The sequence below is a fragment of the Notothenia rossii genome (genome assembly GCF_949606895.1).
Source record: "Notothenia rossii genome assembly, chromosome: 2".
NCBI lineage: Eukaryota > Metazoa > Chordata > Actinopteri > Perciformes > Nototheniidae > Notothenia > Notothenia rossii.
In genome coordinates, this window is record NC_136904.1 from 21,305,106 (window position 1) to 21,448,113 (window position 143,008).

At 41.3% G+C, this 143,008-nt stretch overlaps 9 protein-coding genes and 1 long non-coding RNA gene across 20 annotated transcripts; 7 read left to right on the forward strand and 3 right to left on the reverse strand.

The window, feature by feature from the left end:
* The first annotated feature begins 1,105 nt into the window (after window positions 1–1,105).
* Window positions 1,106–43,015, forward strand: cbfa2t3 (CBFA2/RUNX1 partner transcriptional co-repressor 3). 7 transcript variants are annotated; one of them, XM_079667049.1, is made up of 12 exons: window positions 1,106–1,916; window positions 24,775–24,930; window positions 26,919–27,160; window positions 27,424–27,513; window positions 28,283–28,464; window positions 30,703–30,986; window positions 31,480–31,565; window positions 32,736–33,069; window positions 33,537–33,605; window positions 34,282–34,335; window positions 36,022–36,212; window positions 37,234–43,015. In XM_079667049.1, exons 1-12 carry the CDS (start codon window positions 1,715–1,717, stop codon window positions 37,603–37,605), a joined length of 2,262 nt encoding a protein of 753 aa, XP_079523175.1. In that variant the 5' UTR covers window positions 1,106–1,714; the 3' UTR covers window positions 37,606–43,015. The 7 variants fall into 7 exon arrangements, with proteins under 7 accessions (XP_079523175.1, XP_079523176.1, XP_079523177.1 ...); XM_079667050.1 differs by having other exon boundaries at window positions 1,108–1,916; window positions 37,243–43,015; XM_079667051.1 differs by having other exon boundaries at window positions 1,108–1,916; window positions 32,775–33,069.
* Window positions 43,016–47,020: 4,005 nt separating this feature from the next.
* Window positions 47,021–51,084, forward strand: pabpn1l (PABPN1 like, cytoplasmic). 3 transcript variants are annotated; one of them, XM_079663171.1, is made up of 7 exons: window positions 47,021–47,139; window positions 47,233–47,361; window positions 48,367–48,499; window positions 49,019–49,086; window positions 49,167–49,273; window positions 49,409–49,496; window positions 50,386–51,084. In XM_079663171.1, exons 2-7 carry the CDS (start codon window positions 47,290–47,292, stop codon window positions 50,713–50,715), a joined length of 798 nt encoding a protein of 265 aa, XP_079519297.1. In that variant the 5' UTR covers window positions 47,021–47,139; window positions 47,233–47,289; the 3' UTR covers window positions 50,716–51,084. The 3 variants fall into 3 exon arrangements, with proteins under 3 accessions (XP_079519297.1, XP_079519296.1, XP_079519298.1); XM_079663170.1 differs by lacking the exon at window positions 47,021–47,139 and having other exon boundaries at window positions 47,153–47,361; XM_079663172.1 differs by lacking the exon at window positions 47,021–47,139 and having other exon boundaries at window positions 47,155–47,361; window positions 48,367–48,487.
* Window positions 51,085–51,122: 38 nt separating this feature from the next.
* Window positions 51,123–55,501, reverse strand: trappc2l (trafficking protein particle complex subunit 2L). Its single transcript, XM_079663173.1, has 5 exons — window positions 55,392–55,501; window positions 54,954–55,126; window positions 54,545–54,632; window positions 51,376–51,455; window positions 51,123–51,283 (listed from the first exon to the last, which is right to left on the reverse strand). The coding sequence occupies exons 1-5, from the start codon at window positions 55,422–55,424 to the stop codon at window positions 51,238–51,240; spliced, it is 420 nt and encodes a 139-aa protein (XP_079519299.1). The 5' UTR covers window positions 55,425–55,501; the 3' UTR covers window positions 51,123–51,237.
* A 250-nt stretch (window positions 55,502–55,751) lies between these two features.
* Window positions 55,752–75,034, forward strand: galns (galactosamine (N-acetyl)-6-sulfatase). Its single transcript, XM_079663169.1, has 14 exons — window positions 55,752–56,038; window positions 56,555–56,678; window positions 57,261–57,335; window positions 57,474–57,576; window positions 58,276–58,419; window positions 59,214–59,280; window positions 60,025–60,152; window positions 61,631–61,768; window positions 61,909–62,014; window positions 65,513–65,655; window positions 66,131–66,233; window positions 69,164–69,285; window positions 73,336–73,453; window positions 74,473–75,034. Exons 1-14 carry the CDS (start codon window positions 55,802–55,804, stop codon window positions 74,557–74,559), a joined length of 1,695 nt encoding a protein of 564 aa, XP_079519295.1. The 5' UTR covers window positions 55,752–55,801; the 3' UTR covers window positions 74,560–75,034.
* A 5,424-nt stretch (window positions 75,035–80,458) lies between these two features.
* On the forward strand, window positions 80,459–82,739 carry cklf (chemokine like factor). The gene is made up of 4 exons (XM_079666907.1): window positions 80,459–81,202; window positions 81,819–81,974; window positions 82,069–82,164; window positions 82,413–82,739. Exons 1-4 carry the CDS (start codon window positions 81,113–81,115, stop codon window positions 82,524–82,526), a joined length of 456 nt encoding a protein of 151 aa, XP_079523033.1. The 5' UTR covers window positions 80,459–81,112; the 3' UTR covers window positions 82,527–82,739.
* Window positions 82,740–82,864: 125 nt separating this feature from the next.
* Window positions 82,865–89,686, forward strand: LOC307030458 (CKLF-like MARVEL transmembrane domain-containing protein 3). The gene is made up of 5 exons (XM_079666906.1): window positions 82,865–83,125; window positions 86,784–86,939; window positions 87,052–87,147; window positions 87,304–87,424; window positions 88,383–89,686. Exons 1-5 carry the CDS (start codon window positions 83,009–83,011, stop codon window positions 88,409–88,411), a joined length of 519 nt encoding a protein of 172 aa, XP_079523032.1. The 5' UTR covers window positions 82,865–83,008; the 3' UTR covers window positions 88,412–89,686.
* A 1,052-nt stretch (window positions 89,687–90,738) lies between these two features.
* On the reverse strand, window positions 90,739–107,055 carry cmtm4 (CKLF-like MARVEL transmembrane domain containing 4). The gene is made up of 4 exons (XM_079666905.1): window positions 106,144–107,055; window positions 99,785–99,961; window positions 93,658–93,756; window positions 90,739–93,179 (listed from the first exon to the last, which is right to left on the reverse strand). The coding sequence occupies exons 1-4, from the start codon at window positions 106,327–106,329 to the stop codon at window positions 93,015–93,017; spliced, it is 627 nt and encodes a 208-aa protein (XP_079523031.1). The 5' UTR covers window positions 106,330–107,055; the 3' UTR covers window positions 90,739–93,014.
* Window positions 107,056–108,131: 1,076 nt separating this feature from the next.
* Window positions 108,132–126,942, reverse strand: dync1li2 (dynein, cytoplasmic 1, light intermediate chain 2). Of its 3 annotated transcripts, XR_013805573.1 has the most exons (14): window positions 126,781–126,942; window positions 125,947–126,020; window positions 125,467–125,583; window positions 125,108–125,338; window positions 121,030–121,193; window positions 118,489–118,582; window positions 118,186–118,321; window positions 117,891–118,002; window positions 117,732–117,791; window positions 117,106–117,150; window positions 116,851–116,968; window positions 114,753–114,899; window positions 110,140–114,010; window positions 108,132–110,089 (listed from the first exon to the last, which is right to left on the reverse strand). XR_013805573.1 is itself a non-coding variant. In XM_079666470.1 (13 exons), exons 1-13 carry the CDS (start codon window positions 126,855–126,857, stop codon window positions 113,989–113,991), a joined length of 1,392 nt encoding a protein of 463 aa, XP_079522596.1. In that variant the 5' UTR covers window positions 126,858–126,942; the 3' UTR covers window positions 108,132–113,988. The 3 variants fall into 3 exon arrangements, 2 of the variants coding, with proteins under 2 accessions (XP_079522596.1, XP_079522595.1); XM_079666470.1 differs by having other exon boundaries at window positions 108,132–114,005; XM_079666469.1 differs by having other exon boundaries at window positions 108,132–114,010.
* LOC307030190 lies at window positions 114,907–115,515 on the forward strand. The gene is made up of 2 exons (XR_013805574.1): window positions 114,907–115,232; window positions 115,350–115,515. It is a non-coding gene; the product is annotated as an uncharacterized lncRNA (long non-coding RNA).
* A 5,818-nt stretch (window positions 126,943–132,760) lies between the features above and the next one.
* On the forward strand, window positions 132,761–137,440 carry LOC307028422 (uncharacterized protein). Its single transcript, XM_079663419.1, has 2 exons — window positions 132,761–133,017; window positions 135,018–137,440. The coding sequence occupies exon 2, from the start codon at window positions 135,026–135,028 to the stop codon at window positions 136,883–136,885; it is 1,860 nt and encodes a 619-aa protein (XP_079519545.1). The 5' UTR covers window positions 132,761–133,017; window positions 135,018–135,025; the 3' UTR covers window positions 136,886–137,440.
* The last annotated feature ends 5,568 nt before the right edge of the window (window positions 137,441–143,008 follow it).

The following is a 143,008-nucleotide window of genomic DNA, read 5'->3' on the forward strand; positions in this document are numbered from 1 at the left end:
TCCAAAACAAACATTATAAACCAATAATCTCTAATAAGAGGTCTATAAAAGAGGTCAATAGAAAATACCTCTAATGAATTTAACAGCCACTTTACAGGTGTTAACGCAATAAACTGGCCCTGCAAAAAATTACAAAACAAGGAACAAATATAGTAGCTTGGCCGAACCAAATAGAAAACCAATGGGAAATTCAGATTTAACAGAATAGAAGAGGACACTGACAAAACCAAAAACCCCCCTTTTGACATGGAAGCATGTGGTTGGTCCCAATTGGCTTCTTGCAGTATTTATCCGCCCTCAGTCCTCAGCCACGCCTTTTGCTGAACCAGGAAGTAACCTCCCACAACAACCAAAGTAACTCAAAGGCAAAGAAAGTCATTAATACAACAAAAACTTGTGTTAGCTGTGTTAGCATGTGTGAGAATAAACTAAATTATGTCTGTTTACAGGCAAATAAGGACTTTTAAATGAAAATGTGGGGTGTCAATTGTTGTTATATTGCAACTGAAATGAAGCAAAAACTACTGGAGGTGAGGGTGCAGTGTAATTGTTTTACCCTGTGTGGCTGTGGCCATCACAATGATGAAATTATATTTAAAATATTTGAGTGTACCCTTAACTATAGTGCAAGTCTGAAGTCTCAAAAGTGAAACATTCAACACCAGTTTTGTCAGTTACTCACTTGTCATTGAAGTTCAGGTTTTGTTAACATTGACATGCAATTACTTTGCATCATTCCTTCAAAAAATGCAACACAACAAAGTAGAAAAAGCTAGAGCAACTAGATGGGGAGAAAGTTGTATTATGATCCCAAGCAAAGGCACACAAAAGCAAAGGATCCTGCGTGAGTGCTGGCCGCAGACACAGCTGGTTCCTGACAGAGGAAGTCCAGATGGAGGCCCTTGTCCTTCTGTCTGCTGCTATCACCGCAGCCACACTGCTGCCCGGCCCCCCGAGGGACTGCAGCGCTGCAACATACGCAAACTGTAACATACTAACACACACTTCTCTTTTGAGCTTCAGTGGCAGGCAGGGCAGAAGGAGGGTTCAGATGAGAGCACAGCCCCTCAGCCAGAGCCACGAGACAAACTGACCTGCGGCTGACACACACACGCTCACACACACTCTGCGGGAAGGGAGCGATGAGAGACTAAAATAACCAGATGAACCGAAAAGAAGAACGAAAGGTAAATGTACCAAGGACATCTAAAAGGGGAAAAGAGACTTGGAGCTGAAGACAAAGACTGTTACTCATGGGTATTAACGACTGTGATATGAAATCTTTCTAACGCAAAGTTCCATGCAGACATGAAGCAAAGAAAAAATACCAGAGGAATCCAGGAATAATTCATCCAGCATTACACTCTTAAATGAAAAGGTGAAAGGAAGAAGAGGAAACAACCTCTGCTGTTTCTTGTTGTTCTCTATTGGGAGCTATAACAACAGCTACGTCCTTGTCCTTGCATAGCCATTCATTGGGTCAAACAGTAAAATGATCTACAGGGACCTCAAAGGCAAACTGGCTGAATATTAAGAAGAAAAACATGCTAAGCCTCAAGGACATAAGGAAGAGAAGGTCCAACAGGAAAGCTGCCTTTTTGAGCTCTAGTGATTTTTAGTCTTCATTGTCTTTACTTCACTGCTTTACACAAACACGTCACATCACCTCGAATCCCTTTACCTCACGAAGAAAGTGGGATTTGAAGGTCCTAACATGTCTATCGAAGTCCATTTTGAGCACCAGAAGAAGGACCTGAGATCCGGGAGCTCCTCTGCTCCAGCGTTTCCTCCACGCATCCCCACGGTGACACTGATCAACCACAGAGAGCAGAGGGATAAACACACTGCCCACAGACTGCAGCCGGCAAGCCTTGATCTAAACCTGGCAACCAGCAGCTACTACAGATGTAGTGAAGGTAGGACCTGTCATCTTACAGGATCTGTTTTATGAAATCTTTTGGCAGTGTGTTACCGTGATGAGTGACGGAGGGTCCTGCAGCTGTCAGGTCTGCTCATTAAGTTGGAGTGATGGACGGATAATCAGTTTGTGTTGACTTAGCGCTGCATGCTGTAAGGGCAATGTGAGGTTTCTTCATTTTGTGAGTAGACCTGGTATTTGATGATTGAAACTGAGGTTTCAAGGTTACAATGACATCAAACATTGCCATCTAAATTAGTTTTTTTCAGTCCAAAGCAATTAAGTGTAAAATGATCTACGGTTTGTTCCTCAGCGCATTTTACTATATTTCTTTACATCCGTAGAAAATAAGCTGACTTCACAGATAATCGTGACTATATTTTTCTTTAAATAATCCTTTAAATTTCATAAATTATGTTTTTTTATATGAACAGTCAAGCACAAATAAATGTGCCATTATTGTTAACAAGCCCAGTGGAGCACATGTTCCCCTTTGGCACAAGAAAGGAAAAGGAAATAGGTTTTTGGAGTGTTTGGGGGTCTTCCTCTGGGCATCCCCATACAGCTGCAGGGAACTAGACTATAATCTTGAGTTTCACTGTTCAGCTTCAATGGCTTCATAAGACACATGCAGGTCACAGGGTGCATCTCAGTGAATGACAGAGCAAACACTTTAAGAGAGTAGTGTACAGACAGATGAGGGATGCTTGAAATACATCCAGGAAAAAAGGATGTAATTGATTCTTAAAGCAGTGAAAACACTGAAGTAGTGCCTTTAGGTGAAAATGAAAACCTTCACTTGATTCAGCGCGGGGTTGGAAGAGAGAGAAATGCATTAAGAATCAGACATTAAAGGCCCTATTTTATAGACTCTAAATATGTAGAAACTGTAAGCCAGAGCAAGAACTAATACCCAACGTAGTGAATTACCTGCAGCGCCTGACATCTCTTGGCAGTAATGAGCTTTGTGAACGTTGCAGAGATAAGGCTTCTATAATTAGGCTTAGTCATAAGCATCCCCCCTGTAATGCTCTGATAAAAAAACCAGTGGAACTCTGGTGTCGGGGATTCAACTCATTCAACTCTCTCTCTCTCTCTCTCTCTCTCTCTCTCTCTCTCTCTCTCTCTATCTCTATCTCTTACAAACACACACGCACGCACACACACACAGGCACACACACACACACTAATGCAAAACATAAACATAGCTCTTTGTCTCAAGTAGTTTACCTGATGTAAAAGTGTGTATGTGTGTTTGTGTCCACTGATATGTTCACACTGTATGAAAAAAGCAGCAGTAGTAATGTGTGTGTTGGTGCGTGTGAATGTGTGTGTGAGGTGTTGTGAGCTGCAGCATAGGCTTCCTGTGAGGGAGCAGATGTCGCAGAGCTCAGGCACAGCTGCGACGGGCGATAACCGTGGTGGCAAGAATATGTCGGCACGCTGGCTCTTCTCCCTGGGTCTTATCAGCCGCACACAGCATACAGACACACACACACACACACACACACACACACACACACACACACACACACACACACACACACACACACACACACACACACACACACACACACACACACACACACACACACACACACAGAATCACACAAACACACACTCATATAGACACTCTACAATAAGGAACTGCCACCCAGCACTATAGCACACCCTCACAGCAAGCCTGGATAGAGGGAGGAAGGAAACGATAGAGATGGAGAAAGGAAGAAAATGAGAAAGGACTAAATCAAGGGACTTTGAGGGAAAAGGTGCAGTGAATCCCTAACAAAGCCCTGGCTCATGACTGCTGTATCATAGACTTCATAATTTCTTGCCAATCCTAATCCTCAATAGCTTTGAAAAGGCTATTCTTGTTTCAGAGGAGATGACGTTTAAGTACAAAACGTTGTCACTTTCTCTTTCCTGATGTCACTCTGTGATACAATTAATTTTAGATGGGCTTTAAGATCAACATTATTTGATGAAATAATCATAATCTTGGTTCAATCTTGCAAAATGTGTCATCTGATATATTGTTTTCATTTGAGTTGGAAATACCTTCAGTAACAAACACACTATATATATTTCATGGTTTTGAATAATATGTCAGCTTGTTTTCTCCTTCCGAAGAACAACAAGAGTTTTAATGGTAGTTTTGCCATGTCACCATATCTCATCAGTTAATCTGAAGAACAATGTTATCATGACCAATGTTAAATGACAGTGCAAAACATTTTATAATAAAATGTAATGGACTTACTGTACACGTGAACATGTACGTGACTTACTGATCCATTGCTTAACAATTGCATCAGTGTTTCTCTGGCACAGATATCAGCAAATACATGGGGCAGTGATTATTAAAATGGGTATGATTATTGAAAGATGAATATTGATGATGTAGCAAGAAAACGGAATAAATTAGGAATGAAAACATTGAGAAGTATATGTGGGAGGAGAGAGGCAAGGTGGTGATAAGAGGTGTGTGTGTTTGTGTGAAAGAGAGAGAGAGAGAGAGAGAGAGAGAGAGAGAGAGGGAAGTTATCCTTTCTGTTTCCTCAGCACCAGCTTTGTGGTTTCTATGAGGAACAGATGTTCACAACTTGATACAGTGCCTCATCCCCCTCCACTCACTATCTCCAGTGCCAGCACCACCAACTGTCTGCACACACACAAACACACACACACTCATGCAAGCGCACACACATATGGTCTCTTGGGAAACATAGTTATATAAAGCAGTGACTTTCTCATGTGAGTGTATGAGGGCGTATTCACCTGCATACTACATACTTTTTTTACTGTCTGTTTCCCTTTTAGGCTGCACATCCTGTTCTTGAGTCAACACTTGATATAATCAGGTGTCACTTCCTCCTTTGACAGTTTGCATTTCTGTTGGTCAGCTCTGGACAAAAATAACACATAGATGCATGCACTAAGTGTACCTGTATGTAGGCAGAAGTAAGAGTCCCTTTTTGTTTCATATTTCCAGATTAGTTTTTGGCAAAAGGACTTTGAGTGTGTATAAATAGGCAATTTAGGAAAATCATACTGCAATTTAACCTCATTTTGTATATTCCACTGTTATGCTTGGCTTAGAAAAATGAAAGGCCCTCATGCATAGGAAATATGTAAGATAGGTGGGAAATTATTTAGGCATTGCAACGATTTTGCAATAGTACAGCATTTGCATAACAAATGGATAACAATTCTAAAACATGGAATATAAATATTGTCTGGAATAGCCATAGTAATGTATTGTGTAGTGCTCCTATTAGAGTGGTTCTGTGGCAGAAAAACAACTCTGGAAGTCAAGTATTTCAAAGGACATTATTCTTTCCAAAGAGCATGGATTGAATTTCGAATTCACATCATGTCCGGATGATTCAAACAACAGACACTTTGCTGCTCAATTGAAAACAAAATGTCAGAGGGTGTATGGATGCAATTTGTAAAAGCAGCGTTCCAGCGTACGTGCTTGAGTGGGTGGGTCAATGATCCGTTACACCACTACACGCTGAATCACAGAACATCTCTCTCTGTTTTATTCTCATTCATAACATTATGGAACAGCTTGAGAACATTCACACATGTTGACATAGAAAGTAAGAGAAAAACCTTCTCATAAGCACGTCATCAGAAAAAGCATGGTTTAAAATACAAAACCCATGTTCATGGAGGATGCATGTGACACAGAGGGACAACACAAACTCTAGTTTTATCAGCATTTCAATCAGCATAACAGTTTTCTGATGAAGTGAGCTGTGCTCCTTACTCCTTCAGGATGAAACCTACAATGGTGTCTTTAATGGCAGCTCCATAAGAGTGTGGTCTGTTGAATGGGCATGACAAAGTAGAGGATGGGAGAAGAGAGAAGAGAGCAGGGATACAATGGGTCTAGCGTTCCTTTCAGTCGTTTCAGGGCCTTATCTCCTGTCAACACACTAGCCTGTGACTGGCACTATAGGAAAGGATTTACAATGTGTGAGTGGAGGAAATGCTGCAAACTTCTCCCTGGCTTTTACTCTGACACACACATGCATGCATACACAGAAATAGTCATTTCCATACCAGCACAATGACCAACCCTGGCTCTTATATCTCAGTGAGTGCCCAACCATCCAGGAGATGCTGTCAACCTAACAGAGTCCGCAGCAGAGTGGGAGTGTTTGTGAGGTGACAGTGAGATAGAGAGGAGTGAAAGAAAGGCAAGACAACGCTCTTTTTTTGTCATTAATGCCATCAAAGGATCTTCCAGTGGCAGTGTTATGGCACAGGGAGTTCATCGAAGCGAGTTCCCACCTTGTGTTGTGTGATTCATTGCGCAGTTTATCAGGCCGGCCACATGGAGTGTCAGAGCTAACCCAGTGACCGTTCAACAAAAGGCCAAATTAAGAGGAGTGAGAGGCTGTCGTACAGGGGGGCTGACAGGTTGACTGACGCTGTTCCCGAGGAGAATAGCATCCTGTCAATCTTGGAGCTGTCACCTTGACAGGAATCCTTTCTTTGGATGCTACCCCCATTGCCAACCTTTCTGTCAGTCAAGGCCACACACACACACACTCACACACACACACACACACACACACACACACACACACACACACACACACACACACACACACACACACACACACACACACACACACACACACACACACACACACACACACACACACACACACACACACAGAAAGACAGGCAGGCAGGCAGGCAGGCACACACACACACACACACACACACACACTCACACACACACACACACACACACACACACACACACACACACACACACACACACACACACACTCACACACACACACACACACACACACACACACACACACACACACACACACACACACACACACACACAGAAAGACAGGCAGGCAGGCAGGCAGGCAGGCACACACACACACACACACACACACACACACACACACACACAGACACACACAGACACACACACACACACACACACACACACACACACGCACGCACGCACGCACGCACGCACGCACGCACGCACGCACACACACACACACACACACACACACACACACACACACACACACGCACACACAATGCCTTATGTGTACCGAGCCACCTAGGGCTATAACTTTAAAATAGAGAGAAAAATAGAGAGTGAGTTTCATAAACACTCCATCCATCTCCTTGACAACTGCACTTCCACCGTGTTACTCTACAAACTCTGCCTCCGACAGACCCAGCTTGTAATAGCCTGTGCATCTGTTTTGTGTAATGGTAGTGTTTGTGTGTGTGTGTGTGTGTGTGTGTGTGTGTGTGTGTGTGTGTGTGTGTGTGTGTGTGTGTGTGTGTGTGTGTGTGTGTGTGTGTGTGTGTGTGTGTGTGTGTGTGTGTGTGTGTGTGTGTGTGTGTGTGTGTGTGTGTGTGTGTGTGTGTGTGTGTGTGTGTGTGTGTGTGTGTGTGTGTGTGTGTTTGACCCTTTTTATATCAGCAGCCTTTCAGTAATTGGGCATATTGTGGTGTGAACTAAAGCATTGGCACTGGGCCTAAGGTTACCTGAAGTTATTCCTTCACCTTTGCCGTGGGGGAAATAGTTTCAATCAAAGAGTACTCGGGATTTCCCCTGCACGCTTGTTCACATTATTGAATCAGGACTGGAGTGTTTTTAAAAAGTCCTCCTGGCACCATGTGAAGGCAGCGTTTGTGTTGGAGGCTGGCGAAGCTGGTGAGACTGGAGTCGGGGCAGAGCAGCTGTCCGTGTGTACTCTACAAGCTGGTTCTGTTTGTTCTGTAGACACAGGAGGGGTCAGGAGGCTGCATGGCTGTGTGTGTGTGTGTGTGTGTGTGTGTGTGTGTGTGTGTGTGTGTGTGTGTGTGTGTGTGTGTGTGTGTGTGTGTGTGTGTGTGTGTGTGTGTGTGTGTGTGTGTGTGTGTGTGTGTGTGTGTGTGTGTGTGTGTGTGTGTGGGCGTGTGTTTCAGGCAGAGGGAGAATGAGGACAGGTGGGTCGGCAAAGAGAGTAACAGCTCAGTGTGGACAGGTGGAGGATTCTCACTATAGGAACCAGTATACCTGCCTTTTTATGTTTCTCTCTGTAAAGTTATTTCTGTTTGTCTTATACAGTTTTGGTTATACGCCTTAATTATCAATATGTTAATGCAGTAAAGTATCTGTTTATTTATAACTGTATTAGAGCTGAAATGATTACTCGAAAAATGGATAGGGGTTATCTGTAACATTTTAAATAATCAATAAATTAATTGGGCCGTTACTGAGGAAAAACATGTCTAAGCAGTACGGATTCAGGAGTTACTGCTTTTCTCTGCCTTACGTTAGGTCAGATAAACTAAGCAATTTTAAGAGACCCCCCATACCCCACTTCTCAAAAATGAGGGGCGTTTTCAGTATTTTCCAAAATTGTGTAAACTAAATGATTATTTGAATAATCAAAAATATAAACGACAAATTAATTTGACAATTACTTATTGCAGTCTTATGTTAAATGATAAATGGACTGTACCTATAAAGCGCTTTATCAGGTCTTTACGACCCCTCAAAGGACTTTTACATACTTCATGTCATTCACCCTTTAAAACCTCATTCAAACGGAGCAGTGCCAATTGCTCTTGGAATTAAGCTCTGTATAGCCTGGACAGTTACTGATCATCTGAGAAGAAATAAAAGCTTAAAACAGACTATTAAATAGCAAATAATTATGCAGCACAAATAAAATGTGAATATTAATGTGCAATACACCATACGTTTATTATAAGCTACTGATTGAAACAAGCAACACAGAATTATGTAGAGCAATAAAAAGGGAACATTAATGACGGTAATAATGTTTAGTCTATCCATCCTCACATCCACCCACCTGACTATTTATGACAACACAAAGAAAACAATACAGTTTACAAGCTATGCAATTTACTGAAGTGTTTTCACATATTCCTCTGCATTCATTCAGCCCACAGATATGAGCTCTTGTATTGTTTATCCAAGTGTGGAATAAAGTAAATAAAGCCTGCAGTCTTGTGGACTAAATTCTGCTCTCTTGTTGTGCTCGTGTCCCTGACATGAGGAAACAGCGGCCCCCACGGGCAGACAGAGGAACAGCACCTCACTGCTCTCATGCTTTAAGATTTGCCTGCTTTGTTATGTGGAATAATGATTTGCCTGCACTGTGCAAGCCATACATTAACACAACTGCCAGTGCATATTTAAAGATGCATTTGATTGCAAAAGTATTTATGTGTAACACATTACTATTGGTTGAGTTCCATTGGCTTCCATGCAGATTTGTAATAGAGTGCAACGTGTTTAGCCTCAAATTGCATCATTTTGTACCCAATATGGACTACAATTTGGATATTCTTCAATTTAGAAAGGATTCCTGTACATAGCTGCCAGCTTGCGCCTCTGATGGTACCCGAGAGAGAGAGAGAGTTGGGGGGAGAGAGAGAGACCCATAGAGAGGGAGAGGGAGAGAGAGAGAGAGAGAGAGAGGTTAGCAGCTCCAGATGGTGTTTAAACGCAGACAGAAGGCTACAGCGAGGACAGAGAGAGGAGGAGGAGGAGAGAGCCGCGGTGAATGCGCACAGTCAGCTCTTCAGCTCCGCTCATCAGTAAAGACAAAACAAGTGTTAAAACCTCAAATCGTGAATTGACTGCTGCGAAAGAAAACGTGTTCATATCCCGAGCTGACCGTGATTTCCTGCGGGAGAAGTGGATCTCTTTACAGCACCATCTGAAGACAGGTCGGCGGAGGATCGGCGTGTCGGCGGCGGGGAAGGACCGTACACAGAAAACGTGGTAGTAGAGCAGCCTGTCGAAACGGTGTTTTTGCAACAGAAAAGGAGCAGAAATGATCTCCCCGGATGTATAAGAAGTTGTTCCTGACACCACGGACTGCGGCTGGACTGTGAACTAAAGAAGAGGGGGTTTAAAGTTGTCACAGGAGGCATGATAGACGCACCCTGCAGACAAGAGGATCCGCATCTTTATCATTTGCGTTTTCACATGGGAGACTTTAGGATTTGTGGACAAAGTAGCGAACCGTTAATAATTGTGTCTGCCTAAAAAAAGACCAGAAATAATTGTTTTGCAGTTCAAGCAGTATTTTATATTTTGTTGCTTTTATCTGGGATGGTTAAAATGAGCAAAAGAGCGGATTTACATGACTTGGACAAGTTGTGATTTTCTCATCACCGTCAACACCGTCTTGCTTTAAAAAACTGAATAAAAAAAAACACAAACTGCAAAACCAAAGACATCATTGAGGATCCAAAAACCCTTGCTTTGATTTTTATTCCTTCCTTTTTCGTTATCTGCAAAGAGAAATACCTCATTATTTATTATATCTCTTTTGAACCCCCAAAGGAAAGTCAAACACCATTTTTTTTGTTAGACTGGCTTCTGCTTCCTCTCACTATTTAAGAAACAAAGCAACGACAAAAAGGAATAAAACCTGAATGGTTTCCCGCACTATCTAGCAAAGGCTTTATCTTTTTCCCAAATAATGAGGAGTGAAACGATAAAAAAACTGTTTTAGAAACTTCTTGGTGTGGATTATCACCACTACGGTTACCTCAGCTTGACCCCGACCTTCACAAAGTGAGTACAACCTGCTAACTCTACTGTATTCAAGCAAATCATGGAAACACATGTATCTTGTTGTTGGTATGAATTGGGTTTAAATTCACTGAAGACTTGCAATAATTTATTTCGTAAGGCCCAAATGATCAGAACATAATGTTATAATGGAAGAAATGTTTCATATTAAAATGGTTAAAAAAAATAGGCCTACGTAAATATCTCAAATGTAAAGTCTCACATTCTTGTCAACACTGTGTTTCAAGTTCTGTTAGAGACGTGTTAATGTGAACACAAACCAGGCCACTGATCATTTACCTGCTCTATGTTCTTTAAAATACCTTTTTTATTAAGCTTATATTTATTTATTGTTTGTATTCAATCCACTTTAATTTCATCCTTTTACATAATATGAAGTTGTCTCTGTATTTGCTATAAAGAAAAAGATTGAGTCTTCTATGAGTAATGTTGCTTATAACCGACGTAGAAATAGGGACATCGAAAATAGAGTATAGACTATAAAAACTGAGTCTAATATTAATTATATAATTTGTATTAATAACAGTATATGCATTTACTGTTTTTTTTCACTTTAGCAGTGGACACAATGTGCTGAGAGGTGAATGCATAGTTCACAAGTTGTTTGCTCCATCAGTTTGTGCTGCACATCAAAGAGATGTTGGGACAAAGTTATGACACAAAAATATTTGCTCTCTAAACCTTGTGTTGTGTTCACCTGGAGTGGATGGAGGTGATGGGTATGATGGGATGCATTCAGACATTTAGCCTGAACTGAACTCCATGGTACCCCCGAAAAAAATCTTACTGTAAAGTGAAGTCCAACAATTTCTGGTGATTGCAGGGTGTTTGTATACCAGCATGTGGAAACACTAAAGAAGGAGGTACAGGAAGTGTTTAACAGAAAATACTTTGGCAACCAAAGAACCTAAACACAACTGCAAAGGGATTTACAAAGCTTAAATCATGGTAGATAATGTATAGCAACCCTTTGTAACGGTGCGGACACTCCCAGAGAAGAAACAAGTCCATCCCAAGGTTTCTACCCCCAGTTGAACAGCCCCGGCAGCGCACTCTTCCGCTAGTGAGTGCAACAGTAAAACACTCAAGCCATTTTCTCTGCAGGACACAGCCCTGTATAATTGGCCCTGGTAAATATCTTCTGAATAATTGAACAGTTGATAATAGTCTCGAACAATGGATATGAGGTTGCAGGGGTGAAACCGCAGTGCAGACACCCTGCCTCACCGCACATTATACCTCCATCACCACCAAGTGAGCGCCTCAGCCTCGCTCCTTCCAACGCTGGCTGCCCCATCAGTCAGCTGGGCCCGGCCAGTCGCCTGCTAAGGCAGATGTCCCCACTTCATCATTAAATAGCCCTCTTAAAAGGCAGGCCATTCATTATGACCCCAGCCTGAAGAGTTTATTTATTCAGTTCCCATCAACCACAGGTGCATGGACGGGATGTCTTCTGTTTTAAATGCAGAAGGAAACATACCAAAGGACTTGGAAAGAAAGAACCTATTCTGGAGAAACAGCAGCAGGCAAAGCCACAGGCTGGCAGAGAGTGAGCCTAGTATCTGCTATTTACTGACAAATACAAGAAACACATTTGCTCAATGGGTTCTTGCATTCTTGTTTTATTATTCTGAATCATTGCTGCTGTTTCAGGCACACCATGACTAATGTTTCACCATCAAGGTATCAAAGGCAAATTGTTTTATATACCCTTGCGTGTGACAATGTTTTTCTGGAGATGCTGAAAGTCATCATCATCTCATTGTCTCATGGAGCAGGTGACACAGCTCTTTCAGGGTCTTGACACTGCAGGATCTTATGTGTTTACTGTATTATTGTGTGGGCTTGTTCAGTGTGCATGGTGTGTATGTGGTAATTATCGTGATCTAAATGCGGGCAGTGCAGGTGAAACTGGCTGTCTCCTAATTAATGAGTGGAGCAGATGGCCTCAGGTGGGCGGGAGCTGTGAACACACAGCAAGACGGTCAGGTGGTCAGCACCACACACACACACACACACACACACACACACACACACACACACACCTGGGCCATCACAAACAAGACAAGCCAAGCGGTTGACACAAGCCAAAGACATCTGGCCTGCGTGTGTATGTGTTTAAGTGTCTGTGTATTTTCCCTGAAAGTCAACAACCACATACAGTGTTGTGCCTTTTGAAAATGAGCCGTGTCTTCTTGTAACCCCTCTTGTTGTACATGTATGAGTTGAAGTTTAAGATATTCAAATATACATAGAAGAGAAAATAATTCATAGAAAAGTTTGTTATCAAACTGTCTCACAAATACACTATAATGTGAGACAGAAAAAGTTGTTTTTCTTCGTCCACTATCTCTTACAGCGTATTATTTTTACAGCAGGTTGTTTATAAGTTCTGGCAGTGATGCAAAGTTACGCCGTGTGTAAGGAGTCTATTTATATTTGTTTGTGTGTATGGATCATATTAAGGGTTGAGCCTCTCCCCCCAAACAGTTTATAGTTGTGCCTTCCTCCATTATGTTACTATATTTCAGGAATACATTTGAAGAGTTGTTTGTGTTTATACACTTCAAATTGTCTTTTAATTTGTAACAAAGCCATTCAGCCAAGAAACGCTCAAGGGGTGTATTTTGTCTCAGATTAAGTCATTGCAGTAGCTTTTCTTCCAGCATGAGAATACTAGCCCCTAATAGAAAAAGATCATTTCAAAATAACATAGAAGAGTAGACTCTTTCTTTAGCTTGTGTTTCAGTGAACAATACGCTACAGTAAGAAGGAAGTGAGGGAGACATAATTGCTGGTTATATTGAGCTTTTGTGTTCATGATCAAAGCAAAGAAATGTTATAGAGATTGAGGAGACAGTCACATGTTATACGGAGTTACTTTACTTTGTTATATTTTCAGCACTGATGCTCACAGTAAAATGCAAGTGTACTTATTGCACAGATAAAGAGACGTAGTAAATAGAAGTAAATGTGTGTGTTTTTGTAATAATGGGAGCAAGGAGTGATGAAATATCTCGGCGCTGAATCTCTATGGTTTCACTGTTGTTTATTCTAATACACAGTGGGAAAGACCACTGTGGTTCTGGCCTCCTCATGCTCCTCTGTCCTGAGTGTGTGTGTGTGTGTGTGTGTGTGTGTGTGTGTGTGTGTGTGTGTGTGTGTGTGTGTGTGTGTGTGTGTGTGTGTGTGTGTGTGGGTGTGTGTGTGTGTGTGTGTGTGGGTGGGTGTGTGTGTGTGTGTGTGTGTGTGTGTGTGTGTGTGGTGTGTGTGTGTGTGTGTGTGTGTGTGTGTGTGTGTGTGTGTGTGTGTGTGTGTGTGTGTGTGTGTGTGTGTGTGTGTGTGTGTGTGTGTGTGGGTGGGTGGGTGTGTGTGTGTGTGTGTGTGTGTGTGTGTGTGTGTGTGTGTGTGTGTGTGTGTGTGGGTGTGTGTGTGTGAATTGGTCTGCTCTGTCCTGGTCTGTTCCACATGTGTTTGACATTACTGTGACAAGGCTGCCCAGCCTCTCTGGGGAGATGGAGAATGTCAGAGACTAGAGCGGATAAGCGAACAGCTTCCCAACATCTGATGGAATGAGAAACACACTCGCTGCATGGCTGGCCTGCTGACGCCACAGCGTGGGAGCAGAGTCGAGGGTGGAGGCCAAGTAAAACCCCCAAATGCGTGTGTGAAAAATTACTCTTTTTCTCCCATTTCCCTGTTTGCTTCCCTACATGTACACATATCCACTCTGATTTCCAAGAATAAGATATAACGTGCAAAAGGACACCATCAATCCTGACCCTTCTTCACAGCTTGTAGAAAAATCTATTATGCTTCAAGAACTCTGTTTCCCAGCTTTTGTCATAACACTGTTTTGCATCCACAGGCATATTTTCTTCATATTTTCATGCATGCAGAGCAGGTGACATGCTTCTCACTACTTTATAATATTTAACATTCAAGACTCACCATTTACTGCTGAGAATTCCTTGAAATTATTTGTTGAATTGACACTTCTTTTTACAAAAACTAATTCAGCACATACAGCAATGGCAAATTGCACTCTCAATTATGTATTTCAAAAGGCAGGCATATTTCTAGTGCACAGAAACGCTTGATCATGAATGGAATAGGAAACAAATGTCCCAACATTGATGATGAATTAAGTACGTATAGACAAAATGCTGCAAGCTGTTTCCTCCTCCTCCCTTCCTTGTCTTGTGCCTATTTCACCTCCTGCTCTTCCTACTCACCTTTTACTTCCTCGCTTGCCTACTGACCTCCTTTTGACCTTTTTCTTTCCTTGTCCTATTCTCCCAGCGGCACCTTTCACCCCCCTCTGCTTCACGGTAGGAAGTGTGTTCAGATCAGAGTTAGACACAGGAAGCAGCTGGGCTAATCTACAGTAGCGCTGAGCTATGTTTTAATCATCCAAATGGACAGGTCAGCAGAGAAAAAGGTTCATATTATCACCGTTACCTGATATAATGAATCCCTCCCTTTCCCTCTTCCCTACACCGCAAGGCCTTTATCACAGGCGGGAAGTAAACAAGCACAAAGGAACACAGACGGATGTATTAAGGCCTCCACTCCAAAGCAGTCTTCTCTGGATGTCTGGGAAAGTGTGTGTTGTGAAGGAGCATGCAGGCACAGATTGGGAAGGAAGGCATGTCTCTCTCATTCGCTTTCCTCTCTTTTTCTCCCTCGGTGTACAGTATTTGTGAAATTAGAAAAGCCGTTATCTCCGGGAAACAGATCCTGTGCCACACAGATGGTTCCGTCTCTCTTCAAATGGGAGGCTGAGCCACTGAGTGCCGTTGTGTTACCAGTTGTGCAGACCTTAATCTCGGCTCCAGCCTTCCTTCCTCTACCTCCCTCCATGTCTCTCTCTGCACACACACACACACACACACACACACACACACGCACGCACGCACGCACGCACGCACGCACGCACGCACGCACGCACGCACGCACTCACACATACACACACACACACACACACACACACACACACACACACACACACACACACACACACACACACACACACACACACACACACACAGACCATTCAACCCCAGACAGAAGTAATGGCTGTGTAAATGTATCTAGGAAACACACATTGAAGCTTTATAGTGCAGAAAGAGGAGGAGGGTCAGAGATTTGCTTGATGTGTCAAAGAGCGATGGTCACTTTGAGGAGCGAGTTATCGCCTGGCATTTGAAGTCATTAGGAGTCTCAGCAGGTTGTAGGGTTGTGTTTGATGCTTTCCTCTCCATCTTTCAAGTGCTACCTCTGAGAAAAATCCCCCCTTTAAAGCCCTGACCTCTGTTATATATCATTTAAGGGAAGGTCTCCACATATAGACTTTCAGATGAACAGGTGTGTTGCAATTATGTTTGAGAACATAGACTTACATTTAACAGGATCACTTTGTGAAAACCCTGTGTCATTCACAACCTTGTGTCCATTTATAAAATACAGTGCAACCTTTAACATATCAGGGGGAGGGAAAGGGGTAGAAGTAACGTTAGAATAGACATCCTTATTGCCCTGTCTAATGATTTGACAAACTAAGTGTATATCACAATTGTAAAACAAAATGCAAAAGATCAACGAGTATCAAAGGAATGGCCAATAATCAAATTTAATTAATCTCCTAACTTGTGTTTTTTTTTATAAAAAAGAAACCTTAACATTTCATTAAAATGTTAATGCCATATTCTCATATCATTTCTCAAAGTTCTTATAGTCCCACAAATAACCGTTCCTTTATAGTGGCACTGTTTGCTGGCTACTCACTTTGACCATGACTTGACAGTTGGTCACTGTAATCTCCAATTAACTAACATGATCAGCATGTTATTGGCACCACATCTTATTCCGTCCGCTCACTCTGTTATGCTGGTGGCGTCCCGTAGTCGGCTGGTGTCCCAGAGGAGTAGCTGGTATTTATTTCGGCAGCTTCCAGCATGAGCTGGCTGTAGGCTAAATGGAGAAACTGTCAAAGCTTCTCTCGAACCTGTCACATAGTTCCCTCCCTCCTCCGCCCCATTCTGTTTCCCACTGGTTTGTGTGTGCGTGTGTTTGTGTGTGAAACCTATGGGGTGCTGTAGGAGGATACAGCACACCCTAACCATGCCTGGCTAATGTCATCAGCTATTGTTACTGTGGCTGCAGGCCAAATGAAGAGGTATGAGAGCGCTGGCAGGCTGCAGAGTAGTTCAGGCTACAGTTGTGTCAGTGCTGACAGCTCCATAGTGACAGAGCAGACATTTAACACTGAATGAAATGAAATACATGACATCAAGCAGGAGAATGACTAATCTGCTGTTTGTTTTCCTATCTTAACTCTAAGTGACAGCTCAGTGTCAGGTTTTTAACGGTGCACAAAGAATAAGAGCGGGAGCCGCGGAGAGAAATCCGCAACCACAATTCTCACATTCAGTTTTAACACACACACACATACTGTACACACACATTCACACTTAAAGATATGGTTTATGAGGAGGAAAGACAGAGATGCTGCATTTGCCTTGGTGTGTATGTGTGTGTGTGTTGCCAGGGTCAAATCTAAGTATTTTGTTCTCCATAAATCAGCAGGCAGTAGCAGTGACGTAAGAACAAACAGAGCTGCTCTCTGCTGCAGCTGGCTGGAAAGAGGGAGAAACAGGAGAGAGGGCAGAGAGGGAAAGAGAGAGCTGGACAGCAGCTGTCAGGCCTCCATCGCACACCTGTCACACAGGAAGTGAGCGCCGGCCACTGTTTCCTGGATACACCTCCTCAAACACTGCTCCTGGAAGAAACTGAGGGACATCTGCTGTGAGGGGGAGACAGACAGGCAGCTAGACTGATACACTAACAGATCAATAAAGACATTAGCTAAGGATGAGGCATAACATGAGCTTAAAAGAAAATACTGGGTTAAAAAATAATACGTTATTTCTTGTCAGATGCGTGTGTGTGTGTGTGTGTGTGTGTGTGTGTGTGTGTGTGTGTGTGTGTGTGTGTGTGTGTGTGTGTGTGTGTGTGTGTGTGTGTGTGTGTGTGTGTGTGTGTGTGTGTGTGTGTGTGTGCGTGTGCGTGTGCGTGTGCGTGTGCGTGTGCGTGTGTCCCGATTACGCACAGTTGAGAGGATGTTTGTGTTATTGCAGTGCTCTATGACAGACAGGTCACTCTGTGGAGACTCCAGCCTAACTCTCCCACAAATACAATAAGCCCACATGCCCTAAACCTAACATCGGACATTCCCACGCTTGCTCCTCTTAAACGCCCCTCCAACCCCAACACACCCTCCCCTCCTGCTTCCCCCCTGTGACCAATATGAACTAATCCAGATGTAGTGTTGCCGCTAACAGATGTATGCACTACTTTCTTTACATGGCACTGCTCCTTTACTTCCCTCATCTTCTTTTTCTACAGCTGTCTCTGATTTCCCCAGTCCGTCTCATGACTCAGACTCCTTGCCAAAGTGATCAAAACGGCACTTGTTATCACTTGGTGCTACAGTGCTGCTGATGAGGCACTTGGAGCGATTGTCTCCTGTTTTGTTTCTCCTCCCAGCCTCCAGAGTTGCTCTGTTGTGGCTGCTGTTGGTGGAAAAGCTTCTCTTTGTTTGTCAGGCTTGTCAGGTTGGGTCCTCAGGAGACCCCCCCTTGCCCTATTCCCAGGCTGCCCTTCATGCTGCCTGTATGCAATTAACAGAGTAATTAAAAGCCTGATGAGCTAATTGGTGCTGGGTGAGGCTGCAGGTGTTTGGATCTGGGAGCTTATTTATGTAAGTGCACTCATTGTAAACATCCTCTGACAGGGGATGACAGAGGCCATTTTCAAACCAGTTTTCTTTGTTATTCTTATTACTTTTTGTGTTCATTGTTGTTTTCAAATGTACTTCATTAAGAATGTAATCTTCCTCTCTTTCTCTCTCTTGGTGTGTACATCATCTGTTTACATCCATTCCACTGTGCAGTAGTTTTTCAATTCTCAGTAAGAGGAAGGAAAAAGGCTACGTTTAGCCAATGTGTTGCATTACATGTTGAGATAATAGTTAGAAACAAAAAGTTTCAGGTCAAAGGCAATTTAGTTCGTTTATGTCCTAAACTCAAAGGCAACGTTTAAGGCTATTGCAGAACTCTATTTCATCCCAGTGTATCGACAGTGTACTGGATATTAAGATAAAGGATGTCTTGTTTAAAGGAGCCTACTAACTAAATTCATCTGAAAGAGGAATGACGACAGAAAATGGGATCTGACCGCCTGAGGCTGAGCTCTCAGCTGGCAAAATTGGGCACATGGCTGACAGGACGAGGGAAGGAAGATGTGGATGAGAGGAAACAAAGGAGAGTTATCATGCAGAGCAGAGGCTACGTGTTAACTCTCTCTGCTCAAGCCTGTCTGCCTTTCTGTTTTTCTGACCCATTCCCAGATGTGAACGTGCATTCACCTCCTCACATAGCTGTGTGTGTGTGTGTCTCTTTCTTGTCTCCAACTTCCTCCCCCATATCTCATGCACTGTGGCAGCTGTGCTGGTGATGGCTGTGTGCCCATGGTGTAAGCTGGCTGTGGGGTCCCAGGTGGCGCACATGACAGTTATTGATGTTCAGGTGTTCAACTCCACTCACACAGAGACCCTGGAGCCACACACACACACACAATCACACACACAAACATATACAAGCACATTAAACTGGCACAAGAATATACACAGAAGACAGAAGCAGTCATGTACTTGCACAATTATGGACAAAAAATGCATATTCTATTATTGCTGCTGAGGAAGAGTAAACAACACTAACAAGTACAACAGAGAACTCATGCATACAGCTGTTGGGTTGTCTGGCGAGCAACCAGAATTACAGTTGGCAATGTGAGAGGAAAACAACAAGCTAGTTACTGTTCAAATGTATGCAGTCTAGTTTGTGTATGACTCCTATGGTCCGGTATTTGTGACCAAATTCTATGTGTGTATGGTGGGATAGCCAGGGTTGGTACCAGTGCCCAGTACAGTCCTAACACACTCCAGATGTGTTTGGCTAGCTCTGGAGTTGTTCTTGGCACAGCCGCCTCGGCCGAATGTCACAAATACTTTCCTTTATTTAGGAATTACTCAGAGTTTGCGGCTGGAGAAAAAAGCGAGACGGGGATGGATGAATTGAGGAGGGTGAATCGAGCGAAAAGGGGAAAGGTATGAAAAGAGCAAAATGATTAGCAATGTATAAGGACAGGGGAGGAGGAGGAGGAGGAGGAGGGGGGGACTAACAGATATAGAAGGTTAGAAGATGGAGAGGCAGAGGGAGGATAGAAGGAAGAGGGAGCGGTGAGGGAGCCAGGCAGAAACGGCTCCAGTCTAGCATCTGGATTTTATTAGCAACCGTTGGGAAAATCTGAAAAGGAAGTTTTTTCTCTGCAAGCACGTCGGCAGCAGTGATATGCTGCACATAACCACTTCACTGCCGACGAGAGGAGCCAGGCCCTCCCAAAGGAGAACAGATGGTCGCTAGAACTTCAATACAATTACATCAATAACAGCTTTCACAGATATAAGCACTGTGTGACAGGATCCCTGCAGCTCAGAGACACAGAAGTACAACTCCTCTCCACCCTTAGCACGTCTAGCCCCGGATAAATTGCCTTCAATCCATCCCCACTCCCTGCCTGTCATCAAGTTATCTTTGTTTTTCTTGCCAGGTTAAAGAAAATATTGAAACTTTTGACCTAAATCTGTTGATTTGTCAATGGTTTGCTCATGGTAACCTGATCAAAGACATGAGGGCTTTGTCAGTGCTTATTAAGGAGAATCCTCCACCCCCCACCAGCAGTTTGTTTTTTTGTTCAACATGTTTGCTCAGCCGGCACTGCATATGTACTATCACAGGGATTCTCAAGTAACATAGGGAGAAAATATGTGTTTGTGTCCGCAGCATGAGCATATGCATTTGGTGAACTTACGAGCATGTGTGCATACATCTGTGTATCTATTTATGTTTGTGTATGTGTGTGTGAGTGTGTGTGTGAGTGCTTGTGTGTGAATGTACTGAACTGGCCTGTCTCCCACCCTGTCATTAGTGAGGGCTTTAAAGCCTCTGAACTCTAAATCAGCTCAAGATGAAGTGGAGTCTGGGATCCGTCTGCAGGAGCAGGCTGTGTGCTGACACGCACACACACACACACAGACACACACACACACACACACACACACACACACACACACACAGACACAGACACACACACACACACACACACACACACACACACACACACACACACACACACACACACACACACACACACACACACACACACACACACACACACACACACACACACACACACACACACACACACACACACACTCACAGTAGCCTTTGTTACCTGTGGTAGAGTTCAGACTTCACACTGTAAGGAAGGCATATATCAGATTATAGAAGTATCAGACGTAAAATAATGTGTTTTTGTAGATTGCTCTAGGTTTAAGGAAGAGGGTGTATGCACTTATGTGTGTTACTGATGTCAGCAGTCTTTTTCTTTTTAATGACATTTTGGCTAGTAGTGTGAAAGTGCAGGATGCTCTAGGTGCAGTATCCCCAAGTCTTAGGTCCAGGGCTACAATCCCCATGTTTTGATACGAAGGCCTGGTGGGAGGCTGGGGGCCAGGGGCTCAGGCTCTGTTTGTGTGGACTCCTCAGCGGCCTGATAGGGAACAGATGTGGGAAGGCAGGCGGCCGGGCAGCCAGCCAGAGCAGCTGGGAGAAATTAAAAACAACAGCATTCCTAGAGACATGGGGAATTACAGTGGGAGGGAGGGATGTAAGGAGCGAGAGACATAGGGAGAGTTTTAAGGCTATGTGGTCACTGACGAGATTCTCTGTGGAGTACAAGAGGTTGAATATACGGGGGATTTAAGGGGACTGTTGTGCAGTGGTTAGCTAAAGCTCATAAGTTGCAGCTGTATTTCCAGAGGAAGAACAGGCACACAGATAGGCATACAGTCAACAATAGGACAGATGCCAATGTGAAAGGAGACCAAATTGTATCTTTAATGGCTTATCATGACATGATGTTATTTATCTGTGTATGTATGTTTGTTTTGATGGGTTTAATGAAGGCAAATGTCATAAATCTATAACAAACCCCAAAAGAAAGTTCTACAAACATGACATAAAATGTGTGTGTTTGCAGTTGTACAGTTCATGATCTGTGGTTTTGTGTGTCTCTCAGGGAATTGTTTTTCATCTTGTTTCATCATGGCACAAGGAGAGAGTTGAAGACAGAGAACATTTTTAGAACTCAGAGTGCAGACTGTTTCTTTGGTGAGCAATCTTTTAGCCCTGATTACGTCAAATATGCAGACATGCAGCTGTTCAGAGAGTAAGATACAGACAGCAGAAGAGAGGAAGGTTACAATTACTGCATTGTATTGTTTTATTTTCAGGCTAATACTCAATAGTGAATGTTTGGGAAGTATCTGTACCCCGAGCAGATCTATTCTCAGCTGTATTGATCACAAAGTGGCTCCTCTCAGAGAGCCAGATAAAAACCTGCGGGGTGAAACAGAGCAGCTTGCAGACAGGAGCATTCGTACGCTCCATACCTGGACCTTTAACCACAGGTCTGTTTTACCTGATATACCAATCTCTCTATATTCCTACTTCTCTCGGTGTGAGTGTTTCGTCCTTCAGCACAAAGCACAATGGGAGCACAGATGGCACCGGACGGGGTTGCAGATCTAGCAGACTTCCTGATGTATTAAAGTGAAATTCAGAGCATAGTGTGTATGTGTGTGCCCTGTCCCTGTAGCTGGTCAGATTAAACAGCTGTCCATAATCCCACGGTGGGAGCAGACAGACAGCACGGCCCCTTATCTTCCTCTCCTGTCCTCTCAAAGAAGAGACAAAAATAGCTGTGTTGTAAAGACAACATTTCACATCACCCTCTTGATCTTTGGATCACACGTGGGCCCAGTTTTGTTCACTTGAGTGTAACCTCAGACTTGTCTGTATGGAAAATAAACTACTCTCTATAACACAGTCCTGCAGTACACTCTGCATACAGTGGCACAGTATATTTGATCAAAGAGGAGGTTTACTGAAACATATGGCTGCCTCTCTACAGGAAGCAGCCCACCAATGCGGCAGCACAGAGAGCTTGTTTGTGTGTTTAGGAGATCTTTAAAAGAAAATGGCTGCATCTATTTATACCAGCGCTTCCCATCTGCCTCTATCTACCACCTTGTGTGTTTATGTTTAGTGCGTCTGGCTTCGGCAAAACAGCGGAGTGCCCCTCGTGTTCTTGAGGATCACTGTGTCAATGGCCCTCGTGCAGCACACTCCAGAGTGGAACTCTTTAAATACAGACACCAGCTGTTGAATGCATCTAACATGAGCTCTCAGAAATAGGCTAACACTAAGGACTGAGGCCAACTGAGGCAGGAGTTCTGTGGAGGAAAACACTGGGTTTATAGTTAGCTCACGAGGAGTGAAATAAATAAAACCCTTTATTTTGAAGTTATTAATATTGTTAGTTTGTGACTACAATAGATTTAAAGTTGTTCTGATGTTTGAAAGGCCATGAGCGTTTGGAATTTCGTTTTTTATTATTAGTATAACAAGTTGCTATCTGCCGAATAATAACCCCTTTTCTGCCAATTTTTTATTTCCATATGTCAGCACAAATAATGCAAAAGAGGTAAATTGTTCTCTTGTCCTGCCTCTCATATTAGAGGATTTGCTCTTTATTTGATTCTAAAGTCTATATTTATTTTTATTTTTGGACTAATACAAAACCAGATATTTGATGGCATTTTTGACGTTTCATAGACTACAGTTAATTATTGAATAAGTAAATAATCTGCAGATTAATCGATAATACAAATAACCAGTTGCAGCTCTACATTTTTCCCTGTGTTAATTGCAGAAGCCTAGTCTCCTGTGCACATTACAATATAACATGTGAAATAAGCCTTTTGTTTGGGATCCTTCGAGATCAGACTAAGGTTATTCTTCTGTAATACATTGAGAGACAGGTAAAGAACAGAAAAAGAAAAACAGAGAGAAGAGGTTTATCAGGGATCAATGAATGCCACATAAAGTCTATGATGTTGTTTACATCTGCTTTGCTTGTGCATAAAAGATCTTAGATTATAAATGCATTTGTTTACTACACTTAATGGTGTTGTGTTGTAGTGCAGAAACACACACATTAATGTCTAAGATATAAACCGAGCTGCATATTGATTTTTGTATTGCAATCCACACATTAATAGCGTTCCCTTCCAGTTACACACATGTACACCTACTGTACTCTAAAGCAATCTGCTCACAGGCTGCAAAAGTCATCACACCTCCCAGCTCAAGTTTACATTGCAGGAAGATCTGGTTCCAGCAGCTGCACCGACACTCGGACATAGACATAAAGACAGTCAACATATACTGTATATCACAAAATAACAGACATGCTGCTTATGTATTCAGACTTGTGTATGCAGTTGTGTGCATGAAAAACACACACTGTATGTAGGGACTGGATGAGGCCCTCTGCCACAAACACACAATGTAAGGCCACAGTCCTCACACACTTGTGGCCCCAGAACATCGTGTCATGTTTTCTTCTCATGTCCCAACATTCTTTCCCTTCACGCAACAGAGCCCGGGTTGCCTTGTTTGGTGCTGGCAGGGTGTCTGGCAGAGGACAGTGAAGCTTCTGGTAGCAGGACGGCACCCTGTTGAAAGCCATGCAGGCCACAGTGACGGACAGCAGCAGATCCAGCTGCACTTGTCACTGACTGTCAAGCCGGCTGTCTGAACTAGGGGACGAGAGGGGACAGGCGGGGAAGAGTGTGTGCATGTGAATATATGTGTGTGTGTCTGGGGGTTGGAGGTTACAGTGGAGGGGCACTGATTGGGATGTCAGAGCTACATGGAGTGTATGTGTGTAAGAGAGAGAGAGGGAAAAGAGAGGGGGGGTTCAGTGAGCAGCAGCTGAGCAAGTGAGCAGGTGTTACTGTATGTCTCCCAGGCCCATGAATCTCCAACAAGAGAGACACAATGGAAGTTTGGATTCATTTCCACTCCCTGCATTGATTTGTTTTGGCTGTTTTCATGGGGCCTCTGGTTTAAGGAAACAATCGATGGGTCCCAGGTGAAAATGTCAGTGGTCCTTAACCAGCTGTCTCCACTTTGTAAATAGGTTTTTTTGTCATACTGGAGCACCATGTTGATGATTCTCTTCTTTTTGTTCTCCTTCTTTCAAATGGCAGGTAGCAGAGTGCAGAAGGTTGGAACAATGCCAGATTCACCTGCGGATGTGAAAACCCAACCCAGGTCCACTCCACCCACCATGCCTCCTCCACCCCCGGCTGTTAGCCAGGCATCCAATCGTAATGCTTCATTCACCCCTGCTACCAGTAAATCAAGTAAGGACCCTTTCATTACTATTTTATGTGAGGTGCTAACGCTTCACTGATTTTGAAACCTTCCTTCTCAACATAGATGACATGCATATCTTAGTGCTGTGTCCAGATGAAAACTGTGCTCTATTGAGGGAACCAGTGGCCCAGAGGTTAATATGGATATCAGATACATCAGTGATCACTACTGCATGTCCAGGGTTTGATTCCACATTGTCATTCCCAGTCTCACTCTCCCTTTTTTCACACCAATGATCAACCAAACTCTTTTTAAATGGTCCGTAATTTGCCTTGAAAGTGAACTTGTAAGAATGCTTTTTTACTGACGATGTTTCACTGTGTTTTTAAGCTCCGCTAAACGCTAAAATAAAAGGATTCACTCATCAGTCTGTAATAAATTACACAATTTAATACACTTTTGAAACTGCAGGGAATCTACAATGCACCACACGGCCATTTGCCTCTCTTACATCAACTATCGTGGACACTTTATATGCTTGTGTAAAGGGAGAGACATTAGAAATATGTGTTTCTTCCCAGTTGAACAAGTGTTGGAGTCATTTGTGTGTCAGGTGTGTGTCTCTACAAGCATCTATCCGTGTGTGTCTTCTGGTGTGTAGAATGCCCTTGCTAGTGGGACAAGTGTCTCTGGGCGCATGTGCGAGTGCGGCTGTGGCATTGTGTGGTCATGTGTGTCCGTGTTGTTTACCAGCTGGTTGGGCAACGATGGCTATGGTGGCGTTGCGGTTTATAGACTACTTTCTTCCCTATATAGCAATGACAGGCTATGTTGTTTCACCTGTTGTGGCGGGCAGCCAGCAGTGTAGCTCTATCCCTCTTCTAAAACCAGAACACAAGCGCTGCTTCTTGGGATCACATGGGTAAGTCCATATGTGTTCAGGCCCTCGACCCAAAGATTAAAGCAACAAGAAGTATATATAATAACTAGAATAATTCAGCAAGTAAACTGCATGTAGTCTTGTGTTCATGTATGTTTACAACATATAGTGGTGCACTCCACAATAGCTCACTGCTGAGTCCTGTAAATGCATTTTTCTTTTTTAAATGATGTCGCTTCAGCGCTGATAAAATTATAGTTTGTATGTAATTTAAGAGCTTTCATATGCTACCATAATGAAATGCAATCATTCATTTATGGGTACATTTATATATAGTTTGATTCAAATTAGAGAAGTCAGTTTCATTTTGTCATAATTTGTTCACAAAAATGTCAAAAAAAAAACAAGCGGCACACTGACGAGACCAAAGATGGTTAAAAAGGGTTTTCAGTTTTCACTAAATAACTCTATATTTTCTCACATAAATGAAATATATACTCAGCATGCATTTGCACGTGAGTGTGTGTGTGTGTTTGAGCTATTTGTGAGTTTGTTTGTGCCGGCAATACAAGGACTATGTGAGTGATTATATATTTGAGTGCCGAGTCTATTCTAAACCTTAAAGCTGCAAATCTACTCTCAGCTGGTGGACATGTGTAGGGCCAGATTTAGCTACACACCTGCTATTGGAATAAAAGTAACACAGGCCACGGCACTATTTTTGGCACCTCTTTAACAAGTTCCTCTTATAGTTGTGTCCTAGTGAGTGAGTGAGTGAGTGAGGGGGAGAGGGGGAGAGGGTGAGGAGCAGAGTGGAATACACTGATACAGGGGGAGATGGAGGGGGATGGGGGTCAGATGGTACCACTTGTGAGACAGCTGAGGTTACAGCAAACACACACACAAACACACTCACACAGAGCGCTCAATCCAACTGGCAGAACCACTGAATGATGTGCATTTCATGCCACAGGCTTCAAATGTAAGTCTTTTGTGTGCTTTACTAATATTTCATCTTAACCACACACTCCTCTATCAGCAGGATATAAGTGCATCTGCCCTCATCACACCCCCAGATCTGTCAGATGCCCCCAGGACTCTCAAAAACGACTGACCCAATTCACGTATTCTCTTCCTTCTGTCTTTAATCTGCAGTGCTGAATGGAAGCAGCCACTCTCCTACATCGCTGAACGGTGCTCCGTCCACTCCTAACGGCTTCAGTAATGGGCCGGCCATGTCTTCGACGGCTTCACTGTCCAACCAGCAGCTCCCGCCAGCTTGTGGCGCCCGGCAGCTCTGCAAACTGAAGCGCTTCCTGACCACGCTGCAGCAGTTTGGCAACGACATATCGCCTGAGATCGGGGAGAGAGTGCGCAGCCTCGTGCTGGGACTGGTGGTAAGTGGTGATCAGATTCATGTGGTGTTACTGTGATTAATATTTCCAAAATCACACATTTATATCCATTTATTCATTCATATATTGCATACAGTTTGCCCCCAACTACATTTTTTAATGTTGGGCACAAAGGATAATAACCATGGATTTACATGACTAACTTAAAAAAAAACATTTTTGGGACTCCAGCTACTCTGTAGGATAGTGTTGTATTAGTTTGTCTCTTTGTGACTCTGCTAACCCTCCGTGTTGTCTTTGGGCAGAACTCCACCCTCACCATCGAAGAGTTTCACTCCAAACTTCATGAGGCCACCAACTTCCCTCTGAGGCCGTTCGTCATTCCCTTCCTGAAGGTAGATACTGATTGATGTTTATACGGCCAGTGTTCAGGACTGTGTGTGTGTTTGTGTGTGTGCAGACACTGTATGTATGTCTTTCCTCTGTGCTACTTCATATTTCTCCCTCCAAACAGAAATAGAGAGGCTGAAAAGCAAACCTTGTATTGATTAGAAACCTTTATTGTGTTTACTGTAGAAAATGTTGAGGTGTGCTTGTGATTGTCCGTTTGCACAATTGTTGTGTGTGAGTGTGTCAGACCCCGTGGCATGTGATGAGCCTCCACATCTGGGATATTACAGCAATGGCTGCCTTCTATCAATCAGACAGTTCTGAGAGGGCTATTTGACAGCACTGACACACACACACACACACACACACACACACACACACACACACACACACACACTCACATACACACACACACACACACACACACACACACACACACACACACACACACACACACACACACACACACACACACAATCACAATCACACACACACCCTGGAGGGAGAGAGAGAGACACATGGCAGAGGAAGGTGTCAGGAGACCTCTCTTATCTCATCCTGTCTCTTCATCTATCACTTCCTTTTTTCTCTCGCTCTAATCTGGCATTATTTCACTCTCACCCCATCTATCTATTATTCCATCATGACTTTCTAGCTCACCTCTTGTCCACTTAACACGCTGCTCTACTGTTACATCAGCTCAATACATCTATATCCTTCCTTCTACTATGTATTTCACTTTTAATCCAGAGTTGTCTGTCTTCTCTCTCAAAGGCAAACCTGCCCCTGCTGCAGAGAGAGTTGCTGCACTGTGCCAGGTTGGCTAAGCAGACCCCAGCTCAGTACCTGGCCCAACACGAGCAGCTTCTCCTGGACGCCAATGCCAGCTCGCCCCTCGACTCCTCTGAGATCATGTTGGAGTTGAATGAGCACGGCAAGAGAAGGACCCCTGACAGGTAGCGTATCTCCATTAATTACAAAAAAACACATACAAACACATTCAGAGGCGGATGCGCACGCACTTTGGCAGACTCTTGCCCACGCTCTGTTTTATACGACTTATTTAGAGGTATTTTAGAATGCCAAGTGACAAGAGGAGGCTATAAATCTTCGGTGCGGGAGGCGGAAGTGTGGATATCCCCGATGCCAGGTTGGCTCTGCCAGCTGTCTGGGAGGGAGGGGTGAAATAAATGCAGTGTAGGAAAACAAAGAGAGTGTGTGAGAAGAGCAAAGAGAGACAGACAGGGAAGGGAAGAGGGAGTTAAGTACTGTAACTGTCCTCAGCACAACCCAAAGACCAACAGCTGCAATGGTCCCACATTTCTCAAGACAAATTAGCTTTCTTCCATTTTCTTCCTCCTTCACTTCCTGGCACTGTCCTTCTTCTTTCCTGATCACCTTTTCACCTATCTGTCTCTCTCTATCACTGTCTCTCTCTCCCTCTCTCGATCCCTCACTTCCTCTCTCGTGCTGCCTGACCTGTGGGCTCCCAGCAGCTGTCCATATGCCAGGGATGTGTCCAGATGGTGATGTGCTGACCGTAACACTGAGCACATCCTGAGCGGGGTTTGGGGAGGTGGGCAGTGGTGGTTTTGGATGGGACTAGGGCTTGGAGCTGAACGTGCAATCCCACTGTAATCCACACACCTCCGCCTACTGACCTGTGGTTTATACACAGCTGGGGGGGTGGGGAGGGCGATTTAAGCTGGGGCAGGGCCTACATCGCGCCAGCTGTTCCTCTGAGTTGTCAGATACTACAGCCAGGGATGTGTACGATTATAGCCATCATACACAAATATACAAACACACACACACACACACACACACACACACACACACACACACACACACACACACACACACACACACACACACACACACACACACACACACACACACACCATCTCGCTGCATTTATTTGCTTTGATCCCCAGGATGATAAATAGTGATTTGCATCCAGTGCCTGACTATTGCCATCCAGCTAAACAGATTAATATCAACACTCCCATTTAAACTGTCCAGATGGCTGGAAAACACAACCTCTCACACACACTGACTTAAAGTACACAGACAGTAAACATCTGCCAAACACATAGCATTCAGCCCATATTGCCCCTAAAGCCAGAGAGCAGAGTGGGAGGGAGAAGGAGAAATACTTGCAATCTAAGAGTTGGCTGAGGGATATTCAGATTAAGAGCTTGAGTTGCAGGGTGTACAGTTGGACTTGGCTTTGTTTGCTACATATGGCGTACAGCTGTGCAAACGCTTTTGTGGGGGCCTGCCTTACTGTAACTGAACAAAAAGGCTCTCAGCCAGAATACATGTGTGTGAGTATGTGTTTGCATACACCATGCGAGAGTTGTTTTTGAACGTTTGTGTTCCTGAGGTAATCTTAAAAAAACACTTTGAGAACACAAACAGCAGAAATGAATGATATCAGTCTACTTGTTTAGCATGTTTTTACAGCAGGTCATTTTTCGTCTGTTGATCTGATCTCAAGGGCATTCTGGTCTTTGCTGGGGCATGTTTTCCTAAAGTGTGAAGTAATACACTGGCATGGCATATTTGGCCTGGCAAAGCCATCCCATCCCACTGTTTTCACATTACTCATTGTGGTCTGGCAAGGCCATAGATGGACTAGCTGGAGAAACTTGACGCACTAAACTTATTTCTCTTCCTTTTGACAAACGGTGTTAAAAAAACCTCAATGAAAAAAAGTTGAGAAGAGAAAATTGCCTCAATAATGGCTTTTGTTTTTAGATGCTGGTCCAGGCTTCAAAAACCATTTCTGATTGGTTCAGTGTTTATTTAAAGCAGTTAATCGATTCTTTGGTAGATTTTTGTGGAATAATGGTAAATGTGGTAGTGGAAACAGAGATTAGAGGTAGTCTGTCTCAAGTGGAAAATATAAACTAGATTGTACAAAGAGAGATTCGTTTTCCTATAAATAATATGTATTTTCGAAAACAATCTTTTGCTTAGGGGTGTCCTTTTGATACTGTATTCTGCTAGCTGTGTGGTGCTGACATTATCTGCTGCCAGGCCAATTCTTTTAAAAGGATATCGGAGTCTGGGCTACTACAAAATACCAATTATAGTCGCCTCACTGCATTAAATAGTATCATGGTAAGGCTTGCCATATACAACATCACATCTATGGTGGGTTGAACCCACTCCCATTTCTTCCTTTGCAGGACAAAAGAGGGCTCAGAGAGAGACGGCATGCACCCGGAGCACCATGCTAAGAGGCCCTGCACCATCAGCCCCAGTCAACGCTTCAGCCCCAGCACAGGTCTTCCTGCTCACCCGCCTCCCAACGGCCTCCCCAACCACCCTCCCAACGGCCTACCACATCCACCCAACCCCCAAATGGGACCCCAACACTATCGCTTAGAAGACATGGCCCTGGCGCACCAATACAGAGACGCTTACAGACATAATGAACACCGCGACACCCGAGACAGGCACCGGCCAACAGGTAGGACGGCTGCATTCACGCAAATCTATGGCTCTAAAGTCCTCAGTCATACGGTCAACATTATCCGCTGGTGTATATCTAAGTGGGGTGTATGTAGAGAACAAAGGCCAGTTGTCAGCCCGGTGTGATAATCCTTGTGGCAGTGCGTCTATATAAAGACCACATCCATACATGCCTACATGCTACAACTGTGGCAACCATATGCCTTCCCTCTGCTTTCCCGTTAAACACATGAATTATTTGCCAAATTGTCTCACAGACGAGGCTATGCAAATACACAATATGCTGCTTTGTTTGAAATAAATAATGTCAATCACTAAATTGACAACTTAACAATAAGAAAAAACAAGGAAAGGAATAGGTCAAATCTATTATGAGAACCACCAGAAATAAATAATGTTTTGATTTGGCTGCTTGGAGTCAGTAATACAATATACTGTATAAAGTCTACTGTGTTGAGGTGCTGAATCTGAACCATGTTTTTGTCTTATAGCAGTGCATGGAGCCCGCCAAGAGGAGGTGATTGACCACCGTCTTACTGATCGAGAGTGGGCAGAGGAATGGAAGCACCTAGATAATGTAAGTATCAGCATGATAGCTATGATTAAAGTCATTGGTTTCATTCATGAAGGAGTGGAAAAAAAGAGCTAAGAGGCAAACAGGTGATCGAAGCTAATTTTAGTGGGACAGGAGCTGTTGACAGACAGAACAACCTCCGTCCCATCTGAGTGTGCAGTTGACAGACAGCTGACCATAAGAGGTCTGTGTCAGAGGGGTGAAATAACAACAGATACACACCTATAAGGCTTTCTGGAACCCAACTATAAGAAGACAAAATCATGCTAACACAAAACATAGACTAACACACACACACACACACACACACACACACACACACACACACACACACACACACACACACACACACACACACACACACAGAGAGAGAAACAGGGCCCCAGATGGAGCTCAGGACCCAGCAGAGCGCAGCTCCAGCTGGGGAGAGCAGCTGAGACAAGAGCTGCAGTCATGGAGAGAACCGGCCAGGCCTGGACCCCGGCCAAATTAGAAACACTTCACTGAAATAAATATATCTAACTCAAAAGGGAGGGAGGGAGTGGTGAGACAGAGGGAAGGAGGCAGAGACAGAGAGGGAAAGATCAATGGGAATAATGATATGAATTGAATGTCAACCATGTAAAACACATTTAGCAAACCTGGCCGGGTCTGGAAACAGGGCACCGTGGAAAAAAAGTGACACTGTTTACACCACGGGGAAGGAAAGAAAAGAGAGGGAATCTGTTGAGTTGGCAGGGAAAGGAGCAGAAGGGTGGAAGGAATGGGCTCGACTTTTTCATCAGCAGCCCAGCTGTTACACTATTGTTGTTGTAATGCTTTTAGACATTGAAATTCACCAACAAGCACACCGTCCATGAACAAAGACAAAAACACACAGAAACATTCACATGCAAACATGCACGTCTGCTACGTGGTATGTCTCAAGGACGTATCAAAATATTGTGTGCAGATTTACTGCAAGGTTCCAAAAGCGACCTTTGCCTTTTAAATTTGCTTCCTTCTTGTGACCTTTGACATTTTTTCATGGATTTATACAATTTTGTTGAAGTAAAAAGTATTTACTACTGTGTAGATGATACATTTTTATCTTTTTGGGGGGACTTGTTCTTTGTGACGTGTGAATTTGCAATTTGAATTGAATGGGGCACTTCTTCCATTAATTTATCACAGAGTGACTTTTCAACTCATCAGCATCCTGTCCCATTGCAGCTCCTGAACTGCATCATGGACATGGTGGAGAAGACGAGGCGCTCTCTGACGGTTCTGCGCCGCTGCCAGGAGGCCGACCGGGAGGAGATGAATCACTGGATCCGGCGTTACAGCGACGTGGAGGAGATGAAAAAAGGTGGGAGCAACGGACAGCACTGCCTTCCTCCTCCTCCTCTTCCTCCTCAACCACCTCCTCCTCCTCACCACAACTCCTCCTCCAACACAGCTAGCAGCAGCGAGTCACTGCCCGTAGGAACTCCCTCGGCTGCTGAAAGGCAGACAGGCAGACAGACAGGTAGACAAACACACACAGGGTCTGTTTGGCAAAGCAAAACACTTAGCAAGATAGTGCTTGTTCAAAATGCTAAAAAAGAAAAAGACCTTTGTATCCATTTACAAAAGTTAGATTATGATATTTTTCTGAAAATGCACAACTCTAGATTATGCTTTGAAGCAATTCAAATCAAGTTGCAACATCTTGGATCTTTAAAAAATGTATTATAACCTAACACAGCTAGCATACTTAATAATGTTATACATTTGTATTCACTTTTCTTACTCCCGTATTTACTCCTGAATTCTATTTCTTTCACAAAAATAACTGAAAAAGTGAATGATGACTTATTTTCTGATGTGATCACACATTGTTTCAAAAAAATAATGGAAACTATAGGGTAGTCTTGTGGATGTGTGTTTGTGCAGATCAAGAGTCTTTCACTGTGTGCAACTGAAACTGAGACTGTGCCTGCTTGTTTGTTTCAGAGATCCACAGAGACTTCTTACACAGGCCTCCATCAGGATACCTGCCAGAAGAAATCTGGAGGAAAGCCGGTAAGAGTCGGGCATCCCCGTTTCTATATTGTCTCCATTATTGACCCCAGACAGAATAACAACACACACACAAACACAGAGTCCCCACCATAAGTCTTTACTGCCCTCATCCTGGCCATCAGGACACACAGAGCAGGTCCATCAGGGCAGAGGATTGGAGGCCCTCTGTGTCATTAGGGCTAAATGCTCTCCATCTGTCACCACTATGAAGGGCAACTGCAGTTAAAGCTGCAGTGAGAATGCATTCACCTGGAAGGCTGCAGGAGCAGAGACCAGGTCGGAGCTTAACTGGTCTCTGTTGACCTGAGAAACACACCCTTTTAAGTGTTTACAACTTATTTTGATTGTTTTGTAGCAATACACACACTGACTACTGAATCCAATCCAGACATTTAGATTTACAGACAAAATAATCCTGACCATGGTTATTCTCTTTCACTCAGTTTGTAGCCCAGGTGGGGGTGTTGCATTGCATGGACCATCTTGTATGGTAAACATTAGATAAAGCCCATCCCAGGAGTGAACTGGTTCAGCCCTTGTTCCGCCCCAGTCCCAGCACTATTATACTTCAATGCCCAGCGGAGGGAAGATGCTGCTGCTGTCGGAAAAATGCTGTGCTGCATTTTCACCTGCAGGAAAAAAAAGCTCTTATTAATTGCAGTTGTTTTTCATACAGGTACTACAAGCATCCCACTATCCCCGGCACTAAAACACCTTCAAAACAGGCAGGGTAAGTAACAAACCTATGTGCGTGTGTGTGTGTGTGTGTGTGTGTGTGTGTGTGTGTGTGTGTGTGTGTGTGTGTGTGTGTGTGTGTGTGTGTGTGTGTTAGTTTGTTGTGTGTCACCTCTATCTCAGCAGCCAGGTAGTCTGCAGCACCTCTTGCTTTTAATTAAAAACAGACACGCATTCTCTGGTCTGGTTCAGGTTGAGAGACTGCAGTGCTTTTAAAAAATAAGATCTGAAGTGTGAAAGGGAAGACAGAAAATAACACGTCTCAGGGACTTACAAAATCCCTGTGGAATTAAAACGTTAACATTGCTGTCCCTGTGTTTTCCATTAAGTGCTAATTGCCCCAGCATCTGCTATGCAGTCCCCTTGATAAGAATTAATTAAATTTGCAAACTAATCTTAGTGGTGCATGCATTAGGCCAGATAATTGAGAAGCTCAGGATAATGCAGATAGGGTTTTGTAAAGGAGAGAAGAAAGAGGAAGAGGAGGAGGAGGGGGGAAAAGGGAGTAGAAGTTAAATGAAGGATAAAGGTAGGGAAAGATGGAATGAAGGAAAGCATTGAGACATATATCTGAGTGTGACTGTGTGTTGACATGATTGACAGAATATTCACATTTTAGTATAAGAATCAAGCTCAGACATGCACACACAGCCATGCGCATATACAGTGTACAGCAAAGAGCTGGATAAGGCTCCCCCACTCCTATCTTTTGTCACAGTAGTTTGAAACAAGTGGAGTGGAGAGGAAAAGTGACAGTTATTTATGAGTTCCCTCTCAAACAAACACTGACTGCAGGAGATAGGGAGCAGTGGAGAGAACGATATCAGTCTCACCTCCTACTTAGGTTGGCCTAACATACCTGGATAGCCACTTGTATGTGTGGCAATCGTGTATAAGGATATCTACTGTACATGGCACATCTGGAGGAGGTGGAGGCGAAGGGGAAAAATCAAATGTAATCTTTTAAAATGTTGCTGTCTTTGATCGCACAGGAAAATGAAAACCACATTAGCATATTAATGAATACTATTTATTTGGAAACCTATTTATCAGGTGTTTAAAAGAGAAATCATGTAATGTAAATGTGTTGTGCACCATGAGGCAAGTAATGAAAGATGCCATAAAGTAATCACTCCTGCCTCTTACTAAGAGAAGACTGAAAGAAGTATCTATTTTAGACTGCCATCTGGAAAGGAGTCTACACACCTGCCTGTTGTAAAAACACAGCTTCCTCACTCATACTGTTTGTGCTTCTGCCAGAAGCTTCGTAGAAAGCCCTGCAGTGGGGATACACATGCCCATTGGTGGGGAAATTATTTACTTTTCTCTGTGAACATTGTCTAGCAAATTATAATAATATTATGTCTATGATATGATGGCAGCCATGCAAACAGGGATTCCTCGGATGTTGTTTGAACAGCCAAGTTAGTGACAAAACTTTGGAGACATCTGCTGTTGTCAGCACTGGAAATGATTGTGGCCAGACGTGTTTGAATTAATTATTGAAGTCTGGCTGTTTCCCTTTTCTGGAAGAAAGTTTTAAATCTTGGATGATGTACATCTGTTCGCTGAGATACAACAAGATGGCAGCTTAAAGAGTCTCAATAAAGGATGACACAGCAGGCAGGATGGGACGATGGCCGCATGCACTCACACCTCTCTCTCTCTTCCTCTCTCTCAGAGGAGGCCGTGAACGAGGTGAAGCGACAGGCGATGTCAGAGCTGCAGAAGGCGGTGTCAGACGCCGAGAGGAAAGCTCATGAGATGATTTCAGTAGAACGATCTAAAATGGAGAGGGCGCTGGCCGAGGCCAAGAGGCAAGCCTCTGAGGAGGCACTCACAGTCATCAATCAGCAGGAGGACTCCAGTGAAGTGAGTATCACAGACACCACCCCACATGTCAACTCATTCTCCAGTGTCTTGTTCTTAAATCAAATTTCACCTTCTTGATTTTAAAGGCTTTAAAACTAAAATGATCTCAACATTTCATAAATATCTGTGAAGTAAACTAAAGGAAATTATTTTTCAAAAGTTTGAACGAGGCTGTCTTTAAGATATTAACAGGATAAGGGCACAACGTCTACCTGAACAAAAGCTGCTTTACTCACAAGGCCTTTACTTGATGCTAAACAGCCTCGTACTGCATTAGGAAAGTGCAAAGATTAAACAACAAAATATCTAATAAAAACAATGGCCAAGCGTGAGAAAAAAAGTTAAAGGTTCTTAAATATAACAGAAAAGCTGATCCCTGATGCAATATTCACAGGAAGTAATCTGCTCAAAATGTATTGAACATAGTTTGCATTGTTGTGCAATACATATCATTTAAAAAATCTATAAAATATGCACGTTAACGTAGTTCAGGTTTGGTTAGTTTACTCCATGATAGAAACGGGGTCCCTTAAGGAAAAGGTTAAGAACTACTGCTCAAATTCTGGACTCATTTTTTATCGCTACATCTATCACCATAAACCTTGTTCCCCTTGTCCCTTAAGTTATCCTGTATTGTGAAATACACACAGCTGGTTCCTCTTGGTTTGTTGCTACACCATGTTGTCATGATTGTCGAAGTCCAGTTGTCAGTGTAAATAAAAACAGACAGACCCAGGTGGTCGGAGAAGAGAGCCAGGCGTAGAGCCTTTACAGAGCAGTTGACCACCACCTGCTGGTTACACAAACTACAGGCTTTGGAGCAGGACTTAAAGCCTTACAATCCAAGCCCTGTGCAAAGAGTAACAGAAAAACCCTCGATACGTCAAAGATTATAATGGACTATTTTATAAAGTAATCACTTCTTTTTAAGGTTTCATTGTATTTATATTAGAAATATTTAACTGTGCTTTCCTGGGACAAAAAAGAGACTTATTTTTATCAACCCACTCTCTCCCCACTGTCTCACCAGAGCTGCTGGAACTGCGGGAGGAAAGCCAGTGAGACGTGCAGCGGCTGCAACACGGCTCGCTACTGCGGCTCCTTCTGCCAACACAAAGACTGGGAGAAGCACCACCATGTCTGTGGTCAAGGCCTGCAAGGGATGCCAGGGAGCACCCCCTCCTCCTCCACAGTGTCCTCCAGTGCGCCTCCCACCCACTCGGAGAGCACCCCTCCAGGAGCCTTGTCCTTGGCAGGCCAGAGTAGTATTGTGGGAGGTGCTGGCAGCGGCAGTGGAAGTGTGTCTGCGAGTCCCAAGGAGAGCAGCTCCAGCAGTGCCTCTCGCTCCACAACTCCCGCCACCCCCGCCCTGCTGGATGCCACTTCTCGCTGACGTCTGACGCTTGTCCCCTCCCTGAATACTGATGCGACTGTGCTCACACTCCACACAAAACCAAACTGAGGAATCTTCAGCGCACACTGCTCCCTTTCCTCTCCCCCAACTACTTATTTCCCTGTTACTCTAAGCTCTTCTGGGAATCTTCTCACTACCTGATGATAGACTTTAACCGTTCACCTTTCCCCAAAAAATAATTTTTCTGTCTATGTTCTTTCACAACTACAGCCACAAATACAAAGATTCCAGCCTGGCGTTCAGTGTAGTAAAAAGCACGGAAAGTGTCTCCTATCTGAGTTCAGTCACAGACTCATATTGGATGTGTTTGATGAAAATTTGACTTGAAGATGTGCCCTAAGTTATTGAACACGTTGAACCTGTCTACACAAGACAGATGCTTTAGTAAGGCAATATTAATAGGGGAATGGATAGGCTGATTAGCACTTGGATTGGATTTCCCTTTAATTTAGCACCAATGAGAGAACAGTAGTCAGCCCTGAGATGTGTACTACCAGTGCAAACAGCTCGCTGATGTGGCACTTATTCTAAAGTGAATATCTTTTTTTAAAGAGACGAGGGAAGGGGAAATCCGTGATGCGACTTATTCCTCAAAAACACAGCTTAGTATTTATTCAAATGTTTCTTTCTGGCTTTAAGGTAAAACAAAGAAAAGTCCAAATATTCTAAATGAAGAATAGTAGTGATGTTGACGATAATAATGATATGAAAATAAATTAATTTTAAACTAGTAACTACCTTGCTAGCGAGCCAAGAAAAATCTACACCGGACTCACCTCTCTATACCATTGTGAACCCAAATGAATTCAAAGATGAAAAATAACATGATCCAAACCTTTGTATTACACTGCCAAAGTGAGTAAGTAAGCGATAAGGAGAAGCACTCATCTTATAACCAAACGCAAAGCAACATCACCTCCTCAGCAGATAAGTCAGCCCTGAGAGGACCAGGCTGCAGAGGAGCTGCAGAATGGGAGATATTCAGACATTTCAAAATACAAACTGTGACCTGCTTTGATCTGCAGCTGCCTCCTGCAGTCTGGACAAAAACTATAACAATCCCTCAGTGACGGCCCAGACTCGTGAAAATGGACAATGCTGTGAACTTGCCTACAAGAAAGACTTCATTCAATGGATGGAAACCCCTGCCACAGTGTGATCTTTTGAATGGTAATTGAGAGGACAAAAAGAAAAAGAAGAGGGAAGTAAAAGCTACACAGCCTAAAAGAAGGTGACCATACAAACACGGCGTAGGAGATGCCAAAAACCTCCAAACAAGCTAGAAAACATTGTTTGTGAGTCATTTTCTAAAGCTCTACAACCAGGAGATATTTCAAGGAGTTGCTGTTACCTTTACATTCACTCCCTCCTTTTCCAAAGCATGATGAACTGATGACAGAGCCTAGTGAAGGGCGTGAAGACTTGGTTCTCCTCTCTCTTTCTACCTCCCCTCACCCAACACCTCCCTTCTACGCTCTTCCCCCGACTTCTGACTGGCCCTATCCCTGGCCTGCTTCGGACAGAGCCTCTGAGCAGTCACGTGGGAAGGGTTCGAACCTGCTTGTAGATATTGTTCCTCTTTTCAAATTTCAATAATGTCTCTTGTCGCGGATGTCCTCATGTGCTGCCCTTGTGTATATCCAGAAACACAGACTTTGTTTTGGTTTTGTTACTTTTCATTTCCCTCCTTTACGTTCGGGCGGAGCAGTGAAGTCAGAGCAAGGAGGACTGTTGCTAACGAGAGGAAGCCCCACATTGTACTTATTGTTTGATTTGTTGTATCTATATTATTGAGATGAAACCCCTCTTGTAGAATATTTTGTATTGCTCGCATTGTAAGACAGTGAGAGGACAGAGGTGCAATATGAAGAGAATTCAGCTACTGAATGGAACCTCAGCAACTGCCCATAGGGTGTCATATAATATAGATACATATAAATATATTTAAAGTAACATCGGTAACTTAATGTGAATGTACATAGTATTTAAAGAGGTCCAAAAATGTGTTTGCCAAATAACAGAAACCTTTAAAGTTTAATGTCCAGAATATGATTTTCTCACAGTACATTTATTTCTAAACATTTCTCAAATGTCCTTTTCTTTCTCTCATACTATTTTAACTCTTTCAACTTTCACTCAAATCAAAGTGTCCCTGAGTGGAGGAAACTGTTGGTAACAAGTGTCATAATGCAGCTGAAAATGGATGAAAACAGATTTAATGGTGAATGGACACTACAAAACCTCCAGAACATATTTTGTATTAGTTTATTAGGCCTTAATTTACAATATTTGAGAAATCCAAATCATGATGCGCCACAAAAAACCTTTGACAAAATTAATAAAATGTATTTTACTTTAATCTGATTATGTTATGCAATGGTAAAAATAATCCATGCTTCATTCTTCCCAGGTCAGTTTTCATCCTGCAGGAGGGGCCTCAACAGTGTATAAAAAAAAGCCAAACTATATTTAATAGTTACAAAAAAAAGGAAGGAAATAGGAAATAGTGGTGGTTCAGTTTCAAATTTGGATCATTCAAAAATAATCAGGAATTGTAATGCTTATATATTCTATTATGTAAAGTGTTCTGTTCCTGCCACTGACCCTCTATTTCTTTTAGTCCTCATCATCATATTGTGTGTGTGTGTGTGTGTGTGTGTGTGTGTGTGTGTGTGTGTGTGTGTGTGTGTGTGTGTGTGTGTGTGTGTGTGTGTGTGTGTGTGTGTGTGTGTGTGTGTGTGTGTGTGTGTGTGTGTGTGTGTGTGTGTGTGTGTGTTTAGGAGTATTTGTTTCACCCAAGGTGCAGGATAAGCCATTACATAATATGCCAGTATTAAGCTACAGTAAACCTCTAAGCTAATTTTGATACCTGATCTTTTTTTAATTTTAACCGATTATTGTTTATTTCAAAAGATGCATGTTAGGCACATTTTTCTCAAAAAAAGATTTCTCCAACCTTTTTCCATATATTTCCACATTCTCAAGGAATGTGATCACCTCTGTTTAACACAAGTATGTAAAGCCCTAGACCTTTACTTACAGTAAAGCAATAGACGGCATTCAGCAGCCTTTGTCAAACAAATGTAAGATTGATAATCGTAAACTCCCAAAAGTTGGCTTCATTTACACTTGGACCACAGACCTTTGTTGTAGCAGTGACTGGCATAGGAAAATTGTTCATCAACATCTCTACTAAGTGAATAATTGTATTTGGACTATCTGCGATACATAATTCAAACTGCAAGGTACCCCTGCATCTGTGTGTAGCATTTATGTATGTGTGTTATAATTACTTGGATATGTTGTTGGCCTCAGCCTTGTTGTGTCATTTTCTCCTTATCCCCAATGTCTACTTCCTCCACTTCTACCCCGCACCCTCTTTGTAACACCCCTTCAAACTAGCTACCTCCTGTGACCATACAGCTAACCACCAGGAGAGGTTGACCTGGACTTTGAAAAGCTTGGCTGAGAGCAGACGTGGAAACGCACATTCAAAGCAATCATATGTATATGTCTAAACATTTTTAAATCAAAAAAAGTGTTGAAAGGAATTGCCATTACTCATGATGTGGAGCAATATGTATTCCCACCAGACCTCAGCTGCCTGTTTGATCACCTTCCACCAACTGAACTGCTGGGATTTAGTAATAGGTACACATACAGTCAAACATGCATATTACCAAACTGAACACTAAACCATTGACATGCCATTTGTTGTCCAAAACCAATAAAAGCACAGACCAAAGTACTCTATTGCCATAATAGGCTTTGACACAGTGTGTATTGACAGACCAGAAATAATAAGTTTAGAGCTCCACTATACCAGGTAACCAAAGTGTCTGAAATACACACAATCAGGGCACAAGAGTGAAGAGCATGCTTAATGAACCGGCTGACTTTCAAATGTGTAGAGTTATTTTTCAAGCAATCAAAGCGCTTGTTGTCTACATATTGACTAGTGCTTCTATAAAAGATAATAGAAGCTTCTCCTTAAGAAAAGCCTACTGATTGCGTGTTCTTACAGTTACAAAGCCTTGCAGAGATAAAATGAATGCATGGTGGGTGTGTGTTTGTGTGTGACTGGTGGTGTGTGTGGTGTGTGTGTGTGTGTGTGTGTGTGTGTGTGTGTGTGTGTGTGTGTGTGTGTGTGTGTGTGTGTGTGTGTGTGTGTGTGTGTGTGTGTGTGTTTTTGTAAAAAAAGAAAAAACGTTTGCTTCTTGTCTCTGTACAAACTACTTGAAACTTTCAGAGCTTTAATGAAACATCCCAGACAGACTATGGTGGCATATCTATTCACAATATGTAGCAACAGCTTTGTGCAGTACAATACTGTGTTTGCGTACAATATTGAAACAACATTTAATGGCAGTTCCATTCAACTCCTCAATGCTTTTGATTGTGCATCCTTGTCTGCAAGTAAGCCCTTAGAAAAACAAAACCAAACATAGTAACCACTTATAAATGACCAAAATACAACCAAAAGATACAACTTTTCTTTTTAGATTTCATGTTGGTTAAGGGATTTGTGTTATTGTCCCGGCATTAGAACTTCAACACGGTTGATTGTGTGGGTGTCCTTCACTGAGATTCTCCCTCCTGATTTAATTGAAAAGGAAACAAAAGATGTTCTATTCAGCTGGGTGCTAGCTTCCTTAATTTAAGAAACAAACAAGATTTGTTATATACTTTTCTCTGTACAGATAATACAGATGGCAAATGCATAAGGGCTCTGCTTTTGTGAATATTATCCAAGGGTCTCCGAACACTTTACACCACCCACTTTTCTGTTTGTTCTACTATGTACATGATATGGGCAAAACGCATGTTTAGAAAAGGCAAAGAATGGCAGGTTGGCATTTGTATCTACTTACCCCAACCAGTTACTCTACCAATGAAGTTTCAAGACTCATCTGATGACACATCCTTCCTGTGAAACAGGCACTGATGAAGAAAGCTAAAGTGGAAAACAGTGGGTACAGCACTTGTTTTCCCTAAAGCTATGGCTCAGGATGGTCCTGTTTATACCTTTACATAAATGGAAAAAAAGGTTTATGTTTTTTATGTGTAGGGAGGCATTCTATACTGTATTGTGCAATACATTATTACAGAAAAAACCTTTTTCTGTAGGAGAGGTTGGCGCCTTGAAGATCGTTCTCCTTTTGTTTTATTTCCCTCTTCAATAAGGTAATGTTACCGTTTTTAGATGAAGTTAACTGTGCCAGAAGAATTCAATTCTGATTTGTATTTATTTCTTGCATGCTTTCCTCCCTGTTGCTAATACCGCTCTTTAACTGTTCGCTCTGTTGGATGTGTGAAGCTGTAAAACATTCTAATTCAGGTTATTGTCTGTGTTGAACAATGTAACTGTGTAATTAAAACATGAAATGAAGTATTCATTACTCTTATTGCTTTTCTTCTTTAAAGGGGCTTTCTAAATCTGGCGAAGCTAACATGTTATGGCTGCCGGATTTGGCACCCCCCCCCCCCTCTGTACCTTTGGCCAGGATGGTCATAACCTAACCAAAATCACACTTTTGTTAGTTATTCCATGCACTCTAGTTAAAGAAAACAAAAGCATTTTACTCGGAATGCATTTGCTGAGACTACAACGCCTCAGAAAAGGAAAATGATCCATTGTTATTAGTAAATCATTACTTGCACAATATGTAAACCTCAGTCATATTATTTCCACACCTTAGGTCTACAGCAGGGGTGCTCACACTTTTTCAGCTTGGGAGTTACTTTTAAAATGACCAAGTCAAAGTGACCCTGCCCAAAGTCATGTGGTGAGGCCCTCTGTGTCGCTTCAGATGGCTTCAGATGAGGAGGTGAGGCCCCCTCCGCGAGGTGAGGGCCCACGCAGTCTGCGTGATCTGCGTGTAGGGAGGGTCTGTCTACATTAAGAATGCTAAACATACATTTATTTGTATATACTGAGTATAGGCTACATTATGTTGGTGTACCTTGCATAACTGCATGAACCCGTATGGCAAAATACAGCTCAGCACATTTTTGGTCATTACGTCCATTTTATACCCTTTCTTTAGTAGAATTGTATAAATTGGAAGGCTAACTAGTAGTCCAACAGGAAGGGCCCTCAGATTTTTGAGATACCCCTACCCGAGGTAGAACAAATGACAACAATGATTTTTCTTATCTTTAAGGTCTCCCATTAATGAAATTGATTGTTGTCAAATTTTATTTTGGGGGAAAAAATGTTTTTTTTGTTTGTTCTATAGAAATACCCCAATCCCTGAAAAAAAGCCAAATTAGACCAGGCCAAATGTGGGAAAGGTGACCAAAAAGCCCATAACTTGAGAATAACCACTCTTTTCCTCTTCAGATTTGCTGAGGTATGAACCAGGTGGCTGTCCTACATCACCAAATAGTCATACAATTATTTAACTAAAGAAATACTGAATTATAGTCCTGTAAATTTAGCTTTAGTTTAGACGAAAATTGTACTTTTTGGTGATAGGAACAAAGGACTCAATCACTTTTCTCTCATTTATCAGAAAAACAGAAATCCCTAAAAGATATACCATTACTGAATTATTTAGGGTGCTATTGAACACTAACCAGTAGTTGTATGGAAATATCTGGTACAGTTCTATTGCAAATTAGATTTCTTTAGACATAGGCCTACCTCTTCTCTGATACAGTCAAATTCCGAATGGGGGATAAGTGGCACAATAGCCTATAAGTTAAGAATGCTCACTGATGGTCATTCTATTTGGAGAGGGAAATACCAGGTGGCTGAACTACATCACCAAATAGTCAGAATAAGAGCAACCCAATACAATAAAGTGTATTAGTTCTAAATTGTAAGCCTCTAAAACATTGGTGTAAATCGTACAGGTTTTATTGAAACTTTAACCTTAATTCAAAGTACAGTATACAAATCATCAAATACTTTTGTGAGAGGTCAAGTATATAGATACTAAAATATAATGCTAAATGTCAGGTTCTTCAGAAACGTTAGGGGACACATTTTGACATTCTGCACAGCAGGTGCAGAACCCCGTACAGGGAAGGCCAACAGAGAGGCACTGGCACTTTCCACTCTCTCCACACTTTGCCTCTTTGCAATACAAGTGACTAATGTCTCTCACTTCGGTGCTGGGGGCTTTGTAAATAGCACTGGTTGAATGGCCCCATCTCTGACAATCCACCCCCTGCAAACAGGAGTCCATAACAAGGGCTTGGGTTCGGGCTGTGACACCATATCGCTGTCTGAAACATTGCTCTTTACACATGTTGTTGAAATGCATCCTCTGTTGGCGGCAGATTCTCCAAGGCTGCATCTGTTGTTGATGCAATAATGAACCTCAGTTCATCCAAGTTTGTGCACATCAGTCCAATTTCCTTTTTTCCATATAGCAGAAGCGCAAATTCTCTTGCGACTGGCAAAGACTCTTCCAAGCTGGCAGAGAGTCCAAAATGGGCCAGATCTTTGAGCTCGCTGAGATGGGTCTTGAGTTTGGTGAATGCTGTTGTCTTTCCTATTCTGTACAAACTACTTGTTGTGCCTCAAGGGTGCATGACATGCTGGTAGACAGTTAGACATGTGGTTTCCGCCCAGCTTCAGGACCATCTCCAACTAAATGGCCTCTTTGAAAATTCCAGTCCGGTTTCCGTTCCACCCACAGCACTAAAACAGCTCTGGTCAGGGTCACAAACGACCTGCTGATGCTGATTGTCTTTCCTATTCTGTACAAACGACTTGTTGTGCCACAGCCAGTGAGTGCACGACATGCTGGTAGACAGTTAGACATGTATTTTCCAATTTTCTCATGGTGTTGATGGGGACATATCTCAAAAATAATCAGCTCACCGGTGATTTGCAGCTGGCGTGGTTGACCGTGCATGCGTGGTGAACTGCGTGTTAGAAAAGATGAGATCACAGACTGGCTTACCTGTACGTCAATCAAGTGCCAAATGCCAGTAAGGATGGATGATAGGCTAACCTTTTTTGCGATCTACCCACACTACCTTCGATGTATTGGGCACCCCATGGTCTACAGAAATGTGAAAGCATAAAATATTAATAATAAAATGAAAAAAATATATAATTATAAAATATATTTTGCCAAATATATTCCACCGGTGAACACACTCTGACATAAACTCAACAAATCAAAAACCAGCTCCACTCAACTATTTACAATTTAAAAACATATATTTATATACACAGTGTATCTCAAACGAGTGCAACCATCTTCTATTCAGTCACAGCTTAATTTGATCTAATTAAATCTGTTGACAGACAGGTTATGTTACCAGCACAATGAGACATGAATTAGAGTCTTAAACTTAGCTCAAAGTTGTAGATTGTTATTTTATATTCTGATATCCCAAAGTTACCAGTGATACCAAATATGTCAGACTGAAATTATTGAAATATTTACATTTAACAGAATGGTGCTGTCATAAAACTCTTGTTAGTTATGATCATGAATTGTGAAAAATCTAGCCAGAAATGGAAGGGGTTCACTCTGACTCTTATAAATTACTCAGGGGAAATAAAAGTGGGAAAATTGATGGATAAATAAACCTTGCAAAGTGTTAAAGCTGCCTAAACTCTTTCTATTTACTCTGGTTTCTAACATTTTTTTAATTCTTGATTTAAAATCCTGCAGTTACTCCTTATTTTGTTGTTTGTATAGACATCTTTATATTTTCATTAAAATAAACATAGTCTTAGAGTCGTTCTACTGATACACATTGTGGTTTTTTCTAATGTTTTAATGTGAGCGTATAGGTTTTTAAATGCACTGACCAAGAAAATACATTCCTCACTGAAAGCACTTTAATATAGTACATGTTACTTAGTAGACGCTTTTATCCAAAGCGACTTACATACTCAATACTGTGGGCAATCCCCACAGGAGCAATTTGGGGTGAAGTGTCTTGCCCAGGGACACAACGACATGCAGTGGGGTTTGAACCTGATCCCAACACCACTCTATCCACTGCGCCACACGCCTCCTAGTAAAAGCACAGGTTTAAATAAATAATGGCCGAATATAATTCAGTCACACGGTCGAGGCTTAGCCTAGACTGGAACATAACAGTTAATGTTATTAGTAACACCTGTCCTGAAATAACCAGTCAAAATGTCTGCTGTGAAAACAAGCCTGTTATCCACCCCTTTAAATACCATACATAAAACATTAACACTTGACAGTTTCGCAGCAGGAGTGAGTAGTGAGTTTAAATGACCATGTGACACGCATGGAAAACACACTTTTTGTGACAATTAAATGTAAAAAGTCTGTTTTACATTGAAGCATATTACCATTTACTGTAGAATAAATGTAGATCAAAACATTATTATAGGCTGGTTGTTTTAACTAGCTTGGGGTTGAGGTGGGGAGAAGTGAGGGTGCTAGGGGCAGAGAAGGGGAGGGCTCCTTGATGATACGCCAATGGGAGGAAGTATCCTCATCCAGCGTCCCTCTCACGTGTGCGCCACTGTCAATCAATCCACCACGTCATGAGTCTCATTCACAGGTGATATCTATTAGCTTATCTCCTATATGCTGTCAGCTATCGCTTCCTGCGGTCTATCAAACCTTTTCCTTCCTGTGGTGGGAGAAATTTTAGGTGGAGGGTTTGGCAAGCTGCAGTCCGCTTTGCAGATGCCATGGTTGAGCAGTGAGCATGGCGGAAAATCATCTGGAGTACGGCTACCTGGAGGGCGAGTCCATCGTGGAGCATTTCGCCGACGACGCGGTGGGTATCATCGTTTTAAACTGAATGAAAAGACTGCCGTCCCGTTTGTTTGCACGCACGTAAGCTATAGTACGGCGAACAGATGAGGGCTGTGATGTTGGACAAGCAAGTGCAAACATAAGCTATGCTATGTGTGTCGTTTTATGACTGATAAACGGTATGTGCATAAAGACCGACATCATTGAATCACATCCAGTATAACATGCTGAGTGAGTGTTCGGCTTGGAGCCAATCAGGTGCACTAAATGTCCTGGGTGAGGTGTTGAACACAGGGTGGCTCAGTCACTGAAATAAGTGATGGTAAAACCCCGTTCTACCTGTCCTGAAACCCCAGGCCAGCTACATGTTGTACTATGACTTGAACTGATTACATTATTAATATATGTTTTCATTAAATTAGTACATTTGGTGCTTCAGGAGATCTTAATGCTACATTCACAATTGTGTAAAGTAAAAGATGTCCATAGTCATTTTATTTAACTGAATTTCCCCCTTGGGGGATCAATAAAGGGCTATCTTCTTCTTCTTTATGATAGCAAACCAATACTTTCAGGATGTTCCATTGTCTCTTTGTATATCACATACCCAGATTGGTTTAAAAAAAAGTCTGCAGTAGCCTACATCAATACGTTGGGACACCAGAATACCTTTACATTTTCTTTTTGAATCAACACAATGTATCGAAATGGTATCAAAATCAAGATGGCCTGAGGCAATATGGGCTACTCATGTAGTGTTGGTGATCCCCAAATCTCCTATAGGTGTTATTGTGCTGAGATCTGGTAACTCTGAAGGCCACATCATATCATTCCCATTCATTCTTAAATCATCCAGTGACCTTGTTGAAGCATCTTTATCCAATAAGATTCTGCACTAAATTATTCAGGTTTCAAGGTTATCATGTATTCCTTTTATTTGTTCCAACCAGTCAGATTTGTGTATGTCTTTTTCTGCTTTAGTCAACACTGTATGACTTCATGCTCTGATTTTGTGCTTGTTTCTCAGGAGCTAGCGGCCATCAAAGCCAGAGTTCATGAGATGGAGATGGAAGAAGAGTCGGATAGACTGGAGGAGGAGAGGTGTGATGCAATTGACATGCACCTCCTAACCAGTAGCCCTCGGCCTGGTGAGACAGCCCGTGCGTTTCATTCACCTCCTGGTTTGTTACTGTGTCACTTTGTGTAGTAAGTTACTTGTAATGCATTTGGGAAGCCTCAACAGCTTATTTTTAGCCAGTTGTGTGTGTAGCATCGCAGCCTCCAGGCAGGTGAGGTAGCTGCATCCTTCACCATCTGGCTAACACCTGGGACACTTCTCTGTGGTCACAACAGTGTTCACATGTGCCTCATCACTGCCCAATGAGACGAAGTAGTGAGCTCCAGAGGACCAGAAGGGGTCCTCCTTCCTGCCTGTGGCTATTTTTTGCCTGTGTGCGTGTCCTCACCCACTTTCTCCCTTTTGGTTCCTCCTCAGACCAGAGATGCCATCAGAGGGGAGCTAGATTCTGACATACACTATCTAAGATGGCGCAAGCGATGGATATAATGACGGAATTATCATTGTGTTCATGACACTTGGAGTGACCCCCTATGTAGGCAGTATTTTCTCTATGCTGCAAACATAAGAGAAGTGGTTACATTTTTTGTTTCCTTCACAGGACCATTCTACAACATGACTCCAGAGGAGAGGATGGATGCAGACAACAGATCAGTCTATGTAGGAAATGTAAGATGTATATGTATTTTTCTTTTATATGAGAAGGTTTTTCGCACCTCTGATCTGACAATACTTTTTAATTGTAACAGGTTGACTATGGAGCTACTGCAGATGAGCTGGAGATCCATTTCAATGGCTGTGGTCCCGTCAACCGAGTGACCATCCTGTGTGACAGGTTCTCAGGCCATCCAAAGGGGTGGGTAACACTCCCGCTTACAGTTAATACTTTTTTTTTTTATACCTGACACTGTTTGACCATAAAATACTGCTTTTAAGCGTGTTGGCTTTAAAGTTTATTCTTTTTCTGCCTTTTTTTCTTCCCCTTACACAGTTTTGCTTACATCGAGTTCTCTGATCCAGATTCTGTTCACAGTGCTGTTGGTTTGCATGAGACCTTGTTCAGAGGAAGGGTCCTTAAGGTGAGGAGCATTAAACTGCACGGTAGTCTGTATGAAAATCTCAGACCAGTTAGTTACTCATCGTTAGTCACATCTAAATGATGCACACACAGCATACAGAACTCTTAGTACGACTAACACTGGATTTTAGCATAGCTTGGATAGGGTTTTCTTATTGTTAGGAATAATATCACTGTATAGATACTATCTCAAGTACAAGTTTGCATTCAACATCTTGAGTTAAAGTGCATAAGTATCAGCATGAAAATAAACCTTAATTATTTGGTACGTAGAATAACTAAAATAAATAATCGTTCAGATCATCATTCATATGATTATTTAAAATTGTATTCATATAAATCTAAAGTAACAAGTTGTCAATATTTATCTTTTGAAATGTATTGGCATTGAATACTCTAAGTGCGTTTTTAGATAAATATTCACGTAAAATGAGAACCTCAAAATTGTACATAGTTACTTAGTTAGTTACTTTCCAGTAGTGGGACATATCAATTATCCTGATCCCTCCTTAATTGATTTTAAAAAAGTATATTTGGGGCTGCTGTATAGCTCAGTTGATAGAGCTGGCGGTCCCCAAGCGAAGGACCTGGTTTCCATTCTGGCACGGTAAGGTTTGACACATGTCATCCCTCTGTCTAAAAACAAAAAAAGGCACTGGTTGCCCATTTAATAATTAAAATAAAAACTCCTCCAAAAAAGACAATTTGGTCATGTGTACTTCAGAAACTGTAATATCGCTCCGTCTGGTAGATATAGAAACAACCACAAGAGTTAATGTTGTTTGGGTTTGACTCAATTGTAACTATTAGGACATTTAAGGTTTAGCTATTCCTCAAACGATAATCAAACCATCCTAAACATTATTGTAAAAGTCTTCCTTGACTTGCAGGTAATGCCCAAGAGGACTAACATGCCAGGCATCAGCACCACGGACAGGGGAGGACACAGAGGGGGCCACACCAGAGGCAGGGGCCGTGGTTTTCGTCCGCCCCGATACCAGAACAACACTCGCGGTAGGTTCCGGTACCAGTCGACCAGGCCACAACACCAAACCCCCCACCCTTACTACGGAGCGCCTCCAGTGGGGAAGAGACAGTGGGGACACATGGACTACCACGAACAGATGCCTAAACGTTACCCGTGTCTTCTCCTCATCACCCCCCCATCAGAGGAAATGGGGCCAGGTTCAAGTGGTCCGCACTACCCTCAACAGCGCTAGCACTAACCACAAAATGCACACTAAATTTGGTGAAAATTACTAATTATTTTAAAGAAATGTTTACAGGCATTACTGAGTTGAGTATTATGTGAGAGCCAGAATGGAGAAAGAGATGACTTTCTAAGTTGCATCAGGGATTCAGGACGTGAAGAGAAGAAGACTGAGTCCAGAGGTGTTGCATTATTAGCTTATGTTGCTGTGGATGCATGGGACAATCCTCAAATAGTTATGCAGTTGCATCTCTTACTGTTTTTACAAATTGGTTGAGAAAATTTTGTGTTGCTGCCTGCAATGTCTTGTATAAAGTCTCCCTATGTATAACTTAATTTCTTTGCTATGTTAGAAAATAAATAAAACAATGATCTGTGATCCATTTGTAGTAAAAAAGTGACACGCGCACGGCATGATAATCAACAAATGTAGTTTATTATGCCTTTAAATCATCAAGGCAACATGTTAACAATAGTTGGGATTAGGAGTGTTCTGTACAGTGGAGGTTCAGGGGAAGAGGGGGAAGAAGTGTCAGCCAGCTTGCACCATCATTCCAGATACAATGCCATCGAAAGCCCTGAAGAAGGATTTATCAACAATTAAACAATGCTAGATTTGGATGATATAAGTGACAACATTTCTTGAAAATCTAGTCAAGCCTTAACTCACTTGGACTGAATGGTGTCCCCTGGAGTGTGGAATGGGTTGCACATTACATCAGTGAAAGAGTTGTGTAGTTTTCTGAACATCTGGAAAATAACAAGTAATTCATTAATAAACAACCCACACACACCTTGTAAAGTTTCATCATAAATGTGTGCATCTTACAGTCAGGTATATTGATAATTATGTTTAAAATGTGTGTGGTATAGGGATGTGCATCTCCATCACTGAGGCCGATGCGATGCACATCTCGATACATTAACGATACCTTTGAAACACCAGGCGATGCGATTCACCCCTGTTGCGATACAGTTCGATACGATTTGATTCAACATTATGCGATTCAACACGATGCAAAAATAATGATACTTCAATATGGTACGACAGAGGATTTTTGTTTTATTCCTTATATGCAGCAAATCATACATTAACAAAAAAGTGCTTTACATATTTGGTACTGCACATCCCATCATGCCGTTTATTTTTTTACCTTTAAAAGCTCTCCAGAGTACAATTGTATAACACCTCACAGTTAAACAATGTAAGGATGCATTGCTCATGATTAACAATGTGCAAATAACAGCTACCATAGAGCAATGCCCATACAGCTGCCAGCCTGATGTGCTTAACACTCATTCATAGGCTAACTCACCAGTGAGCAGAAAGCATTGGTTTCTATCTGAACAATAAAGAAAACAAATAACCTTTCACAAACAGGTATTTCATAACTGCTTACAGTAAGGAAGACATTTAAATTATTATTGGCCGTCACAGGCTGCTGTAAGCTAAACACCTCTCTCTGACAGAACACCTCACTGAGTGATTTAACTCGTATGTCTCACTTTCAGGTTTCTCTTTTCAGCCGCAGACCCCATGTCGCCTCTTTATGTGCGTCGCTAAGTTCCTCGTACTACTTGTGTACTTTAAAGCGGCTCGGCATCGTTAACAATTTGCGAGTGATTTTTCAAGTTGACCGTCTGTAGTAATAGTGCCGCGCACATATACCATCAGGACGTTACTGATGGGGTGCGGCTGCGGAGTGATACTGTGTGTATGCAAGTCCGCATCTAGGACGGATCTATGTATCATGGCTGTAGACCTGTTAAGTAATAAAGATACCTCATACAAAGGTCTACGGATACCTTATTACTCTCCATGACCTGCGGTCAACTATATAGCATAAATGACTATTACACCGTCTTTCTTGAACAATCCGAAGTGTTGCCAAACGTTTGATTTGTAGGTATTTTTCGCTGCGCTGTGTTTCTCTTTCTCCTCAACTTCCGTGTGTGTTGATAACTGAGAGTCTCGTTCTCCGTAGTGGCGAAGCAAATATCAAAGATCGTCTCTGCTGAACGTTGACAAGATAAGGGGATTTTATATGAATGAATCGGTTTTTTACCGATGCAAAGACGCTACGCAATCGATGCATCGCGAGTTCAACCCAAACTGTAGCCGATGTGCACTCTTTCAACCGGTGCACTCGCATCTTGAACGTTTATGCCGGTGCACCGATGCGAATCGGTGAATCTTAACATCTCTAGTGTGGTAAGGATTCTGCACAAGGGACTGATTAAAAGCACTGAGAAAATATAGGGGAGCTCTTTGGCCTTACTCTCTTCCCGTTTTAAAATACATTGTAAGCTGAGGCATCAGGCAACACAGTGGTCGTTTCTCAATCGCGAGGATATTGGCTTACAAGCCAATATTTCAAGGATGCTACGTCATCAAGTGGCGCAGCAAGACCGTTCCAATGTCCAGCATACTTGGAATTCCACCGAGGCCGCGTCCTTGGTTTGGGGGAAATTTCGAGGCTGCACATGGGTAGACTTTGGCCGTTTCTCAATCGCGAGGAAACTGGCTTCCAAGCCAATATTTCAAGGATACTACATCGAGTGCCGCCGAAGGACTGTTCTAATCTCCAGCATACTTGGAAATCCACCGAGGCCACGTCCTTGGTTTGGGGTTAATTTCGAGGCTGCACATGGGTAGACTTCGCGTCCTTCAAATCCCCACAATGCTTTGCGCACCGACCAATTTCAAAAACACTTGCGGAGAATGGCTGAACCGACGCAGCGCAGCATACATTTAAATGTAAGTATGTAGTGGCGTAGAACATGTGTTGGTAAATATGTTACTTTGTTGCATTTTTTATCACCAAAATTGTGTTCCGTGAAAGTAAAGCAAGTTCATAATTAGATAGACATCGTGAGGTATTTATTTTTCGGTACAGTTTGTTGAAACCGTTAGAGAGAGTGGGACACTTGTTAGCCTGTTCCATTCTTCTTTGTTTTCCGAAGCCGTGGCTTGGAAGTATACTTGCTTCGTTTCTGAAGGAAGTGACTTTGAAGTATGCGACTACCAAGCCAGTATCCTCGTGATTGAGAAACGGCCTTTGTGTCCTTCAAATCCCCACAATGCTTTGCGCACGGACCAATTTCCCTAAATCTGTGGCGGAAAATGTAAAGCGGGGCCTCTCATATGACGCACACTTGCTAGCCTGTTCCACTCTTCGTTTTCCAAATGCCAGGAAGGATTCTTGCCTAGCTTCTGAAGGAAGTGACTCGGAAGACATGTGCTACCAAGCAAGCATACTCGCGATTGAGAAGCGGCCAGTCTGGGTGTTTCTCAATGTCGGGGAAGGCTCCTCCAGAGCCACTATTTCAAGGATGCTACATCATCGAGACCCGCCGAAGGACTGTTCCAATGTCCAGGATCCTTGGAATTTTACAGAGGCCGGCGTCCTTTGTTGCGGGAAATTTCGAGGCTGCACATGTGTATCCTCTGCGGTCTTAAAATCCCCACAATGCTTTGCGCACAGACCAATTTCCAAAATCTTTGGCGGGAATCGCGCTCCATTTAAGGCGGGGCCTCGCATATGACGCACACTTGCACACCTGTTAGCCTGTTCCACCATTCTTCGTTTTCCGAGGCTAGGAAGGATACTTGCCTCGCTTCTGAAGGACCTGACTCGGAAGACATGTCCTACCAAGGAAGTGCCTCGACATTGAGAAACACCCACAAATTCAGACTTTGCAATATAAAACTAGCTCAACATACTGACCCAGAACAAAGTACTCAAATGTATGCTAAACAAAAACATTGCTTGTAATGTAGCTTTTGGAGAATTATGATTGTTATGCACTTTTCTAAGACATGCAGGGGTTCAACTTACACTTCGGATTTCATTGTCCCGTAATGATGTATTTGAGGAGTCCACAACGATAACAAATTTCACCTTGGAGTTTGTTACATACCCATATCTAGTTCACCAGTCAAGGATATTCGTTTTTCCTGTTGGAGTCTATTTACAGAGTTCACTGATTAAGACCCCATTTTTTACAGCACATATTTCAATAATCATACACTTAACCATGCAAAAAACATTTTACAACAAGTTAAATGCAATAGTTAAAGGAGTAAGGTATCTTTGATTAGTAGAGATGTGTACATGTGTTTAGGGGTTGACAATTGTGTTTAAAGGTTACATATCCTTGGACCACAGTCTAGATTGATGATCTAATAAATAGAAAAGTCAGGTGCTGGGAGTACATGTCCCTTAACCTGTTGAGACACAAGGATACACTTTGTAATCTTCAGTGGGATAGAGCAGACCCAGGTACAGCTCTCTCTGGTCCCCTAAAGATTTGCCCACAGCAGAGATCTTCTCTTCCACCACATCCAGGGAGGTGTGCACGGTGTAGTGAAACTTCAGCTCATTTTGGGTGGGCACACTGCGGATATACAGCGGGTAGTTCTGGGAGAGGACAATAAAGAGTACAGTCACATAATAAGCTTCCATTTAAAAACCATGTCGACGTAGATGCAGCAAATTCTACACCTAAAGAATAATGCTAATGTTGTTAGCTCTGTTGGTGTCTTTCAACCTGCTAGACATTCTGGTTTACACAGAGAGCTGACATTTTCTTCGAGACAATGATAAGTAGAAAAGATAAAACATCTTAGCATTAAAAGGCAGAATACAAATAGAACCTGGAACATTTAACAAAAGCAATCATTACCTCTTTTGCGATGACTGATATGCACACCGCCATGTTAGCTTTCCTTCTCTGATCTGTCAGGCGCTGTCACGTGATACGCTGCATTCAGAAGCTGGTGAAAAAGTGGAAACACGATTTGACTTGCCTATGTGGTTTCTTATATTTTATATCATATAATACATTTTAACCATGACATGCAAAACACGTTTTTTATTTACATATTTGATACCCTTTTTATTGTATTTATAAATGTATTTGTTACATGGTTCATTATTCATTTCGACCGATATCTAATCCCATCGTGCACGTACATTTATCAGAAGGTCCTGAATGCATCACATGACGTATATATTTTTTTGTTTTGCTATTAAATCCTTATACCCAAGTCCACCATACGCGTTAACAAATTAAGGACATAATTGCCAATTTAAATGACTGAAGCAAAAACACAAAATAATTTCTGTGTGTGTATGCGCAAGCGTTGCGCTGAAGTTGCCGCACGAAGACAAACAAAGCACATCCTAGAAGTTGCTGCTCATATGATTGCAGCTATGCGAGTCATGTCTTCTCTAACTCTTACTCTATTTTTTTCAATAATATGTTGTTCCTTGACAGAAAAGATATCAAATACATCATCTCCAAACATAATCATCATGCTCATGGATGACGTAAGTTATGTCTTGTGTTTTGAATGTGTTATTGTAACTTTAGTTACCCTCTTTCTTACAAGTCATTTGTTTTCTCTCCTTCTCTTTCTGTTTTCGGTAAAGGTATTTGTTTTCCTTCTGTCTCTGGGCTTTCAGAACTAGTAGCAGTTGTCCATGTACTGTAGCCTACATCTCATTGATCCTTGATGCCTGTGAACAGTATATAGTGTGTGCTTTAATGTATGCTTTCTTTTTCTGAAAGGGATACACTAAGTTCTTATAAGTAAAAGTAGCAATACCGGTAAAGAAACTCTGTGCGTAAGTCTGTAAGTAAGAGTCCTGCATTTAACTTCTTACATAAGTACAACATTGTTAGCATTAAAACATAAATAGCAAAATAATCCTGGAAATATAATGTAGGCCTACTTGAGTTAAGTCCTTTAGTAAATGTACTTCGTAACATTCCACCACTGCTTTCTGTGTGTCTGTATATATGTGTAAGGAGGATGTGTCAATAAACTTCCCTCTGCACCACAGATGGGTTGGGGGGACTTGGGGGTGTTGGGTCAGCCCTCTAAAGAGACCCCCAACCTGGATGCCATGGCTGCTCAGGGCATGCTGTTTCCAAATTTCTACACTGCCAACCCGCTCTGTTCCCCATGTGAGTCAGCAGCTCTATGTTGTAATATAGAAGCTAACAGGATGTTAGAACAATGCCAGTCATAATCACTACACTTCCTTCTATCTCTACTTGCTTTTATTGTCACATTATCAAAATGTTCGAATAGCACCTGATATATGAAAGAACCTCAAAAACATAAGCTTGCACCTCATCTCATTTAAATACAACATACAGAACAAAGTACACTACTTACAGTTATTACATTAACTATTGTTCAAAATGGAGTTTGTATTTTGTACAAAAAAGGTTAATAAAAAAGTACAGATAATGTATTCCAAATGCCAGTTTGACAAGCTGTAAAGGTAATTTGCTTATTTTTTTGATTGAATTGTGTTCATTGTGGTTGCACTTGACAGCAGTGATCATTGATTATAATTAAGATTTTAATAGCAGTTGATAAAATAATGGGTATTGGTATTTGAGTTGTGACAAAAAACACAATTTCAAAAGCTTAACGTATCAACATACTATTCAGATGCATGCCAGAGCATTATGAAAACAAGAGGGGAAAAGCATTTGGATCATCATCATGACCTTTTTTTCCCATAATTTCTACAACAGCCAGGGCTGCTCTTCTCACCGGGAGGCTGCCTGTCAGAAACGGTTTCTACACCACGAATGGCCACGCCAGAAACGGTACACTTGCAGTATATCCAAACTGTGTAAATTATCCAGCTGCAAATGATTTCCTGCAGGTTTTCTCATTACTATAATGTACAGTGTGCAGTTAAGTCACGGAAAGTTTTGTACACTAAACTCTGACCTTTTTTATAGCATACACACCACAGGAGATAGTGGGAGGAATCTCCAAGGACGAGATTTTGTTACCCCAGATAATGAAGAAAAAGGGCTATGTCAGCAAGATTGTTGGCAAGTGGTGAGCTCTTTATCTTTTGTATTCCACGTTTTTAGAGGTTTCTGAACTTTTAGAGGTTGCAGTATGTTGATGACCATCCTTGATGGTGCCATGGAATAAATGCCTCGCATTACAGGACCGAGGCTATACTTAAAGCTGGGCAGGCAGCTTTGGAAAAGCCAGCAAAACTAAGCTACATTTTTTAAAGTATCCAAACGTTTGTTTATATTTATTGATTGCTGTCATCTGGAAAGAGAATTTGAAAAAATATAACAAAAGATTATTCCAAAATAACTTTCCTACTCTAGCTTTAACATTACTGATGAAAATTCTTTCCACAGTCTTTAATCATTTAGTTTTTATCTCCACTAAGTTTCTTTGCAGTAATGCAACCAGGCATGCTTACTTATCCTCAAAATGTTACTACCAATCACACAGCTTTGGAGACCTGTCTTAAAGTTTCAAACCTCTGCAAAAGGTTTAAAAGGTCTGCATTTAGGTCCTAAATTGAAGTGAATAGAAACCAATCAGAGCCATAATATAGTCATTTGCGGAAAAAACATGAATTTAAGTATGTTGCGCGTTTCGAAAAAAAAAGATTTATAGTGGCAAAAGTACAATTGGTTTGTAGTAGAAGTCCACATTTACAGTAAACATGCAGAATGGTCCTTCAGTTTCATTGACCTTACAGTGTATGAGTTCACTTTGTTTGTCACTCAGGCATCTGGGCCACAGACCGCAGTACCTGCCTCTGAAGAATGGTTTTGATGAATGGTTTGGTGCACCAGACTGCCACTTTGGCCCTTACAACGGCAGCATCAGACCCAACATCCCCGTCTACAACAACTCTGAGATGCTTGGCAGGTAGGATAACACACAAGCACTCAGATATGCATAACAGCAGACAGAAACCGAGGCTGAAAATCTATAAAAATCTTCATTCCACCTGACTCAGTGGAATAGCTTGGCTGTCTGCTTCTCTGGATGAGTTGGGTGTCTCCCCTCCTCTTCTTCCTCTGTACCAGCTGTGCTTGTGTATTCCATTTTCCGCCCATTTGTTTTCCCCAAAACAGCCATATGTGTATTCAGGGTCATTGGAACTGGCAGCCGGGCGTGTTTTTCGCTTAGCCGTGGGTTTAATCAGCATTGCTTACCTGGGCCCTGGACAGACAAACACACACACATAGACACGCATACTCACTGAAACACACAAGCCCTCATGAGACGGCAGGTTGCGTTGGCTGTGTGCGAGGACACCTGGAGGAAGTGAAGCGTAAGAAAGAGAGATGCCTGTCACTGCCTCTCTGCTTGCTGCGCCACGCTTCAGCAACACCTCATAACAGTTCCCTCTGTTCAGATCTGCAGAGACTCCCCAGATATGTCTTTCACCAAAATCTCCTGCAAACACAGTCCGCAAGAGGGAAATTTGCTTCTGTTGTCGACCGTAATGATATTGTCTGCGGTAGTCTAGGTCAATTTAGAGGGAGATTGAAAGCCTTGACAATACAATCAGGTTGCTTTGAAAGAGTTATTTTATGCGGTTGAATGAGCAGTGGAGAAATGGCATGGTGTGGGGACAGCAGCTATTCAGATGGGATAATGGCTAAATAAATATGAAGGTTTATTTAATAAATAATAGCAACCCACTTGTTTTCCAGATACTACGAGGAGTTTAAGATTGACAGGAAGACTGGAGAGTCCAACCTCACACAGATGTACCTGCTGGTAAGTTAAGGCTCACAACACTTCAGTGGAGTATTTCAGATAAACCAAATTCTGTTTCAAAGTTTCCTCTGTAAATTCATTATTAGAACATAATGAAAGTCACTATATATTTATGGTCTACCATAGAAGAATGGTCTTTTGTTCACCAGAACATAAAAGCACAAAAAAGTGAATCATCTATTTAACCAATTTTAAAGCTCAATTAAAGCCTGATTTTGGCCTTTGATCATTGCCATGCTTTTCACCGGCAGAAGTGGATTGTTGACTTTTGCGCACTCTGTTTGATTATCCCTGCTGCCTACGTCTGTCCCTCCTATTCAGTTTATAAAGGGATCAAAAGCAGCATGCAGAGACGCGCCGCATGCTTGAGAGGCGCACTCTGCAATCACAAGAAGAAAATGGATCTGTGAAATAGAACTTTGTAAAGCTCCTATTAGTATGCTTTTTCTGATCAACAATTTACATTTTAGAACAGTACGAAACAAGGACGCAGCCCTGAAAATAAGTGGCAACTATTCCCAGGTGCAGTACCACATAGACTAAAGAAATCAATATTTTATGCCTTTTTCGAAAATAAAAGTCTCAGTAGACCTATTATTAATGTTGTTGAGGAAATAAAGGCACAACATGTTTAGATGTAGTATGTAGAGGAAAAAGGGGTTATTTGCTGACAACTGTATTGTGATTCAAGTAAGCCATTTAACATCTGCACTGACAGACTCTCCCACCCTTCGCCCTCTACAGGAAGGTGTTGACTTCATCCGCCGTCAGACAGAGGCCCAGCGGCCCTTCTTCCTCTACTGGGCGCCCGACGCAACTCACGCCCCTGTCTACGCCTCCAAACCCTTCCTAGACCAAAGCCAGCGAGGCCGGTACTTTATATCCTACTGTACATTACTGACTTATTGTCCAGCAGAGGAATAAGGTTATAAACTAGAGAATGCAATTCCTGAAGAAATTGCTAGTGGGAATGCTTTATGCTGAAAAGCTGACGCTGAATTGCTATGCTGAAATGTAATGTGTAAGAAGAAAGTGAAGAATTTAGATTGAAATGATACATGAACACTGGGGGCTTGAATGTGTGATAAGAGAAGAAAAGAAAGTAAAAAAGCTTAGAAAAGCAGCAGAATATTTGAACTGCAAACTTTTGAACTAACTTGATGGTGAATGATCTGTCGCCATGCCAACGGCATTTGATAACATCCCATAATAGCTTAGATGCATTGATGGCTGCATCGTTACCAAACCTGCCATTTGGAGCATTTTCACTGAAGTTATGAAAAAACCGTGTTTCATGGCGAGCATTGTGTTGCCATGGCAACGACATTTGAAGAAATTTCAAAACTGTCCTGTAGATGTCTTCACGGCTAGACTGTTAGCACACATGTGAAGTTTGAGCACTTTTTAAACATTTTCATAGGAGTTATAGCGACATCGTGTTTTATGGCGAGGGATGCGTTTCCATGGAAACGGCATATGATGAAACCCCATAATTGACATAGAGCTGTTGAGGGCTGGACCGTTAACCATTATCTGAAGTGTAGTGCTGTTTTGACCCTTTTCATAGGCGTTACGACAACATCGTGTTTTATGGCGAGGGATGCGTTTCCATGGAAACGGCATATGGTGAGAGGTCAGATTTGACGTAGAGCTGTTGAAGCACGGAGAGGTGATATACAGGTGAAGATTTTGGGACGACCGGACCATGTCCATTGGAGCTACAGCGACATCGTGTTTTATGGCGAGGGATGCGTTTCCATGGTAACAGCATATGGTGAGATCTCAGATCTGGCGTAAAGCTGTCGAGGTATGGATCGTTGATATACAAGCGAAGTTTGGCCGTTTGCGTCCAGCACGTCAATGTTTAATATCTCTAAAAGTAAGAATCAGATTTAAAAGTTGTGTTACACGAATAATGTCAGAAAGATGTGTGACATTTTAAAGTTGGAATGAGGTTTCTGAGTGAAAGTATGAAGGAGCAGTTAGCAGTTGAAGAAGGAGCAGTTAGCAGTTGAAGTTGCATGAAGATTGTTGAAGTCTGAAGATTTCTCCATTGACTTCCATGTTAAAAATGTGATGAATTATGGGATGTATCTCTGGAATTATGAAAGTTATGAATGATAAAAGTAATAGCCAATGATTCCCGACCGAGCTGAACGTTTTGATGTTCGAACCGAGTTTCTGCGATGTTCAATGTGGGAGACGAAGCAGCGCAAAATAACCTGGCGGAATAATAAAGAATTTTGTGCTTAGCATAACAGATAGTTGGAATGCTGTGTCAGCATTCCCACTAAATTAATATAATCTCTCATTGGGAAGGATAACAGCTTTGACTGTCTGTGTTCTGCAGGTACGGTGATGCAGTGATGGAGCTGGACTACAGCGTTGGTCACATTTTGTTGTGGCTGAAGAGACTGGGCATTGAAAATGATACCTTTGTCTTCTTCACCTCTGACAACGGAGCAGCGCTAACGTCTGGACCAAATGAAGGAAAGCACTACAAATTAATTCCCACTTGCACACATAGTGTCTCCCTTCGAGTCAGTGCATACCAAGGCACATTTTCTGTCTTGTACAGGTGTGTATTTTGATACATGCTTACATGTGTTTTTGTGCTTCTGATTCCTCAGCCGGGAGCAATGGGCCGTTCCTCTGTGGGAAAGAGACCACCTTTGAAGGGGGCATGAGGGAGCCTGCCATTGCCTGGTGGCCCGGACACATCAAAGCAGGCACAGTAAGAATACCCCTGTGATTTGAAGCTTTTTACCAAATAAAGCCTGCTAAAATACAATCATTCACTTAATCCCTACCGTCTTCTCTGGAGAATAAACTAGACCCAGGATCCTGAGCCAGTTATTCCTCTTCTAAACATTGTTGCTGCTCCTTAATGTTCTGCCTATCAACAGGTACCAGGAGCTGTAATATTCTCTATAAAGCTGCAGGCGATGTACAGGGCCGTAAAGGAATAATTTAACTAATCCTCTCTTTCTAATTATTGTTGCTTTGTGTTTTATTTGTGTATCATTTACCACTTAACATGCACACACTCTCACCTATTGGCGCTGTCAGCAGTCAATCTTGACTATGTTCAACTTCTATGGAGTGATTGAACTCTAGTAAAGAATTACTGCGCCTCAAAGCGTATGGGCGCTCTCTCCACTATTTCTTCAAATATTTTTGGCCTGGAATTAATGCTCCAAACTCTCTCTTTCCTGCCTCCCCCTCCCAAATGTAACCCCCCACCCACACCGTGATCCTCTAAGCCTGTGCGTTCTGCAAATGACTTTTAATTGTATTAGGGGCAGCTGTGACACGGGGCTGTGACGCAGAGGGATTTGGTGGAGGAGCGAGCGGAGGCTGCAGTCTGCAGTAAGCCTTGCCCCTGGCTCATCTCACAGGGGTGTGCTGGGGCCTGATAGCACAGCAGAGGAGCGAGGGAGAGGGGGATTGGGAGCGTCTTAAGCGGCTAATCTGTTTGTGTGTTTGCTGAGGTTGGATTGAGCCGTAATGAGGACTTCAGTATCTGAATATGCCAGGCGCTCAGGATAAAGGAACAGGAGGGGTGGAGGGGGGGGGTACAGGGAAGGAAGCAAGGAAGAAGTAAAAGAGGTGGCTGGCATAGCAAAGAGAAAAGGAGCAATGCTTAAGACACTGCTACACTGCCAGGAGTATTCTGTGTTTGTCGGGCTTTGCCACTTTATAATTGACCAGTGTGTCTTAGCATGCATGTGCAAAACATGTCTGTGTCATTTGTGATTCTGCATGCCTGCATATATGCGTGCTTTTGTATGGATTAGTTGTATCTGTGCAGCTTTCACGACCAGTGGGAGACACAGATGTAACTCATTATACTACAAATGAAGAACATCACCAAACAAACGTGTGTGTATGTTTGTATGTGTGGCTTAGCTGTGAGAAGCAGGGTCAATCGATCCTCCCCGGAGCTCTTTGGGGTTGTGATGACAAAGCTGTTTTGTTGGAGCTACTGTATCCTGCAGCTCTGTATGTATCACTCTAGGAGGGAGGACACGACACACACAGGACTGCCCCCTCTCTGGTTTTGTAGTCTTCTGAAATCTCTGTTGATCTGTGTATTGAAAAGTCTGTAAGCTCTTTGAACAAAATAATAGAGACAACAAACAGCCGTGCAATCCTTTGTTAAGGCGGGATTTCAGCAGGTTTATTTGACTCATGATAACATCTTTATGGTGTTTAAGAGACACATGTTGGGGGGATTGGTGATCTGTGAATGCATCGCACAGATGAAAATAAGTCATTCACCTTACTTTTGTGAATGTGCAGAAAATTGTTGACGACTGGTTATTCTCTCGGAGGATGGGAGGAGGTGTACTGGAATGAAGCAGGTGCAGATTCAGCATTCTCCCAGTGCCTGATGGGGGGGGTGAGGTGGCTAGGGTGATGAGGGGTGGGTGCTGCAGGAACAAAGATGTGGAGGCGGGTGGGGGGGGTGTCGGCCACACAACGTCGTCGAGTGTCACAATCCCTTTTGTTGTGTTTTATCAGGCAGCAGACACACAGGCAGAGTGGCAGAGACCGGGATAGAAGCTCTGCCTCCCAAGATAACCAACAGCCCCCCTCACAACACAGACAGAAATGAATGAGACATTAATAGAGAGTGATGAGTCAGTTAAAAAAGTAAAGAACAAAGGGTGAAGAAAGAACGAAGTTCAGCCATGACTGCAATAAAGGGCTAATAAAAGATGAAACAAAAGATGGCAACTCCGGGAATATATTCCTCTGTCAGAACAGGCTGAAAGTGTACCTTTCTTGGTCATGCAAGTTATTACCAACTAACTGTCACTTTTGCTTTTTCTTATGCCCTTTTGTCCTGTCTTCTTTAATGGTTTCTGTGTGACTGCGTGAGGGGGACTTTAAAAAAAATGAAGTGAAGGGCTAAATCTGTTAGTGTTTGTGTGAGAGAGAGGAAGTGTCTGGATGAGCAGATAGATCATGGAATGCATTGCAAAGCCTTTTCTGTGGCTGGTTCTGTGGATACAGAAGAAAGGGGAATTCATTTCAGTGCTAAGGAGCTTGTGTGTGTGTGTGTGTGTGTGTGTGTGTGTGTGTGTGTGTGTGTGTGTGTGTGTGTGTGTGTGTGTGTGTGTGTGTGTGTGTGTGTGTGTGTGTGTGTGTGTGTGTGTGTGTGTGTGTGTGTGTGTGTGTGTGTGTGTGTGTGTGTGTGTGTGTGTGTGTGTGTGTGTGTGTGTGTGTGTGTGTGTGTGTGTGTGTGTGTGTGTGTGTGTGTGTGTGTGTGTGTGTGTGTGTGTGTGTGTGTGTGTGTGTGTGTGTGTGTGTGGGCTGCCGATAGGAGCACAGCGGCACATGGCGGTGCAGCTGCAGAGGCCTGATAGCGCTATCTGATTGTGAGCGTGCCGTCTCCCTCTAAGGCTCGCTCAGGAGAGAATGGAACGGAAGATCAAGGATGACAACGAAAAAATGTCATTTTATCTGAAAATAGTTCAAAGTTTATAAATAAAATAAAGCTTTTCACTGGGACTGGGAAAAGGAGATAAAACACCAGCTCGCTCCAGCTCCAGCCGCCTGCTCGCCCGGGCCTTGTCCTCTCCCTACTTTCTCTCCTCTTTTTCTTTGCTCCTCCTTTTTCCTTTTCCTCCCTAAAAAACTCATTTAGAAAGGGAGACATTTTGGAGGCTCCCTGAAGCAGGGATTAGAGAGTAGACTGAAGAAATGCACCTCTTTCCTACAGTACATGTGTGCACACAATAACACATACAAACATCCTATCATGACTATGCATTGCTACCTTGTACATGAAGAATATCTAGCATTATAGAGTAAGCTTGTATTAAAAGCAGAATTAAACTGTTTATTCTTGATTTAGGAGTAACACTTTCAAGGGATAATTCTTAGAAAGAACACCCGTTAGCACTGCCATTAATAACGTGTGTGTGTGTGTGTGTGTGTGTGTGTGTGTGTGTGTGTGTGTGTGTGTGTGTGTGTGTGTGTGTGTGTGTGTGTGTGTGTGTGTGTGTGTGTGTGTGTGTGTGTGTGTGTGTGTGTGTGTGTGTGTGTGTGTGTGTGTGTGTGTGTGTGTGTGTGTGTGTGTGTGTGTGTGTAACAACCAAGGAGCAACGTGAGTTTAAGTCCTTGAGAGGACACTTGGCCAGTCCTCATTTCTTAAAGTTTTTTCTTGTGTGCAACAGAAACACACAGGGATTTTTGTTTTTGATAATATTGTCTTTTATTCCAGGTGAATTTCCAGTTGGCCAGTGTGATGGACCTGTTCCCCACCAGTCTGGCTCTGGCCGGCCTCAGCCCTCCTGATGACAGAGCCCTGGATGGACTGGACCTGACACCGGTCCTCCTAAACCACCCCCACAAACAGGGAAACAGGCCAGTACACACACACTGTTACAGCAGTTCCCCATTTTTGTGAGACAAAGATTTTTGAAACCCTTTTATAATAAATGTCACGTGCCTGAGTGAGAGCATTGTTGTAACCTTTCCTTTAGTTATCATCTAGGGAAAATCCTTTTTCTGAATTGAAAATCGAATGCCCTTCCTGTCAACCTCAAATTGCTTATTAAAAAGTACTAATGCTACTGTCCGACACTAAAATGCTGAACATGGTTAACACCAAACCCGGTAAACATTAGAAAGCCTATGTTAGATTTTGGGGATTTTTAGGTGATTAGAAAGCTCATATTCCTGGAAGATAAAAACATTTAGAGAAGGGGTAAAAAAAAACTAACAGTTTTCCAAGACGAAATGTCTTTGTTTCTTAAATCACAAGTTCAAAGTTCAAAGTTCAAACTCAACGTGGAAGAAAACAAATCTGAGCATTTGTTCCTCTTCTCATCCATTACAGGCCGATCTTCTATTACCGTGGCAATGAGCTGATGGCTGTGCGTATTGGACAATACAAGGCACACTACTGGACCTGGAGCAACTCATTAGAAGAGTTTAACAAGGTACGTTTACTAACACAGCCTCTCTGTCCCATCTCGGTTTCCTCAGTTCTTGATTTGTGCTTCCACATCCTCCCTCTTTGTCTCTCCTAATCTGCCTCAAACACACAAACACTTACACTGTTGGTGTTATCTTGAAAATGGCTCATCAGTTGACTGCTGTGTACATCAGAGCGTAATGAATATTAATGAAGAACCCCCACATCAGCGAACTTACATCATTCATCAACCAGATGACTTGTTTGTTCTGACTCCAGTGGAGATCTTCTTCCTCGTCATTTACATACCGTCATTCCCCGCTGTAGACTTGTTCTTTTGGCACCACGGAGCTCAAAAGAAGGATCGAAAGGCAGATTCCTGCAGTACTCTTGGGCCGTAATTACATCAACTTTGTGCTGATTAAATGTATCTGGAGAAATATGTAATGTGACACTTGAGAAGCAGGGTAGTCTGTTCTACATTTCTCTCCTCTTTCCATAAAAAAACATGTCCTCCTGTCCTCCCATCATGGCTCTGCTTTTCCTGTGATCCAGTTTGTTTTATGCCCCATCGGTCGCTTAAATTGCTCTCTCCTTCAGGGCCGCTGAATCAATAGCAGCCTCCTTTATCAACTCATGTGAACTGAAGTGGAACTTCACAAATAATGGCTTCTGATTGCCTGTGAGTTGCCTATCGATTGGGGGGGGGGGTGTGTAGTGTGTGTGTACATGAGAGAGAGAGGTGGAGAGAAAACATGAACATGTATGTTTGGTTCTCCTTATTAATGTGCAGATCAGTGTCTGTTCAGGAGAAAGTTAGTCTTCGTGATTAGATTCCTTAAACGTTCCAATTCATCCATTCACCCATAGTACATTTTATGAACAGGAACAATTTAAACAAACTGACATAAATGTTTTCCTTCAGAGAAAATGTATATTCCTTATTTAGGTTATCTCTCTCAGGAATAACATGAATTATTGAATATGTTTGAATAATAGCCCCTTAAAACCCTATAGAGTTTCTAGTGTATTCTGTCTTCCTACAGAAATAACCAATCAAAGCCCTTTTACATCCAACAACATGATTCCTGCTTCTTCGTCTTATATATACAATATCATTTGTATATGGTATATGGTAAACAAAATAAACAAGAACGGAATAAGTGTGTCTGTGAAAAAGAACAACATTACAGGTTAATAGCTGAGAGACGCTTTGCTCGTTCCTGGCTGTGTTCATGCAGCTCAGCCATGAGGAAAATTAGAAATTTCACAGGCTTAAATGGCTCTCATTCAACTCTCTTGAGGGAGTGTAGGGATGTTAATATTGCGAAATATAGTTTGTCGTGACTGTGGCTCCTTGTATCTGTATTGCTGAGTAACCTGTGATACAGCAGGAGATCTATGGCAGTTAAATACTTCACAGACTGATGATTGAAAACTGAAAAATAACGATTTCCCAGACGCCTGTTAGTCCTTCACTGTTTTTTTATACTTTGACAACAGATTACTGTGCATCAGCTCCTGCTCACTTTTGGGCTACATTGTGGCCTGTGACATTAACACAGCTACGCTTGCTACACAGAACATGGTTCACTTACTTTTAAGCAGAAGGCATTACAAATGTTTGCTACACATTAAGACAGCAATTTGAAGATGCCTGTAAAAAAACAAATGTGTTCCTATGAAATCGAAAGTAGATATTTTTCGGTATATATTGTAATACAGATGTGCTACAATCTATATAAATATCTGTTTCATTTAGTTTTGGATCAAAAATACACATCAGATATTTCCATTTCCAAAATCCATCCTGCCACCGCTGGATGCTCCTGCTCCTTATCTTGTAATAGCGACTGCTCTGCTCCAGTTTGAAAGCAGCCTAGTTGTATCCATAGCATTAATGTCAGGGGAGATATGGAGTTCTCGCTGTTCTGTCTAGGGTACATGAGAGGGAGTCAGAGAGACACACAGCAGGCCTTTTCTGGCTGCTCCTCTGGGATGAGATTTTATTTTTTTCGTTCTTTTCTGCATTTCTAAGCTTTTGGCTTCAAAAGACAGGGCTTGCCTGGATGAGAGGAAGGTCTGCAGGGCGGGGGGTGACTCTGCTTCTCACATTCTCTCTTTCTCTCTCTTCTATATGTATTTTTTAGGTGCTCTGTTGAGCGATCTCAGAGGGGGGCAGCCACAGTGCCTCACAGATGAATGCTTTCTCAATATTAGTTGTGCTCATCAAAAAGTGTGTGTGTGTATGTTTGTGTTGGGGAAGGGGGGAGATCTCCAGGGGGTTCTGGAGGAGTGAGTGTGACTCAATCAGGCTGCGATCACTGCCAGAATGGAGTCATGGAGCGGGAGCGAAGGCGTGGAGAGATGAAGCGGGGGAGGCAGCACGAGGAAGAAAATCCTCATTTTGTCAGTGACTTGAGCCCCGTCATGATGTACCAACAGTAGCTGCATAATGAACACAACAGATTGGAAGACAATATGCATATAGGCCGTGCAACAATAAGATTAAGCACGGGGCTTAGAGTAGCAGCTGGCTGCACGCATACATTTAAGCATTTGGATATTTAATTTAGTTTTTAGATTTTATTTTTTGATGCACATGATGAACATCTAAAATAATCAAATTGGGCGATCATCATGGAAACAAAAAAACATAAAGAAACGTCATAACAGAGAGCAAAAAATCATTACGGGAATTGTTGAGAGAATAAGATTTAAAGGGTTGTCTTTAAGTTTTTTTAAGTGATGCAGAAAGAGTTCAATGAAATATAATTTTTTCATACCAAACATGGTTTATACATTCCTCCTAAAATGTTTAATTTATCATCAATCACTAATCTCATAAATACTCTGCTAGAAATACATTATGATACATGTACAATGATACTGTAAAGTGCATCCGAGTCATAGAAGTTGTCATTATGCTCATCTGTTGTGTGATTTCCCCTACAGGGCATCGATTTCTGTCCAGGTGAAGAGGTCCCCGGTGTGACTACTCACGACCAGAAGGAGCACACACTGCAGCCAATCCTTTTCCACCTGGGGCGGGATCCTGGGGAAAAGTTCCCCATCAGGTTAGTTCCCTGAAAAGAAAAGCAAATCAAAACATGTGAACAGGTAGAGAGGGAGACACAGAGGAATAAGTGAAGAGGTGTTGGAAATGATCTTGGGGGGGGAGCGAATAGGAAAGCAGTTTGCCTGTTGGGAGCGCAGTATTTGTATGAGATCAAAGCTGATTCATTGGGATAAATTGTTCAGGTCTAAATTGAGAGCGAGTGCTGTTTCATTGAGTTGTGTGTGTCTCTTCAGTGAGAGGAGAGTGAAGATCACAGAGAGGATCGAGTCACACCAGAAGATACAGACGGCCAAAGCTGAACTCAGACTATTGCTAAATAAGGGTGCAAAGATAGATGAGCGCCATTTTTTACTACCAATATTTATGTGATCTTTGAGGGAAAATGGTGCAAGTTGACGTAATGACTAATACATTAAGATCATCTAATAATCGCTTTGAAGATTATATATTTATTTTGTGCTCAGTGTTCGCTTTGGCTCCCTCCTGCCTTAAAACCTTTCTGGATTGACCTTTCTTTGCTGCCTTCTGCAAGCTCTGCCTCTCACACCCTGCACCGCCTCATCTCCTCTTGGCCTCCTGCTCCAACTCCTTTCAGCTCTGTAGTGAAATTGGATGATGAAACATTAATGTTGTTTTTCAAATGCCCACCTTTTAGCCTTGCTATTTACTTGGAAGAATAAAAAAAAAAAAGCAAAAACCAATCAATACGCAGCGATGTGTTGTGCTGAGTGCTAGATGTGCACACAAACACACAGACCCATACGCACACAGAGGCACAGACGCACACACAAACCAAACAGGAATACTCCTGTTTCACCTCTACAGCAGAGGTTTGTCTACAAGGTCGCCCAACTGCGCAACACTTTTCTTCTTCCATCCTCTCTCTATTCAGTCCTCTCCCTCTCCAAAAGTTCCTGATACTCTTTCCCTTGTTACTTCTCTCCTTCTCCACCTACTGCTGTGCACCTCAGCTCACTTCTCCCCACTCAGCCGCTGTCCCTCTGCATCCACTGGGAGCGTTCTCCTCCATCCTAGTTAACTGTGTGTGTTTGTGTACTCATGTGTATGTGTGCGTTTTGTCCGTGTGCTCCTCGGTCCCCCAGCTGGACTGGCTGCTTGGCCATCATTAATCTCTGTCTGCACCTAAAGAGCCACTTAAGATGATGTAGGGCCTGTCTGCACACATGCCTTCACTACTGTCGCAGGAAGTGATACAGCAAAGAGCACACACACGTACACAATCCCCAGTCCTGAACAGTCAGCATAGAAATCAGTTTAGATTATAATTATGCAACCTAGGAGAGGAGCCTTTAGTGTAGTAGTTTTGTCTTTAAAAAACAGAAGGACAGCCACATATGACTGGTGTAAATGGAGAAGGCCTCTCCTGGTGGTCCATGGGTGAAGCACAAACCCAACCAAGTCTGCATCTACAAAACTTGGTTTCTATCCCTATTAGATTCACCATGCTTTCCCAAAGGGTGCCCGAGTGGACAGCCTGTGTGTTTTTGGATGTGCGTAGGTGTTTAAGGCTACAGCATTTCCCCTCTCTGATATAATGTGGACTGGATACATGTGCGCTGAGCATTCACTACAATACTCCTTGACCAAAAGCCCAAAATTCCGAAAGGACGCTAATTTGTGTGTATGTGTGTTTTGAATGTATAGTTGTTATGTTTTGGTCTTATAACTTGTTAAAAAACCGAAGGACAGCCACATTTGACTAGTGTAACTGGACCACGCTTCTCATGGTGGTTCAGGATGACAAACCCAACCAGGTCTGCATCTAAAACATGTTGGGTTGCTATCCCTATTGGATTCATTTAAAGCCTTTTGCTGCCTTCCTCTTTGCCCTCCGTCTCTGTGACCTAAGGCCCCGAGGTTAACACATCCTGGCTTTCACACCACCCACCTCAGCTCGGGTCCCCTGAGTCTCGGTCATCCGCAGTGTAGTCCCGGCCCTAACACTGCAGGCAGCCCTGCTCACAGTCTGGTCTCATCTGCTGCCTGCCACCGAGCTCCCGTGTTCCCAATCAATAGTCCTTACTGAAGTGCTCAATTTCCACCGGGGTGGAGTAGGTGGTGGAGGGGAGGGGTAGGCAGGACAGATGTATTTGATTGTCTCCTCAATTCCCCCACCTTCTGCCACTGTGTGGTTGTGGTTGTGTGTGTGTGTTCCAGCAATAGTGTTATGAATCAGTAATCAGAGTGGTGACACACCTGAGCAATGCCCCCATCCCCCTTGGGTGCCATACATTATAAATCAAAAGACTTCATTTGCATACAGCCTGCTTATTATTCCAGATTTTGCCTCTACACCAGTAAGCTGAGGGTTATAATCATGATAATGAGCTGTGCTGACTGTAGGCTTTTTATTATTTGTTTGCAGAGGGGGCATAAACAAATGATATTATTAGTTTTTGATTTAGAGGTCTGCAGTGTGAGATTTTCAGTGCATAGACAAAACAATAGAAAACATAATATCATATGCAAGTTTCTCCATGCATGGCGAACTTTACTTGCAGACTTGTATGGTAGCGTAGGAAACTTACAACAGTCTGATAAATATCCCCTACATTTACTTTTATTAAGTTGCTTCATCACTTATCACAAAATTAATCGCAGCAACCAGTAGCGGGCACAGATAGGAGGGGAATTAAATATCTCTCTTGCTGATCATAATCTGGCGAAAGCAGAATTTGCGATTTTCGATAGCTGAAGGAATTTAATCTGAATGTCTGATTTTTAACCAGGGGTATGAATCCAGTGCTGTCCTATCAGCTCGGGTCACAGTGCATTGATAGTTAGCTCATGACGAATGTGGCACACCAGGAGAGAGACTAATTGCGGCCAGTGCACTACCAGGCGAGTAATTGTAGGGGAAAGTAAAGACTGAGAGTATCAAGGAGAGGAGCAGGTGTTGGCTGATGGAGAAAGCCTTGCTGCCCTGTGGGAGATCTAAGAGGGAGGGGAGGTGTGAGCTGGACAGGGCCTGGGGTTATTACTCTAATTGACACTTCACCTCACACACATGCACATGGTCCCCAGGGGCCAATCAGAGGGCCGGGTTTGCAGTGGAGGGAGCATTGAAGGCTGGCACAGGTGCTGCCGGCGAGCGTATCAGGGGTGTAATTGCACTGCTGATATTTGTCTATCTGTGTGTCACGCTACCAGACACCCACTCCCCCAACACACACACACACACACCCACACGTGCACGCACAGCCCATTAACCCTACAGGTCCTATTGAGAGCAGCGTTCCTTTGAAAGCCTTCGGGGCCCCTGTGTTTTACACACTGAATATAATAATGCACAGAGGTGCTCGGGCTCACTGGTGTCCAACAACAGTAATTGAGAGACAGGGGATGAGGTAGGGGTTACATAGTTCACCCTGCTGAGCGTGCTTTCCCAAAGGGTGCCCGAGTGGACAGCATGTGTGTGATTTTGGATGTGTGTAGGTGTTTCTGTTGTTTAAAGCTACAGCGTTTCCCTTCTCTGTTATAAGGTGGACTGGATACATGCGCGCAGCATTAACAACACTATTCTATGACCAAAAGCCCAAAAAAATTGAAATAATGCAAATTTGTATGTGTGTGTGTTTGAATGTATGTTAGACTTATCAATGTCTGTTAAATACCTGAAACAAATGGACAAAACAGATAAAACAGACTTGTGTTTGAGTCAATGTGGGTATACACTATGAAACCGTTGATCCAGGTCTGTGTATGTGTGTGTCATTTTTGATTGTTGGTTAAGTCATTGTTTCACGTGTATTAAAAGCTTAAAATACTGAGTCAATTGACAAAAATATATACATTCTCTCTGTAATTTATCAAGCAAAATTACCAAATATTTCTTCTTTTGTGCTTCTATAATGTGTAGTTGTGTACTAAAATATTTTGGGCTTTGGACTTCTGGTCAGACAAAACATTTTAGATTTTCAGACATCTGCTTTCAATAAGAGTAAAAAATATCATCAGATAATGGAAACTGAAACACACATTTAGTTTCAACATACTGACCATGTGTGTTGTGTGTTGCGTGTTGCAGTGTTTCGTCCCATGAGTACCAGAAAGTGCTGAGCAGGATCTCTCCTGTTGTGGAGCTGCATAAGAGTACGCTGGTGCCCGGTGTTCCCCAGCTCAACATGTGTGACGTGGCGGTGATGGTGAGATTTATACAACATAAATGTCAAGAGGCACTTTATTAGTAGAAGTGCAAAACTATATAAATTATGTTGAGAATACATTCATTGTGTGTGTAGAAGGTAACTCAGATACTGAGCGTTAATTCCAGGAATGTTTACACCTTATCTCTCTGGTCTGTCCATCACACTTATACATCAGATACACGAATACAAAGACAAATTAATTAAGTCCTTGTGAAAAAACTAAGAATTCATAAAACTATCTCAATATTTAAGTTAAAGGTGGGTTAGGTAATTCACTTCAGAAACACTTTTTTTTATATTCCATGGAATGCTCTTAACATCCCGATGTAATGAACACATTAAATGCTTTGACAATAAATACATAAAAATATCTCATCTGTGGAAGCCGTGGCGCTGTAAAAAGCAAGACCAATCATCTGAGCCGGCCCGGCTAAAATAACTGGATGGCCTACCTGCCTGTCAGCCTTCCATCTGTGCACAAACTTATCTCGTGCCCTCATCGGTCATGTGCGCGTTTGTGTGTGTTGGAGGAGGGGCTCTGTAAGGAAGTCTGAAGGAAAGGGCAGATTTTTTCCGGTTGTGTATTTTCAAATTCTAGCGCACTCGAGCCGGTTTCTCCATTCTTACCTACCCTACCTTTAACTGTCTGCTTTGAGCTTGCAGACTTAATGTATAACTTGAACATATTATAACCTATATATATATATATCATATCATATCATTATCTGAACCTGGACATTTTCCTTTAGATTTTGTCTGTGTTTGACTTTTATGAAAAACATGTCCTTTAGGATTTCTTAGATATAAATTAGGCAGTGGCTTTGTCACACTGAAGCACAGAGTGAGAGCTACACTGCTGTGCATTTATTTGTGGCATAGCACTGCCCCCTTGTGGTGAATAAAATAAACAAGCACAGTAATAACTTCCTGTAAATCACTTATAACTCTGATAACGTAATATTCTTGTGATAACATCATATTCTTGTGCTTGCTGTGATTGCTGCTCTCTGTTACAGAATTGGGCCCCTGCTGGCTGTGAGAAGTTAGGAAAGTGTCTCAAAGTGCCAAAGTCTCAGCCATGGAAGTGTGATTGGCCACATTGAGAGGATGAGGAACCAAAACCTGAAGATCTGCCTTTCTAGTCAACAGACAACCTTATTCTTTTGTAAACATGATTTATGTACAGTGTTAAAGAGATGGACATGGGGTCAAATCAAGGGATGTTTTTTGGTCTTTCATTGTATGGGTTATGCAAATAGATTTTTGTTTATAGCTGCTATTTCAATGAGTGCACAAAAGTTGTACCCGCTCTGGAGAAGCACTGCAATAAGAGCCAATGATTAAAGTCAGGAAAAATGATACAGAGAAGTTGGGATTTTTATTTTATTCTATCAAGCCTAATGTGATGTACACAATGTTGTATTGTTGTTTTAAATCTTAATCACTGTTACCTGCATACTGAAAAATGTGTTCTCAAAAAAAAGTTATTTTGTAATACCTGTTATCATGACCCTTTTAAAGTGGACCTATTATGCGATATTGTAAAAATATATTGTAGGGTCATACCTATACAAAACATGTCTGTGAAGTTTTTTGCTTAAAATACCAAACAGATCACCCATTGTAGCCATGCCTCATACTGCTCATACCCCTCTTTTGCAGCCCTATTATGGCACATTTCCACTGCAGGGCCTCGCACGGCTTAGTACGGTAGGCCTTTGTAGGCCAGGCTCACTTTATGCAGCGTTTCCATTACAGTTTAGGAACTGGGGTAGTATATAGTAATGCAGTGTATAGGCGGAGCCGTGACGTCATCTTCAATGCGAAACACAAAACCAACATCAGCCGTTAGCTGTTAGCCCTCAGAGCTCACAGCTCCTCATATCTTTTCAGACACTAGACCAGGGGTCGGCAACCCCTGGCACGCGTGCCAGCATTGGCACGCGGCACCGTAACCAGTGGCACACTAGGAATAAGTGGAATAAATGTGCAACAATATTTAAATTGTATTTTCGGATCCTGAACGAGACCGTCGCCAGAGCGCGTCTACCTGCAGAAGGAAGCCATGCACGCAACGCAGACCCGCTGACTTTCTGCCGCTTTCCTCCGTGGTGCAGTGCTGATCGTTTCACCACAGAGGAAAGCACTTCACTAATTGCAGTCCCCATAAGGAGCTGTACAAATGCCGCCGTTTTTGCGTGGCTGTGTCTTTAGTTGAATGCCCAGTGGCGATCTGCTCATCGAAATAATATGCTACAAAGGGGCGGACTGGCCATCTGTGTGTTGAACTTTCCTGTCGGCTCCCAGACCGTTGTCGAGGAGGGCAGCAGCAACAAGCTTCAGGTTCAATAACCCACTTTAGCTTAAATGACTGGAGAGAGGCGAGCTCTTCTTGGGAGGCCGTTGCATTTATTTAGCTGTTCTTCTGTTTCACAAAATACATCACAGACCTCTGTTTTTCTGCTGCCTCGTTTCACTTCCAGAAACATACACACGTTCCGCCCTCACTGTCGCTCTGCCATCCACACACACACATGCACAAGCCACACGTCTCTCTCTCTCTCTTAAAGGGACAGCGATCTCATCTCACTCTGCATGACCCTAATATCATAACATGTGTGTTCTGGAGAATCACAGAACGGACGATTGTCCTTATTATTATGCCGTTTAAACCAATTATTTAAATGTGGTAAATGTGTAAGTTTCGTTGACAGGTCCACACACTGCTTCCCCGCAGCGAGGCTCCCCCCGCCCTCCGGCTGATAGTTCAAGAGCGTCAAGCTCCTCAACCCCTCCCCCCCCCTCGTTGATAATTCTCGATTGTCGGCACGCTGATAACAATTTTTTTTTTAAATGGCACTTCATATCAAAAAGGTTGCCGACCCCTGCACTAGACAAAAGTTAAACAAGTACAAACCACAGACTGTCTGTGTCATGGCGAGTACAGCCGCTGGGAGAGACAGCAAGCGCATTTCGTGGCATCTGCGGGCAGTGGCAAGTACTTCCGGCATCTGCCACAGAGGCCGCTACTCCGTGGTATCTGTGGCAAGTATATGCCACAGATGTGGTATCTGTGGCAAGTATATGCCACAGCCACAACTTGCCGTGGCAAGTAAATGCCACAACCATGCCACAACTTGCCGTGGCAAGTATATGCCACAACTTATATATGCCACAACTTGCCGTGGCATGTAGGCTATATGCCACAACTTGCCGTGGCAAGTAAATGCCACAAGTTAAGAGTTAAGAGAAGGTTTACGGTAGCTGCCACTCGCCTTCCGTGGCAAATGCTGATATTTAAACCCTTATTTATCGCGTAAAATGTCGCTGTTTTTGCATGACTTTATCGGACTGATCTGTACACAAGACTGATGATCTGTTACTGATGGTCCGATCAAAAAGATTAAACAAATGTTCTATAGATTTTACTTGGAGAACGTGGTTTGTTAAAATAAATAAACGTGCTATTTTTATGATAATAGTCGGTACTCGAGTTGAGGGGGGATGGCATCCCCCCTGAAATAAAAACGGTTAAAATCATCCCCCTTCTAAAACGCATGGCGGGACCAATACGATTTTCATTGCCATAAGCAATAGCTGTGCACATGATATAACCTTTCACCCTTGATGGATTTCCATCATACATAATACACATAAGGATTATCTTATGTTAATGTTGGTATAGGCTACTTGACAGTAAGTGTGCTTCTATTGTTTGTTTTATATATAAATATATACATTCACTTGAAAAGACTGTAATTTCCTATTGTTACTGTTTTACTTTATGACAACTAGTGGTCATTTTCTGTGTTTTTGTTATGTCAGTGTTCATTTACTGAGTTTGTGATTTGTGACTTATTAATAAGGAAAACATCATCCTTAAAATTATTTTTTTAAATGTATTTTTAAATGTTCTAAATTTGAAAAAAATAGATAAAAATAAACTAAAGTTAAAATCTTGTTTTTCATGCCCCAAGAGCAATAAAAACAATTGGTAAAAAAATCCTGAGTGAGGCTTTCATAATTCATGGATGAAAGGGTTAAGAAAGACAAATATATGTTTCTATTGGTTTTAGTGAGATGGTTTATTGTAGTGTATTCTTACATATTCAGTAGGCTATATTGTTTATTCTTTAGATACTCTGTAGATAAATATCTACTAATAATGTGTAAATTATTTCCTGTTTCTTTTTATTATTATTATTTGCTGTAACGCAAAGATTTCAACATTTTAGATAAATAAATTAAATACAACGTATCATATCGAAATCTGTTTATGTTAATTAGCAACACAATGATTTGATATTTGCATGCATGACATATAACCTTTTTACTGATGCACACAAAAAGTTTTAACAAGGGTGTAATTATATTACATTGTAACCCTCTTTCCTCAACATATTAAATCAACTTTATACGGTTAAATGAGGATTGCTTGGAGTATCATGCTTAAGAGAACATTCTTCATGTTAATTGTTCACCACTTTCAAAACGCAATAAAAGGATGGATAAAAAAGCATGCATTGTGTCTTGATTTTTAATATACTGTCATGATTGTCTTAACGGAATAACATGGTTTGTTTGGATTCACCGATATCAATATCTAATAAGAATAATCTGAAGCATTTAAATAAAAATGTTCAACCAGAATTAAAATATTAAACAACAAAACAGATACAATGACATTAATCTGTTTATTAACAACGCAAATAATACAAATTAAGTACATATGCCTGGATTTAAAATAACACATTTATACATGTGTACAATCAAATATAACTGTCCTTTGCCTCATTTATAAAATATAAATCTTAGCATCTCACTAGCAGTGGCAACTGCAATCAGTTACAGTTGCCCTAAGTCTGTAGCCAAGTCTAATAACACCATTGTACACGTTGCTGTGTCAATACAGATATTTATTTTTAATTATTTGTCTTTACTAGTAACAATACACCTGGTTATCGTAGCAAGCAGTGGAAACTCCCCTCAAGAAGCGACAATTGCCAAGGGCTTGCGTTGCAACGCTCACTTGCCAATTTTTTTTTTTTTATTACAATATAGGCCTATGTTTAGCATACTATCATAGATATAGCACGTTTGTTTATTTTATCAAACCACGTAGGCTATTCCAAGTAAAATTGAATATAAATGATAATTTATTATCTTTTTGAAAAATAGAGATCGCACATCAGTCCTGTGTACAGATCAGTCCGATAAAGTCATGCCTAAACAGCGACATTTTATACGATAAATACGAGTTTAAATATCAGCATTTGCCACGGAAGGCGAGTGGCAGCTACCGTAAAACTTCTCTTAACTCTGGCATCTTGTGGCAACTCCCGTTCAGCATGCGCAAATGCCACGGCAAGTTGTGGCATATGCTTGCCACGGCAAGTTGTGGCATATGCTTGCCACGGCAAGTTGTGGCATCTGTGGCATTTACTTGCCACGGCAAGTTGTGGCATATACTTGCCACGGCAAGTTGTGGCATATGCTTGCCACGGCAAGTTGTGGCATCTGTGGCATTTACTTGCCACGGCAAGTTGTGGCATATACTTGCCACGGCAAGTTGTGGCATATAGCCTACTTGCCACGGCAAGTTGTGGCTGTGGCATATACTTGCCACAGATGCCACAGAGTAGTGGCCTCTGTGGGAGATGCCACAAATGCCAAGGCACATGCCACGGCAATGTAGTGGCAACACTCATTGTGTTCTAGTATGATAAATAAAATAACATTGTACCTTGAAAATCAATGCATTCGTTCATTTGACACGTTGGTGGTTTTAGGTAGGCTATACAGCGACCCCTTGTGGTTCTAGTGTGAAGTAAAAGTAGAAGTAGCCAACCTAAATGTTGGAATACTCTGTTACAAGTAAAAGTCATGCATTAAAATGTTACTCAAGTAAAAGCGCAAAATGATTAGCATAACAATATACTTAAAGTGCATATTACATGTTTTCATTATAATGATTGATCATGAAAGTGTTCTCAAAGCTGGTAAAGGTGCAGCTAGTTTTAATGACTTTGTATACTGTAGTAGGGTATCTTGTGAATTTACTCCAAGAGTAACTATAAAGTCTGATTTAAGACTTGATTATATGTATCATCATTAATCAGAATCTGTAGTAAGTAACTAAAGGTAGCGTATTAAATAAATGTAGGGGAGTAGGCTACAATTACACAATTTACCTCTGAGTTGTAGTGGGGTAAGTAGCCTACTACGTAACATACCATTTACATACTCAACTAAAGTACAACTAGGCTATTTCTAAATCACAAGTACAGTACTTGAGTATACAAGTTAGCCTATTTCCCACCTCTGGTCAACAATGTTAGATCTTTATGTCAACTTACTAATAATATATCTTGAGTATTATCATAAAAATAGCACGTTTATTTATTTTAACAAACCACGTTCTCCAAGTAAAATCTGAACATATGTTTAATCTTTTTAAAAAATATGATCGGACCATCAGTAACAGATCATCAGTCTTGTGTACAGATCAGTCCGATAAAGTCATGCCAAAACAGCGACATTTTACGCGATAAATACGGGTTTAAATATCAGCATTTGCCACGGAAGGCGGGTGGCAGCTACGGTAAACCTTCTCTTAACTCTTAACTTGTGGCATTTACTTGCCACGGCAAGTTGTGGCATATACTTGTCACGGCAAGTTGTGGCATATATAAGTTGTGGCATATACTGGCATGGTTGTGGCATTTACTTGCCACGGCAAGTTGTGGCTGTGGCATATACTTGCCACAGATACCACATCTGTGGCATATACTTGCCACAGATACCACGGAGTAGCGGCCTCTGTGGCAGATGCCGGAAGTACTTGCCACTGCCTGCAGATGCCACGAAATGAGCCAGGCCCTACTGGCCGCTGGTTTATTTATGTCTGTATAGGCCGTTGTTGTGAGTGTGGACGATCGGAGCATATACTGCGTTAGCTTAGCCGATCTCCATTCAGAAAACACACATTTTAAAAGGTGTTTCGCCTGTCGTCTGTCTGCAGACTTGTCAAAGCATTAATTCATGGTTTTTACTAACCGGTATCAGCATGTTGTTACTTCGGCATCATTTTGAAACGAGTATTACAATTAAATCACGGTAAAATATGTTCATTTTGTTGTAGTTGCCAGCAATTCTGACACTAATTTAGCATACTCAGCCCGGTTGTTGGCACGGAAAGAACCTCAATTTTGGAGAGCAATAAAGCTGCGAAAAAGTACCCGCTAGCTGGAACTAAGCCTAGTGGAAACGCAACCAATGTACGGAGGAAAAGAGAAAGGGTTTTATTTTATGACTCTGCGTGAGTTCCCTGACACACCGGGGACACATATTTATGTTTTAAAGGCATCAAAAAGTGCATTTTGTATGTACCCTTTAAGTGATTGTCAACTAAACTCTCTACTTCCAATTTTGATGGATTACTTGCCGTGGTGGAGATTATGTTAAAATGTTTTGTCCTGTAAAAGTCAGAGCTCACATAAAGTAGTGCACATCTTTTACAGCAGATGTGGCAAGTAGCTGCTGGTGTGAAAATATTGCGCTTATTTTGGCTGAGAGTCATTTCCTTTACAGCTAAAAGGAAATTGCCTGTTTCAGGAAACAAACTGTGAGCTGTCTTGCAAATGAACTCGCACCATCATGTCAGAGGATCCAAGTAGAATAACAGCCATGGAGGTGGACACTGCGTTTATCAAATCCAAGAGGGGCATCCTGAAAGTAGCAGAGATGGTGAGACATGAGGTTAAAAGTTTCATGGTTGGCAACATAAGTAAGGAACTAAGTATATAACCTGCACACATTAAAGGGGAAGAAGATACAGCGTGTGAAGAAATAACAGCAGTGTAACAAATCTGCTCTATAGAGTGTTTAACAATGTGACAAGGGCTAGTTTGTTAATGCAGTGATCAACATTAAAAGATCATATTCGCAACTGTATTAGTTACTTGTATTTAAAAATAAATGTGATGTTGAAATATTAGCCGACACTCAGTTCCTCTTTTTCTATAGGATGTGCAACGTCTTATGAAGGAAGAGTAAATCAGCTGATGTTCTGGTTCCTGCTGGAAGATTAGAATGACAACTCTAGATAGAGAATACAAGATAAATTAAGAGACAAGAAATAGACAGTCCACAAATATTTCTGAAATCGAAATAAAATAGCATTAAAAAAGAATATGTGGAAAATATACATGTGGAAATACAAATGTCCAGTAATGCAGGATATTATTGTGCAGAATCGTCCTGATACGAAAGCTCAATATTGTGTTTATATTTAAAGAAGTTTTCAAATTGCATTTATTGCAGTTACCATTTTCTAACTGTTGTGTCTCTGTTTCTGCTTTAGGTGATTCTTTTTGTGGCCTTTGTGTGTTTCGCTGTAGCCTCCAGACCAAAGTACATTGCAGCCACAGTGCTGGAGTTTGTTATCACTTCCCTTCTACTGCTGCTCTACCTGTTCAAACTCAACAAGAGGCTGACATTCTTTTTCTGGCCTCTCATTGTGGGTGATGTTTTACAGCACATAACAATTTAAGTCTATACTGTAAGTGTTGCATTTTAAAAGTCATTTTTCTAAAGCTATTTTTTTTGTGCAGGATGCTTTTAATTCAGTGTTTGCTGCAGTCTACTTTATTGTCTTGAGCCTGTTGGCGGCGACCACCTACACTGTCACAGGCACGCTGGTTGGAGGGGTGAGAAATATATATTCTTTAATCTATAATTGAAATCTCAGTTTTGGGGGTCACATTTGAAATGGGTTTTAGTTTCCCCTCATACATTGGCATCAAAATAATAAATAGCAGATAGCAAGGATACCATTGCTTGTTATCTGCATTCATCTTCTGACTGTAGCCCAATGTACATGACATTTGATTTTCTCTTTAGACACACTGGAGTGTTGACAGGAAATATGCATGTCAAATATGCTCTTCATTTCCAGATATTTGGTCTTGTCTTCGCTGGGCTGATGTGTGTGGACAGCTTCGTACTTTTCAAGAACATCACATTCAACCAGCCAAGAAGTGAAATTAATACTGTAAACAATGAACATTAACAATTCCAAATGCTCTACAACTGATACATTTCCCCTGAGCTTACTGTACAATGTGACTCGAAGTGTTGTAAACTGGCATGTTTCAAACTCTGTATCCAAATGTATTTTATTGCAATGTAGGCTATTTCTGATTTGTGTTTGACGATATTTTTGTATTTGACACAAATCTCAATAAGACACAAATATCAATAAAGCCTTTTCTTTGCCTTCTGACATGAGGAGTTGGATATTTCCACTGGATGGCGGACGATTGTGTTGTGTATGTGTGCAGCTGGGGGCATCACATTTCACATCTGGAGAAAGCAGATGTTGCGCTTGTTGGGAGCTCGCGCTGCGTTTCCGCGCTGTCATTGTTTCCGTTTCCACCTCCGAGAAGCCTCACGCCTCCACATATCTTTTCTTTAGCTTTTGATCCGTTACATTGCGGGTTAGTTTGAACTCTCTGACTGTTGAGGAGAGTTCATATCTCTTTTTATCCAACCATGGGGGACATCGAGACTCCCAGCTCAACTCACCCGCGCCAGACTGTCCTGCTGTCGGTCCTCCCGAGCAAAGAGTTCGCCTCCTCAAGGAAAGGAATGCTGCTTATTGCTGAAGTGGTAAGAAATGGACCAGAGCGATCTGAAACCACTGATATTCTTACTGTGCCATGCCTTCGCCAAACGCGCCCAAAAGTCAAATCGCGCCTCGTTTTGATAGTTGTATTTTCTCTTTTGTAAGAGATATGGCAGCCGTGACAATGTGTTGCATTAATGCACATTTGGAAATAACTTTAACGGACTATTTAACTGTCCTTTTGAATATGGGTCAGTCGGTTTTCGTCACAGGGTTTCTAAAGGGATAGTGAGCAACTTTGAGGGACACTTCGGAAAGTTGGAATACAGTTTTCTATGGATTATGGAGACACTGAAGATCACTGTAACCATCTTCTCCATTGAAAATAGCCATATGTGCTGCTAGGGATCAAGCTAGATACAAGTATACACTTTTTTCAGACTCTGTTTGTTTAATACATTTAATCAGCTTATAAAAACAACTTCCGAATTGCTTTTTCAGTGGCTTTTCAAGTGCATTTGAACAAAGCATGACTGACTATACTTGTGTTTGATAGTGATAGTGGTGGGGGGTTGATGTCTTCTTGCTTGTTACTGCTGTATGAACCCTCAGATTTGTGTCATGTGAGAGAGCATGCAGTCATCTTCCTCTCAGTCACATCCTTTTGTCTGTTGCCATAACATGTAGCCTGGAGCACAGTCCTTACTGTGTGTGCATGCAGAGCTCAGCAGCCCCTTGCACTCTCTCACACACACAATGCAGTCTCTTTAATGCCACTCAGCAATGTGACTGTGATATTCATCCTGAGGCTAAAATGCTTCTGCATAGCTTAACTAAAAGGCCACAGGAAGATCCACAGAATGGATACACTTCTCTTTCAAATCCAAAGACACACTTTTAGAAACACGCTTTTGTATGTGAATCACTCCCTATGTACTTTTAAGTCTTGATCTGTTGTTTATTGCATTGCAAGAATAGCTTTAAACAAGAATTGCGTTACATTTAGGCTAATTCAGTAAATTAAACAATGGACAAGTAAAAAGGAGCTTACAATGTCAACAAAAGCAAATAACAACCCAACCTTGCCATAAAACCTTGATGCTCCTAGATTCCTAACATTGCCCACAAAGATTTAGTACAGTCAGAGATGGTAAAAGGAAAGCTACTCCAGTATAACATTATGGTAGAACCTTTTGTCTCATGGTATCTCCCAACCCAAACTGCAACAAATTGTTACAGAAGAAACTGACGGTGCAAATTGCATTACATTTTGTTCAAGTGTTCGTTGCCAGCCGAAAAAAAATAGGCGTCATCATTATCTATGAGTGAGGGCAAAAACAAATGTCCTAAATCCTGCATTGATACCTATAGATGTAATGAGAGATGTTTTTTTATTTTTTATTTATTATCCTCTACAATCCTAACTGATGCATTCAGAAACTCAACTTTTACTGGTTTTGTAGAACACTAGAAAATGGAATTCATTTGATTCATCTGTGTATGTCGTTGTTGTTGTATGGGTTTATCAATGGTATTTTTTCTGTTGATATTATTATGTTGTTTACTGTACTGTGCCATGTGCACTGTGTGAGTTCAAACTCAATGCTGGGAAGCTGTTGTTTATTTCATTAAGTATGCAGTTGTACAGTAAAATGAACGCAGGCTGTAGCTTTTCCCTTCCTGGGAGTATTAGTCAGACACATATTCTGCTGAGCATCCCTTATTATACACAATGTGTCAGAGCACTGTGTATTGCTCATTAGGCTTCAGTCTTTGCCAGCAACAGGCCCAATAAGGACTCTGAAACACAGGTTGTATGCCCTTGAAAAAAGCAGATTTTTGTAACATTTGAAACATTTCCATAATGCAAACAGGCTGTTAATGCGCGTGCATGGTGTGATAAAGTTGTGCTGTCTCCCTAGGTTGTATAAACTGGATTGGATTGTCAGAATTCTCCGCTCAGTATGCCATTTTCTGGCCCTCAGAATTTATAATGTATTTAGGTGTTTAACACTCATGCACTCACGGGTTTCACTATACCTTTAATACCTGCGCAGTTGACTCATCGCAAACCTTTTAAGGGCAAAGCTTTCAAAACAAGCTCCCTCACATCTGACCTAGCACAGTTAGCTTTTGGTATGGATTTATAAAAAAATGATTAGACGATTAAACAATTATCCAAAGAAAAATCAAAATCTTTACTTTCAGCCCTAGACCAGTGTTATTCTCTGGACTCAAAACAAAAGGAAACATTATTGTCTCACTGATATGATGTGTTTTCCTTTCTTTTTTGCTAGCGTATGCAACAAATTATCAAGACTACACAAGCTCATCCTGTGCTGTTGCTCAGTCATTCCAACATATACTTTATTCTCTTTGAGCAAACAATGCCTGAGGATCTACTGAAAAACCAGAATAAAAGCTTCCTGAAGCTGTTATGTGTCTTATTACAGAGAAATATTATATATCCCTGACAGCATACTGCTTAGTTGCAGCATTTTAAAGTAATAGCAGCTGCAACAGTGGGTTCAGGCAGGGGGAGTTCCTAACCTCAGGCCAGGGTAGGAGGACTGAGACAAAGACAAGATGGCTGGGCCTGTCTAAGATTACAGTGTCTGGACTTGCTTATATGGCACTGATGTGATCTGTCCAGCACTCCTAATAGAGAGCGTCAAACACAGGGCAGGCTCATTTACATACATTTGAACTACTTGTTGCAAACACAGAGCACGTTTGAACGTCCTCTTTCAGTAACAGCTCTGTGTTTGTGGGTGCTTGCACAAACGTGTGTGAGAGAGAACGACAAGGCCTGAGTGAATAAACGTTGTCTTTTTACAGCTCTTAACAGCTGTATCTCCAAACAGGAAGTGGGCCTGAAGCTGTAACTCACACAGACTCACAGCTTCAGGGCAGGGTAACATGATCTTAGGGAGCAGATTAAAAGAGTAAATGTATTTATCTGTTGGGTCGAAAATGTAAATGTGCCTTTTGGTTCCGGCGCAGCTCCTCTTGCTTGGAACAGTACGCAAAAAGAATGGAAACTGAGCAATTTGGTTCCACTTCATGTTTTTAAACTCTGATAGATGCTATGCAATCTGATACTGTTGGTACGTCGTTAGGTATGTAAATTGTAACCCTGTAACTATGTTGTTTTATGTCCTTTTTGTTTTTCTGTTATTTTTGTTTTTTCTGTCTTCATGTGTAACCTAATTTCTGCAGATCGATGATCTCAATGGGATTCACCTGGTTAAATAAAGGTTTGAAATGAAATAGAAATAAATCAATTGGTTAAAGGATTCAAAAGCTTTATTTGGTTTATGCATAAAAGCTAGTGTCGTTTTAGCAATACAAATATTGAGACAGCTCCTCCGGTTGAAACAAAAACACATAACATAGTGAAATACAAATTATGGAAAGTTGCAGGATGAACAAAAACATTTACACATAAAATAGAATGAGATCATCAGAATCCAAACTTAAATACTGTACTGTGAAATAAATATTTTGTATTTACCGTATGTATGTGGAATTAACATAAACTCAAGACAGGGGGATATGTCCCTTCCTCAATATCTCTAGTTGTCTTCAATCACAGAAGAAAACACATTTTATTTCTTTGTTCGAGGCATGAGTCATGAACTCCTCATTGATCCAAACTTGCTGTACTTGTTGCACTTACTTCTCTTTCTATTTGTCTTTCAGGCGCTGTCCTTTGTTTCATTTATCTGTTTCGCGGCATCCACAGCAGCAGCCTTTGTGACATTTCCCCTGCTGGAGTTCCTCTCTGCTCTCTTCTTGTTGTTTGCCTACTCCATCAAATTCAATGAGAGGTTTAAAGGCTTCCTCTGGCCTCTTATGGTAAGAGCAGTTTGTTTTGGATACCCATGATCTTGTACATGAGAAAACAAAGAAATGTTTTAAAAAGTTACGGTTTTCCTCTAAAACATGTTATTTCTTTCCTCTCTTAAAGGATTTCTTGAGATGTGTGACTGCCTCCATTATTTACTTCATCATCTCCATAATGTCAGTATCAAAATATGCGGACGCTGCCTCTAAGGCTGCTGGGGTAAATTCTCCTTTTCATCTCTGATTATAGCCTACAACTCCATTGTTTATGTATTGTTAAGTACATACAACTCTTTAAATCGTTGTTGAATAATTCAGTTTTTATCGCACCAGTAATTTCCCCCTGTATTGATATCAAATGCCTTTCTTTTCACAGATATTTGGGTTCATTGCCACCATCGTCTTTGCTTTAGATTTTTACCTCATTTTTAATGAGCTGGCCACTTTCCTGAAGCAAGGGGGAGGGGAGACCAATGAGGAGCCATCGAGACAGCAAGGTAATACCCAAAGGACAATCTGATTTAAATCAGACAAATAAGACTATTTGATTGATTTTAAATAAATATACTCTATTTATTCAAATAAACATGACTTAATATAGGCCTGTAAGATATGAATTATTGCGCAGTATGTTTTATTAAATGTACAAAAAATCCACATTTCTTAAACTAAAATGTGTTTGCTTTAACTATGCTGTGTTTCATTTTTTGTCAATCCACCATTTAAAGTTGTAAGGTTGACTTATTGGGGCAGTGCACATACAAGAGTGAGCCAAGTTGTGTTCATGCGTATGACAGTATCAATTTAGACATGATATTTAAAGGTTAGTGCTTCAGCCACTTCCTTTGGTTCACTGTTTTTGGCAGACGCAAGTTCACAACTTGCATCATAGACAGACCGTTTGAATATTAGAGACAACCCTTTTTGCATGCTTGAATGTGCCTCCTTAACTTTGATGTTGAGATAGATCAAAGAAAGATAGAGAAAGATACTTTAGTTATTTTTCAATTGTATTTGAGATGCAATAAATGAGAACCTTTCACTTAATTTACTTTGCTCTGTTAGTGCAAATTTTAGAGAATAACTTTTTAAACCTTTTCTAAAAAAAATCAAACTAATTAGTGATACATCTAGAGGGTTGTGAAGATGCTTTATGTGATGATGGTGACCCATACAGTCTATGGGGGGAACCAGCACTTTCAAAAACAGAGTTGTTGTATCTTTCAAAGTTTGGGCTTGTTCTGTAGTTTCATCAAAGTAGAAGCCATAGATTTTGGGTCATCATAACTCAACGTCAGATACTTAAATCCATGATGTCCTCCAACATATATTCATGTCTTCAAGTGCATCATATTGTTCAATTACTTGTTACTTTCTGGCATTAAAGTTCAATATTAATGTAACTGGTACACACCAATCCAGATACCTAATCTGTTGTTTGCATTTTTTTTCTAGGTGAGTTTTCAGACTCTGACTCGGACTGAGCACACGGACCACCAGCAGGTCTTCACCAGCATATTAGATCGTCACATAAGGGTCACATTGATTGTCAACTAAGTGAATTAATTGGTGGATTTGGGACTTTCTCCATAAAGTATTTGGTCTTCTGTGAGGTGAAACGGACCCTCTCTTCTTCACACTTTGAATTCTCCTGTTGAGCGTTCACAGGTGGAAATGTATTTCACATATTAATCATGTCCACAAATTAAGAAAATGTCTAAACTGATGTGTCAAATCTGTGTGTTTTTTTTAATTTACTGTTCATTACATGTAGTTGTGTTTCATGCCTTAACACAAACCTAGTGTCTTAGAAGATTTACAAAAAAATACCTGATACTTAAATAATCATTAAGCTGTGAAATTGTTTGAAGATACTGAGTTTCAAGAGCCTTTTGTACAATCTGCATGTAGAAGCATACGTCTTAATCTGGAATATCAATTAGTATTGACTTTTAGGTATTTACAGTGTCCCTATTTACAGACATACTGTATCCAACAACACTAAATTGCTGTCCTTGGTGAATCAATGTTTATGAATACTAATAGTGAAGAAGGTAAGTGCAGCATTATCATCATTTATACATTTGCAGTATTGCTATAAAAACACATATGTACAGTATAAAGAAGAAACGATTGGTTTGAGGCTGGCTGGTTACAACCTCTGTCAAATTTTTTACAGAGTGAATTTTCTATAAATTGAAGAAAATGTTTGCTTATAAAATTGAAATGTTGGATCAACTGAGTTCCTATGGCATGTTGTACTGCATAAGCTCTTCTTCATGGGTCCTTATATGGTTTACATGTCCCACAACTTTTGTTTAAAGTTGCCATGAATGAAGGCTAAACACATTTTCAAACCTGTTCAAAAGACGCTCTGCTCTAATGTTTCCGTTTATCTACTGTATGTGCTTCGTACAAACTGTGTGTGTCAATGACACTTCATGCATTATTATTTTGTTAAATGTTTAATATGTGATTTGTTTTTGTTTGTATCGAAAGCATATTTTCTTATGTTGGTAGTGCATTTTTTTTTGTTGCTTGCAAGTCTGATTTTTCAGTATTTCCAGAAACATTACTGAAGAATTAGATGCACTAAAAGCCACAGTGACTGATATGTAATATACACTGCACTGCACTAGTGTTATTAACAGCACTGTGAATTTAAAGCAGATAAATCAGAGGCCTTTCACTTCCCTGAGGAATTCTAACTGTTGAGCGAAATTTGCTCAATAAAGTTAAAAGATATTCTAAAGTTGCAATCAATTGTTTACTGTTGTACCATTTACTGTAAAGTTTTGACAGTTTGTTTCCTGTGTGGCTTCACTTAGATTCTTTATTTAACTGGTGCCTTGGCAATAATATATCCACATTTTTGTTGATAAATCGGGGTTTAAATTGATCTATGCCAGCTCAGAGCTGTATGAAACACATTTGCAGTGAGAAATGAACCGGCGATTATCTTCACAACCCTGTGAAAACAATTAATCTCCAAAACTCCACATTTTCAAAAGCTCAAAACAACAGTGTCAACTTTTTGATAATTTCAATCGGGTTTCCAATGATTTATTTATCATAAGAAGTAAAATAATGTGTTATCTTGTAACATGTAACATCACTAAATCTGGAGATGCCCGGTTTTCACAAGACAGCAACTGAATTAAACCATAGCCATTTGCTGTGCATACAAAAATAAAGGATAATAATCTCGTTATTCGAAGGAAAACTGCATCGTTATATAAAAGACGCCCCTTACTGAACTATTGTTTGTCAGCTAAAGTTTTTTTTTTATTGTTATTCCCTTTTGTGCAAAACATGTTGGAATGAAAAAGTGAGCTATTTTCAATAATGTCCAAATCACTATGTCAATTGTCACTGTAAACTGATGTGAAGCCTTTTGTGAATGTTTAAATACAAAAATACAGCTACTGCAAATAGCAAGTACAAGTTGGGCTCCATGCTGTAAAGGACAGACGATATTGAAACCAAAGCACACAGGATTAAAAGGAAACAAAAGAGCGCCTCACCTCCAATTTCATTCTAACAATCATAATGACCATTCACGGTTTAAAGCACCTGGAAACCTGTGGAAAGCATTTCTTCTCTTTCCCATAAATAAAAAAAATGTAAAATCCTAATACAGCATAGCGTTCTAAATAGAGCTGCAATATTGAGTTTTAATGGATAAAATGGTCAATTTATATTATCAAATAGAATAGTGATTGTGTTACTAAATGTAAATATTTTTACATCACTCAGAAAAAAATCCATGAATGCAAAGTGAACACATATGATTGTCTGTTCAGAAAAGTACTTCAGGACAAAAAAAGCTGTTGTTTATAATATAATTGACTAAAAACACGTTTAAGGCTAATAGCTCTCTGAATAGTGTGAACCTTTTAAGCTGTTTAAGAAGTCTTACAGTTTATATTTCAAATGTTTACCCCCAGTCAAACACACATCTACTCCTCTTCTTATGAACACACACCAGTGAGGATATCAGGCTGTACAGCAACACGGAGTGCATTTTAGAAGTCCACCAGGAGATGGAGCCATAGAGTCAATCTAGAGACTTAGAAGACTTTAAATAGGTCTCAAACAACAAAGAAAACAAACACATGTGGGACTATAGTGTAATATTAAAGCAACAAGAATTAGGTTGATTTCTTTCTTCATTTTAAAAAGCATTTCATTGTCCAAGATGTATCCTCCTGTTAGTCAACTGGTCAAACAGAAAAAGCATTTAAAGGTAGGGTATGTAAGTTTGAGAAACCGGCTCGAGATACACTTTTTGTTATATTCCATGGAATGATCTTAACATCCCGATAGCAATGAATATCTTAAGTGCTTTGACAAAAAAATCCATTAAAAAATGTCATCTGTGGAAGCCGTAGTACTGTAAAGAGCACGACCAATCATTTTAGCCGGCCCGGCTAAAATAACTGGATGGCCTACCTGCCTGTCAGCCTTCTGTGCACAAACTTATCTCGTGCCCTCATTGGTCATGTGCGCGTTCGTGTGTGTTGTAAGGAAGTGGGAGATTTTCTCCGGTCGTGTATTTTCAAATTCTAGCGATCTCGAGCCGGTTTCTCAAACTTACATACCCTACCTTTAAGGAATAGCAAATATGTTTTGGGCTCTGCGTGTATAGAGCTTCATGACAACTGCATTGTGGAGTTATAAATATTTTCATTATAAGAAGTGTGATAATATTCTGTAGATACATTTATTATACCAAACACAGAGTGAAAGCTTTTACAATTATGCTAAAAGTACCGTATTTGCCTCCTTCACTTGACTCTTCCATTTAAAAAAATCATTAAAGTTTCACTAAAATTGTATTCTCTATGACAGTCATATCATAACTTGTGGTTTTAATGGCATAAAGAAATGCAGATCAGAACGAGGCAACCTGTGATTCAATTTCAAATCCTTTTTTAGACTCAATATGGAAGGAGGTTGTCAATACCTGAGATTCAGTCTATAGGCTGGGGGCTTTGATCCTGACCAGGTCACCAACTCAATTACTGTTACTGATGTACCATCAACATACGTGTAACCTGAAGCCATAGATATGTGCAAAAGTCACAAGATACCAATTACCTTATAATCACCTGATACAACCTAATCCTGCCTCACAATGTTGACCCAACACAGACCTTGAAATTAAAATGTTAGGAATGCTAGTGTGAATATATTTTTGATGGTAACCACAACCTGAGATAAGGAAGATGAAATGAAGGATTTTTAGTTTATATTTTTCATTATTGTTTCAATCCCATTGGATGAATGTGTATTGAATCTGTTTCACTGCTGTCTTTATTGCAGTTAAGAGTGATCCTGTACTGTTACTGTTTACGTGTTGGCAGCAGAGATATTCAAAGCAGCTAGAGGTCCGGTGTTAGAGGCATTTGTAAAGTTAGTGTCGACAAAGGAGAAACACACACAGCATGTGTAATCATAACATTCAAATATCTAATGTCAGCCTTGATAACCAAAGGCTGAAGTCAGTATCTGAGAGATAACAGTAAATGTCCTGGTGCCTCTGTCGTGGAGCAGGTTACTATATGCTGCAGGTCCTGGATCCACGGCTACATTTAATACCACAGACTTCACAGACATCGGCGCAAAATAAGCAAACTGTACAAAAAGCTGACCTTCTTTAACTTCATTCACAGTGAAACACAAAACCTTCTAAAAAGTCAACACCTACGCCAGAACAGGAGTTAGTGCGCATTGGAGTGTAGTCAGACATTTTTAGTTTTGGCTCTTCGTTGGAGTCATCCTTCATGCTGACTTGGAAAAACATGAGGATGAAAAGTTCTACAGAGTATACCTTCACTTCTGACTCGAGCTCTTTACTTTAGAGTCTGTATGTGTCACTGAAGCCCAGAGGCCTGATGAACCAAACCATAGAGCTCATCTGTGGATTTGAAATGAACACTTGATGAGAAGTCAAAAGCATGTGGTGAGCTGGAGATGCCCTTCCACTGGACACTTGAATGAAATGCTGATCTGAAGGCAGACTCCATCTCAGTCTGGTGCTGGTAGTGTGTCTTGCCTTTAGTCTGTCTGATTCTCTGCCTGCTTTCATGCAAGCTCGGGCCTGGCCTCCGTTTCTCCACGAGACGCCGTGCGCGCTCGCATGTACTCGCTGGTCTGAGCCGCCCCCTGACACCCATTGCCCCGGCGCCACCTCCGTACCGCCAGGAAGGAGTTGACTCCGTACACACCTGTCACCAGGAAGCCGAAGATCTGCATACAAGTGGAAAATGGAAGTATAATAACAATGTCAGAATTAAATGGGAAGCAAAGGGCTAACCGCTAGCATGGCCACACAGGTTCTTTAATTAGACTGAAGAAGACTTGATAAATTGTACGGACCTAAAAGCTTACATATTATATAGTTCATGATATATAATACAAAAGCAGAGATTGTCTTGATCCAGGTTTATTTTGGCAGCTTGCTGCACACTAAACCTATAGCATGTGACTCAGATCAGAGCTACCCAGCAGCAGATGGTTGAATAATCTGGTCAGTCTCCTCTGCTAACACACCCATGAGTTAAATGAAATAAATAAGACGTTTGCTCAAATCTAAGCTGACAGTTTTAAAATCAATCTGTATAGATTTGCCTTGATAGGAAGCGAGATGACTGAAGATGGAGGTTTGTAAAGATGTTTTCCATGTATCTGAATAACGTGGAAATAGAGGAGGGTTGTGAATACTCACCACAGCTGCTATTTCAGCTCCAGTGTTGTGGTTGATGCAGGCCAACACGAGAGAGGACAAGAAGAAGAAGAAGGTGCTGGCCGCTGTGTTAACCAGGTCCTACAGAAAGACACACAGATAAATACACGATAAGATTAGACTTCAAGTGGGCATCACAAGTATTTTTTACAGGATGAAGCTCAAAGGGTTTCTTAAGGGTAGCTGCTGATGCAGAGTCATTTATGATGCCAGTTTTCACTACTAAATACATTTGGTCAATGCTGAAAAGGGTTGATGTTCAATGCTCAGCTCCACATAAAGTATATATCATATGTCAATTCAGAAATTTACAAAAAGGGAATTCATACAGCAGGTGTAGCATTACACTTTAATGTAATGCATCTATAGCACTCAGTGACAATGTTATAAAAGCCTCCCTTTTACATTTTCAAATGTTTTTTACTCCGAAGCAAATCAAAGTGCTATTTGAAAAGTATTACACAATTCATTCAGTAAATAAATACAATAGAGCTCTATCAATGCTGATACCAACGCATCATTTTAGAATTTCTCTTTTCAATATATGAGGGCGTTTGGTTATAACCAATTATACATTTTAAGAACAAGTCGGACAGGTAGGACATCCTGGATGATGTTTTAACATGTTGAACAAACTGTTTGCTCACACTCTTATAAATATCCAGACTGCTGCTTCACTAAAAGTCTTAAACTGCAGGAGGGCAAAGAAGCCAACAGCATACATGTATACTTAAAAGTCACCTAGCACCTCATATTACTAAACACAACACACATGTAACTGGCTCCATCCCCCACCTTTTACACAAGGGAAGGAGAATGAAAGAGACACTTCCCTTTGATGTTTGCACTGCAGGACAGGCTGTTAGGGAGGGGTTAATAATGAGCCTGACTGGGGCTCGGCCCTCGTGATCAGATGCATGATTGTGATTATGGCAGACGTGGTGTCTCATAGGACACACAGCACCCTTACAATGGCCACAGACACACACACTGACACAGATACACAGACAGACAACTCAGCAGGGCAGAACCCATTGCAGCTATGTGTGGTTTAATCAGTAACACATTAAGATGGAAATCATAAAATCTCATGCTAACTGGAACAGTCAATGTACACCAGTGTTATACTATAACCTCACAATTAAAAAACTCCACCCTCCATACACACACGCGCACACAGTCACATGCACACACTACTACAAACATTGACGACAATACTAACAAACACTCCTATCTATCTCTCCCAACTGTTTAAACAGGAAATACGGCTCACGTTCAACTGTCCAGTTTGTTCCCAATAGGCAGTCAGTTCAGTCCCTTCAGTTGACCCTCAGCCTCTCCGCTTCACTCAATTCCCAAATTCCACAATTCAACCAAACCGGCACTCCGTAAAACCTTAAATAACACAAGCACAGACTGGACCAAACCACTGGCTCTCAGGCTTACTATTGGCCCCGGTCATTGTTTTACAATCATCTGTTAAGATTCAAAGCATTGCACCAACTAGTATGCTTTAAAATATTAGTTGCATTTGAAGTTTTTCCCAAGCCCCTTTGGACTGAGCTAGAGCTGGCTCCAAAATAAATGTTGCGTGACAAGAGGAGAACCGGTCCACTATACTAACAAGGAGAGGTGTGACATGTTTGTAGGAGGCACTTACTTAATATCCTCAGTGAACCATAGCTAATTATGTTATATTGAACCTAAAAACTGTAAAAAAACAAACAAAACGTTGCTTATTTTAAAACAAGAGGGCATGCGCACATCCAATTAATCTTTTCGCGACATAAAACATAAAAACCTTTTTTGTAGGTTTGTTAAACATAGATCTGTATCACAAATATAGTCTTTTTGATAGTTACCTTTAAGGAGATCCCCTACAGAAACGACATGGATCAAAAACCAGTGATAATTGGATTTTCCACTATATCAGGTTTCTACAGAAGAAGGGGTGCTTCTATGCTATACTGTATATATATATACGTTCAATATTCCTATACGTGCGTCCATGTTCATGTTTTGCTCTCAAGATAGAAGCTGGGAATATTCATTGGACCGGAACCATGGGAACCCTAGAGGACGAGCAGAGCATTAATTATGAAATCTATTCCTCTGGCAGTTGCATCAAGTCCCGCAGGGCCTGAAAGCTTCATGCAAAAATAAATTGTCTCTCAGGCTTTCTCATCCACGCCCGACTGATTCTTTTTGAAAGACAAATAAAGATATCAGGGAAGTATTTCATGTCTTTTGTCTGCCTGGGTGGCAAAGTTCAGATGTCAAAACCCAGAAAGCTTTGATTGGATTCAGCTTTTAGGTAAAGTAAATACAACATGAGCAAAGTGCTCTCCGGTCTGAACTGACGATAGATTAATGACTACGGCTAATAATAACCACAAATCTCAGCTATGAGCACAAATTCAGCAGGGGGGTGTAGATCATAACCGGCAGAATAACAAAGAGTAACAAAGCTGGATTAAAATACACATGCATACTGCAGATACAGGCTTTAAATTCACAAGGTAACATATGTTGGAACCCATCAGGAATCCTAAGCATTAAGCAGAACTAAAGGGATGTTTTGGTACTGTTATATGTGTGTAGTAATGATTTAAATGACTAATACATTGGTTGAATATAAACAAATATAATACACCCATAAATCAGTTTAGAAATCACACAAAACATATGGCTCACAATAATGCTTCTGATCTTGGCTCAGCCTTACATCCAGCAGATTATTACTTCAGTAAGTATTCCAGGCGATAAACTATGGACGTTTTATGATGGCGATTTTCCAAATGTTAACAAAAAGGCTATTAAAACAAACTGCAGATTTTAGGATCAATAATAGATAGGGCTCCAATAACATGTCATGTACAAATGTGTTTTTTTTCAAGCACAAACATTTGGATTTTTTTGTATAAAATGTCAAAAGCTAAACACATAAGGATGAAAAGTATATATGGTAGTAGAAAACAATGAAGAGATCTGAATGCCATCCAACCAATTGCCTACACATACATTTTGTGATATGATACAGACAGCAGCTTTTTATTACATTCCTGGTGTATAATGTTGTAACAGGACCAGCCATTCATACCAAACTGGGATGATTTACTGTCTGTCCCCACAACAAAGCAACCAGAATATATTGGGCCAATTTGCAGAGTATTCAAACAGTTGAATAATAAAACTATTCTACTATTGTCCTCAGGGTCACCCCATTTCTGTCCCAAAACCCCTCAGCCTTGCCAGAATATGTAGGGCTGTGAATATAAGGGAAACAATTCACTGCGTGGTGTATCTGCCTGCTTCTAGCATGTAGTGCAAAGTAGAGCTCATTCACGTAAACTAAACCCTGAAGAGTCACCCAGTGGCTTTACAACCAGATCCCAGGACAGCATTCATGTCTGTGTTGGAGAGGCGGGAGAAGAGGTCAGAACCGGGTTTCCCCTCTGAGCTGCCAAAGTCATCAGAGGGTGAATTGGAGGAGATGGAATCACATAGCACATCATTTTACCATCAAAACCTCCTTCTGAGACATTTAACTGCATTATAAAACAACTCACTCCACAGAGGAGGAATGCTCTGTTTGTCTTCTCTTTGACTTTTGCTTATGCTTGCAATGTTTTTGTCTTTACATATATTATTTTTACTAAGTGTGCTTTGTTTTAGTTTTTCACGAGTTACAAAGCCTTTTTTACCTGTTTGAATAGAGGAAGACTGAGTAAGCCTCTTTTGTTCCTACATTGTAATTAATCTGTTTCCCTATTGAATGTATTTTGAGTCTTCTTTAGTGTTTAACTAAACTAAACTAAGTCCACAGTGTTGAGTTTGGAAACAGGGGAAGGCAGCAGAAGGGTTAACAGCTGGTCAACACTGACATGCTTATTCATGATGACATTCCCAGGGGCCTGATGTGATTGGAGCAGCTTTGAACTAGATATACATAAACAGCGTGGTGCACAACCTACACCTGTGGAGTGGAGCAGCTGAGCACCTTGTGCTCGTAAACAACACAGCAGTTAGGAGTCAGGGCACAGACTGCTAGAAATAGCTCACAAAAACTGAAAAGCAGAGGGATTTTTGTGCTGTAAACACAGAATGTGTTGTCATCCAAATATTCGGTTTTAACAAAATATAAAAGACTCAAAATATTTGGGCATACAGCATGATTCCAGTAATAACAATAAGCCAAACCGCGGCCAACGATTCTAATTTATTTGAAGAACAACTTCCTTTGTGAGTCTAGGCCCTGACACACCTACCCGATTTTGGGAGTCAGAGGCCGTCGGGCATTCGTGGCGCCTTACTCAGGATGGTGTGTCCCGCACCGTCGTTGCTTTACGGCACATTTTACACCTCCCGCGGCCGATTCAACATGTTGAACCGGCCAAAGAAATCACTCTGATTGGCTGTTGCCTCTTTTGAATGACGAATACACACTACCGCTGCCTGCTGGTAAGGACAGTTATTGCCAGTCGTCGACTGAAGTCTTCGCGGTGTGTTCGTAGGCGGGCGGTGTAGACGATGCAGGCGACGTAGCGGAGTTAAAAGTCGGGACGCCTTCGGTACGCGTTCTTTGGTCTCAGGTTGGTGTGTAGCGGCCTTAAAGGCAAGGACACACCCGGCCGATTATCGCGTTGGTGGGCGTCAGGCCGACGATGAGCGTCGACACGCCTTACTCCGATTGGTGTGTCGCACACCGTCGGGTCTTTTCAGCCGTGCTGACGCCTTTTCGGCCGAAAACCCGCCGATTCAGGCCAAAGGCAGTTAGCAAAATAAATCACTCTGATTGGCTGTTCAGCTAACGAATCAGTGCGTGAGAAGCGAAACGGAAGTGAGGGACCCAAACAAACTATTAAGAAGGCAAATCTGAGATTTCATTGAACTCCAGCTCTCGACACAGGTTCGGGAAAGCCCCATGAGCTTCTCGTTGTAGAGTGAAAATGGAACGCACACTCAATTTGTTGTTTGTTTATATCTCGCAGTCTGTTCTTCTTCTCTCGGTTATCACGCAGCCCGGTTGTTGCCTCTTTTGAATGACGAATACACACTACCGCCGCCTGCTGGTAAGGAGAGTTATTGCCACTCACGCATGCGCAGTTCGTACGTGCTTCTTGGCCGTCGGCTGAAGTCTTTGCGGTGTGTTTTAGTGCGACACATGGCCAAAACGCAGAGACGCGAGGCGACACAACAGTCGGGGTCCGTCTGTGTCAGTCCTTTGTTGTCAGATTGGTGTGTCCGGGTCTTAAGGCGACGCATAATCAAACTCTCTTCTCAACATGCCTGTGCCTACAAATAATATGTGTTAATTACATATTTCTAGATTGCTCATCACATGAGAGGAAAATCATTAGAAGATCAGAGGCAACCTGAGAAATGCCTCAGCAGAAAATTACTAAAATGTCTAAGAAAAAGTACGAACAGTAGGATTTTTGATTATATGGACTCCCACTCCGAGACTGTGAAAAGCTTTCATTTGATGTCTTTCTGCCAAAAGTAGAATCCAAAGAAACTCCTTCTCTTTATGTATGAGGTGGAATACTGTACCACGGATGCCATAAAGAAATCTGATAGCTATGGTTGGATTTGGACATCTGGCTTAACATCCACAGCGTACATACTACAATAATCTACGCTGTGTGGCCTCTGGAAAATCACTTTTTCCACTCTCTTCTGCAAAGGATACTTGGCTTCCGCTCAGAAAACACCAACGTGTGTATGCAGGCAAATACTGAAAGGCAACCAGTATCTGCTGGAGAACACCCACCACCACATTTGCTTACAGCTGACAATGCAACATCCTGGTGGTAACACTGAAACACACCCAACCAGTTTTATACTCTAATAAGCTTCACAATTTACTGGTACAACCAGCTTGTGCTGCGTCCGATAGGTAACGCAAGACTCAAGCAGTCCAATTAAAGCTTTTTTAGATTTGGTCGGAAACAGATACTAGGTTCTTAGTTTAATATTGCACATGTTCAAAACCAATGTGGCATAGAGGGCTGACATTTTGTCTCATACAAGGGGTTTTAAGTACATTTTATTCTAAACTGAGTCATATAGTCTGGTCCTATCACACATCACGTCTGTGTGTACCTACCGTGAGGCTCCAGTTGACGTGGGGCACCTTGGTGTGCAGGTTGAGGCAGAAGATGAGGAGGAGGACTCCGGTCACCACGAAGCAACTGCAGCTGACAAACTCGAAGAAGTAGACCCCCCCGCAGGGAGAACACATCATGATAGTCTCTATGCAGATGAATCCAATCAGTGATAGGACCTGAGGTGAAGAAGAAAAGTAGAAGGGCATGTTAAGTATTCTGTTTGTGTTTTTTAAATGTCCGTCTCTCCTAATGCCTGTTATCAGTCAAACCTTTTGCATCGATTTGTATTAATGGTATCTGGATATATCTTCGTCAGGGCTAAGTCATCCTTGTCATATGTTATATTTTCTTCAATGCATAATGAAAATGTCACCAAGTAAATGCTTCTTGGTAAAAGTGCTCCTCAGCATGTAGGTCAAACCATTTTTCTTTGACTTTACGAGTCTATTTGTGCTGAAATTCCAAGGTTTCCAGATGATGAAGTGATTGTCCTATGAATAGACCGGAGGCCATAAGCCCATCTCAAGAGTCCCAGTCCTGGCAGCCTGCGAAGATGCCTCCCTCCGGCCAATATCCATCAACAAACCACAGTATGGGAAGAATTCTGCTATTTAGGTGATCCTCTTGCCATCCAGACCCCGAAGAAAACCACACACAGATTACAGATTGGCTTGGAGCGGTCTAAAAACCAGAGACATAACAGAACCAGGAGAAACTCAATGAGACTAATCACTGACCTGACGCTGCTGAATTCAAACCAGTTTAGACCAGATCTGCTTGGTCTTTTGTCTTATCTGTGTTTATCTTTCCTTTAGCGTTAGAGTAATTTCATGCAAAGCAAGTCTTACAGTAATGTCTGATTTAAACTGCCGCATACAAAAAACGAAATGCTGGTAACAGTCTAAAAAGCAAAAGATTGAGGAGGTTCATCAATCATTTGGTAGAAACACACTTTCTCTAAAGACAGACGGAAAAACCTGACAGGTATGTGTTACAGTTCCTGTTAAGCCAGGCTAATGTTTTCAATAAACTGCTGTAGTCATTTCATTCATTTACAGTCTTCAACATTCACTGCTTCTTCTCTATCAGCCTGACACTTAAGTCTGTATGCTCCAGGTTGCTTTGATGACTTGACATATTCAAGGTTGCAGGGTTTCAATCTTGGTTATATTACTTTTTTCCATAGAATATATAATAATACAATTGTGGCTTGTTTTCATTTTTACGTATATTATGCTAAAATGAATAAGAACCCCTGGCTGAAGTGAGGGACTTTTATATTATGCGAAGGCTATTACTCCAGGCAGCTTTGCACTTGGTTAAGCTCCATTTACAAATCTTCAAGACCCGCACATCTATAAATCAGAGTTCCAACCTCTTTGAAATACACTTCCTACGTTTCATCAGGCACACAAAGTCAAGGGAATTATGCAGGTATGGGTTTAGGGATGCCATCAGGTTATTTCAAGAATTTCAGGGGGCAGTGAGAGAAAAAAGACTTGAGAGAGATGGTCACATGGCTGCTATATGTGGGAGGTAACAGACATGGGAATAGGGGAGAGCAACAGTAATGTATAAAAGCAACATGTCAGATGACACAGAAAGGAAGGAGGAATAACTGAGAATTGGGAAGCATCAGCACTAGGATAAAAACTATGCCATGCACCAAGTATTTCAAATAAATGTATCAACGGAACACATTACTCCAAAAACCAAGTTCATACAGGACATAACTATATGCATTGTAAAAATGCATACATAAATAGATGGCTCCAACATAAGCCCAGTCTAAAAATAATCTTTAAAGCCTTAGAAATGTTTTTCATCTGAACAAAAATGGCTTCACAATAGTAGTGATTCAAACAAACATACACAGACAAGCACACACAGCATTGGTCCATATACTCTCCATGCAAAGCTTTGTTCTGAGCTGCTTTTGACATGGAAATGATATGAGAGCTGTCACACTGCTTAGATCTGTGCCTTGTATTTAGAGACTGGTCATACGTCATAAAGTGTATCTATGAAAAGTTGAAATCCTGACTTAAAATCCAAACAATGAGATGGTTTGTGAAACCCAATATAGATTTGTCTGAATCCCCACAGCTAGTTGCATCTCATTGCTTCACAGAATACATTTATTTGAGCACAAACCCAAACAGTCTCATTAGCAGAAACACCCTCTTCCCCTCCCTGAGCTCTCAGCAGCTCAATAGACAGCACTATTTATCCATGAGCAGAGTGTACTGTTTCTGACAGACAAACTGTTGTGTGCTGACTGCTACTGGTGACCTGTCAGTGGAGGACTCTCCTGTTTGTGACAGACTCTTCGTCCATTCTTTCAAATATCTGGCTCTGTCACAGAGAAACCTAAAGATCCAAAGATAGTAATACATGTACACGACATGTCCTGCACTAACATTACCAGAAATACACTAAAGACAAGAGACAGCAAATCCACTGGGCGGGCCACCATTTAGACAAAAGCTTTATTTTGTGCAGCTGCTCTAGTGTCATTAGATCGTGTAGTTAGATAGTAATACATCCAAAAAGGTTACGCCCAAACAGGAGAGGAGGGCTGCATGGGTTGAGGGGGTGAGGTCATGTCTGTTGAAGAAAGCCGATTGCTTTCCCCAAGTCCCTGTGCAGCAGGTGTCAGGCAGCCTGGGGGGGAGGCAGGGGATGGCAAAGCACCACACCGGATAATCCTGTAGGTAATGATTTTATGTCAACATTCTACACAACCTGTTTATTGCACATGGATAAGTGCACAATGAACAGCACACCAACCCTCTTTCTCTTCTTTCTCCCACATGTACACAAATCCTTATCTTAAGGATTATGCACATTATTAGTTGCATTAGAGGGCCTCTTGAACTCAGATCCCCTTCCTACACGCCATCTGTTCTGGGCAGAAATCTAAAGGGTGAGTAAAAGAGGCGTCGCTGCGAAGAATATGCAAAAGCATATGGTGCACTCCAAGTCTATTGGACCTCATGCACACACAATTACAATAAATGTAGAATATACCAGCAGCAGCACACAGTGTATGTGATGGAAAATGAGGCCTGAATGCAGGTTATATTTCACCCCAGAGGATAAGGAACGTATGTTAAGTAATGTTTCAAACAGAAGAGAAAGTAGCATATGGCGTCCCTCTCTCTCTCAGAGCAGGAAGTGCTCAATGACATTTCGGAGCATCTGGTAACTTCATTACACAACATCCACAGATCCAGAAAAAAACCACCTTAGCATACTATTGTTCTACAACTTGCTAGAATAGGAAAATGTGGGTTTGAATACCATCATGAGTGAACTGTTATTCATCCTGAGGGCATGGGGCTTGTTGAGAAACAAAGAAAGTTTGACTGGTGTACTGTCAGGCCTACAAGGTATCAGGTTCCAGTTAGTGTAGAGGAGCAGGAGCTGAATATCAGTTGGTCGACCCCGTCACAGCAGGGAGACATTGCCAAACCTGTTGGCAGGACTGACACACCTTGCTCAGGTTACATCCTACAGGGGGTTATTTCTGACCAGGACGGGGTCAGCAGCAGCAGCAGCAGCAGCAGCAGCAGCAGCAGCAGCAGCAGCCTGCCTGTCCATTCATCCAAGGAATGACTGGCTCTATAAAAGCATGTGCAAATGCATTTTAGTGCTCTGGAGAGAAGCAACTACACAGCTCTATTAGCACTAAGCACCTTGGACTGCTCATAGGGATACTGAATTTCTCAGTAAACACGGGTCAGTGCAAAGGTCTTCCTTAGTGCAACAAGGCTAGGTGTAAGGTAATATAATACTCTTTTGCGTGCCAAACTCATAAGTAAGTGCATATTGCCAAAGGGGTGTTTAAGGGGCCCACTAACATTTGTGTGAGCTTTACATATATAACACATATTTCATACAACAGGATTTCCTATCACTCCATATTTGCAATGTGTGTGCATTGATGCTAATCACCAGGTAACTTATTTCTGTTGGGATCATCTATTAAAAACACACAACTACTGCTTTTTCAGCCAAGGAGTAACTTTCCGTTTACACAATGATCTGAATAACAGACACAAAACCTCCTTTGCAGTGTTTCCAGATAGAGCATAAACTGTCCTACATCAGACATGTAAAGACCATCAAATGCAGTTAGCCTTGCATTGTCATCAACATTATCGTGTAGCCTTAGCTAGCACAAAGCTACACTTTTAGAGGACAGAACGATACAAATAAATGCTAATTAAGCTATTCCAGTTTGTCAGCAAGCCAATTTGTAGGCCTCTCCTAAGGTACTGAACGTAAACTTGGATGACTTTCAAATTGTACTGTCCTTGTCGGTGAAGGACATAATATGACTAGCTTTTTCTGGAAATACAGTATCAGCCCTGAACAAACTGTTCAAGTACAAAGAAAGTACAAACAGTAGATTAGTAATGAGAACTAAGATAATGTGTTACACTTGTATATAACTTAGATGTACCAAGGCTTTTCTATGTTACTGCAAATACAATATAACTCAACTTTTTGTGTTATAGTGTAGCATCTACTTTCAACATGGCGTTAGTGCTTTTGCAATATTGTGAGCAGATTTCAATCTTTATATTATCCACATGAAGGAAAGGCTCAATGGGAAGTCTGTTAGTGAACCTATTGTCACATTATGGCAAGTACTATAACATCAGATAAATAGTTATTTACTTACTTATTTTGTTAAATGAAAAAGGGTTGGAAGAAAACATTTTTTTAATGTTTTGCGATGTATCAGTCTTGAAATGCAGGTATTAAATTAATAAAAGTAATAGAACATTTAAATATAGCCAGCCCTATACCTTTGGGGTCATAGATCTCTGATGTTGCATTAGACAAATCGTGAATGCTTGGATATAAATCATCATGTTCATGTACAGCAGGCATCAGCACACGTGTGCACATGTATTCTAAGAATTATACTTATTTACTAAATGTTTTCATCTGTAGTTAGTTAGCCTCTGCAACAAAAGGAATGATATTAATGTATTCTTGGAGAGCCAAGTCAAAGACAGTATTTTATCAATCTCTGGTAAAATACTGTGAATATGAATCCTCTAGTTCTCCATGCTCCAAACTCCTACACTGATGACAGATGGCTTCCTATCCTCGCCTCCCACGTACACAGAGGTAAACATCACAGGTGTGTGTGCAACAAGCTGATTGCTCTGCTGTAGGACCAGTCGGAGACCACAAGCGGAAAATCATTTTTTCATTTTCAAAAGTGAAGCAGAGAAGCCATAACTCTGCAGCTAATCTTCCAACAGTTTGGACTTCTAGTTTGCTTGTGCTATCCACAAACATTGTTAGAGGTAATTGCTAGTTTCCTCAACTCCATGGCTTTTCCTGTTGTGGACCCACATCATGTGCATGAGTGTGCAGGCCTGTCTGCGTTTTTTGGCACCAGAAGAAGAGAAATGGCTCTGGCTCGATAGATATTTCCTCCTCTGGTGAATTGTCAGAGATGTGGGAGCCATCATTTTTGCTTTGTTGCTGCCTTTGGCCCAGTTCAGACATCTGGTTTAGGTGTATTGGTTTAATATAACGCTGGCAATAGGTTATTTTTTACCAATACATACCAACAGAAATGATGATAACCGTTTTTCTAAGAGCAATTCATATCAGGACACAATCAAATACTATCACTGGGGCATTGTTGAGTGGGAAAGCAATGGTTAAACACATTAGGACTTTGCAACATTGGAATAGCAGCAATGCATTCGAATAAAGAAGTGATTTAAATTCAAACCAAAGGTTGCCAAGTCCCTAATAAACACAATTCTGTCACAATAGACAGAAAGTCACGAGACAGACACTATGAAATCACTAGTAAGGCACTGTGGGGGGAACCATTGAAATACTGTAAACATGTTGTTGAAGCCCATGAGCATCCTTCAGAATAAGAGTCTACTGGAAACAAACAACGTTTAGCAAGGTGTGCAAAGCGTTACTAAATTGAGAAAGGTAATCCGTAGATAATTCAAACTCATATATTTAAGTGTAATGGGGTCGTCATACTGTTAGCATGAAACCTGACTGTCCACTATAAGTGATGTGATACAGGTTAAACAAACCAAGACCTGTGGAGCAACTTTGAGTTGAATTACAATTTTGAGTTTACTATTTCAGGTAAACTGTAAGTATGAGTGATAAAACATACTGCATTAAATACATTGCTTTGAGGAAAACAGTACTTTCCCTGAAGGTGTTAAGTTGGCCATATGTTAGTGGCTGCTCAGTTGATTGTTCTCCAACAATGGTGCGTTATAGTTTGTGTTACTAACTTCAGTGGGGCTGTACATCTTTGAATGTTACAGTAATGTAGCGTTGTTCTCACACTTACCACTTCAACCACCTTTAAAATCCCAAAGTATGACTTCAGGTACTCCATGTCGCACCTTATCCCCCCCAGAACGTTCCTAGAGAGGACGGGCTCGGTGGTGGGCTGATACGGGCTGCTGGCCCCGGAGATCATGGAGGTGTTGGAGGCCTCGCCGTCAAAGCCCTCTGCATCCTCGGTGGTCCTCATGATACAGGTCGGAAGGAGCTTGAATCTCGACAGGCAATGTTAGCACATAAAACCCCACGCTGACAAACCGCCTGGATCCACCTCAAGATCGCAGGTTATGTTTCAGAAAGCACACTTTGTTCCATGCAGGTTCGAAGTGGATGGAGAAAACAAACCAGACTGTCCACTTTTCAGAGCCACCCCACGGGGAAGCAGCCGCGGAGGGTGCTCGGCAATATCACGCGCAGAAATATAAGGCTGGGGTCCGTGGATGTGACCATGCGCCGATTCCTCCTGGGTACAATGTTGCGTCTCTCCAAAATAGCCGCACTTCTAACTATGTTAGGCGGGTCACTTGTTCGAGTCCCAGTGTCACTCCAGCGTGGACGATTCTGGTTAGTTCAGCAGCATTGCATCGGGACACAAATGCCTACCGGGCTGTGTGACTCGTCTGAGGGACCGAAAAACATCCGCCTATTATGGCCGGGAAGAACCGAGAGAGAAGCTTTGTGTTCCCTATTGTAAACTTATGCAAGTCCCTGCAGCAGCCTACAGTGAGGCTGCCTTTACGCTGCTTTCCTCACTATGGATGCAAGGCAAGCTTGTCTCCGCCCCTCTGAAAACGGCACATTCTTGTGTAGGCTCTGCGCCAGTTTTAAGTATTCCCTAACAGCCAGCCTGCAAAACGAATCCAGCCGGACCACGCCGACAGGACGGAGCTATGCCGCTCTTCTTCTGGTTCTTGCAGTGGTCCTTTCTCACCGTCAGTATACGCCTGCAGCTAGGTCTGATTCAATTATGTCTATATTCTCCTGAGGGTTGCAGTCAGAAAGCATTATGGAGTTTTTACTGTCTTTAATGAGCCTATGCCTACAATGATCCTGGAAGAGTTGGCTGTATTATCTTTCAAAGCCTATTGTTATTTTAAAACAAATCCTCAAATATCAAATTATAAGAAACTAAATAGATGTTACTGTATTCTTCATCCAAATGAAAGAAAACAGCCCTAGCAAGAAATAGATGAATTGATTAACAGATGTGTGACAGCAAACATCCTGGATTTCTATCAGATGTCATGTCAAATAAACTTTCAGAATTCAGGAAAAGATCTCATTTAAAATTAAGTAAACCGTGTTTCGCTGCCCTCGTATGGAAGGCTGTGGTATTGATAGATGTGTAGGTGATAATGGGCTAGAGATGCTGCATATCTGATACTTGAAATCCAACAGTACAGTTCAGTCTTAAAGTGGCCATGCTGGGCGACAACAATGATTAAAGACTCTGATCTAATGTAAAACAGAAATGTGCAAACCGACCCTTACACTGTGTTTTTCTAGTAATTCCTCGGCCAATAACATGTGGAATGTTGGCTTCAACGAGGGGACTTTGGAGTAGTATGATGAATATAAGCAGTTCAATTAAAAAAGGATGACTATGACTAAACAAGTTTGTTTAAATAAATCGTATTATAGAAATAATCTCTATAGGAGTCCCATCAGAAAGAGTATGATATTTAACATACACAGCACGATTCTGGTAGAATACATTATTACTGTAGTATAATTATGATATTTAGCAGCAAAGCAACAATAGGTGATTTGAATTTTAACAATTTTAAGACATTAAAAGTTCAATAGTAAACAATCTTGCACTTTTAGAAATGTACATTATTTTTCTGATGGAGCAACAGTTACCATAGTTTCCATTAATGCCACTTTTTTTGAGAGTGTGAGGGGTGGCGTTAGGGGTTGTCAGGTAATTAACATCAATCAAATCAACATACATTGTACAATTAAATGCAAAAATGTGAAGGTCCACCAAAGTTTGGATTCTTGGTTTTATTGAAGCCAGGGGTCTGATAAACATTTTCCTTATCTTTGTCGGAATAAGAAGCGAGAATCCACATGGCAGCGGAAAGGCTACAGAAATGTGTTAAAGTCATACAATCAAACTTCTAAATTAATTCAGGACACACAAATGCAGCCAGCCATGTGCTTACAATGTCTCGATATCCTGAATACAAAAGGACTGGAAGCAGAAGCTCATTGTCTTGTATAGATGTGGACTGACAATAGTGGTCGAAGGCAATTCAGTTAGCATGTGAGGAAGCAGACGTTTGAATACAAAAGTTAAAACAACTGTTCATTATTCAACTTTGGGAGAAACATAAAACCCTAATAAAGAGCGAGTACAACTTTGACACCAAGCAGCATGAGAGCACTTCATTCTGCTTAGCTAAATGCCAAATTAAACAAGTGTGGCCATTTTATGAAGAAATGTCAGTGTGGTCAGTCAGGTTAGAATGGCATTTCAAATTATTCTAAACAGAAAGTGTCAAAGGGCAACACAAACACATTTGAAATAGGTTGTAAACATAAACAAGAGGTGATTCATGGGCAAAAAGGCATAGATCAAACCTGAAAATGAATGGACATTTTGTTTTGGTTTATCTATTGCAAGATGCGCAAAATATGTCCCTATCACAGGTGTAATATCAATGATTTTAAAGGATTGATTATATTAAAAGAAAAATAAGGATCACCAGTAGAAAGCAGTTATTCCATAGTAACCACAAGGGGCACCTTCCATAACGTAAGCAGCAAATGCAGATAAATAATGCAGTTTTACTCGGGAGCTTCGAGTTTCATTACTAAATATTCTAAAAGGGCAAAGCAAAAACAAAAGTGATATGCATTCTTTATTTAACTGTAGGAATAGGGAATTGATACAAGTGTCCAAGGAAAAGTGCTTATTACATGTGGCCGTACTTCTCCTGGCTGTTATTAAATTGTGCTTCGGCCACAGGCTTGAACATTCCACAGTCACAAAAAAACAAAACAATAAGAGCTTAATTTTAATCAAAAATAAATCCAGAAAAGTTGTGTAGTATCATTTTAAAATCATGCATAAAGTATACTGTACACCAGTATGATCTTGTGGCAATTGCATTGCATTTGTAGACCAGTTTAGAGAATGTACCATAATCGACTGTCCATAATTATGGCATAGTATATTGAACAATTAAATCAGAGGTATGGTTGAATGAATGGAGTAAGGCATTTTCTACCATTAGGATGTTATGAAAACAAGAATTCATATGCAGGTCTGAAGTTTAGGATTATAGGCAAGAGTGGGACGAGAAAGCATCCACTGGTTAATCTTAAGGCCCGGACACACCAATCTGACAACAAAGGACTGACACAGACGGACCCCGACAGTTGCGTCGCCTCGCGTCTCTGCGTTTTGGCCATGTGTCGCACTGGAACACACTGCAAAGACTTCAGCCGACGGCCAAGACGTACGTAGGAACTGCGCATGCGTGAGTGGCAATAACTCTCCTTACCGGCAGGCGGCGGTAGTGTGTATTTGTCATTCAAAAGAGGCAACAACCAGAAGACTGCGTATACACAGAGAGAAGAAGAACAGACTGCGTGATATAAACAAACAACAAATAGCGTGTGCGTTCCATTTTCACTCTACAACAAGAAGCTCATGGGGCTTTCCCGAACCTGTGTCGAGAGCTGGAGTTCAATGAAATCTCAGATTTGCCTTCTTAATAGTTTGTTTGGGTCCCTCACTTCCGTTTCGCTTCTCATGCACTGATTCGCTAGCTGGACAGCCAATCGGAGTGATTTATTTTGCCGACTGCCCGCCGATGTTGAATCGGCGGGTTTTCGGACGAAAAGGCATCGGCCCGGCTGAAAAGACCCGACACACCAATCTGAGTAGGGCGTGTCGACGCTCATTGTCGGCCTGACGCCCACCAACGCCGAAAATCGGCCTGGTGTGTCCGTGCCTTTAAAGGCCCTGACACACCAGGCCGAAATCGGCCGTTTTCGTTAGTCGGACGACGAATCGTGCCCTGTCGCCCAAACTCAATTTGGTGTGTCCCGCACCGTCGGCCGTGACACGCCTTATTTGGCCTTTCATGGCCAACGCACCATTCTACAGGTTGAATCGGCCACAGGCAGTCGGACAAAGAAATCACTCTGATTGGCTGTTCAGCTAGCGAATCAGTGCATGAGAAGCGAAACGGTTGCTTGAGAATGTCTTCCACAAGCAACACTCCAATGGCTGATAGCTCCAGTACCGCACGAAACATGTTGTCGATGGACGAGAGTGAAAATGGAACGCACACGCTATTTTTTATTTGTTTATATCACGTAGTCTGTTTTTCTTCTCTGTTTTCCGGTTGTTGCCTGTTTTTAATGACGAATACACACTACCGCCGCCTGCTGGTAAAGAGAGTTATTGCCACTCGCGCATGCGCAGTTCGTACGTACTCGGCTAAAGTCTTTGCGGTGTGTTCCAGTGCGACACATGGCCAAGACGCAGGAAAACATGCCGACGCAACAGTCGGCGAGTTGTCTGGTGACTGCTTGGTGTGTCAGGGCCTTAAGGACTATTACCAACTATAAAAGCAGAACAACTTGACTAAAATGCATCTTTGGTTCCACATCCCAATCTTTTAATAGCATAAAGCTGCACTCCTCATGTTTGCCTTTCAGTGTGTTAAAGAGCAACTTGCAGGTTAGAGACACCAGTGAATAAATGTGTAGGAAAATGATGAATACACTAGATTTTCAAAAAAATATAGGGAAATATACACTACAGTGACATCTGGCGTCATTTTAGTAAGGCATTTTCAATTCCGCATAAAAAAGCCTCCGCACGTGACCTCCCGCGTGTGACGTAACATGGGGGAGAGCGGCCGGTCTAACGTATGAATAAACATGGATCACAATGCTAGTTTTGACACAGAAGAGGTTGAAAATATATATTCGAATGCATACGATTATGAGCCTGCTATGCGTCCAAGAGACCAGGAGCAGCCAAGGATTAGAAAAAATAACGGCCATCGGAGAAATGAAGCTTTGGTGTGAGGAGAACCAGTGGAGAACAGAGCAGCTGTCTTGGTGAGTGACCGGCGTTAGCTACATTTAATGTTAGCTAACGTCAATCACATCACAACATTGTAAAGTTAGCAATCGTATATCAGGCTATAACTAAAGTAGTATTGATAATATAGTAACGTTACTGGCAGGATTGTTGATACTGATCCATAAAAGAAACTAATGCTACTAAGTATCAGCCGTATCTCGCGTTACCTAATGCAACTCCACACTACGTCTTACGGTGCTGTGTACCGGAGAGGAGACGCGAGATACGGCTGATACTTGACGATCTGGCGGAGAAAGTTTGTGGAGCCTCCGTTGATATGCCGTTGTAAATGACTTGATGGAAAGCAGGTGTGTAGTCGGGGAGGGTGCACAGCTGATTGCAGCAGGTGAGTGGAGGTTGAGCCGGGAGCCAGGAGTGACAGCGAGAGAAAGCAGCGAAGGGGGGAGAGAGAGAGCAGCGAAGGGGGGGAGAGAGATGTAATGCAGTTTCCTGATAAACGTATTGCTTGATAGGCTTCAGCTGTGGAGAGTATGTGCTACAGGGAGGTGGATGCACCTCGCACAGCGCACCCTGTTAGGTAAACTGTGGACTCGATGTCCTGACAGGCTGCAATGAGTGCAACCTGCACAAACACAATATTTCACCATGATTACAAATGGTGAAATACAATTTAAAACTCCCGAAATATACCAGCTCAATAAAACACAACCGCCCAAACCAACTACCAACTACTACCGCGAATTGGTCAGAGAGAAGGACTCCCCATGTGACGTAATTTGACGCGTTTGACGTATAACCTTAAAAAAAACAGTTTTTAGTAGCAGAGCTCAAAAAGTCTCTTTTTCCCTCTGAATTCCTTTCTTGTGTCTCGTAAAACATATCAAATACTACATTATCTTTTTTTAATTGTAATTTTCAGGCAAGATTAAGCATACATATAGGGGGGGAAAAAATCTGCAAGTTGCTCTTTAAAGCTTTCGATGAACACTATCCATAAGATTAAGTAGGGCCTTGCATACAGACTTAATGATGATGTACACTTCATTTTAATTAGATTATGGTGACCTGAAACCATAAATAGTTTTACAGATTATTTGATATGGTACAGTATAATCATTTTATATTAAAAAAGAAAAAATTACAGGACACAGTTGAGCAACCCCTTAAAGGACACACAAGTATTAGGAGCATTCCTGTGAAGGCAAGGTGGCCGTTGTGACAAACTGTTAGCTGTACAGTGAAGGCAAAGGTTGTTATTTTAAACAGGGCACTGAAGGAGACGGACAAACGGGTTTCACTACTGGGATGTGTTTCTACAGCTATTCCATTTAAAAACGGGGAATGTTTAACAGATATGCAAAGTACAGTGTGAATAAAACATGCGAACCCAAAGGAGGAGAGTGCTGTCAGACACTGTATGATACTATACGTCATTTTGATCACACCACAGCAATTCATTGTTTGTCTTTTGGCTGCAAAGCGAGTGGTTTCCACCACAGTGAGTGTTGTTGTGTGGTTTCTTCTAAATATGAGCAGCCTTTAGTTTTCATTAAGGCATTCAATCTAATGCTCTATTGAATACCATCAAGTAGGCCACAGAAATCTAGTTTCTGAAAAATAACAGACCACAGGCTTATTGTACATTAACAAAAATGTAAAACGAAATAAATTATTTGGAAGTCAAAAAATTGACAAAAACCTTTTAACCGATGGTGCTACAGTGCATTTCCTCTTGCAAAGACAAGCATTTCTACTATGAAACAAACAGCTAACTGTGCGAGGCACTTAGGAGTTATAGTAGGAAAGATGCCGCCTAACCCAATCCCCAAATATACACACCTGTAGCAACCTCTAAACTCATCAAATCCCATTCTCATTTAGCCAAAGAAGCTATTTTTAAGAATGTTGACAGAATTGCATTTTTATACAAAATCAAAGTTAACCTGAATAGATTTTTTTGTATATATATTTACAGAATCCTTCGAGATAATTAGGGAAAATTATGTGGTATACTTTCAGCTATCTGGACTTGTCAAATTAGTGTCATGACGTCAGTGGCATTTTAACATGTTTTGCGATACAGACACATTTTTCTTTAAACCAGTTAATGGTGCACAAAATAAAATAAAAAGGAGCTTTGTATAAATACATCAGTATCATATCCAATATGTTGTACATACTACATATGTTTGCAAGTATTCTAATATTTTTCTAAATGAATAAATGCAGAGTTGAAATACCTTTCCAATCGTGACCAAATTCCTTCCATGAGATAAGCTGACCCAGAGGCCAAATGACCGGTAGATTTCCACTCTTTAAACCCATGAGGAGAGGGAGTTAACCCCAGAAACTGGGGGGCCTGCAGCCCAGCGCATCGAGCTGGCTGCCTGGGAGTGTGCACACATTTCAATAAACCAACATCCCTCACAAAATTACATTTACAGTGGAAGAGAGGACAGAAATAAAGCCAAGCCTTTAGCGTGTAGCACCTATAAGCAACAGCTTCGTCTCTGTTGTGTCTCTCTTCCCATCCCACCAGAACACCAACATATCTGATAGCATCTGAAACTCCTTTTAGTGAAACCACTGTGTGCTGACTGATATAGACATTGGGAATTTGGTCAATTTTTTATGCTCACATGTACATGTATAATTCCAGAGTATTAACGCAGCTGTTTTTGTTGCCTTCACGCTTCATTCCCTGTCGGTGGCGGTACGTTGTTAGCTGAAACCATGGAGTCCTGTTTGCGAGTCATCCGGTCCAACTCCGCCTGGACGTCAGTCAAACCCGGCTTCTGCCCTTGGAAAAACAGGAGACAAAGTCCAAAAGTAATCTCCTGTAGTCTCTGTGTGTATTCAAAATGAATAGTTTTCTACAGGCAGTAAGCAGACAGATGAGGGTGGGAAGGTGAGGCGGTCCCATGCTGGAGTGTGGCTGCTCGCTGCCACAGTTAACACTCATGCAAAACGTATCATCGGACAAAGGAAACATGTTCTCATGCGTTCCCCTTCCAGCTGGGTCAGAGAAATGTTACACAGCTCAGCACTGGAACTAGAGGTACAATACATGTCAACGGAGAGATGAGTTATGCAATGGTTCCTTCAATGTTTTTACTGCGTAGTACATTCAGCCAATATTTGACTTTGTTACATTTACCTGATGTAACAAAGTAAAAAAAATGATGCTGGTTGACATGCGAAACAGCCGTGTTTACTCAAGCATAATAAATTAGTTGAGCAAGAGATATGACATGGAATGAGTGACATTAGTTGTATGGAGGACGTTTATGAGTGGAGGTTTGGTGCATACAGGCCTGTCGCAAGTTTCCTCAGATGTTTAGTCAAAGACAACTTTTATTTTTCTATTGATTTAACTTTTCTCTCTCTTTCTCTCTCCCAGGTGTGATTTGAGATCTCAATACACAAGATGCTGTAGTAAAAAAACTTTTTAATTAAAGAAGTGCTGCTAACCTGTGAGGTAGAATGATTAAAAACAGTTTGGCTGAGTTCAGAGGTGAGCATGCTGGAATAAGAAATGGTACCTGTTTTCTTGGCGGACCCTTGCACTCCAGCTCCAACGGCTCCACTTCCCGGGCTCCCGGGGCTCCCGGGGCTCCCTGGGGATCCGGTCTTTTTACTCAGCAGACTGTTGAAGAAGTTAGCAAGCACTCCCTCATTGGCCGCCCCCGCTGCAGGAGAAACATAAAGCTTAAAATCCCTTCTGTAATATGGAAAACTTCCTTTTTTTGTTCGGCATTGTCAATAATTGCAATAGGAGTTTATAAATAGGTTGAACATATACACATATACTATACTTAATTATTGAGTTTTTAGTCACTCCTTCAACATGTACAATACTGAGAAAACTGGCTGATTATAAACAGACTTTTGTGCTTTAATGCTTAACATCTGAGGCCTGTACTACGAAGCCGGATGTTTGCTTAGCGGGCTAACTTCAGGGAAAACTTGGGGTTTCCGGTCCTACGACGCTGGTTCTTTTTTTAGCGGGCTAGATCTCCATGGTAACTTATGCTGAGCGGCTAACCTGGGGCCTATACTACGAATCAGGATTTTCGTTTAGCAAGCTAACTTCAGGGATTTCCGGTCCTACGAAGCTGGTTCACTTTTTAGCGGGCTAGATAACTTATGCTGAGCGGCTAGCCTGCTCCGGAGCAGGATAGGTTCCAGGATAAGAGATCGACTCAGTGAAAGCACCGCCTGCTGACCAATCAGAGCTCAGTGTGCGGAGGAAATACAGTTTAAACTGCCGTTGCAGGAAAGACGGCCGGCCAAAATCACCGACTGCGTGAACGTGAAAATGAATAGAATATCTCCTCCCATCTTCAGAGCGATCTGACTATTATACTATTATTATACTATTATGTTAAGAAAGCTTAATGAAATATCTGCCACAACATAAGTAACCGGATCAAAGTAACATTACGTACGGTCCGCGGCACTGAGTGCAGACGTCGATGTGTCCCATTATCATTCATATCATCATATCACATCATAATGTATCATTATTTCCTTATCTGAGTCAGCTGAGCCGTATCTGGCCGTGCAACACTCACAATGTCACATACTGTATGCAGAAGTATTATTTTAAGCAACACATTAAGTTGATGAAACACTCGAGACAAATGTAATTAAAGTCAGATCCACTCGTGTCTTAGACGGGGCAGTGATATCATAAACCTATTAATGTACGCATTCAAACACTTTTTCTTTTACCAGCTGTATTCACCTTGCAGGTGCAACTATGTGGCTTTTATCCTGGATAAAGTATTTAAGTCATGGATGTTTAAAGTTTAACTTCTTCATATTTGTATAATTATAGTTCACTTTTCATCCACGAAGTATGACGCTGCGCTTTCAGTGCGCTTCTCCATGTTTGTGATTGGTCAAATGTTGCTAACCCCGCCCCTTTTTTGTGAACATGCACCTAACTAGATAGGACACGGCTGGCTTGAGCGATCCACTTGATAACCCGCGTCGTAGCACCATTTAGCAAGGAGTGCGTATGTTTTGGATTAGGCCAACCGGCTAACTCAAACATATCCAGGTTATGTTGAACCAGCTTCGTACTCTGATAATGTTATGATTCCAGATAAGCAATCTGAGTTATCTTGAGTGAACTTTTTATTGAAATGGATTAAAAGTTGTGTAGCATATGACACCCTCTATCTTAGGATCCTTGATTTGGTGAAGGAAGAAATTAAAATAAAAAACGTTACAAAAAAGGGGAAGAAATTGTGTTGAAGTCACACAGCAATGCAAACCACAATAGGCAAGGGTTAAGAGGCCTATATTAAATCCAGCTAAACCCAATGTAGCTGGAATGCACCAGCACCCTAATGCACGTAATGAAGGAGAGAAAGTAAATACTTCTGTTTTAGGCTGAGCTCAGGAGGTGTGCAGGAATTTGTTGTTATGTTAATCATTTTAGTTGCTACCTCTTCAGACGTAGGAGAGTAGAAAACAACTGTGATCTAAAATGTTTTATCATTGTTATTCTTTTACGGGAGTCTTAACATTTGTTTCAAAACATGCACCCCATGAAAATCAAGAGAGCACTGGAGAGAAAACTATGATTCTCAATAATCGTATATGAAGATTAATGAGCACTAGAGCTCCTACCTTTCATGTTGGGGTCTGGCTTTTTGACAGCAGCCATTGGTGAGCCGCTGGTCATGTTGGGTTGGCCGGCGCGGCCTGCAGGTCGGGGAGACCCCGAGGTGGTCCTGCCCGGAGACTCCTGCAACACACAAACCAGGACAGGACTGTGGTCAGAAACACAAGCTTGTCTATCGAGGGGAAATCGGATAAAGTGGCAAGAGGAATAAATCCATCCACTACAAATATTGCACATTATAGGGACTTTAAGACACTTACTGTTGCTCCTCTGGTTGGTGTGGCGGGCTGCTTTGATAACAAAGACTGTAGGGGAAAGTAAACATCTTTATTCCGCCATGGTTAAACTAATACTTTCTATGCACAATCCATTTAAGGCAATATGCAAAAGGATTTACTAATTATAAACATACATATTTATACCATTTACTCAAGATAATAGAATCATTCTTTAAAAACTTTCATTTAGATGTCTCTAACAGGGACATTCAGCAAAGATGCATTACATGGCATTGTGTAGAGAAAACTAAACGTGTAACAATTAAGTTTTTTTCTTAGATCTCCTTCCTGGTTTATTTGTGTACAAAATAGGAAGTGAAGGCAAAGTCAGGTGGAAGTATCACATATACATCAACGAAATGTGCTTGTTCAGAATCAGTAAAAATGTACAAAAGGATTCTTGAGTCTACTTATTCACTGAATTGAAAACAATGTTTTTTGGTTCAGGCTACCATGTCTCATGTTTCACTTCTAAAGCACCTACACCCTTTGGAAATGTCAGTATTATGCTTTCCTGTTTAATCAGGGGAGTGAATTCTTCAATACACTGTCAAACTTGGCAGTCGCAGACAGAACATATGAAATATTCAAGAAAGACTGACACATACCTGTTGCTTCATTAGGAAAACCTGCTCATCCTCTGCATTAATCTCTTTGTCATGTACCAGCTGTAAACAAGATCAAAGGAGAAAGCATGTTCTTATTCATTTGCGCTTTAGGTTGTGATTTCATACTCTAAAGTTCACATTTAGTGTGATCTGCCATACCTTTCGTACTGGAGGCATTGTGATAAAATCTTCAAATGGATCGTCTGGTCTGACTGTTGTTAGGTTTTCATGCAAAATAGCAATTTTCTTCTCATTATCCCATCCACATGGACTGAAAGGAAAAAGAGACAGTTCAAAAAAAGTGGATACAATCATCTGATTTCTGGTTTGGAGAATTTTTCTTTGAATAAATTGGAGATTTGGTTTCGCTAATGTCAGTGATAACAAAAGAAGGAAAAATGGCTGTTGGCAAAAAATAAACATGATTAAGTTCAAATAAAATAGCTTTACTCACATGAACACTGCATCCTTCTCCACCACTAAGGCTGGTGAGGTGAACTTGAAGTCATACATCTTATGCACTATATATTTGTAAAGCAGATCCAGGTTCTTCTCCTCTTTGACGGAAGTGTAGATCAGGCCAGCTCCATCTGTTTACTTAAATTAAGGCTTGTTGGGTCAACGATGTAGATGGTCGATTCATTGATGACAATAAATAAACCTTGTGTGCAATATGAACAACATTTAGAACACTCAATCCTATAGGTGTCATGACATTTGTGATAGAATTGTAAACAATCGTGTATTGGAAGGATACACTGTAAGCAAAATCGCCTGACGTTGGACTGGATGAAATCAAAGTGCTCATCTCTGAAATCGTGCTCTTTCTCTAGAACGCTGACTGCGTCACACTTGAGGAAAAAGAGAGAGAGGAAAAGAGATACACATTTAATGACAGACAATGAAAAGTCAGGATGAAAAACATGAAGACTGCTCCCTACATCCTGAGCCCATTTTACAGTGTCCTTTGTTGTGATTCTAGATGGTATTCCTAAAAGTCCCCTAACTGACTAGGGGGAACGTAAGTGCAATGCACAAATTGATAAGCTTTGCCTCCAGTGTTTTTGCATAGAGTGAAACATCATTTCCATAGGAGGTTTTTCACAGCACAACAATTTTACAGACCAATCGTTTTTCTGTTTGATTTGATATTAGTCTGCCTGGCGAGGATCATTTTGACAGCCTCTGAAAGTACAGTGGATGCAGAGGACAGAGACAGTTGATGGCGGAGGTAGGAGTTAGTGGGGTGTGTTGTCATAGCAACAAGGGGGAGAAACATGCCCTTGGGAGGCTCCAGGCACAGATGATGTGCTGCTTTAGTGTTTATTGTCCTTCTGGTGAAGCTTCCATGATTAGTCTTGCCAGAAGTTGTGATGGTCAACAGAAGATTGACAGCCCAATTTAACTACCGTAATTTTCGGACTATAAGGCGCACCTGAATATAAGCCGCAGCAGCTAAATTGAATGATGTGTACATATATAAGCCGCACTGGACTATAAGCCGCAGGTGTTTTAATGTTTCATTACCATATGTAAGGGTTCGTGCACAGAGGGGATTGTCGGGAAAGAGAGGGCTGTTTGAGGAAGCTCCCATTTATTAACATTTCAACAAACAAGTTGCATATTTGCATATTTGCATAACGTATTCAAGTGTTAGCATTTAGTGCAATAGTAGCTACAGAACATGTACTGTGCTGTGTAAACTGTACTGTATCCCATAGCGTTTCAGACACACAAACTTTTCAACTTTCAAATTTAAACGGTGCGCTCCCAGCGCACGTACCGGCAGTGATCTACAGCAGTGGTTTTCAACCAGTGGTACGGGGACAAACTGTCTCGCTCTCGTAATGTCTGTCTGTCTTGCTCTCGTTCTGTCTCTCGTACCACTCTCGGTTCCACTTTTACTTTTGTGCGCTACCTGTCTCACTCTTTTCCGGCCTCCAGCTTTTCCTGCTGGAGCCCGCCGTTTAAAGGTGGGGGGCGCGGACCGGCCATAGAGCCCATAGAGTTAAAGGTGGTGGACTGTAACCTGTAAAATCCATAGATTTAGGAGGTCCCCTAGTGACCGTTAGCTGTAAAAATCCATAGATTAGCCGCATCGTTATATAAACCGCAGCATCGAAAAATGGGAAAAAAGGCGCGGCTTATAGTCCGAAAATTACGGTACTTTTGAACAGCAAACTATAGTCTCGACCTTTTTCTAAAGCTGAACATGTCTTCTCTGATGACAGCTAGATAGAAGCACCAGTGATAAAGAGCACATTCACCATGTTCTAGTCACGGCTAGCATGTGAAGCTCTGCTGACGGCTACAGGGTGTTTTTCGGCACTAGCATTTGCCTGGAGGGTTAACAGGCAAGTATAATGGCTGCTTTTTATTAGAGTTTGCTGCCTCACAAAGCACAACATAAAAAGCATGTATAAAAGGTCTGAGCCTGAATGTGTGCATCATGGAGGCCATTAAAGAACCCAGCAGAAGGAAAGCAGCAGTAAGCACGGCTGTGATGGAGTTAAAAAGAGGCTTCCTGTGCCTGTTTGTCTCAGGCAGATCAGGGGAAAGTTGGGAGAGGTTCCTACAGGAACAGTCTACAACTGCTTGGGCTACACATGTTTAAAAAAGCAGATCCAAGGGAGTAAGGGGAGTTTAGAGAAGCTATGAACCACAGCCACATGTGGGCTGAATGAGCTTCTGGAAAACCATTCAGCAACTAAGGAGTGAGCGGCAGGATGTTACTTAGGGGGTGGACCATGTGTTTCTCAGGCTTTTTATGAGGATATTGTGAATTAGGAACTCTTTGAGGAACTGCTAAATGCAGTGGAAACAGAAGGCTCATTAGGGGGAAAAGATAGGAGAAGTACAATTTCTTAAAACCAAATTAGCCAGATGTAAAGATTAAGGGAAGTTGCACTTTTTAGGAAATGAAAATGGGTTGAACAATCTCATGCTTTTCGATAAACCAGTAAAGATTTGACATCACATTCGGAAAAACACCAAACCAAACAAACACAAAACAACAGTGATGTTTTTGCATCAGGGCTCGTTGTTTTCTTTTGCAGCTAACGGAACAATTTTGTTGTATTGCATTGCCATGATGAAGTCTTCCATTCGATTTTTTCATCATTCTTTTGACTCTCTGGTGACAAGGATGTTTTATCCGTCAGAGAAATAGCAAATATCTTATCTCAGAGTGAAGATTGGTAAAAACCTTGGAGCAACAACAACACATTATTGTCTGTTGATAATAACATTTAACAAATGGCTTCAAACATAAGACTTTTTGCATGTAGGACATATTTACCTTTGTGCAAACTATTAGCACTGGAATGCCCAGGTTGTGTGTGAGTGTGCTCTCTCCCAGTGGGAGCACAACGGCCTCGTCTTCCCCTCCTGTGGGGGCCCGTCTCTGTGGGGAGGACTGGGCGGCATCCTCTGGTTCTGTGTACTCTTGGAACGCTTTCACCACTAGCGGAGAGACGCAGGAAGCAAAATAAAGAATTTCATTAGTTATAAGTGAACACCACAACATAATAAACATTTCAAATTTTACCCAACATTTTTATTATTTTTAGAAGGTCAAGCAGTCATGAATAAAACATGTGACCAACAGTATTTACGAAGACTACAGTAAACCTGCCTCTGCTTCTCTTTCCTACACTGGCAGTCTAATAATAATGTTCACTTTGGTCATGTTAGCTCTCTCTGTAGTGTAGTGATCCAAAACACAGAATAACACTCAGGATCCTAGGCAAAAGTTGTTTAACTGCCTATTTACAAACAATCGTAACTACAAATAATCCAGGCATTAGCAACACATTGAGCAAGATTACTTAGTCATTGTAGTAACAAACTACATTAAGCTGAAAGTCTTGAAAGCTGTACAAATTCTCCACTTGGTCTGTCTGTAGCCCCAACATCGGCACTTGACCTTCAGGGGAACCTTTGGTGTAGTTACAGAACCAGACATCCCCTGCTTTAACGAACAGTACCGGTATTCATTTATGCGCTCCACCTCAAACTGTGGGCCTCATGCTGAAACATTCTGTTACATTTCTAAAATTCAAGATGCACCAAACACTCTACAAATACTAATGTAATTATTACTATACAACATATTAAAATCATATTTAGATTATTTTTTGTTATTATTTCAATGTTCAAAACGTTTGTTTCTTTGCGTTTTGGAGTTACTTTTGAATGAACAAAACAAATGGTAAATTACAGAAATCAATGGGTACCAACAAAGAAGTTAGAGAACTTGTGTCCTTATATTGCATTTGGCCCATTGTCTCAAATAAAAGGGTCAACACCAATGAATGGCCCTTAACTGGTATATTAAAATATTCCTGCTCCTCGTGAAGAAATAATTGGTATAATCCAAATGTAAATACAAATGGCAAGTCATTAATGTTATAGGTCCTGTATTGTGTAAGTCTCAAAAGTCACATAATAGACCTTTGGTAAAAAAAAAAAACAGATACATACATGGCATCCTTTACTTTCCTGAAGTGGGAAGTTTGATTCTACAGCTGTCCAGACATTTAGAAAGCTATAGCATGAAGGGGAGGTGGAGGCAGGGAGGGGAGGGGACTGTAAGCAGGAAGCTCTGGCCTACTTCCTCAGGAGCTTTGGAAACGCAGTAGGGGTCAGCCAACAAAGCCAGATTGACATTTCGAGCCAACTTCTTAACTTTTAAACATGGAATTTAGTATTTAGGGCGAGGACTAATAGTACAAGCAATCTAAAGAGTAACTATCATTGGACACAGGATTAACACAAATCTAGTGCACATGCACAAATAGTTTGGTATTATGTACACTATTCAACATGCTGATTTTTTAACCATTCAAATTGATTACTAATGAAAATATCCTTCAAAGGGGTTTATACAGAAGACATCTGGACCTAATGTAAAAGAATGACTGCAAAAATCTGAATTTGATCTAATCCTTTCCTGTGCAGTTTAAGCTTCACAGGGGGTCTGCTCGGCCAAGACATGGCATGCCAGAAAGAATTAAGATAAAATAGGAGTAGCTGCTAGATACAAATAAACATCACTCAAAAGTTAACTGCCAGTCATTTATTATGGTGTTCTGTCGTCAATACAACCGTGTCCGAGAAAGCTTAGCAATGAAATGTGATTTAAATAAAATACGACTTGAGTATCTTGTATGGATGCTCGGATATGTTATATAAAACATCAATCTCTCTTTAAGGCCTACAGGGGGCAAGTACATGATGATGTGTCTTAGTGGGACAAAGTCTGTCTAACTGTTATTCAAACAAAGGTGGGGTCAAAAAATGTTAGCAAACATAATCAACAACTGCTCAACCTTCCATAAATGTGTTATACTGTACTTTGAATACTGAAACAGTAACTCTTAAAGGTTTCCTTTTTTAAATACCAAAAGAACATAACTGCAATAATTGAGAGCATGAAAAGGAAAAAGGTTTGCTTAAAAATGTTGAATATTTGTAGCTAAAGTTCAGCTAGAAATTAAATGTATCTTTCCTGGATAAGTAAATGTCAAATAAGCAAATTTGGTGTCTCTGGCTGTTGTAAAAAAAAGCCAGACATTTACTCTTAATCTGTTTAGTAGTTAATGCTGCTTGGCTGATGGCTTAAACATTTTTAAAGCTGTCTGGTTACTTCTTTCTTCTAATTTCAGAGAAGCAGAGTCAAAACAAAATAACAAAGTTGTTTGCTTAATGCCTGCACACCATTCCAAAATACTGTAGCTAAAAGTCTCTGTGACATCACTACCACATCAGTCATAAAGTGACATATTTCTCATTGAAATGTGTGGTCCAGCAATAGTTTGAACCGGTAATTCAACTTGAGACGTTTCCAGCAACCAGCCTACTACAGTTACAGCAGAACGTCCGGCCCACACAATGAATTCAGACCCTCTCACTTTACGTCCCTTCCTCCTTCTCCCTGACGCTGCTGTTGGAGGGGAGGGAACCATGATGCAAGAAGCCTGCAAGAGTCGCTGGACCAAAGCCACTCACAGTCTATCTGTATTTGTCACTCAAATACTCATGTCTACAAATATGTAATCTGACGAGGTCTCACCAATCTGCTACTGACATCACAGCAGACACAGCGGAAGATACTTTATGTGGATAACATGTCTAAGCCAAAACTGGAAGTCTGTTCAAAAATATCTTGCCAAAGAGAGGAAAGTAGGAGAAAGCCAAGACGAATTTGACAAAACAGATTCAATGTTAAGACTTCAAGAAAAGATCATTAAAGAGTACAAAACCCTACAATTACAACTGCAATACATGCTCTCGCGAATATTTACAAGTTACAGTGTATACATTTCAGGCAGTGTTTCCTTTCCGCTTGTTTATTCAATGCATTCATTCAGTCTTAACTCATATACCCACCATAACTTAAGTAATGCAGTAAAACAAGATAGAAATGCAGACGCACAAAAAATCATTAACCATGTGCTAGTCATCACTTGGCAACCGGATATACTTTCTCTTATAAACTTGCCAGCAGACTTGTAAACACATGTCACTGCTTGAGCATGTTATATATTCAGAACCTGTTCTGTAACATTAATTTTAAAAATCATTAAATAATTATGCTCCTTTGTGATTTAGTTCTTAAAGACTTGTAAGAGCAGTACGGAATCTTTGGTGCCAAACAAGAAGTCTCTGTTAAACCCTGCAGACTCAACTAACGTGCAAGCCCCTAAAACACAAAAGAACTGTTCATAAGGGAGAGATGATGTTCTAAAATTAACAGGAGAACAACATCTGAGTGCATCACACTCATTGATCTGCAGAACTCGCCTCTAGCCAAGACACACAGCTGAGGATCATGGGCCCCTCTGATGATGACCTAGAAACCTCCATGACAATGTGTAATGTTACACAGTGCTCGCCTGGCAAGGTACTCAGCGACCACTTTCTTTTCCTTGAAGCAAGTCAGCAAGGAGACTGCCTCTTATTATGTAAGACTAACAATGATTCCACCCTGGGATTCTTCAGGAATTCTTAAGAGCTTCTTCATTTAAACCCTCTTCAAATCTCACAATTAATCAAAGTCATATTTTCATTTTCGTCTCAGGTTTTTTTCATATTGAGAAACTAAAACCTAAAATTGACAACTTATATCAGTCTTAACCAACGGTCTGCTTAAACGTAAGTAAGACTGGTGTGGATGTTACATTCATTACATTTAACATAACGGTGATCGTTTCATCAATCAAATTGAATTCAATTATCACCTACATGTTTATTTTACATTGGTCAAATGCTCCACCAGTGAACAATCAATGTACATGATAAAGTGTACAATTTCTAAGGTTATAAGAGAGTACGACATAATCACTCATAGGTATATACATTCAAACATTACTTACTGTTCTGCTCCATTTCTCTAATGTCCTCTGGTGGGATCTTGAGTTTGTCCACATGGTCACGTAGAACACTGGCCCATTTCTGCAAAGACTCCATAATGGTCCAGGGCCGTGACATGTCTGCAACAAACACAGCTAGACAGTTAGGTAGAGACTGAGGTGAGACAGCAAACTTGAGTAGGCCTTTGTGGTATAGGTCTCCATCCAGGATCCACACGCCACAGCGAGTAAGGTCTGCAAAGAAAAAGACAAAAAATACTAGTTTAATACAATCAATTCTATTATTGTTTTAAACTACAGTCATTTTGCAAAGACTACTGCTGTTAAACAAATACAGGTAAAGATAAAACAGGTTAACTCACCATCTATGTCCTCGTCATGGACATTTAGGTACAGATACTCCAGTCCTCTCCCTCTCTTGTTGTGATCAGTTCCTTGAAGTTTGGCCATAAGTGCTGTTTTTCCGGATCCATCTTCGCCTGCAAGATATGTCATTCATGTATTATGTTATCTGCCTTGAATACAATTAGTAGCCTCATGTTTTATGGCTGTCAAGAGGCTGGCAAAAAAAATTCTGGTCAATAAATGTATTACTTAATATTTGAAAGTCACACCAGAATTAGCACGACCCTAACCGAGACATACTCTTTGTATATTGTGTTTATTTTGCTTTGCTTTCCAGTATGTGGCAAGAAACATAGCCGGGCCTGCAGACTATTTAATACATCAGAAAAGTATTTATTTCCTATAATAAGCTTTTGTTTTTGCACTCTGACAAACAGACAAACTCCAAACATTGCAGAAACATAGAATTTCACACATCTAGAACGAGTTGCACTTACCAAATAGCAAGATATTTTTTCCTGATGGCAACTTTGAACTTGATGTAGTAGAAACTTCACTCAAAATTTCGGTCCTACAACAAAAAAACACAGTGTCCCGTTAGCTTGACAGCCAAGTGGCACAATGACAGCTACATATATTGCTACCAAAACAGTTATAGATCAGCTAGCTATGTAACATAACTTAACTATTACTTTTACTGTTCAAGAAGATTATCAACCGTTTTCAGCAAGAGTTAAGTCAGCCCTGTGTGTGTCCACGACAACACTTAAAAAAAGCAGGAAATGATAAGTCATATCCACTGACCCGGCAACGTTACTTACAGATAAAAGTAGCTATGGATCTGAATATATTAAACATGTCAAGCCCAATAACGATACGAGCCCTTATGACGAACGTCGAGTAAAGCCTAGATATATTTCTGCAGAATTAAACTTCAGTTAGTCGGTTATACTTTCTATTAAGGTTCCTGTTAGCTTGTATCCTGCATAACATGAGCTGGCTTTAAGGTGTTGTCATGACATGAACTACAAGTCTCTCTAACAAGAGAGACACTTGACTCGTTGATTCAATAACTTTGCCTGAAACTGTTAACTCGTCTAATGAACAATATTTGCTAACTACAATGTAGCTAATCGGTACTTTGCTGTAGTTAGCTGGGCTGCTAGCAGGAATACCGTTGACCGCCCAGCTTCTTGCTAATGTTCCTGCTAACCGGGCCGGTGTCTGGTTGTCAGCAACCGTCAGTGACAAAGCAGATCCAAAGCATTTGGTCTTTTCCGAGACGTGCCTCGGCAAACATGTAAGAGTAAAACAGAAAAACAGGAACTTGCCAAAGGTTTTGTCCTTCTTCATCTTCGTTGTTATTGTCGGCTGCGCCCGGGAGCTGTTTCTCCAGAACGGGAGCCATCTTCTCTTTCTACAACCACAAAGGCAAGGCCCTACTGCTTGGCCACCACTAGCACCGCCTTCATCCAAGTAACCGAGGGTAGGTTGCATTCATTCACTGTGACGCCGCGACGGGACATTCGGTCACTTTTGACCCGAAACGCAAGAGAAGGGTTAATGCACATTTGTAGGCCTACTTTCTCTAAGCCTAGTAGTGTTTACCACATGCAACTAGAAAATGCATTTCCTGCAGAAAAGGCGTGCGAATGCTGTAAACTGTGAACATTTATGGCTGAATTTAGCTGAAAATGCAGAAAAAGCTGAATATGTTATTAGCTGAATGGTAGCTGCTTTTAGCTACAAAAAGGCAGAAAAAGCTTAATATTGAAAAGAAAAGGTTTAAAAAAAGGTATAAACAACAACATGTATAGCCTTGATGTCCTGAAATAGCTGAATAATGTAATAGTTGAATGGTTTCTGCAGCTGAAAATAGGCTGAAGGAGTTAAATATCAGATGTAAGTAGTAGTGAATAAATGTGTATTAAGATGAGAAAAGAAAGTAAAAAGGCTTGGGAAAGCAGAAGAATATTTGAACTGCAAACTTTTGAACTAACTTGATGGTGAATGATCTGTCGCCATGCCAAAGGCATTTGATGACATCCTATAATACGCTTAGATGTGTTGATGGCTGCATCGTTACCAAACCTGTGAAGTTTCGGGCCATTTCGAGCATTTTCACTGAAGTTATGAGAAAACCATGTTTCATGGTGAGCATTGTGTTGCCATGGCAACGGCATTTGAAGACATCTCAAAACTTTCCCGTAGATGTCTTCACGGCTGGACTGTTAGCAAACGTGAAGTTTGAGCACTTTTTGAACATTTTCATAGGAGTTATACATTACATTTGGAGGTTACATTACTCTCTCTCTGCTCTTGATCGCCCTCTCATTCTTCTCTCTCTCTTCTCTTGATCGCCCTCTCTCTGTTCTCTCTCTCTTCTCTTGATCGCCCTCTCTCTGTTCTCTCTCTCTTCTCTTGATCGCCCTCCCTCTCTTCTCTTGATCGCCCTCTCTCTCTTCTCTTAATCAGCCTCTCTCTCCTCTCTTGATCATTCATCATCATCGGTGTGTGTCAGTGTGAGAGAGAGAGTGTGTCTGTGTGTGAGAGAGTGTGTGTGTGTGTGTGTGTGTGTGTGAAAGAGAGAGTGTGTGTGTCTGTGTGTGTGAGAGAGAGTGTTTCTGTGTGTGAAAGAGAGAGTGTGTGTGTCTGTGTGTGAGAGAGAGAGTGTCTGTGTGTGTGAGGGAGAGTGAGTGGGTGTGTGTCTGTGTGTGTGTGAGAGAGAGTGTGTGTGTCTCTCTCTCTCTGTGTGTGTGTGTGTGTGTGTGTGTGTGTGTGTGTGTGTGTGTGTGTGTGTGTGTGTGTGTGTGTGTGTGTGTGTGTGTGTGTGTGTGTGTGTGTGTGTGTGTGTGTGTGTGTGTGTGTGTGTGTGTGTGTGTGTGTGTGTTAATTGTTACAGCTGAAATGCATTGCAATAACTTCCATGTTAAAAAAAGACTTTAAAAAGCTGAATATTTTAAAAAGTATAACATATTTTGAAAAAGTTGAAAGTTTCCCATCATGTGTTGAAAAGGCTGGTGTGTGTGTGTGTGTGTGTGTGTGTGTGTGTGTGTGTGTGTGTGTGTGTGTGTGTGTGTGTGTGTGTGTGTGTGTGTGTGTGTGTGTGTGTGTGTGTGTGTGTGTGTGTGTGTGTTAGAGAGAGAGAGAGAGAGAGAGAGAGAGAGAGTGTGTTTGTGGAAGTTATTGCAATGCATTTCAGCTGTAACAATTAACACACACACACACACACACACACACACACACACACACACACACACACACACACACACACACACACACACACACACATTTAATTGTTACAGCTGAAATGCATTGCAATAACTTCCATGTTAAAAAAAAGACTTTAAAAAGCTGAATATTTTAAAAAGTATAACATATTTTGAAAAAGTTGAAAGTTTCCCATCATGTGTTGAAAAGGCTGGTGTGTGTGTGTGTGTGTGTGTGTGTGTGTGTGTGTGTGTGTGTGTGTGTGTGTGTGTGTGTGTGTGTGTGTGTGTGTGTGTGTGTGTGTGTGTGTGGATACCACACCACAGTTGTCTCAATGGCAATGTGAAAAGTGAATAGATAGCTCTCGACAATTAATAAATATATATGAAATGTAATATTGGTGTCATTTCATCAGATTCTTAAATTGAGAAGTTTTTTGATGGTTTATTTCTTAAAATAAGAAAAAATAAATCTGTTCCATGCCGGGAATGTATGCAAAGCAATGCTTTTAGCATTAGCATTTTTTAATAAGAAAAAGTAAGATGTATTTTCTCAAAGTAAGAGTACTTTTGTTAAGCAAAACATTCTTAACAAGATAATTTGACTTAAGAATTGTTTCCCAGAAACAAGTTTATTTTACTTTCTTAAAATTCCTTTTTTGCAGTGTACATACATGTATAAAACTGGGCCTACAATAATGTATAGGACAGCCTAAAGTGCAATGTTTAAACATATGGGACCTTGTGATGGTACCTATAATACTATAATCTCTCTATTCAAATAATAAAACAAAGCCTCTAGTTTGCCATCGTGGATAGGAGCCACACAGTGATTTAGGAGGTTAACTATCTCACATGATTGCACAAGGATTCATGTTCAATGTTGTAGTTATTTTTTTACGATGGGTCGATTTATCTTTGGCAATATAATGCATTAATCAGGTTAATGTTATGCATATTTTCAGGCATATTTGATTTATAATATTTCTTATAACAACTTTTAAAAATAATATCAGACAAACAATGCCTGTCATCACTCCAGTAACTCATAGGGATCACTGACCCTTGCTTGTAGACCTTTCATCTAATAGATATAAATTGAATGAACAATTTCGAAACCTAGATAAATTTGGTCATAATTGAAATCCAATTTTCATCAACCTTCAGCATCTCATTTGTTGATATTAATTTGTATTAAGATTGTTTAGTACTATTGTTGTAAAATAGAAAATATCCAGTAGAGGGTGCTATTCCGGTTTGTTTTTCTAACTAAATGTGTGGGAATCATCATATTATTTGAAATGGCATCATATTCATAAAGAAACCTTCACATTAGTTTTCTTCATATCAATTTGTATTTAACCTTGAATTCCGATTGGTCAAATCATATACAAATCGGATAAAGATGTACACAATCCACAGCTTTTATTTAACTATTTGAAGACTGAATCTTCATCACGTCAAAATGACATGTAAATGGTGATTTTGCGTATAACCATGCTCTTGTCCAAACTGTTGTTGAATGAATCCCAGACAAACTGAGTCACGCAGCACAACTATCAAGTAACTTTCCCATAAAAAAGGGTCCGGATGCTCATCAACTTTCACTATCATGTTTGTATGTGCGTGCTACACACTATAGCAGTAGGCTATTCTCCAAATCTGCTATTTCAAGCCACACTTCTCACAAGTTTGGAAAGTTCAAAACAATGTATATTTTATTGAATGACTCTGGTGAATTGGCTGTACACTTTTAAGGGAAATATCAAGCTTTAAAATGTTTCAATCACAATCAATATTATGAACCTGTCCAGTGTGTACGTTTTTGTTCCATTCCTTCACTGAGTACTTAGCATATCGGAGCAACAAACACCTTTTTCTTTTTCCTCAACCTCCTCAGTCTTTGGGTCAGTCCAGGCCAAATGCTTCAGGACTTGCAGACAGATAAGCCCTGGACATTTTATGAAACTCTGGGGGGTTTCGACTTACTCATATGTCTGTGAGACCTCTGTCTATGGAGCAGCGTGGTTGGCTGGAGTGGTGGTTATACTCATGGGAATGCATTCCAGAAGTTTTGCATCATGTGAAACCGAGCCTTTGCTGCCCCTTTGTCTCTGTTTATCTCTGTTACCAGCAAGGGAAAGAAGCAAACTTTGTGGTGCAAAACACAGAAAGCAGAGCATTTTTATAACGTTCATAACCAATATAACGTGATCAACTATATTATTCATGACAGTCATTTCTATTGGTTTTTATTGTGTAAAAAGATATGTTCTCAAACAAATGTGTTTTTGTTGTGACATGCAGAAATATTTCAATTGTAATTGACAGAGAGTGTCGCACTGTTTTATTGGCTTTTCCACCGATGCTCTATCTTTACATATAAAAATGTATATTGTCTAACTTGCACATTTAAAAAATGTTCAGCTTGTATCATAATTTATTAATGCACAAAAAGGTTAATTAGAAGATGCTGTGTTGTGCTATGTGCTCTTGTCAACAGAAGGGGGTGCTGTCAACTCAATACAACTGTCTGTTTGGCGTGAACTCTCTAAAACATGAGTGATAAATTGTATTTATTGAAAGGTCCCTGAGAAAAACACCAGTCGGGAAAGAAGGGGAAATAAAATAAAAAATGCTTGTAAAACTGCCAAAATCACTTGGTTCCCAGGGAATATGTTGTTAAAACATTAAATATATATATATATATATAATGCAACATATATTGCCAATTCCTTTGTTTACATGTCCTGAGACACATCCACTCCTTTAATTACTTTAGGTGACACATAAGCTAGAGAGTATGTCAAGTAGCCACTATTTATTTAATTGATTTTAAAACATTTTTGAAAATCTCCCCATATGCCCAAACCAGGACAAACAAACCTGTTTGGCTGCTTGAGCCCTTCTTTTGATTAAATACCAGGTTGGTGGGTTTTGAGTGATGTAATCAGATCTTCAGCCCCATTGTTGTGTAATTGGTGATGTATTTCTTCTAGTTTCACTGAGAGGTACTGTTAAGAAAACGTGTTTGTGTGAACTATCAGGGAAAGACCCAATCTCACCTTTCTTTTTCACATAAGGCTATGCAAATGGTAACAATGGAGCTGTTGATGGAATTATTGAGATGCTTTATACTAGATTATAATTTGTATTGTTGGAGAAAATTAAATTATCTTGATAGTACCACAACTTTATTTGATGAATATAGGCTATATCTGTAGTATACTTGGTTAGATACCTCAACAGTGTATCAGTGGCATGCTGCTCTGGTCAAATTGTTATATTAGACAACATGTTAACCTGGAAGGGTCAGTTGTTGAATTTCATTAAGTTTCACCCCGGACCAACCTTGTCCCATTAACACATGGAAGGCAAATAGCAAATAAGGGCAATGCATTTGAATACTTTTGGTCCTCCTAACAAGAACATTCCATTCATTTGAAGCCAGGCATGGGTATGATCATACCATAAAAACGATCTTGTATATATTTATAATGCCACATGATTTATATGAGTTATTTAGAAGCCCATATTGATCCAAACATCAATGTGCATGTATCAGCAGATTACCCCAGCTCATGCATAAAACACATTTTGCTTCATGTAGCCTTGATTCAATGAAGTGCTTTACAAACAAGAGTTTGCCTTATAATTTACCTTAAAAGCCTTTAATTGTGTTATTCTTCTTTGAATGATTACCATTCATGATGCAAGTGGATGAGAATGCCAGAAATAATAATAATAATAATAATACATAATATTTATATAGCGCCTTTCACGAAACCCAAGGTCGCTTAAACATCATTTTAAAACGAAAATCAAGGACTCAATGTGATTTCGTGTGAAGATGGCTGTGTGTGTTTGTGCTGCACAAGTGGTTTTGCTGACATAATGTCTCTTATGAATAATTGATAATATGGTAGGGTAATACTCCTGTGGGGAGGGGGCTAACATGAATTATTATAGTTGTAGTATTTGTCAAAGCAAGAACAGAGGATAAATTGTCATTTTAAAACTTGAAATTAGTGCCAGTCCGCTCATAATCACCCTCAGTGCGCAGATGTATTTATACAACAGAGAAATATGCACGAAAGTGGGTGTGTGCGGGAGAGGAGGGGTTAAAGATGGGGAGGGTATAGATTGCAGCCGGAGCAGGAGAGGGGTTGGCTGGATTGTGATAGCGACAGATGTCTAGAAAACGGTGAGGGGGCACTCCTCAGTTACAACACAGTCCCAAGCTGCACCTCGGAGAGCAGGGGAGGAATCTGCAGCTGTCACTCCTAAGGTTTACCTCCATTATCACATCCACCCGGAGCCTGGAAAAGAAGACCAAGTGATCACTCTCTAGAAATACAGGTTGGTTCCATCCGAGCATTGATTCATTTTTCATTTTCAATTGCATCATGTATGGGGTTGGTCTATGTTCTGTGGGTAAAAAGAAATAAAATAGGTGTAGAGAAAAAGAAAGAAAGATGGGCTGCAGCTTACCCATTGTTGCCTCGCTTTGCTTTTCTCCTTTTATGCAAATGTCTACATTTGAAGGCTGCGGACGATTTTTTTCGTCCGCAGCGGTCGAATTTGATTTAGTGCGCCTTCTTCTAGGCCAGGCGATTAAAAAAAACCTGCTGGGATAGAGGAAAGCGCTAAACAAAGTTATGAAGTTGCGATGCCTGTTAGTTATTATCGATTCATTGTGGTAAAATTGGTTTTCTTTTGCACGTCCGTGTGAGTACCAAATTTGCTCGTGAACAAAATGGGCAGAGCAGCTGAGAGAAGCAGCGGTGGGCGGGTTGAAATGGGGGATGGAGACCCCAATACAGCTTTTATCCCTCAAGTGTCCGTAGCCAGTGCAGTGTTTAGTGTATTTGCCCCCCTAGCGTTGTATGGTTTTATATTATATTGTATAGGACAGATTAGAAGTGTTTGCTGCCAATCTAATCAAATGACTTTTGTCAGAGAGTATTTGTGAGGAATCCCCATCCTTTGTTACTGGCCAGCACATGCTGCCGTACTAGCTGTATTCTTTATCTTTCCAAAATGAACGCCGATATATTGCTGCGTGTGTACTGTAGATTTGATTTTCGTACTAACCAGGTAATTGGCTTAATTTAACTTGATTTGATGTCGAAATATCACGTTTTCTTCTCAAACTGTACATTGTGGCTTTGTCTGATTGGGAGGCCTAGACGATGATTTCTGGCGAATAAATTGGCATAATACAAATCGACCACATGAACAATAAATAATGATAAATTAATGGTATATATCCTAACGCCAAATAAGTCAGACGTTGCTGTAAAAGCACAAAATAACCTATTTTGATCAGCACTGGCCTGTTCATTTTACTGTAAATGGGTGTAATGGATGTGGAGCCTATCCCGTAGTGTATGGCGCATCCTGTCTTGATTGCTCCATTGCAGCACTATGGACAGTTCCCAGATTTTACGCACATTCTCTCCTAGTCATCTTTAACATATAATATGAAAAGCAACCTGTGTGAGATAACATGTTCAACTTGGAATAGGATTTGGCAAATAGAGATTACAATTATCAGATTTTTTACATTTTAAATAAATGTGTGGGCTAGTCTCTATTATTGAGAATCATGAGATATTTAACAGCCTTCTTAAACCTGTTCATTTGTTCAGGGTCAGCTGATACACAGACAGTAAGATAAAGTTGCACTTCCAGTTCTCTTTTCTGTCACTGGAAGGAAGTTGCATTATGTTGCAATCACAAACTCTTCCTCTACAGCCACAACAGGGTTTCACATTAACACAAAGGACTACATGTTTGCTTTATTCCCATGACATCTACTTTTTTAGATTTTTTTCTTTTCAGCTTATCATCTTGAGAGAGAAAAGGTTGTACATTTACATCATAGATGCCTCACTCAGAGTTGTGGGCTGATTTGGCACTGGGCCTTACCCACCATTCCTGAAAGGGTAGAGAGTTGTCTGATCTCAGTAAGGTTCCCATGCATTTACCCAGTTTTCTAGCCAAACAGTTTGGCAGAGAACGGTTTTTTAATTGAACTTCTAGTTAACCTCTAGACAATAGACTTCTTTCCATTCCCCTTTCTGACAGAACAGTGTATAGCTTTTTCATTTTATCTCACACTGCATTTTAGAATGTTTGATACAAAAACAATCCAATTAATGTTTGCATTTGGTGTATACATTTTAACAACCTAACTTATTATCCTCTCTGTGCTTTGGTGTTATATTAGATGTTCAATGTTTAGCATATGACCATGACAACTGGAAGATCCAGGTTTCAAACCAAGCCAGCTTGGGCATTTTTAAACCTTGTTTTATCTCTCATATTAAAATACACCTTCATCTGCTTGTTCCTAGGAGACACCATGGGAGGCAAACTAAGCAAGAAGAGGAAGGGATATGATGTGAGCGATCCCAATAAGGCAAAGGATGAGATTGCAGCAACAGTTACTGCAGCAGTCGAGGCTGCAGCCCCAGCAGTAGCTGATGTGATAGCTGAGGCAACCATTGTGGTGAATGAAGCTGTGGTGTCCGCTGTGGCCGCAGTGACTGAAGCTTTAGAAGCTCCAGAAGAGCCCAAATCAGCTCCTCCAGAGGACCCAGCTCCTGCTGCTCCAGTGGCAGAAGAACCTGCAGCTACAGTAAAGGAACCTGTTCTAGTAGTAGAGGAACCAGCTGCGGCAGTCGAAGAACCAGTTGCAGTAGTAGAAGAACCAGCTGCAGTAGTACAAGTACCTACTGTAGTAGTAGAGGAACCAGCGGTAGTAGTAGAGGAACCAGCTGTAGTAGAACCGGCTGCAGTTGTTGAAGAACCAGCAGCAGTAGAACCGGCTGCAGTTGTTGAAGAACCAGCTGCAGTTGTTGAAGAACCAGCTGCAGTAGTAGTAGAACCAGCTGCTGCAGTAGTAGAAGAACCAGCTGCAGTTGTTGAAGAACCAGCTGCAATAGTAGAAGAACCAGCTGCAGTAGTAGTAGAACCAGCTGCAGTAGTAGAAGAACCAGCTGCAGTAGTAGTAGAACCAGCTGCAGTAGTAGAAGAACCAGCTGCAGTAGTAGAAGAACCAGCTGCAGTAGTAGTAGAACCAGCTGCAGTAGTAGAAGAACCAGCTGCAGTTGTTGAAGAACCAGCTGCAGTTGTTGAAGAACCAGCTGCAGTAGTAGAGGAACCAGCTGCAGTTGTTGAAGAACCAGCTGCAGTTGTTGAAGAACCAGCTGCAGTAGTAGAGGAACCAGCTGCGGTGGTAGAAGAACCAGCTGCAATAGTAGAAGAACCAGCTGCAGTAGTAGAGGAACCAGCTGCAGTTGTTGAAAAACCAGCAGCAGTAGAACCAGCTGCAGCAGCAGAGGAGTCAGCCCCAGTAGTAGAGGAGCAAGCTCCAGTAGAGCTCCCAGCTCCAGCACCTGTAGAAGAACCTGCTGCAGCTGTAGTATCTGTGCCAGAGCCAGAGGTTGTTCCTGTCATCACAGAGGAAGCGCCCATCCCAGAGACTGTTACTGAGCCAGAAGCTGCTGTGAAGGAAGCAGTGGTACCTGCTGCTGTCCCTGAGCCTGAACCAGTGGCCGAGGCTGCTGCAGTGCTACAGCAAGCCCCAGAACCTGAGCCGGAGACCAAACCAGAGCCAGCACCAGAGCTGGAACAATTACCAGAGCAGGTGGCCGAAGCTGTGAAATCTGCAGCAGAGGAAAAAGTTGAAGAAGTTGAGCCAGAACCAATGGTTGCCACATCTGACACTACTGAACTTGGGACTGTAGAAGCAGAAGCACCTACAGTCTTGGAGACTGCACCAGAAGAGGAATATGTTGCAGCTGAGCCCGCAGCAGCAGAACCTGTCCCTGAGATTGTCATCTCAGAGTCCGTCTCTGCGGATCAACTTACTACTGAGTCCGAAGAGGTAGCTGAAGCCTCGGTGGAAGAGTTGCCTTGCCCAGAGCCTGAGGTAGAAAGCAAGATGGAAAATGGAGATATAGAGAGCCCTTCTGTTACAGATGTTGTGGCAGAAGTAGATGCCCTTCCAACTGTGAATGGAGAGTGCACAAATTATGCGGCGACACCGACAGAGGAATGTGTTAATGGTAATGAAAAGCCAGAGGAGACACAGATCAAGGAGCAGAGTGACTTTGAACTGAAAAAGGAGGTGAAGCTGAGCGGGGATGTCCAGGAAGTTTTCGACGCAGTGTCCGGCATGGCAGAGGGTCTCTGCACTGAGGTCACCCAGGCAGTCTGAAAAAAAGGCCATCTTTTAAATCAATGTGAATTCAGTTTAATCCTCCCGAGAAAGCCATTAAGGTATCAAAAACACAGCTAGGCTTTCTGGATTGCTGTAACCACCGCAATTTCAATAGTGGTAACTCAGGCAAAAAGGATGTTTTCTTTTGAGTAACCAAAATGAATGCAACAACTTGAGAACGGAAAGATAGAGAGAGAGCGGAAGATAAATTGGAGGGTAGACAGGAGATTTGAGTTTGGAATAGAGATGAAGACAGTTTGAAACTGGACAGCAGAGCAAAAATACTGGACAGTAAATATGATACTAATGAATGGAATGAATAAATTGTGTTTGTGTGTGAGCTCGATTAATATTGCAAAGTGGTTTATTGGAACAGCATTCGTTATTAGCATATTATCTGATCTGATTTAGAATGTCATATATCCTTTCTATTACTATATGCAGAGACATGACATAACTGTTTTGGCCTTTTATAATAATGGTACCTGTGAGGACTGTTCACTTTAAATTGATTGTTCAGAATAGAGAATAAAAAGAGATTGTTATAGCCTACACTGATCTTCTTTTCTTTTCATGCCTCCCCTCCTCATCAAGTGTGTTATATTTGTGGAAGGCACTGGGTTACAAGTAGGATTTATTCTATTTTATTCAAAGCTACAGATAACACATTCTTACTGATAAACCAGTAGATCCTCACACATTTCCAACCATAAAAGTACATTTAAATTAATTGCATAATTAGTTTTTGTGTCGTAACATTGTGTACAGAAAATCTACACTCTGTTAATTACAAACCACTTGTTGACATCTACCGCCACCAAGCTGATATTAGTTCTATTGGTTCAGAGTTTGACTGGTTATTCATATCTAGGAAGAGCAATGTCCTCTGGGTCACTGGCCACATTACAAATATGTTGGTTGGTGGAACATGGCTGCCACTTGTATGCAGCCTGCATGTCAAGATTGGGCAAACAAAAGGATTTGACGCCCTCCAGAAAAATCAGACTATTTTCTGAAGCAATCATCCTCACCTCTTTCTCTTTCACATCACCATGCCTACAGCCGAGGCTCTATGCCATAGCAGCACACCCTGCCAACATTTCACAGATCCATACCGGCAAGGGGAACTAAATGGGGGAGGGGCAGGAATGCTTGCAGGAGGCAGAGAAAAAGGAAGAGGGAGTAGGGGGAGGGTGTTCTGGGATGAAAGCAATTGCTAAGATGCTGTACAGAGGAAAATAAGATAAAGTCCCTTCTGGATACACATGTTCATACTTTAAAAAATTGATATTAAAAGCAATACGTATATAGTCGTACGGTAATTAGGGGTGATAAACATGTTTTAACACCTACCTGATGGCTCCTTGAAGAATGCTCCCACGCCTGCTGTTCACACTAATGTCAGAGACGAGAGGGTCTTTATCGGGCAGGTGCTAATGCACATACATTAACAAGAGGGGGTAAAATGATAATTGTGTTCCTGTGCATCCATGTGTGTGTGAACATATATGGACAGTGGGAGAGGCGGGTGAGTGCATATGTAGTAGAGGATGGGCTTTAGTAGAGTATAGTCATCCAACCTTGAAATAACTACTGGGCCATGGGTCAGAACATAAGAGGAGATGGGAGAGTGATAACAGTAACCTCCCATAGAAGTAGCTCCATAATGGGCCCTTCCACATACCAGCTCTCTCCGATTTCTTTAAAAAAAATACTCAAGCACTGCAAATTTATGAAAGGAATGTTGAGGGTTTTTGAGGCCGGGAGGATGAAATCGCTGGCATTTTTTCTATGTTTTGCTCAATAGCTTTGCCAAAACCTCTTACTCTGTTTGCATGTGGGTTGCTGCCTTAGGTTGCTGGTTTGGAAACAATTTATTGTATTTAAAAAAAAAAAAGGGACAAAAACATCAGTTCTGCAAAGAATGAAACTTGATGGGTGAAGTTTAGAATGCTCTGAAATCATTTATTTTAAACAATAATGACAATATGCACAAAATGGGCATGTGTTAAAGTTTAACAGTATTTGCCATCGTTATCCAACAATAACAGGAATTTTGGTGCAAGCATTTTAATGGTTTTACTTTCGTATCACTAATAGATTAAACTTACAGGCCTTTATTATTTACAGGTCATGTCGCTGCAATGCCAAATTGACTTATTTGGAAGGGAAGTTTGGCAGCCGAATGACATGCTAACCTTGAAAAAACAGTATATATCCGGTGTAGCACAGTAAAGAAAATCTGGGAGAGCCTTCAAATGAAGTTAACTGATAGTAGTAGTAACGACATAACCAAAGGAAATGTGTTGCTAAAGATATTTACTCCTGAAAAAATTGACTTCGATATAGCCAAAGCTAAAGTCCTATATTCAAAGCTCATCATTTTAACATTTCCCTTTTTTCACTTTCCACCATTTTCCTTTCCTTGTATGTTTGTGTTGATGTGGGAGAACAGTGTTCTTGTCTTTTGCATCTTGATTTAAACACTGCCTTAAAGTTGCATAGTTGTGAAAGGCCAGCTGCACTGCCTGGTTACCCCAACACTATGTGCTCTATATGCAGGCCCCTGCACAAAGCTCAGACTGTGTTCCAGCTTCTTTTTTCCCTGTGTGAAAACTAGCCTGCAGGCCTCTGAAAAGCAAAAGGAAAAGAAAAACGTGAACTAAATCCAAAGGCTACATTATGGGGAAATGCATGAGACACTGACCTACTAGGTCAAGTTTTCAAATTTGTTTTCGTTCTTGTTTTTCAGGCAGCTCACAGCCCTCATCGGATTGGATATAAATAAAGCTAAATCCTGAGTGATAAATGAAATGCATGGCATAACTTTTTCTCCAACTGAGCCCTGCCTTCTTCTGGTGTGTATAGCAAAAATCCACAACCCAAACTCTTTTAAAGTTGAACATGTATTTTCATGGCATTTAAAGCTTTATTGTAAATGTATAAGACTGAGCTGCGTTTACCTTTTGACAAACTTTCCTAATGCAATATTTAACATAACAGTATTTATACACATTTAAATGGTTGTTAAATTAAATGTATCCTATGCCCTGTGTGCTTTTGGAAGGAACCTCTTAGTTTTCTATAACTGACATAACAAACAAGGATAATGTGAGTGAGGACAGAAATGCTTTCTGATATCAGAGATTTTCTCCCCCATCCCAGCTCCGTCCACTCAGCTGGCTGAGGAGATAATAAGAGGCAGGTGGCCAAATTACAGCAACAGCTGATCATTATTTATTATTCAAGCAAGAGGGTGTCAGAGCAGAAATACAGACAGGAAAACACACAAGACACACATGCCAAAAACAAACAAGTCTCTCCTTCCTTTACTCTTTCTCCACACACATTCACACACAGTAATGTAAAAATGTTTTTACTGTGATGGCTGTACAGGGACTTCCTCTCTTTCCCTTTATGTTCTCTAAAATGGTCAGTATGGAGAAGATGCACTAAGTCACTGACATGCTGAGAGAGTAAGAGTGTTTCTTATGGATTCATCTTGTGGTTCAGACTGTGCCTACATAATGAAACTAAGATGTTTCTGTTTTTCTTATCCGGTTTATCTCCCTCGCTTTTTCACTCTCTCTTAGTTTCTGTCCTCTACACATTATCAGCCTTTCTGCCTTCTCGCCTTTCTCCTCTGGACCTGTAAATCTTTGTAAGACTCTTTATCACCCTCACTCTCTTGTTCTGGCTATGGTTCACCCTCCCACCCCCGAATCCATCCATCTGGATATGTGCGCTAATGCTGTCATTGTATCAGGGCGGGCAGAAGCCTATTAGACAGAGCTCAGTGGTAGGACGGATCAATATTGATCCATAAGGTTAGTCTAATGGACGCTGAGAGTAGCAGTGATTCCCCTTTGTCTGCTCGAAGACCCCATCGCCCCTTTACTCCTCACACATGCACACTTTATCTTGCTGAGCCACACACACACACACACACACACACACACACACACACACACACACACACACACACACACACACACACACACACACACACACACACACACACACACACACACACACACACACACACACACACACACACACACACACACACACACACACACACACACACACACACACACACACACACACACACACACACACACACACACACACCAACAAAGACACTGCTTTCTATTCCGTCTTACTCTGCAGATGCAGCTGCTGTACTGAGTAAGCACTTTGCTGCTTTCATATTGTGTGTGTGTGTGTGTCTGATTTGTATCCATGTCAACAGTATTTGCGTAAACATATAGTGCGTGTGGATTCTCAACCACACCTATATGTATTTCCCATGCGAGAACAACCAAATGATTCAGGGCAACACACAAAGAAAACTCACTCACACTACTTTGCTTCTTCAGAAATCTATTGAGATTTTTGACATCACCATAGCAGGTAGCAGTGTGGATGTCATCTCAGTTTTCGTTTTGGCCCCACAGTTGCTGAGATTTTCAGTCCCAAAGTCGTTGTATCAGCAAGTATTCAATATCACGTTGCACCAAAATGAAAGTTGAGACAGCCTCCACAACCGCTACATCCATTCTTTGAAATACAGACACAATAGTTTTTCTTGATAGAACACATTTTAACATTTGTAATAGCAGGAACAGCCCACACTAATGTTACTAGTAACATTAAGGATAGACTGTGTCCGTCAATAATTCACCACATCCTTTAAAATAGACACTCAACAGATTACTCTAAAGTGAGCATTACAATTGAGATTATGAATGAACTTTTAGCGGCAATGTGGATTTGAGTAAAGTCGCTCAACTGTATATGATGGAAAGCATTGCATCATAGGATTTGAGTCATTATTTAAAAACAAAGAGCAAGAGTGAATACAATTAAAAATAAATGTATTTCGTCAGCTTGGACCAGAATAAGGTGCACTGTGAAGTCTGTAGGAGATAAAAGTATGAATGACTGATGAGTCAAAAACAATACCTAGGTAAGGCCCTCTTTTTTTAAACATTATCAGACAAGGCACCCTTCCTTGATTGTGGAATTTATCATTTCTAATATGGAGTCATTGAACAGCATGAATGTTTCAAACATTCAGATCGTCATTTCAGAAAGGCAGACAGCATACAGAAGCGGATCCAGAATAGATCACCGGGGAACCCGAGAAAACGATATGAGTATGAAGTCTCCAATCTTTACAGCACACTGTTTCTTTTTCATGTGGGATTATGTGAGGGCAATATATGAAGCATGCTAATCAAATGGCAGCCATTAAATGAATGTACTATATAGGATAGGGATACATTTCAACTTGATGTAATTCAGCCATCATTATGTTGTTTTTTCTATTGTTTGTTCATTAGTGCAGTGCCCCCGCTGATGCACAGAGTGCTGGTCCCTATGTTCGCTACCCACAAATAGATTTGTACAATCAGAAACCCCAAGATGATTTCAGGCTGTTTGTATTAACTGCCTAAAAAAAAAAATTAAGGGATATCTGAACGGGTAACAACTAAATACTCTTTCTACTCTAATTTCTACTTTTAAATTGTACTAATGATGCTAAAATGCATGTATTTACAACATATATCATGACAATCACCTTATATCAGAGCTATTTCGATACCATCCTCAAAGAAAAGAAACATTACGTCATACACTGAACACACACCAGTTATCACAGAGTCAATTAAATAAAGATTGCTTACATCGAGTGTATAAACACAATGTGTGTTTTAGATTAGAGATGGAAACTCATTCTGTGTGCGGTCACCTTGATCAAGACTCCAGGCCCTGTAAGTCGCAAGGAAACACGCAGTCAGAAGTTCATTCCACTGGCTGCCTTCCTCTCAAGCATTCACCATCGCGCCATAGTGTTTATAGTGAGGAAGATTATTACGACCAATCTTAAACAGAACAGAGCATAATGTACTTTTTTTTAAAGATACAACTTATTCCCTGAAGATTAAACAGGACCATTGTAAGAAACCTTTGGGTTGGTGTATATAAACGAAAAACTTTACCAAAAAACATCTGTTTTAAATCCCAAAACACTTCATTATCATTCCGATCAATTTAAAACAAAACAATCAGAATGATAATGAAAAGATGGTTTTAAGATTTGGGTTTTGTTTGCTT

Excerpts from the sequence above, each read along its gene's own strand:
- pabpn1l (XM_079663171.1), top strand. The coding sequence starts at position 47,290 with ATGGCGGAAAATCATCTGGAGTACGGCTACCTGGAGGGCGAGTCCATC. Across the intron at positions 48,500-49,018 it reads TCGGCCTGGTGAGACAGCCC|GACCATTCTACAACATGACT; the intron begins GTGCGTTTCATT and ends TTTCCTTCACAG. Across the intron at positions 49,497-50,385 it reads TCAGAGGAAGGGTCCTTAAG|GTAATGCCCAAGAGGACTAA; the intron begins GTGAGGAGCATT and ends CTTGACTTGCAG.
- LOC307028422 (XM_079663419.1), top strand. The coding sequence starts at position 135,026 with ATGGGAGGCAAACTAAGCAAGAAGAGGAAGGGATATGATGTGAGCGAT.
- trappc2l (XM_079663173.1), bottom strand. The coding sequence starts at position 55,424 with ATGGCGGTGTGCATATCAGTCATCGCAAAAGAG. Across the intron at positions 55,127-55,391 it reads TATCAGTCATCGCAAAAGAG|AACTACCCGCTGTATATCCG; the intron begins GTAATGATTGCT and ends GTCCTCTCCCAG. Across the intron at positions 51,456-54,544 it reads GGGACAATGAAATCCGAAGT|ATGTTCAGAAAACTACACAA; the intron begins GTAAGTTGAACC and ends GTTATTTTCCAG.
- cbfa2t3 (XM_079667049.1), top strand. The coding sequence starts at position 1,715 with ATGTCTATCGAAGTCCATTTTGAGCACCAGAAGAAGGACCTGAGATCC. Across the intron at positions 1,917-24,774 it reads CTACTACAGATGTAGTGAAG|GTAGCAGAGTGCAGAAGGTT; the intron begins GTAGGACCTGTC and ends TTCAAATGGCAG. Across the intron at positions 27,161-27,423 it reads GCCTCGTGCTGGGACTGGTG|AACTCCACCCTCACCATCGA; the intron begins GTAAGTGGTGAT and ends GTCTTTGGGCAG.
- dync1li2 (XM_079666469.1), bottom strand. The coding sequence starts at position 126,857 with ATGGCTCCCGTTCTGGAGAAACAGCTCCCGGGCGCAGCCGACAATAAC. Across the intron at positions 126,021-126,780 it reads GAAGAAGGACAAAACCTTTG|GACCGAAATTTTGAGTGAAG; the intron begins GCAAGTTCCTGT and ends TTTTTGTTGTAG. Across the intron at positions 114,900-116,850 it reads GCCAGACCCCAACATGAAAG|CGGGGGCGGCCAATGAGGGA; the intron begins GTAGGAGCTCTA and ends TTTCTCCTGCAG.
- LOC307030458 (XM_079666906.1), top strand. The coding sequence starts at position 83,009 with ATGGGGGACATCGAGACTCCCAGCTCAACTCACCCGCGCCAGACTGTC. Across the intron at positions 83,126-86,783 it reads TGCTGCTTATTGCTGAAGTG|GCGCTGTCCTTTGTTTCATT; the intron begins GTAAGAAATGGA and ends TTTGTCTTTCAG. Across the intron at positions 86,940-87,051 it reads GCTTCCTCTGGCCTCTTATG|GATTTCTTGAGATGTGTGAC; the intron begins GTAAGAGCAGTT and ends CCTCTCTTAAAG.
- cklf (XM_079666907.1), top strand. The coding sequence starts at position 81,113 with ATGTCAGAGGATCCAAGTAGAATAACAGCCATGGAGGTGGACACTGCG. Across the intron at positions 81,203-81,818 it reads TCCTGAAAGTAGCAGAGATG|GTGATTCTTTTTGTGGCCTT; the intron begins GTGAGACATGAG and ends TTTCTGCTTTAG. Across the intron at positions 81,975-82,068 it reads TCTTTTTCTGGCCTCTCATT|GATGCTTTTAATTCAGTGTT; the intron begins GTGGGTGATGTT and ends TTTTTTGTGCAG.
- cmtm4 (XM_079666905.1), bottom strand. The coding sequence starts at position 106,329 with ATGAGGACCACCGAGGATGCAGAGGGCTTTGACGGCGAGGCCTCCAAC. Across the intron at positions 99,962-106,143 it reads TTTTAAAGGTGGTTGAAGTG|GTCCTATCACTGATTGGATT; the intron begins GTAAGTGTGAGA and ends TCTTCACCTCAG. Across the intron at positions 93,757-99,784 it reads ACGTCAACTGGAGCCTCACG|GACCTGGTTAACACAGCGGC; the intron begins GTAGGTACACAC and ends GTCTTTCTGTAG.
- galns (XM_079663169.1), top strand. The coding sequence starts at position 55,802 with ATGACTGAAGCAAAAACACAAAATAATTTCTGTGTGTGTATGCGCAAG. Across the intron at positions 65,656-66,130 it reads CCCCACAAACAGGGAAACAG|GCCGATCTTCTATTACCGTG; the intron begins GCCAGTACACAC and ends CATCCATTACAG. Across the intron at positions 69,286-73,335 it reads GGGGAAAAGTTCCCCATCAG|TGTTTCGTCCCATGAGTACC; the intron begins GTTAGTTCCCTG and ends TGCGTGTTGCAG.